The sequence below is a fragment of the Tachypleus tridentatus genome, chromosome 13, assembly GCF_004210375.1.
Source record: "Tachypleus tridentatus isolate NWPU-2018 chromosome 13, ASM421037v1, whole genome shotgun sequence".
Classification (NCBI taxonomy): Eukaryota; Metazoa; Arthropoda; class Merostomata; order Xiphosura; family Limulidae; genus Tachypleus; species Tachypleus tridentatus.
This window is the reverse complement of record NC_134837.1, coordinates 259206891-259351069: the sequence shown is the minus strand read 5'-3', so window position 1 is coordinate 259351069 and position 144179 is coordinate 259206891. Positions and strand designations below refer to the sequence as shown.

General features: G+C 33.2%; 2 protein-coding genes and 1 long non-coding RNA gene across 15 annotated transcripts; 1 reads left to right on the top strand and 2 right to left on the bottom strand.

Moving 5' to 3' along the window:
• Positions 1–19360: 19360 nt before the first annotated feature.
• Positions 19361–24157, bottom strand: LOC143238647 (uncharacterized). The gene is made up of 2 exons (XR_013020704.1): positions 23997–24157; positions 19361–19850 (listed from the first exon to the last, which is right to left on the bottom strand). It is a non-coding gene; the product is annotated as an uncharacterized LOC143238647 (long non-coding RNA).
• Positions 24158–29504: 5347 nt separating this feature from the next.
• Positions 29505–91022, top strand: LOC143240824 (uncharacterized). Of its 12 annotated transcripts, none has more exons than XM_076483970.1 (18): positions 29539–29680; positions 35922–36007; positions 38519–39018; positions 45840–46469; positions 49212–49359; positions 52978–53006; positions 53426–53588; positions 58881–59049; positions 61929–62610; positions 64863–65072; positions 69676–69776; positions 70961–71131; positions 71746–71922; positions 74188–74419; positions 75762–76002; positions 78087–78274; positions 78870–79151; positions 85790–91022. In XM_076483970.1, exons 9-18 carry the CDS (start codon positions 62301–62303, stop codon positions 86101–86103), a joined length of 2226 nt encoding a protein of 741 aa, XP_076340085.1. In that variant the 5' UTR covers positions 29539–29680; positions 35922–36007; positions 38519–39018; positions 45840–46469; positions 49212–49359; positions 52978–53006; positions 53426–53588; positions 58881–59049; positions 61929–62300; the 3' UTR covers positions 86104–91022. The 12 variants fall into 12 exon arrangements, 5 of the variants coding, with proteins under 5 accessions (XP_076340085.1, XP_076340089.1, XP_076340087.1 ...); XM_076483971.1 differs by having other exon boundaries at positions 29615–29669; XM_076483974.1 differs by lacking the exons at positions 35922–36007; positions 38519–39018 and having other exon boundaries at positions 29562–29669.
• Positions 91023–95946: 4924 nt separating this feature from the next.
• LOC143237887 (uncharacterized) lies at positions 95947–116481 on the bottom strand. 2 transcript variants are annotated; one of them, XM_076477601.1, is made up of 8 exons: positions 116031–116481; positions 115229–115330; positions 113221–113344; positions 108358–108434; positions 103137–103322; positions 101025–101199; positions 98600–98685; positions 95947–96412 (listed from the first exon to the last, which is right to left on the bottom strand). In XM_076477601.1, the coding sequence occupies exons 1-8, from the start codon at positions 116296–116298 to the stop codon at positions 96186–96188; spliced, it is 1245 nt and encodes a 414-aa protein (XP_076333716.1). In that variant the 5' UTR covers positions 116299–116481; the 3' UTR covers positions 95947–96185. The 2 variants fall into 2 exon arrangements, with proteins under 2 accessions (XP_076333716.1, XP_076333717.1); XM_076477602.1 differs by having other exon boundaries at positions 116091–116480.
• Positions 116482–144179: the final 27698 nt, after the last annotated feature.

Sequence of the window (144179 nt, the reverse complement as noted above, 5' to 3'; positions counted from 1 at the left end):
ATTCGAGGAATGCGTCCACAGAGAAGAATTTCAAAAACCCAAGTGTTAGGCTTAATTAAGTTTTTATTTATTTTATCTGTCACAGGATGGTGATGTCTGTTGTTGTCGTGAAAACTTGTCTGGCGACAAGTACAGATGCAAATTCATTAATAACGCAGCTAGTTGTGAGGGAATTTATTTATTTTTTATCTGCATAACATTCTTGTTGTGAGCTGAGAATGAACAAAGACTGATTAATTTAACGTTAACCTATGAAAGTTAGCTTAATCTTTCAAAATTTCTAGCATCGACATCTTAACTTATGTAATTTGAGTTTCAATTATCTACAAAATAAAGTTTTTAGAGGATTGATTTTAAATGAATGTCGCATAAAACACAATTTTACTCGTTATGAATTTACACTTTAATGTTAGGACTACTGTCCCTGTCTGTTGCAGTCCAGCAGTGAGGGTGCTTGAAGAGGCTCGAGAATTAGAACCTCCATCCCACCAAATATACTATATCAGCTGCCGGGGCGTTATTATGTGACACTCAATCCCACTATTCGTTGGTAAAAGAGTAGCCCAAAAGCTGGCGGTGGGTGATGATGACCAGGTGTCTTCTGTCTAGTCTTTTACTGCTAAATTAGGGACGGCTAGAGCAGTCTTTTGTGCGAAATTCAAACCAAGTTTCTCTCTTTCTCTCTCTGTATATGTATATATAAATTTCTGATTCGGTTAAATCACACACTAACCACTTCAAATGTAACAATACCCGGAAACGCCTATGAAAACAAATTTCCTCTGTGTTATTTATATTCCGAAAAACATCAACCTCTCCCGTATAAATATCCTTTGTTGTTTCATCTCATGTGACTCGTAGTGGCATTATACGTGACCCTAAAGTTGGATAAACATGATATTAAAAAGTGACTATAAACTAATACATTTACTTCTTTATTTATAATTTAGGCTTGAAGAACGTATGTAATAATATTCATCACTCTTGTTTCTTTTACCTTCAAATATGCGACTCAAATTAATAACTGTTTATTCGTTTTGAATTTGGCGCAAAGCTAAACGAGGGCTATCTGCGCTAGCCGTCTATAGTTTAGCTGTGTAAGACTAGAGGGAAGGCACCTCGTCATCACCACCCGCCGCCAACCCTTGGACTCATCTTTTATCAACGAATAGTGGTATTGACCGTAACATTATAACGCTCCCACGACTGAAAGGGCGAGCATGTTTGGTGTGACGGGGATTCGAACCCTCAGATTACGAGTCGAGCGCCCTAACCCACTTGGTCATGCCGGGCCAGGTCTTAATAAGCTGAACTAATCCTTTAAGATTTTAAGAATAGGAAAAACTTGTTCGTAAGTTAGCTGAAGCTGAAAACCATTGAGTGACTATCGATGTTAACAAACTATGGACTAGTTGAAGCCTGATCTAAACGTAAAACAATGAATTTGAGGACTAGAGCAAAGGACATGACAATACAAAAAATAGTTTAAAAATATACATCGAATCATCACAACGACATAGAAGCAATAAAGAATTATATTTAGTCGAATAAGACCACACACATTGCCGTATGTTTGGAGAATAGTTAGCGACATATTGTGACTCGAACCTTGGCTTTCCGATCCGTTGGCTAGTGTGCTAACGACTTGGCCACGACTAGTTAGCCGTCTTTAACTTTGCTGTAAAATCTGGGATTCGATTCCCTGCGGCGTACAAAATAAATAGTCAAATTGGCTTTGCTCTAAAATAAACTCCAATTTTGAAATAATAGACAAGATGGAAGACAGTTCGTCAACGACATCCACTACCAATGGTGGGCTGCTCTTTACCAACAAATAATGGCATTAACTGTCACATAATAACGCCCCTACAGCTGAAAGGGTGATGGGATTCGAACCTGCGACTCACTGATTGCGAGTCAAGTGCCCTGAAAGAAGGTGAAAGGGTGATGGATTCGAACCTGCGACTCACTGATTGCGAGTCAAGTGCCCTAAACACCAGGTAAAGTGAAGTCATCACACGCATTTATATATATATATATATATCTGAAAGGGTGATGGGATTCGAACCTGCGACTCACTGATTGCGAGTCAAGTGCCCTAAACACCAGGTAAAGTGAAGTCATCACACGCATTTATATATATATTTATATATCTGAAAGGGTGATGGGATTCGAACCTGCGACTCACTGATTGCGAGTCAAGTGCCCTAAACACCAGGTAAAGTGAAGTTATCACACGCATTTTATATATATATATATATATAAATGCGTGTGTTTACCAGTACAAACCGGTCATAAGTTACGTGCCATTAGATTCCATCGAATGTTTTCAAGTGAATGACTTTCAAGAGCTTCCTGTAAACGTTATAAAAGGAATTACTTTGACAATGAGGTCTGTATAGCGCATGTTGGTTAACATATACAAAACAAGAACGACCATGATGGTGTAGCCAGGCATATTGATTGTCAGACAGTACATGCTAGTGGATGGTTTAGGCACATACAACATGTGTTTAACCATGCTTGCCTTTCTAATAAGCTACAGATCAATCTTGAGACAAAAAAAAAATGTCTTCATTTGGTGGATTTGGACACGAAGTTCACCATCACAAATATTTGAAAAATCTAACTCATCAGTGGATAGCATAGTATGACTTACTGTATAATTTTCTTGACGTAACTTTTAACTGGATTCTTAAATTATTCGAGTTATATCTGGAGAAGAAATCTTTCAATTAATCTATAAACATTTTTGGAGAAACATATCGTGCATTTTAAAATGTATACAAGTCAAACGATTTCCAAACCGTTTCATTTGGTTTCAAGAATCCTCTTAGACATTGGAATAAACCAATAAAGTTCTAATTTGAATCCTCTGTCATTCTAAAAATGATATGAATAACCATTATTTCCTACGAAATCGATTTCCAAACAAACTTGTGTTTCCTTCCATAAGAACTTGAACTGACTGGTGTATATAGGAACAGTAGATTAAATGAAATCACATTATTATTACAATTATAAAAAAATTTAAATATCAGACATACAGTTGCTTTCTAAAAGCACACCAGTGTCACAGCACAGACTTATAACGCCATAAACCGGGTTGCGATACTTGTGGTGGGCAGTGCACAGGTCTGCTTAACTTGAAACAAACAAGTAAACAAAAAATTGTGAAAACTTATAAGCTTATAGTGGCATTGATCACTACAGTGAAAACCCTCAGATAATTTTACGGATTTATATTGCTAAAATTCGAGTCCTCGTTGATAATATAGTGCAGATAGTCTATTGTGTAGTTTGTTGGTAAAAATAAATTATTGTAAAATGTGTGTATTCAAACACTAACTACATTATGACACCACAAATTTATTCTGCATAATATATGTACATAGTAAGCACTTTATAAATTAGAAAAATGCATCATTTATTTCTAAATATTTTTTCTCGTGTTTTAACTTTATTTCTACTCTCTTTGTGTCATTGTTTGCTTCCGTGTATTTTAAAACATGGTTGTATACCTCAGTGTTATATAACTTTATCTTTAATCACCGTATAGCACCGTACGAGCTTCTACGAATAAAAACGGTGACACGACACACGAGACATTGGTGTAAGCCATATACCATGTACTTCACCATTTCCTATTCTTTCTGTCTCCTCTTATCTATTATTCACAGGCGTTTATAATTTTTCGTGGATTATTTGTATTCTTATGTATATATTTTCACTGTTTCCATCGAATTCCGATTTATAAAGCATATAGTGAATGCTCGAAATAAATATATATATATATATGTGTGTGTGTGTGTGTGTGTTGTTATTTTATTATGTATATGAATGTGTGTGAATGTTTTTCTTATAGCAAAGCCAACATCAGGCTATCTGCTGAGTCCACCGAGAGGAATCGAACCCCTGATTTTAGTATTGTAAATCCGTAGACGTATGTGAATGTAAATAAGACGAATATTTATTATGGATCTTGTATATATATGTAGGCTTACACATATTGTGTGTGTGTGTCTAAACATATAAAACAGGTAGATTTATTATTATTATGTTAGTGTATGTATAAAGTATTTACTGTGTAATTCCAATGTATTTTCCACTTTTTTTTCTTTTTGACGTACATAACGAACCACCGTTTAAACAAATCTTTATTATACGACAGTAACATACTAATGCAGTGGATTCACTGCGTTATATTAAAAAGATCTTGCAAATAAGCAAATCATGTGTCACTAACAGCTGATATAAAGTCGTGCTGGAATGGTATGTATCAGAATTACCTTTGGTATTTTGTAGGTAATGTGATGACAACTAGAATTAATTTAGGAAGTGTATGTAACATTTTTCACGCAAAATTTTTATGCATTCAAATAACTGATGAACTAAAATTGGGATTTTGAACATTCAAGGTGGAGATATTCCTTGCATTTATTGGCATTGGAAAGAAATAACATGGATTAGTTTGAGGTACCAGAACCATTCTGATTATAACTTACAATAAGCACAGTGCGGCGACTTCTAACAGGTGAGAGCCCACGAATACAATGGACAGTGTCAAAAGCCATCCACATGCTCTGGGCAGCAGTACACAGCTTAATAAAGAAAGATCTTCGCCTGGAAAAACAAAATAAGTTGCTTCTATGACATATATGTTCAACCGATGCACACGTGGAATAGTTAAAAATAAAATTGGTATTCATTCTATTTCAGATGCAACACATGAATTTCTGTTTGATCATACTGTTGAAACGAATACTGAGAAAGCAGTTTCTTCGTACATTAGATGTGATTATGGAGAGCCTGCTATTAGTTTTATAGCTTTAGCAATATTTAGTATGGATGTACACTACTCAGTATAAAAAACGTATTTTTAGATGAAGGTATGCAAAACACAACGCAGTAGGTGTGTATTTGAAAAGCTAACGAGCCTTTATTGTGGAAGGGCAAAACATGGCTGCTTGTTCTGTATTCTGCGAAACATAATTAAGGCTGTATAAACATATGTAGTATCCAGTGACACAGTGGTAAGCCTACGGACTTACAAAACTAGAAACCGTGTTGCGATCCTTGTGTTGGATAGACTACAGATAGCCCTTTGTGCTGAACTAGAAACCAGCCACATACACTGTTGGCTAAAATCTTAAGGCCAATGAACATAAAGAAAAATATGCATTTTGCGTTGTTAGACTCACTTACTTGAGTAGAGCTTCGAAAGATGAAAATAAAAAAAGGGAAAATAAAAATAAAAAACCTTTTTAGCATTTAACAGGGAAGATATGAACACTATGAAATTAGCCTAAATACCAGCTGGTCAAAAGTTTAAGATCATACTGAAATAAAGCGTTAATCGGTAAACACGTAACGAAATTTAGTCATTTGTGTTCAAGCATTAGCGTTGTCAACATCTCACACTGACATTTCCTGTGTTACATTGGGGAAAAACATGGCAAAGGATAAAACGTTGAGAAAGTTTAAACGTGGCAGAATTGTCGAGCCGCAGAAGCAAGGTCTATCTCAACGCGCCATCGCTGGTGAGATTGGGCGAAGTAAATCTGCTGTTGCAAATTTCTTAAAAGACCCTGAGGGATACGGAACGAGAATTTCAAGTGGTCGGCCCAAGAAAATTTCGCTAGTGTTGAGTAGGAAGATTCGACGGGTTGTCCAGCAAGACACCAGCCAATCGTCGAACCAGATTAAGGCCCTGACGGACGCAGAATGCAGCTCAAGAACAATAAGGTGGCATCTACGAGAGAAAGACTTTATAAACCGTAAACGTCTTCAAAGGCCACGCCTCCTTCCACACCACGAAACAGCTCGGTTAAACTTTGCTGAGAAGCACCAAACATGGGACGTAGAAAAGTGGACGAAGGTTTCGTTCTCTTATGAGAAAAAATTAACCTGGATGGTCCAGATGACTTCCAACGTTACTGGCATGATAAGGATATCCCACCGGAGACATTTTCTACACGACACAGTGGAGGAGGTTCCATCATGATCTGGGGTGCTTTCTCCTTCCATGGAACAATGGAGCTTCAGGTTATACACGGGCGTCAAACAGCAGCTGGCTACATTGGCATGTTGGAGAGAGCATCCTTATTGACTGAAGGTCCTCGCTTGTGTGGAAATGACTGGATCTTTCAGCAAGACAACGATGCAATCCACAATGCTCGTAGGACAAAAGACTTTTTCATGGCGAATAACGCGATTCTTTTGAACCATCCAGCGTGTTTGCCCGAACTGAACCCAATTGAAAATGTTTGGGGTGGATGGCAAGGGAAGTCTATAGAAATGTACGTTAATTCCAAACAGTGCATGAACTTCGTGAAGCCATCTTCACCACTTGGAATAACATTCCAGCCAGCCTTCTGCAAACGCTTATATCAACCATGCCAAGCAAATGTTTGCAGTTATTCGCAATGACGGCCGTGCAACTCACTACTGAGAACTCTTGTTGGGCATTTCCTACCATGTTTAGGACTTCTTTTTGGTATGGTTTTAAACTTTTGACCAGTTAGTATTTAGGTTAATTTCATAGTGTTCACATTTTCTCCATTAAATGCTAACAAAATTTTAATTTTTATTTTCTCTTTTCTTATTTTCATCTTTTGAAGCTCTACTCAAATAAGTGGTTGAGTCTGACAACACAAAATGGATATTTTGTTCTTTATGTTCATTGGCCTCAATAATTTGGCCAGCAGTGAATATGTGTGTGTGGCGTTTTTTTACAGTTACACATGGTAACCGTAAAAAGTGTACCTTGTTGTTACACCATGCAAACTTTAACTTGTCTTCCTCACACACATACACACACACAAAAAAAAGAGTCCCCTGTACGTATGTAGAAGAACGTCTAAATTATTGCCGCGAATAAAACACAATACCGACAATAGGAATTTTTTTTAGAAGCAAAATTGTACGACTGCTAGCGATCCAACTTTGTCTGTACGACCACCACTTTTGGGCTATTTTCATACTGAATTATACTGTACTGTGACCACTATATCTTAACTATCAAATAAATCCGTCAAGCAAATTATAAACTGAATACATTTTTTATCTTTTTCTTTTTTTAACATATCTATTTTTGGATAAATGCAGATAAAACAAAAAAGAATCCTCGATAGCCGCGGCAAGTGAAATTCCTGTAAGCAGGATTAGAGTAATTTAAAATATGATACCTTAATTTTATTTTTATTATATTTTTTTTGTGCGCCAGCAATATGACGTGTATACCCTATTCGATTTTATTACTCATCAAGTCCCCCCAGTGGCACATTTGTATATCTGTGGACTTACACACTAAAAACCGGGTTTCGATACCCATGGTGGGCAGAGCACAGATAGCCCATTGTGTAGCTTTGTTCTTAATTCAAAGCAAATAAACAAATACTCATCAGGAGCTCTACCAGTCTACCCTCAAATTGAAATTCTTTCAGGCAGGATTAGAGTGAATTAATTTATAAGATCTTGAGCGTGGTCAAATACATCAACGGATAGGATTTGACTTCCCGAGTTCAGTACCCTATTAAATCTCAAATTGGTCAAGAGATGACGGAGCTATCAGCTTAAAGTTAGTACTTTAAAAAACAATAAACAAACAAAATCAAAAACAAATCGGAGCCATTCTATGATCAGCTATGCCATGGCTACAAACAAGTAGTTGTTTATAATTATAAGAAATTAAGACGTTTTATAGTGTTAACATTACATCGGTTCAACACCTGCTGCATCACTACTGTTCACCTTACTTTACTATTCACAAACAAAACTTCTGCAAATGTATAAACATCTACGCCACATAAAAAAAAAACAACTGTTTTATGGATATAGTTTGTTTTTGAATCTCGCGCAAAGCTACTCGAGGGCTATCTAAGCTTTCATAAATATAGACGGGAAGAAAAATACACAGTAATGTTTTCAACTATTTATTGATATAATTAATTATATTAAAAGATAGCTGGTATAATTAAAGTACCAATTCGTCACATGTGGTAACCGTGTTGGACACCGCTGTTTTAGAGCAAATCCACATTGGATTATTTGCTGTGTCCACTACACGGAATCGAACCATGTATTTTAATGTTGTAAGTTTATAAACTAACCCATGGCTTAGCGGCGAACTAAATTTTGTCGTTTTGTGTTATTTCGAAGTGACAGTAATGAACTTTAACCGTGATATAGAGAACGACATGCTAATTTAGGTAACGTGTTGCAGACAAACAACACATGATTATTTTTTTATTCTCTGGAAACCAGGGAAGTGGTATATAAACTCTTTTTATCAAAAACCATTACATCAGTTTAATCAAATACTATTTTTCCAATTTGAAGGTAAGCCTATATTTTACGTCGCTAACAAAAGTTTTCCATCACATGAAATGAACCTTTCAAAACACAATTAAACTACAACTTTTATTTATTTATTTATTTACATACTTTTTCTTCTTCAAAGTAGCTGTACTTGTTTGTGCAGAACAAACGATCTGTGATGGAGGGATAAGGTTATTAAAAACTATACATACGTACACGCTTGAGCAAAGTTGTTGATCAAGATTCTACGACCTGTAGCGAATGAAACATTATTCTATAATTAGATCATATCGTATTTCACTTATAGAAACTCCGTTCTTGATATATACATAGTATTCTGAATGTTTACTTTTATTATCTCTGGCCTGTTACAGATTCAAAATAGTATCCTGTACCTACGGGATACATAACTTCCGGGTTGATATAATCGGACTCATATTTACAACGCGGGTATCAGAAAAAACAACTTCACAGAACAACTGTCTTTATCGCTTTAAGTGTTTAAAGCGTCCCCTGTAGCTTCATTCAACTGGGTTTTCATCAGTATAATATAATAATATTATAATCATGGGATGAATGCGTAAGAAGGCTATTTGGGATAAACAAATTATGCATATTTTATGTACATCACTGTTACTTTAGCCTACTCCAGACAGCTGGGTTACGAACTATTTATTTTTAGTTTTGTTTCTTAATATTTGCACGAAGTAACACGAGGACTACCTGCCACAGTCATTCTTAATTTTTAACTAAGAAATTTGGAAGCGGACAGATTTTTAATATAAATCCACAGCAAACTATAATCTAACAGTGAGTTTTCACTGGCATTTTCGCAACGCATGCATGGCTTCAAGGTGCGAAACGTAATTATTCGTGGAAACAGAACGAAAACTGTGAACTTTAGGATTCCTAGTCCCACACTCTAACCACTATGCACACGCCTGGTATAAAATCAGCGTCTGTGTGCAACATATTTCAGATAGTACACTTGACACCTTCATTCTGGTGAATCCCGCCAGAGGGCTCAGCTTACAACGTCTAAAACCGGGTCTCGATACGCGTGATGGACAGAGAACAGATAGCGAATTGTGTTACTTTGCTCGTAACAACACCCAACATGTTGGAAAAGTATGGGCTGCGTTTCGTGTGAAGCTAAATATGTTGAATTTTTTATTCAGGTTGGAACAGTTTTTAATGTAGGCTAAATAAGGAAGAAAAGAGGTAGTTTTGTTTGTTTGTTTTCCAATTTCGCGCAAAGCTACACGTGGGATATCTGCGCTGAAACAGTTTTGACTAGTTGTTGTTGGTTTTGGAATTTCGCACAAAGCTACTCGAGGGCTATCTGTGCTAGCCGTCCCTAATTTAGTAGTGTAAGACTAGAGGGAAGGCAGCTAGTCATCACCACCCACCGCCAACTCTTGGGCTACTCTTTTACCAACGAATAGTGGGATTGACCGTCAGAATTATAACGCCCCCACGGCTGGGAGGGCGAGCATGTTTGGCACGACTCGGGCGCGAACCCGCGACCCTCAGATTACGAAGCGCACGCCTTAACGCGATAGGCCATGCATTTGTTTTTTTTTACTAGTAAATCTGGTATCATTTTCAGGAAGTAATTGCAAATTCAACTTGATAACAGATAAAAGCGACATGGCACAGTTCAATAGAGTAAGAATTGGAGATTTTTACACTAGTTCTGAACGTTGACAAAACTAGCCATTTTGAGAAAAACAAGAACAGAACACAAATCGAAATTTGATGTCTAGAGCTAGAAAATCTGTAAAATATCACCGATAAAAATTGAAAGTTACAAACAGAAAACTTTACATAATAAAATAAAATAAAATGTTTGTTTTGAATTCCGCGCAAAGCTACACAAAGACTATTTGAGCTAGTCGTTCCTAGTTTAGCAGTATAAGACCAGAGGAAGGCAACTTGTCACCACCACCCACCGTCATGTTTTGGGCTACTCTTTTGCCAACGAATAGTGGGATTGACCGTCATATTATAACATCCCCACAGTTGAAAGGGTGAACATGTTTTGGTGTGACGGGGATCCGAACCCGCGACCCTCAGGTTATTTGTCGAGAATCTTAAGCACCAAGCCGAAGGTACACAAAAGGCCATCTTTGATTTTCAACTTCATTTCTTATTTGTGGGTATTTGGGTATGTTTTATTTCTGAATACCCAGGAGGGTCAGATGCACAAGACCTCTTCCTCCTTTTGATTTTGAACCGATAAAACATAAAGTTTGTTTTGAAATTCGCGCAAAGCTACACGAGGGCTATCTGAGCTAGCTGTCCCTAATTTGGCAGTGTAACAATAGAGGGAAGGTAGCTAATTATCACCATCCACCACCAACTCTTGAGCTACTCTGTTACTGACGAATAATGGGACTGACTACCCTCGCACCTGAGAGGGCGAGTATTTTTGAAGGGACAGGTATTCGAACCCGCGGCTTTCAGATTGTGAGTTGAGTACCATAACCAGTCGGCTGCCAGTCCTCAAAACGTAACTGTGTAACGGATTTAACATTTTTGATTGATTTTAATGTTTATGTTTGTTTCAGTGTAATATATATTGAGAAATGCATGTAACATATATTGTTAAATGTTTTTTACTGCGAAAGTCTCGCCTGTTCTCTAAATTTGTAGAAGATTCTCGAGTGTAAGAATCAACAATATATGTTTTACATTGTTGCCAACTGAACTTTCGATAGCATCGCCTGAAGTTTATAAATTGATGCGCAAAGAAAGTTTTCCGTATATTGTTGGTTTGCTACAATTAGTGTGCTATAAACCTCGGAAGCTATAGCTGTGATTAACGCTTATCAATCGGAAAACTACAGGTGATTGGCCAGGAACGTTTATAGATGTAACGTCGAACATTATAAACCGTTTAACTTAAGATAATTAACTTCGGATGTTAGTATTTCTACAAGGACATTAGATATTTTCGTCGTAGAAAAACAAAACGTAATCTCAGTGAAACAGCCAGCTAGCTAACCGTTAAGTGAATTGTACCAATAACTACTCGAAATTCATTCGCTCATTGTGAACCGTTGATAAAGTGATCAATTACAAAATAAACAGAAGATTCAGTGTTGTTTGTGAGTTTGTGAAACTTACGTATACAAATCATTATTTGTAAAACCGTTATTATAAATTGTATGAATATTTGTATATTAAGATATACGTATTTGTCTTAGGGCGAACATGTGCGTATCAATCTTGTTGGTAGATATCATAACTTTGATACATATTGACATTCAATTAACTTATAAATTAAAATAAGAATTTCAGACTATTCGAACTTGTAATACACAGCATAACAAATCGGTAACTCAGCTGGCATAAACGATAATGCGTGACAAGTGAAACAGCTAGTCAACACCACCCACCGTCATCTATTGTCTGGAAGTTCCCTCATTCTTAATACAGTATGATACAACTCACATGTTGTATTTCAATGTTCAAAATTTTTATCCCGAAAGAGCTTTGCACCACTAAGATGATATAAAATGGACAACTAATATGTATCTTCCCGATAGTTATTGGTGTTACACGTTTCTTTTTCAACCTCGTTCGTCACTCATCCAACTTGAAACTTTCATTACAGTAACAGTAAAATCAGCGTGAAATGACGGAACTCGAAGTCGATTATGGTGCGATACATGTCTTCAGGGATCAGTGAAGGCAGCGTTCACATGAGATATTTTTATTATTTGGCAGAAACACTCTCAGACTGAGGAAACCTGAGTAACTGTGACGAATCATTCAGGCAAGAAGGACACTTTACCAACAGAACAATTCAATAAGACAAAACTCATCGCTTGTGCTTCAGTTTCTCAGAACGACTAACATAAACATTACTTAAGGATTCCAAATTATGCGAAAGAATTGGCAACTATATATTATGCAATTTGACAGTTGGCATGTCTAAGTAACTTCGCAGAATTTCCTATCTATACGTTCTGACACTTGCCTTTTCACCTAGTTTCTCTGTGTGAGCTATATGTACGATTATAGTGTATTCGTTTGTGATTAAGTACAAAGCTATACAACGGGCTATCTGTACTGTGATCACCATGGCTATCAAAACTAGGTTTCAAGCATTATGAGCCTTCAGACTTACCGTTATGCCACTGAGGAATGCGGTCATGAATTTTTATGTTTTCTTTATATTTATTATTATTTGTGTTTAACATTGTTTTTTTTTATTTGCACTTTGCTAACGAACTTCAGTTTCAACAATTTTTATCTTAACGTAATAAATATTTTAAACATGCATTATAGTAATTTGTAAAGTATAACGGATTTACCCTTGTACGTTTATTTTAGTGCCTAAGCTTGTTTTTTGCACGTGACGTATATTCTTCACTGTGTGTTGCACAAGTCCTGCCTGTTCTTGAAATTTGTAGAGAATTCTTGACAGTGAGAATAAAAAATATTTGTTTTCGAAAAGGCGCTAGAACATTGTTGAAAGTTCTAGAGTCGCGCGTGATTAGCATAAAAAGCAGCTAGCGAGAGACAGAATAATATTATTGGTCAGCTGCAGTCAGAGTGTTATATGTTCTTGAAGGTATAATTGTGATATTTAATCGGTAAACTACAGAATTGGACCAGGAACGTTTATAGATTTCGAATATTACAAACCGTTTAACTTCGGTGAATTACTTCGAACGTTATTAATTCTATGAGGACATTAAATATCTTCTCTGGAAAAAGTAAACTTGTGAGGATGTGATACCAGTCAACAACTGCCAAACGAACTAACTAGCTTAGACGAGGTGTGTCTATATCAACTCAGAACGTGGACCTGGACTGTCGATAAAATATTCAGTACTAGACCGAATATAAAACCCAGTGTTGTCTGCAATATTATAAAACTATTGTATATAAAACCACATTGGTAATAATTATTAGTAATAACCGTTATTATAAATTTTAGTTTTTAATGTATATAAAAGTATACTTGTGTTAAAAAACTGTGTGTATCAATCTTGTTAGCAAATATTATACATCTGATACATATTGACTTTTAAACTCAAATTGCCGGTTATTTGAAACATTAATACCTAACTTACGTAAATAAAAGCCTCTTCACTAGACTATAAGTGAAAAAAGCTTGGATTATGACCTTTCTTTGTTAGTTTGTAAATTGAGAGTGTGTGTTGTTTTTTTATAACAAAGCCACATCGGGCTGTCTGCTGAGCCCACCGAGGGGAATCGAACCCCTGATTTTAGCGATGTAAATCCGTAGGCTAACTGCTGTACTAGCGCGGGGCTTGTAAATTGAGAAAACAGGGAGTTAACAATGTGTTTCAATACAAATAACGTTTGTAAAGTTTCTAACAGACGAGTTTGTTTGGGTATTATGCTTAAAGGCCTCTCTGTGGTCTACTCACCACGGTTATCGAAACCTGGTTTTTAACAGTATAAATCCCATATATAGCAGTGTACCACTGAGAGGGGGGGGTCAAAAGATAATAACGATAAAGCAAATTATAAACCCAAACAGAGTGAAAGTTACTGTGCACTGAAGTTAACCCTAAAATGGCGCCGTTGAGATTCTTATTATCATTTTTGAAGTTTTTCTTTCTTTTGGGCCCGGCATGGCCAGGTGGGCTAAGGCGTTCGACTCGTAACCTGAGGGTCGCTGGTTCGAATCCAGATCGCACCAAACATACTCGCCCTTTCAGCCGTGAGGGCGTTATAATGTTGTGTGTGTTTTTCGTATAGCAAAGCCACAAAGGGCTATCTGCTCAGCCCACCGAGAGGAATCGAACCCCTGATTTTTAGCGTTGTAAATCCGGAGACATACCGCTGTACTAGCGGGGGGCTATAATGTTGTAATCAATCCAACTATTCGTTGGTAAAAAAGTAGCCCAAGAGTTGGCGGTGGGTGGTGATGACTAGCTGCCTTCCCTCTAGTCTTACACTGCTAAATTAGGGACGGCTAGCGGAGATAGCCCTCCAGTAGCTTTGTACGAAATTCAAAAAAACAAACTTTTTTTTTTTTTGCTATATTTTATAATTAACTCGCTAGCTGTAAAAAAGTCAGCTATTCCAAATTTGTTTTATTTTTCGCTGTTTCATTATTAATGTAACAAACTTGTTATAAACATTTCCCATCATGGATGAGCGAGCTCATTTCAGCTTTTCTTGCAGCATAAATTTAGACATGTCCTTTGTGCTTGTACTAGTTCTGTGTAACTGGTTTACCCAGTGTAAAGGTTAAAAATCACTTCATAATGTAGGTCTTAGATAAATATGATTGAGATTGATATACGATGTTCATTATTAAAACAAGACAGTAATCTTTGAATATTACTGGGCGAATAACTAAATGATATGTAAATACAAGTTTAAAAAGTTTTATTTATGATTTAACTAATAAATAGGCTTATAGTGGAAGAACGTGAGTAATTCTTGGAAAAAATCCATAATCACAAAAAAATATCAAAACATCATTTTCACACTTGACCACTTAATTTAAAATATTATTTGTGAAGATAAAAACCATCACTACTACAAATAGATGATGTGGAGAACGATCAGAAATGAGTGCAAGCTATTACATATGATTCCATAAAACTTTTAATCAAAATTATAGGTTGAAATGAAATTATTTATCGAAAAAAATGTGGGTTTGTTTTTGAAATTCGCGCAAAGCTATACGAGGGCTATCTGCGCTAGCCGTCCCCAATTTAGCAGTGTAAGACTAGAGGAAAGGCATCTAGTCATATCCACCCACCGCCAACTCTTGGGCTACTCTTTTACCAATGAATAGTGGGAATGATTTTAACATTATAACGCCCCTACGGCATGTTTGGTGCGACCGAACTTCGAACCCGCGACCCTCAGATTACGAGTCGAGTGCCTTATCCACCTGGCCATAGAAAGAAAGAGTGGGCATAATCATTTAAATTTAATGTAAAATCATAGAGGATAGCCACTGCAAAGATTAGTGGAATAATGTGAAATATTACATATTTTTCTTTACATTTATGTAAGTTATCAGGGACACTGTAACTATTTAAATTAAGTCTAAAATGAAATTTAGGCTACACTGATATTAAGTCATACTGAAAGTGACAAGAACAAAATTGTTTGTTTGTTTGTTTTGGAATTTCGCACAAAGCTACTCGAGGGCTATCTGTGCTAGCCGTCCCTAATTTAGCAGTGTAAGACCAGAGGGAAGGCAGCTAGTCATCACCACCCACCGCCAACTCTTGGGCTACTCTTTTACCAACGAATAGTGGGATTGACCGTCAAATTATAACGCCCCCACGGCTGGGAGGGCGAGCATGTTTGGCGCGACTCGGGCGCAAACCCGCGACCCTCAGATTACGAAGTGCACGCCTTAACGCGCTAGGCCATGCCAGGCCTACAAAATTATGAACAATATAAGATATACCGTACTTGTTACAGCTTCACATTTATACCATTATTTTAATTTTTATCTTATGTATATTAAAACTTTGTAAAGTGTTAATACATACCTTATAGCCTAGTTTATTTTGTTATTTACTTTTCTCAGTAACGTATGAACTATAGAAAAATTATATTTAATTTGTCCGATTTTATTATATCAGGTTTGATTACAGAAGTATAAAATTTATGAAATATTACTTTTAAGTTGTGAAATTCTTTAAGTTCATTAAAATAAAAAATTCTCCAAGGATCTGGCCTAAGTGATGGCTGTTTGTTTTTATCTATTAGATAATTTAACGAGCTAGTGTATTTGAAAATTTCTATTTAATGGCTTTTTTTTTTTTCAAATGAGACACATACGACTGTACTTGTCTTGAATTTAATATATATACAATATCAATATTATACTATATTTTCATAAACACTGAATTCTAACCTATAGCGTTTCAAGGCAAACTGAGGGTTGACTGCAATATCAAAATGATTTTGAATATGCAAATTAATCAGTGAGTCACATGACAACCATGCCTGATATACAGTTGTGGTGGGATAGCGTGTATTTGAGCTACATGGAAAATTTTGTTTGGTATTTCATATAGGTAGTGTAATGAAATTGAAAAGTCATTGATTTTGGAAAATATATGTAACAACAATTTCTGATACAAAATATTTATACAGTAAGATCATAAAGAAGTATTCAGATCAAGGATTTAGAATTTCAAAGATGGAGATATCCCTTATACTTAATGCCACAGGAAAATCAAGGGATATGAATCAACTTGGGATTTCCAGGACCATTCAGAAAGAGACCTGCAACAAGTCATACCTCGGGCATAGTAGGCAATACGTGGAGTGTTGTAAAAGTTTGGCTTCCACAAACACAAAGCCCAGTGACAAACATTGTCCATGCACTTCATGCAACAGCATATAATACAATCAAGAAGGATATCTATCTGTGAAAACAACATGCCACATGTACAAAAGTTGCTTCCATAATATATCTATTCGACTATTATGTATCTCAAACAACCGGGGAATAGAATAGGTATTCGTGCTGTGTCAGGTTACTGTACACAAGCTTATTGATTTTTATGAAGTCACACTTTTGAAGCAGGTGCTGTGAGGCAGTTGTTCTTGTACACTAGAACTTAGAAAGCCTGCAGGGAGTAGTTGTATGCATAGTCATGAACACTTTATGACATAACCTTGTGTGATGGAAACTACACTACAGGGCTATATTCAAAATGCTTTTAGATACAGCATGACCAAATATGGTGATATAAACTATAACAACATTGTGAGGCTCCAAAATTATTTTAACATAAAATATTTAACTTAAGTAGAATTTTAGCTTATTTATTTTTATTTTATATAAATTAGTTAATCTTAGTTCATGGTGTTTTATTTCCTTTATACATTTAGAAACAACTGCGATGTATCATAAGATTAAACAGAATTGCACTAGTAACACAAAACTGTTTATTTGTTACAAATCTACATTTTCAATATGCCTTTAAAATGTGAAAAATTAATCTTTTTTGTCAGAAACTCTTTTTTGATGTTCCAGTAATTAATTGTATACTTTTTTGTTATTCTTTGTTTTTTATGGATCTAATTTTGAGCAGTACTTTAGCTTCTATGTTTAACAACAGATAAAAAGATTGGCATAATATGTGCTTATGACATAAGCTAATGAGAATTTTGTGTTTTGAGGTATATAATCCTACATGAAATCCTTTAGGTCCTTTAATCTATTTTTATTTAATAAATGGTGCACATCTAATTTCTTCTCTTGAAATTTCAGTATTTATACTTCCTGTTATAAATTATCAGGCTTAGTTTATCAAAACCATGTGTTAGTTGTTTTTTAAATCCAATTCCTAAATCATCTTCATCTGTTAAGTTCTATAAGAAGATATTAAAGTGTAAATATAGCATAACTCACTTTCTTGTGAACACTTGCTATTAGTTAGAGTTGTTCATTCTTACTCATATAAAAATTATGTTAAACTATAATAAATCTAAAGGAGACTTTGTAACTGTTACTGAATTTTCCTTTTGTGTTTTTAAAGCTTAGTTTTTTCATGTTCTTTCTGTTTTGCTGCAAAGTAATTTTGCTTAAAAACAATATAAAACATAAGAAATACATAAAGCGAGACTGATATACTTTGGTTGCACCAATAATAGTTTTTAGTACTTTAAGTTATAATAAATAAAATAAGATATACCAGAAATAATGATTTTATTATCTACATAGAGGGGCCAGAACTACATCCTACTCTTGTTTATGACATATTTTCTTTAACTATTTTGTTCAAAAACAAAAACATTTTGAATCCAGTCAGTCAGAATTACCATCAACAAATGTACTGGGTGTATAAAGTCACAAATTACTGTGTTTTAAGTAATGTTCAAAAGAAATTCTAAGCTAGATAAAACACATATGTGAATAAAATTTTGAGAAAATTGATTCCAGTTTATCAGAGCTGGAGAAGAAAATGGTGTAATTAGTAGTTTTATTTACAGAGCTCACATATTTAAAGGAACTTGTATCTTAATTCTAATGACAGTTGTGTTTTCTGTGGCTTGACAAACTCTTACGTTTGTTTAATCATGTTATTCCACTAATAATTGGATGATGTTACCTTTAACAGAACTTGTAGTGGCAGAATGTCCTTGAAATATTCTTTAGGAGAAGGCTTAAAAGTGAGGCTTAAAGGACAAGAGTCTGTAAGGTTGGGATTCTGCACATAAGTAATAGCCAAAAAATGAACATTTACTATGGTACTTTAATCACCTATATACAACTGTCACAAAATGATTTTGTAGAAATCTACTTTGTTAATTTTTACTTTTTAAAATTTAAACACTATTTATTTTAAAACAAGTCCACTCCTGAGTATGTTGTTTGTCATTTTAAACTGTGATAAATATTAGAATATTTTTCAATCATGGCACTTGCCCTTTTATGGTAAACTAGAATTATTGTTTGTGCTAGTTTCAAGAGCCATCTATCATCACATTTCAAAGTAGTCTTAATTTTTTTAAACTTTGTAATGCAAATATACAATAGGTAATCATTGAATAAAGCCACACTAATCTTATGTACATGCTATATATCAGCTAATACACTTGCCCTTGTCACATGGTTCATGAAGTCAGTTCATTAGTGAAATATGTTAACCGTTAGGTTCATTCAACCATTTGATTATTCTCATGAGAGGTGAATATTTGGAATAACTGAAAATATGAATAATCAGAAACACTAACTGTGATAAGTTGTTGTTGTTTTTTTGAGCTATGACACTAACTGATTAAGCCAAACAACTCTGAAGTTGAATTCACTGAAAATTAATTGGTTGTTATTATAAAAACATTTCAGTTATTTGGATAGTTGGAATATTCATAAACAGTAATTTCATTTAGTCAGTTTTTTTAAGGAAATTAATTGATTTCATCATAATTTAATAATCGATTATTTTACATGATGTCAGTAGTTAATTGCTTATATCAATTAATTAATTCACTGGCCCTAAAGGTTACACATCAGAAATTACATTAATAATGAAACTGAATTAATTGTGTTGTAATTGAACTAATAATATTTTACCACATTATTTATTAAGTGACTTACAAGGTTCACAGTAACGTAACAAAGCAAGAAGTTACTCAGTTATACCAAAATAATACGTTTTGTATGCCAGTTTACTATTCTTAAGAGGAAGAATGGTTTGTGGAATGAGTTGCCATTTTCAACTATGGAGAGTGGTACAGAGTTTAAGAGGAGAATCTAAGGTTTTCTGAAAAGGGAAAGTTTAAATCTTTTTAACTTCTCAAAGACTTGTAGTAGTGACATGAAGATTTGTTTGAGTAAATAACTTTTTCATTTCCATAATAAAAAAAAAGATGTAAGAAAATGAAACCATTAGTACCTAAAAAGGATTCTTAAAGTCTTACAAAAGTACTGGAACAGCTAATCAGTGTTTCCATTTTTACTTCTAGATATTACTGCATTCATCAGTAATGACGATACTGTCCAAACAATGAAGTTTTTTCTGCTCATGGTAAGTAAAGATTCTTCACACAAGTGGCTCCTGAAATTAAATATCAAATAGATATATTCATAAATAAACAAATTTGTTGAAAATAGTTTGGCAATTTTAAAAATGTTCATGTGGTGGAATGTTTAATGTGTCAAATGGTTGAAAACCACATGGAGAGTTTTGATAACATCACATGTGGAGATATCTAACATTTCTTTATTTTTAACAAGTATTTTCATGTAATCTTTTTAAAATTTAATTCATTTCTCAGAGAGTTTTACTGTCATCATAAGAATACTTTTGTCAAATTATGAGTTGAGTAAGTACCAATGAGAGCTGCCTTAAGTATCACAGCCATCTCCTAGTATTAAACAATAACAAGAAATTGACCTGAAATATTTTCTTCTGAAAGATTTTGTTTGTTTTGAATTTTACACAAAACTACACAAGGGCAAGGGAAGGCAGCTAGTCAACACAATTCACCGACAACTCTTCGGCTACACTTTTACCAATGAATAGTGGGATTGACTGTCACATTATAATGCTCCCATGGCTGAAAGGGCAAGCATGTTAGGTGTGATGGGGAATCAAACCTGTGACCATCAGATTATGAATCAAGCACCCTCACCACATGGCTATGCCAGACCCTCTTCTATATGATACAAATGTTTTGTATATAATAATATTCAACATGGGAAACTACTTCTAAAAATGCATGTATATTTCAAAGAAATGGAACACTAAGCTGGCATCAGAGAAATTTTATTTTAAGAAATACTTTAAACTTACCACATTGGGAGATGTACTGTTTCAGAAAGATTCTTCACTTTTTCATGGAATATAATGATATTACTTCACACTAATGCCAAGTCTTATAATGGAACTTCCGTCCCTAAACTCTAGTTTATAATGCAATCAGCATTAAACTATAGCCATCTAAGATGAGGGTTAACACATTTTCTACACACAGTACTCCACTTGAACATACAGTTTATATCAATGGCTCATCTTACTCAGTAGTTCTAGATTTGAATGTGTTTGTTTGTGCAATTATAATTAAAAACGTTTGATAACCTACAAAGTGCTTTCTTTCAAACCTTTATTTTCTTGATGTAAAGAAAGTTTGTTTGTTTGGAATTGAGCACAAAGCTACACAAAAGACTATCTGTGTTCTACCCACTATGGTATTGAAACCTGGCTTCTATCAGCATGAGTCTGCATGCATGCTGCTGTGCACTGGGGGCAAATTTGAAGAAAGAATGATCCAAAATTTTAAACTTCCAGTTGCAGCTTCTGATTTATTTAGGAGGAATATTCCCCATTGTTATTAACCCAGTGTTTAGGTTTTGATATATCTTCACAATTTTTGTAAATAGAAAATTACAAACGTTTTAGTACCATGGACATTCCAGACCTATTTAAAAATGAAAATCTATACAAATTTATCTTATGGTACATGATTTCTTCCATCTGCATTTCTGAATCCTCCTAAGGTTCAGACTCTCCTTAGTAGGAATTATGTTACTTTCTCTTAATAATGAATTTTATTACTCAGATGGTGAGCAATGTTCCCACCATTGTACATTATGTGGTTAGTTCATCTTTTGGACCAAGAACTCACAATCTCCTGCTTCTGTAGTTTATACTGAGCTGCTTGTTGTTTATGGACATCTTTGACTTCTAGTTCTTCTATACCTGACAAGGTTAGATAACTCATGTTGTTTTCTGCTGTTTTTGAGTGAGCTCTCACCTGTTTGTTGCATCATTGAATCTACCACTTAACTTTTTTACTTTCTCTTTTGCATCTTACATCCACTCTTATTCATCTTTTACTTACTCACTTTCTTAGCACGTTGTGCAGTTTACTCTTCTTTTCTTCTGAGGTTTTGCATCAATACCCCAACAGCTTTATTGGAGAAAGATCCCAATAATCTGTTCTTCCCATTGCCCATTTTTTTTTTTTTCTCTTTTGCTGTTGCCCAGTTCTCTTTATTTGATTCTGGGATCTATATTATTGGGATTCCTTTTTTCTGTAGTTATGTTCCACCTTTTTTATCTGAAGGAGCTCCATCTCATAATTTCTTTATATAAACCTTTTGTGGGTGTTCCTCATCACAGATTTCCTCATTAGTTTATTTTCTTCTAAGAGGCTAGCCATCTTGGGGTTCTATGGTCAATTGTCTCTTGATACACATTTCAGCTTTGGTTCTTTTAAGACAGTAGGTTTTACATTATGTGCATCCATGGGCTCACTTTGTAAGGTGTTACAGGGTTTCTCTTATGAACCTTCTTTGTCATATAGGACTCAAAACTGTATGTCTACCATTAAACTATGAGGGTATTCTCATGGAGACTAGACTTATTGGTTTTGCATTTATTCAAATATTTGGTAATTTGGCAACTTATAGCCCTATACTGGGAAGCATCACCTATGACCACCCTTTTTCTTTGGGAATCTGGTCATTTTGGTTAGCTGGTCAGGCTTCTGAGTCATTATTTATTTCCATTCAGTATTTGGTTAAATTAGAATAATTTGCCATCCTTTTCTACTGGGTAGATTTAATTGTCTTTTGTATATTTCCAAGGTATGGAGCTTCTGATTGCAAAAGCTGTAACATCTCCTTTCACAATTCTGAGGGTACATCTTTAGACTTCCACTTTATCATGAATCCCTCTAGTTGGTTGAGATGTAATTCTGTACCCATTAATTTTAATATCTCCATTTCATACATCAACTTCAGGGAGATGCTCTGTTTCTTGTTCTTTAGCTCTACTTTTGGGCTCAAAACAATATCTAATTGTTAATCTTTCATGTTTTGTCAGCTTTGAATATGGTGGTGGGTCAGACAGTACACCCTATAGATCTCTTGTTGTTTCTATATATTTTTCCAGGCTGTAGGAGCCCTTTTATTTATGCATTTGTGATTCCCCTCTGTACCAAGCTTTTGTTTTGGTGGTCACTTGTCCCAGACTCCATGGTCTTGGCAGTTTTCTCCCTTGAATGTTAGAGCAGTTGGATAGGTTTGCTCAATAACAGCAGGTTTGGCAGGATAGAGATTACAAAGTAATGCCAAGTCTCAATAACTGAGCTAGAACAAATCATACTTAATATTTTTTAATCACATATTATGTGAAACCTGCACATATACCAATAAGAATAATTTCAGAATAAATACTGTAATACAATAAAAAATAAGGTGTGTTATATCCACATATCAAATGTTAACTACTGCAAAACAAACACATATTTGAACTTGCATAGGAAAAATCAAACAAAATATAAACCTTTTTTTTTTTCTCAAAGGGACAATTTTACAAATCACAAACATGTCAGTTAAATTTCATAACCATCAATACCTGTTATTACAGAAGAGAGAACAAGAAAGATAGATAATATTTGGGACATTAGATCTGATTATTGATAAGGTTTTACTTTCAGTTATTTTTCTAGTTTTTTGTTAAATTGGTTGTAAATTTTATAAGCTTCTTCAAAGACTTGTATTTTGAATTAAACTGTCTTTATTCATCTTTATTATCTATTAATCTTTGTTCATTGAATTTTTGTTTATAAATATTAAGGTATACAATAGGTCATGCATTATAATACAAAAAAAAGATAAAGCACACCATTTACTGACTATTTTCTAATAAATTGTTTACAGCTAGATGTAAACATGACAGGCTACAATGGTCATTCTTCAATCAGCCATATATTAAGCTCCTAATAAAACTGCATTAATCATTTACTAAAAAATTTGGTTTTACACATAGAATTAACTATTGTTTGAAACAGCTACTACTTAAATATCCTGAATATGAACTAGGTGAGTAATGGAACAAGTTTCTTGTCAGATATAAGTTTAAAAAAAAGACAAGGACTATGTAGAGTATGTTATATTAAAAATGATTTTGATGCCTCACTTCATTACAATCCATGTTGCAATGTTCAGTCATGCTCTATCTAAGAGCCATGCATTATAACAGTAGCCCTGCAGTGTAGTTACCATCACAAAAGACACCATTGTGAGACTGTCATGTTCAAAGCACATAACTCCTTCCAGTAGGTTTTTATAATCTATCTAGTGTATAAGAATGATAATCTTTCAGCATATATTTCAAGTCTACTTGCATAGAAATCTGTAAGCATTACCTCTGGTAATTTGTTCAATATGTTTTAATACAGAATAGAATGAATACCCATTTTATTTTCCAGCTGCTTGAGTAGGTGTCACTTAAATAGATATGTTGTTGAAGCAGTTTGTGTCACTTTTCTGGTTGTTGATCTTTCTTGACAATGTTGCACACTGGTAGAAAAATGGAAACCAGTTTCAAAGAACATAAAAAGTCACCTTCACATGTTTTCGAACACTGCAAGTCAAATAAACATAACATAACCATAGAAAACACTCAAATACTAAATAAAGAAACAAACATAAACAAACGCAAAATTAAAGAAGCCTTAATCCAAAATAAACCAATATAAAGGAATGCCTTTATACCTATATTAATATAATAAAATAAATAAAATTATATATTCAAACATCTAACACAGCCCTCTACATTCCGACACTCAGTTACACAATCCCTTTCATACATGTGGTCAGCTTCCGGTCAGTTACCTCTTTCTTTGTGAACCTGACGATGACCAAAGAAGGTCGAAACGTTGTTCGCTCTTATATGTAAAATATTTTCTCAACCCAAACGAGCCGTTTTTGCATATAAATGTTGCACACTGTTGTTTTGGGCACATAGATAGCTTTTATCACTAACCTTTGTCTCTGTGATTGTCAACTGTTATATAATTCCCTACTTTTCTTACCATGGCTGTGGGTTGACTATTGACAAAAATTTTTTTTTAATGATCATGGTACCCCAAGTTGATCCATAATAATTTATCTTCTAATACCATTAAGTACAATGAATATCCCTTCTTGAAAATTCTAAATCCCAATCTAAGCATGCCCTTCAATACAAGTGTATGAATATTTTGTATTGGAAAGGGTTGTCACATATCATTCACATTCTCAAAAGTGGTAAATCCTTGGTGGCATCACACTACCTACAAAATGTCAAACAATGTCTAAATGTAGTTCTCTTATATGATATTCTATTACAACTTAAAAGTAGTATAGGAAAGTACATTCATTCACTTATGTGTCTATTTATTGAAATTCTTGAAGTTTCTTAACAAAATAAAAGTTATTTTGAATGTAATTCAAATATAAATATTATTTTAAGAGGGCTGTTGCTCTTTCAACTTGTGTAATAGGGAGAATAAATTAACAAGGAAACCAATATTTAGAATTACTTAAAATATTCTAATTGAGTAAAAAGGATGACTAAGTAAGAAGGCATTATGCCAATAATATAATACATTAAGAGACATATCTGCATGTTTAACAAGATGTAGTGTAGACAAGTATAAATAGTGCACAATGTTTCTGATAACCTTATAGCTTTAAATTTTAAATATCTAAAGAAACATAAAAAACATTAAATTAAAAAGAATAGCATAAAACATAAAGAACTCATAACACTCACAATGAAATATAGTCAAATAACAACATAGTACATTAAGTGACATAGAAGCAAAGTGTGTATTTACTGCTTCATACCTGACTGACAAAGAAGACTCATAAATAATATGAAGTAATAAAACTTACAGGTCATGCTATATGGCCCACATAAAGTAGTTACAACAAATATGTTATCTTGGTATCTGAATTAACATCAGAAGTGTGCTAATTTTGCAAGCTAATTTGAAGATGTGTTTAGAACTAGCATGCATTTTTCTAAAAGTGTGTAGATAATATTTAGATAAATTTTTGGTATTACTATATCAGCAAAATTTGTGATCTGTGGATCTTCAGTAAGAAATATCAAAGAAACAAGTCATTACTGTGAAAAACTGAAGATGGAATACTTAATTAATGATAAACAAAACTGTTCTAATGTTACCTTAAACAACAACAATCACTAAGACAGAAACTATTAATTTTATCAAATGAATTTTCTTCACTGTTTAAAGGACCATTACAACGAACAACTTAAACTATATATATTCTTTCACAACTGTAAGCCTATCCAAAAATTGTGAGTCTAATAGCACATATCATGTCATCCCGTATGTTACTTTATGGACTCGTAAATCTGACACCATATTCCTTTTCCCTAAAAATTAGTCTCCATTTGGGCTTGTAAGATGTATTCTTAGGCAACCCTACATGTAACTTCATGGGCAGTTTATCCAAACTTCTACAAATTTCAAACATTCATATCATTCACTTGCTTCTACAATTATGTGGAAATAAGTTGAAATCTTTAAAGTTTTGTATACACCTACTGTTGTATTTGGTCAAATTGACTTCTTCCCTCTATGTAATGACAAATGGATGAATGAAACTACAAGGGTGCATCTCAATACATTTCCAAATTTCTCAAAATGACTCGTATGAATACTTTTATTTTCTTTTATTCTTTCCAGTAAATACAAACTGAATGTTCTATTTTAAAATAGATTTTAAGCATAGTGTAAATAACCTTAACCTGAAGATGACCTAGGATGGTAAAAATGTTGTTCTCTTATTATCAATAAAAGTGTTAATATCTATACCAGCCATTCTGAGATACAGTGCAAATAAAATTCAAACTTTTAAAACAGAAAACGTGTGGCAAATAACATATCCTAGAACTTCCAGAATTTCTGCTTTCCACCATATCACAGTTCTCCTAGTAATCACATTTAGGTCTTTTTCTTTTTTCACAACAACTGTGCTTTCTTCCCAAATTTACACACTATCAGTGCACCACTTTCAGTCTCACATTTTAATTATTAAAACTGGAAAATACTTCCTAAGTCTTTGACCTCTCACTAAGACTGCCCAGGCCTTTCTTAACCAGCATATAGTCAGCAACATATTGTCAAATGTCGACCAGAATAAATTTCTGTCATAGGCATCTAAATTATAAACATACAGAGACCTTTAAGGACCCCATCAGTGAGATAAGATCAATCATATTAATTAATAAACAATTTTAAATCACTTGCTTCTCTTACAAAGAAGTTGGTTTTATATATATATCTTGAACATTTAAATCTTTCTAATAAAAGTTTTCTTCATAACTTATCACTTTTGGAACATGAAATCACTATGCTTTGATTAAAAAGCTGATACTAAAAAACGTTTTCTAATTAATTTTGGGCAAAACGAGTCTTTATAAATGTACATTAGGAAGTATTTACCAAATACCAGGTTTTTAAAGGTTATTTTACATCACTATAATAGTAAAATAATTTTAAGATAAATTAACCGAAAGCAAATTAATAGGTTTGTAATTTTTTAATTTTGGAACCTGCCTTGTTTCCTCCTTTTTGAAATTTTGTGCAATAACTTTTAGAAATACTAAACCCATATCATTTCATCACTTCAGATATCTTGGATAAATCTCTTTGAGCTCAGAAATTTCCTAAAATTAACTTATAAACTTATAAAAGTTTTCAAAAGCACTGTTTATTTAGAAGTAGTAGTATTTTAATTCATATATTATAAAAGCTCATTAGTAGTTTGAACTCTTATTTCAGAATCTATATTTATAACTACGTTAAAACTTTTCATATCTTAAATTACTCTCGGCAGTTAGCTACCCATCAAATTATGTGTTAAAGGTACTTTATTGACAATTTTAGAATTCACAGTATTTTTCATGACTGAAATATTTCTAGTACTACCAAGAAATAATTAGTTAATGGTCACATATTTAACTTATCTTTATAATAAGAAATTTTGCTAAACTTTAGTAACAGATATAATATAAAAGGATTAATTTTTGTTATCACAGTTTCATAACATCTTGATCAAAGTCAATAAAACAGGAACTGTCACCACTGTAGAGCCATCCAGTGGTTCAGCGGCACGCTCAGCAGCATATAATATTAAAGTAAAAACCAGTTTTCGATACCTGTGGTAAGTAAGCATGTCATAGGTTGTTTTTGTTTTTTCTTTTATTTCGCGCAAAGCTACTCGAGGGCTATCTGCGCTAGCCGTCCCTAATTTAACAGTGTAAGACTAGAAGGAAGGCAGCTAGTCATCTCCACCCATTGCCAACTCTTGGGCTACTCTTTTACTAACGAGTAGTGGGATTGACCATCACATTATAACGCCCCCACGGCTGAGAGGGCGAGCATGTTTGGTGCGACCGGGATTCGAACCCGCGACCCTCGGATTACGAGTCGAAGGCCTTAACACGCTTGGCCATGCCGGACCCCATATCATAGGATAGCCCATGTTTTTCTTTGCGTCTAACAACGGCACACCATCATTCTGAATATTGGTTTTCGAGGAAAAATAAGTGATTTTCTTAATCATCACATATTCTCTTGAAATCCAGCACGGAAATGCTACTTTTAGGCAACAAGAGATGTTTTGTTCTTGCACACCGTAACTAATGTAAAAATAAAACAAAATTATTTTATATAATAACCAGCCAGTAGCTTTTTACAGTCTTCAAAATAGTTTTATACTAGTTTTTCTTTATTTTTCACCACATGGGTGTATTTTTTAGATATACAATTCTTATTGTTATTAGGCATAAAGCTACACAAAGGGCTATCTGTGCTATGCCTACCACGGGTATCCAAACTCGATATTTAGCAGTATAAGTCTGCATACGTACCACTGTGCCACTGGGGGGCATGTGTTTGAGTGTGTATTTTTCTTATAGCGAAGCCACATCGGGCTATATGCTGAGCCCTCAGAGGGGAATCGAACCCCTGATTTTAGCGTTGTAAATCTGTAGACTTACCGCTCTACTGGCGGGAGGCAATATGTACAATTGCACTTCAGTTGTTAATTGACCTATGTATATATTCAAAATATTTTAGGAAATAATTTATGGGCTTGAGGGAATTGTTTATCAGCCTTATAACGCTTATATTTAAGTATTTATCGGTTTAGTGTTATAAATTTGACATACATTGAGGAGTAAATGAAAATCATGAAGTGGCAACGGAAGCAAATATTTTTAGAAAGGATCAACCACACACACAAAAGTATTTAAAGTTTAGTAAAAACCGATAAATGAAAGTTACAATAAAGTAAAAACATTTTCATTCTCAGTTTTAACTATAGGTAGCGGATAAGTCCGTTGTTTGGTAGGTTATTCTGTTGTGTCACCCATGTGTATGAGGTTTGCACAATTGGGAAGAACTTGTTCGTACTTGAAAATGAAAATGTTTCTCTTAGTGACTCACATAAACCATCTTTCGATCTGTGTTTCTCTCTCCACAAATACTGTGTAATATTATGAGTTGGTGAGAATAATGCTGTGTGAGGGACGTTTTTTCCTTTCTGTTTTTTAGAAAGGGGAGGCCAAGCTTCCTGAACCATCTTATACGTATCGCCCCTGCTTTGAATAAATTCTTAAGATTCGGAATTAGAATCATATCTTTCTGTACAAACTTTTAAAACAATTGAAAAATTAAGTCTGTTGAGTCATAGTGCTTCTAATGTATAACTTAAAACATGCTGAATGATGACAGTAGTTGCGGGGAAGGAAAGTATGTATAATCGTACCAATGTTATCATCGCAAACATCACTGAATTAGATGTTTTTTGTCAACGAATGTTCTTCAGGAATCCCAATATATTTCCGCCGTTGACGCTATCTCACTGAAGTGTCTCAGCCCCCCCCCTCTTTGGCCCCCTACCCAACATCCGATGCCAGTAGAGTCAGGGTCAACATTTGCTAATACATGCAGTTCTTTGCGTCAATTATTATCTTATATACCCGCCTAAGATTTGAGCGCCCTCTTGAATACTCTATATGTTGGGAATGGGATAGTGTGAGAAAGTTATTGTACTAATCTGCTGGGTAAGGGTTTGGTCAGTATGAGTAAGATTAAATAAAATGTATTTCTTTAGTAAGTAAAGTAAGTATTGTAGTAATGATTTATTGTTATTCGTTAATTGTGGAAAAACATGCAAAAGCAGGTTTTCTAGCTTTTGTTACAAGTTGGAAAAGAAAAATTAATAAGGACAGGCACGCTTCGTCTCGAAGTAGGATAGACTACTAGTACTAGTATTGCTAGTACTACTACTACTAGGCCTATTACTGCAGTTTTGCTGAAATGAAAGGAATTTAGTTCAGTAATTGTACGCTCGTTACCGACATCAGTTTTAATTTTACTGTAAAAAGTAAAATTAATTGGATAAACTATTTATTAATATTATGGTTTCACAAAGTTTGATATCAGTTTTTATTTTATTTTTTGTCATTGTTGACTTCAATATTTTTAGGTATAACCATAAGGCTTTGTGTGAAATAATTATTACTAATGGTTATGTTTCATACATGAATGATAGTATTATGTCATACAAATATAATAACTTTACTGTTAGTAATATACATGAGATTTGGAATCTTCCCTGAATATACCACAAAATTGTATTAGTTTTACTAATATTGTGGACCATAAAAGTTCACAAAGCAAACCCAATGGTAATTTGTATTTTGCAGTTCCATACATCAAAGTACTTTACAAATAATTTTCCTAAAGAATGTAAGATATTCTTACTTAAAAATTAAACTAAGTATCATAATCCTATTTAGGTTCTAAAAAACTTTAAAAATATTCTGACATTTAAAACAAGTTAACTATTAACTTGATGCATAAACATTTTTCTCTCTTAAAATGAGAAAAAACAAACAAACCAAAAAACAGTCATGAACCAAAATAGGCCTAATGGAGTTTAGTATAACTTCAGCCCAGCAGTTTGACATTTTAAGTATTTTATATGTATATAGATAGTTGGCAACACGTTTAATGTTCTAGATTGATGGTAGGGTATTAGGGTTCAATTTCAGATATGGCTGCTAGCAGCTAGTAATTGTTTCACACTTGATCAGTGACACATTTAGGCTTTGACTAGGCACAATAAAAGTACAGATTGGGATCCTGACCTTGTTGGGATCTATATCTATATGGTAAGTTATTTTTGTTTTGCCATTTCAGTGAGGCAGAACAAAATGATATCAATTGGGACTTAAAAGATGGTAAAGTATGTCTGGGTAAAATAAAGTCAGCAGAAGCTGGTGTAGGTTTCCAATATTATTGGTGTGCATCGTGATTAGTAGACCAACATATAGAGGTGTAAGGGTTTGAGTTATTTTACTTTACTTTAGTTAGTAGATAAGATGATGTTCATAGGCTAGTAAGTGTCTTTTTTTTTTTTTTTTTGTCTTGAATTTTATCTTGTGCAGGTATCCATCAGTTGGCACTACATTTTGGCAATTCATAATATTTCTGGTAAATTATATAACATAAATGCATGGAAATTTTTGTTTTTACATATATTCTATACCTCATATTAAAATACTTTTTGAATATTTACATAACATTACACAGAACAACTTGGAGGCAATATATTGTCACTGTCATGTCAAAACTGTGTTGTGAAATGTTTTTTTGTTTCTTTTTTATTATGTGACAAATGTACAATTTCTGATTGAAAAATTCATACCCAGTATTTATAGAATGTGAAAAAATGTATTCTGGGAACATTTCCATATACAATACAAATGTGAAAATTTTGGTGCAATATGGATTTGATACAACAGTGTCAATAAGATAATTGCATCAAAGATGCGAGATAAGTCACAAAGTTTTACTGTAAAGTGGTATTTTAATATATAATTGAGCGGAAGTGTTACAGTTGTATTTACTGTGTTGACTAATAATAGTACTTTGCTTGGAATATTTGAGGTAGAAATAAAAATATTCAGAACCAATACTTGAGGCATTTAGACAGTGCCAAGTAATTTTTTTGTAACAAATATCTACTTTTAACATATTTTTGAAAAATGTTTGATCTGTTTTTAGAAATTTGAAATGGATTACAATTGGATTCTTCCACACTAACCAAAAATTCTTTTGGGCAGGGTGTGGTGAAGATGATTAGATGTCCACTTTACCAAATACCAATTTTCATGAATTTCATATTACCATTTGTTTCAAATACTATTCTCTAAATAAATTATTCATATTTGACAACTGGGAGTAGATGTGACCATATGCCATACCATACAGTTGTTGATTTTAGCTCATGTAACTATGGTTAAACAGATGTTTTGTAAAGAGTTTAAAAATAAAAGTGGAATGTTTTCCACTAGTAATCTGCAGTGTTAACAATAAATGTAAAAGTTTCAAATTTTTTTTTTTTTTTTGGCAAAATTTATTAAAAGGAAAAGGTGAAATTGGTATTTTGAAACAACATATGAACAAGGAGACTATTTAGTCATTGACGACTGCCTCTTTATGCCCACTTTCAAGGGGAATAACCATGGTTTCACTATTTTATTTTTCTGAGAATTATTGATCCTCTCTTAAAACCTTTGTAAAGTTCCTGCCCTCTGCTTCTGCCAACAGCTTGTTCATTTCATGAGTCATTTACCCTGTTAAACTGTCTTAACTGTTTTTCCAAATTGTAAAGTTTGTGTTCTCTCAGTATGATGATCAGGTTTCCAAACAGCCCATCTCTTACCCCTAATTTCAAAATGGTTATTATAAATTTGAAGTAAATGAATTTTTATTTAACTTACTTTAAAATGATTAAATTACACAGTATATCTAAACATATCAACATTGGTACTGTTTTTGAAATAATTTTAACTGATACATTCAGTGATAGATACCAAAATTAATGAGCAGAAGTTATCAAATTATACATCCAAGAATTCCTTTGTTACACACTTGACCCCCATCCATCATATAATCAGCTACTTCATAATTAGATTTTTTTTTATAGAATTCATTACATTTTCAAATATACTAAACTTAGGTTCTAGCATTACCTCAACTTTGATCTATTTTTTTAAAGAATGAATGGAATGTCGAAGTGTTTTTTTGATAAGTGGAAATATAATACAGTATGTAACTGTACAAGGTGTATTTTTTTGATGAGCTATGCCCTTGCTTTCACCACATTCAAACCTAAATTTCTTGTCATACACAGAACGAAAGAGTCTGATGGCAAGAGAATATGCTACAGCAGTATCCATGTCAACTAGGCCTATTAAGTTTATGATTTGCTGTTACTGACAGTTTGATGTCTATCATATGACTGAGACATTTCTTAACCTCATGAGAACTTTTTTGGGATGCAGGACAAACCACCAAAAAATGGGTCTGTCAGTATTATTAATGTAAATATGAGAAAAAAACAAATGTTCAAGCACTTTCCCATCCTACCATGGCTTATTACTGTCCCCAGATGTGGCCTTTCTTTAAGTGATATGAGAAAAGCAGATGCTCCCGATTGGAAATACTGTCTGTTATTTGCTGAACATCTTCCGAATCATCCTTCCATTTCTATTTATGCAGATGATTCAAAATCAGTTGACTCTGTGGGCTCTGCCATGGTTTGTTGTGGTTTGATGGTTGTGCACAGAATCCCCTCTACAGTTTTTGTGCTCACTGCTGAACTGTATGCCATTTCTCTTGCCCTGGATCACATATAAACTAAGTAGTACTCAAATTGCACTATTTTTACTGACTCTCTTAGTCCTCTACTGGCCCTGGAATTGCTTCATGTTAGTTCTCACCCTGTCCTTGCCGATATTCAGAACCGACTGGCCCATTTCTCTTTAACATCTACTTCTATCTAGTTTTTCTGGATACCGGGTCATGTTGGTATTCACAGGAATAAGCTTGCCGACACTGCAGCTAAATCTATCTATTCTGGCACTATCATGCTCAGCTCCGTGCCAGTTGGCAGTTAATTTGGACTGAGCAACATAAAAACAAGCTTTTTCAAATAAAACCCTCTATTTGACTTTGGCCGTCTTGCTATCATAAGGATCGAAAGGAGGAGATTGTTCTTACTAGATTACACTTTGGTCACAGTTTTTTAACTCGTTGTTTTCTTTTATCTGGGACTGATGCACCAGTGTGTTGTCTGTGTGACACTCAGGTCACAATAAGCCACATTTTACTGTCTTTCTGTTGTTAGGACTCAGTGATGGCACCATTTTAAGTGTTTTCTCACAAGGTTTATCCATAACATTAGACAGTGTAATTGATGATGGTGACACTGACCACCTTAGAAATATTTTTAGTTTTTTTAAAAGCCATTAATCTTTTTAATGGTATTTAAGTTTTTTAATTTATACATTAGACCCTTTTTAATTTGATTCCCTTTTAATAATCAAAGTACATCTAGTTTGATTTGAAATTAGAAAATGACCATAATGTCAAATAACTCAAAACCAGGACTGGAAAGTCATCTTTAGGTGTCTAACACTAATGTTTGAACTACCTGTTAGTCATTCTGGCGAGTTATAATAATCAAAATTTTGCTACAAGTCTTTTAAAATTTGTATTACTTTATGTTTTGAAAACAGCCATAACATCAAATAACTTGAAACGAGGACTGTAAAGGCCAACTTCAGGTGACTAATGGTGATTTTTGAACTTACCCATTGGTCATCTTGGTGAGTTATGATAATTACAGTTATGCTACAGAAAGTCCTTTACAGCTTGTATTACTGTGATTTTTCTCTTACTGCTGAAGACAAGATGTAAAATTTGGGTTTAATGATATTTATGTTATTAATTCAAAAATTAAACTTTGTTTTGTTTTACCTTAATTTCCTTTTATGAATTTTAATAATTTTACTTTAATTTTAACTTTTAACTGGATGTATGGCACAGATAGTCTAGTTGCTTTGCACCATAAAACTTCAAACCAACCAATCAATCCTCTGAGGTATTCCACTTGTAACAAAAATCCATGTGGATTTGACTACTTCAATAACTGTTCTACATCTTTTCATCTAATCATAATACTGTTAAATTTACTAGTCTTTCCCCAACCCTTGGAGAGCTAAGTTTCTTAGCTAGTTTTGTGTGATACCATGTTAGGAAATTTTAAAAATCAAAGTACATCAAGTCCATATATGTATAAAAATTTAGTTAACAGTTAAGATCTTCAGCATAAGTTAACAGATTAGTATGTGAAGATTTCCCTTTAGATTTTAAATTTAAGAGATTTTCTTTTAAGGTATTATTTACTAAATGACTTTACAAACCAAGTTGTATCACTTTAGAATTTTTCCCACTATGTTAAACCAACTGTTTTACAATTTTCATGATAACTTATCTTTTTAAATGTTGCAGTAGTATTAACAACTCTCTGATCTTCAAGTGTCCCACCAACCTGCTCATCCTTTCAGGTGTGATGGCTTTATGTGATAATCAGTCCCACTATTTTTTGGTAAAAGAGTGGTATGAGAGATTAAGGACAGTTAGTGCAGATAACCATCATGTAGCTATGTTAGAAATTCTAAATAAACCAGTAATTTCAAGCATCTATCTAGTACAAGTTGATTTAATAGAAAAGAAAAACAAGGGCTTGCATATCTAATTTTTTGTATTCTAAAAATCTAATGGTGTATTATAGTTTGAAGATGTTTTGATTGGTTACTTGTCATCTTTGAAACAATTAACTGGTTTGACTTAGAGCCCACAATGTTTAAGAACTGTAAGAGTGTGTCATTGTGAAAGATCACAACAAATTAAAACTCGCATATTTTGGAACAAAATGAATGAAATGATTCAGAGGAGCTTACATTTAAATGATTGCCTTAGCTCAGTTTAGAATTGGACAAGAAGTGAATCATGATATACATACTGTTTGTGTATTTGCTGCACATGGTGTGACTGAGTGAGCAAACTTTGAAATAAAATTTCACTATTGTGTATGTGGCAGTATGAATAAGATAAGGTATTTAAAAAAACAAACTTAGAAATGGTTAGGAAAGTTTTAGATTCAGAACTGTATAGGGTGTTGAGCTGCTACTGTGTCTCTTAGCTTAGTAATCATGATGCCACAGTTTTAAACCTTGAAGAAATATTTTCTTGTCTTGATACTTCATGTTTTGTTTCAGTCTGTCTTTTTATTACCAAGAGATTAATATATACATGATTAGGCACAGATACCCACAGTGCTTTGCACCATTAAACACCAAACAACCAACTACATGGTAAAGTAAGTCCAAATATGTGTCTGAATTATTAATTAGAAATTCTGAGTGACGCTAAATCTGAGTATATTATGTCATTTATAGTATACCTGCAATATCTAGTGCTTGTGAGGACCTTTACCCAAAACCAAGGCTTCTCAGCCTGGCTCAAACCCAACAGATAGTTATAGGTGAGGTGGTCAGTGTCAATATTATTTTAATACCTTATCTTGTAAAATTTCATTATAAAGCAATGAGATTGTAAGGTTTAATTAATTTTTAAGTGGAAAAAGTTCATGAGTGAAAAATAAAACCATCCTAAGTCACTTTAAGAAACCTCTGTTCCTCACTGCTTATTTGTGCAGTCCTAATGAGTAAGTTTAAAATTAAAGTTTCCCATAAACATTACATTAGTATCTTTATTAGTAACAGCACTTATTTTGTTATAAAATTTCTCATTGATTTGTATCAGATCAGATAGCCAGTTAAAAACTTTATATTCTAACACTTTGGGTGTAACCAACTTAAACTCTTGGCTGTCAGTTTTCGTTTTTCATCCCAACTTGTTAAACTTTAAATCTTTTTCTCTTTGCCCAGGCTATCCTATAAGCTTAATGCATTTCCATTTTCCCAACCTCCATCACCACAGTGGTTGTTAAAACCATCTTTAATGAGTTTCTTTGCATCTTTCCCTAACAGTCTACTGTCAGCTTTCTTTAGTAGAACCAACCTGTAATATAAAGTTCACTTTTATCCTAAAACTCCCACAGGTTCAAATATCTTGCTTGTTTCTCTATGTATCATTTATAATATTTTGCCTAGAATGAGTGAATGCTCACAAAAAGGCAATCCTCATGTATTTCTATCCCAAAACCTCTGAAAAGGTCTTATATTTTAAAATAATTATTATGACTTAAAACTCCCAATAGATTCACTTTTGCATGCATTTCAAGTACAATATGTACTACATGCAGTATACTTAATAAGAGAGTTCAGTACCATGTGTGTTAATCCTCTCTTCATTACAAGTAGTAGCCAAAGGTTCAAATGTCACAGAAACTATTACCTACGTGTTAACCTACCTCTGTAGTCCTGGATTCTAAAATTCTGTATATATTTTCATGGATTAAGTATGACCTTGGAATAATTTGTATGATAAAAAATATTCCTATGACAAAAATACTTTGTTCAAAGAAACCAAGTGTTGGTGAAAAGTAAGTCATTTGAAAGACAAAATGATAATAAAAAAACAGTCAATAAACATTTGATTCATTATAAATTCTTGTGCAAGTATGTGTTATATTTACATGAATAATGGTTATAAAATAAGATGTTAAAAATTAATTTCAAACCTGTAAGAGCAAAGAAATGAGACTTCATTTGAAAATGCAGTCTCCTTGAATATGATGTGTTTTGCTGGTAGTGTGGAATATTAGTACAGTTATCTAAGTGTCAGCATTGTGCACAAATGTAACAAATTCTTGATAAAGAGAAACCCATTGAAATAAAAATGTATCTCAGAACAACTGGTATGGGTATTAACACTTTTATTGATAAGGAGAGAACAATGTTTCAATTTTCGTAGGTCATCTTCAGGTTAAGAAAGAGTTTGAATGTGATAGTTGACATGTGATAGACATGGGCACATGTCTTAGGGTACAGGATTGTAAGGGGCATTGCAGGTGGATGTTAGGTTATTAATTAGTATAGGTACAGAGGAGTTCCTTTATATTGGTTTAATTTTGGCCTTAGTTGTTGTATACATAGGGTGGGCTTATTTGATTTTGTGTTTGTGTACATTTGTTTCCCTACTTAGTATCTTGATGTTTTCTATGGTTATGTTGTGTTTATTTGATTTGCAATGTTCAAAAATGTGTGAAGGTTTTTTTGTGTTCTATGAATTTAGTTTCCATTTTTCTGCAAATGAAACAAATATTGCAGTATTGGAGCTTTCTCATTGATGTGTATGGCCTAAAGAGAGATCTCACATGTATCTTGTCACCTTAACATATTAGTACTTGAGTATTCCATTTTATCAATACCAGGAATGGATGGGGTGTTTGTTTCTACAATGGTTCTATTTCTGTACAGAACTCTTATACATTTCTCACTAGAAATGTTTACATTGATAATTTTAAATGACAATGTAAATAGAGGATATTTCACTGTTTTGTGGTAACTTAATGTGATTTCATAAAACTTTCTGAAGTGAGACATATTGATATTTGTTTGTTTTTTGTTCATTATTCTCCTTTACCCTGACTAGTTTGGGATTGACTGGTATTTATGTAAGCCAAAAGTGTTTACATTTTGGTCGTTGTCCAGGTTGACACCCTTATAGGATGAGTATATTTGATGATGGAGGATTCAACTAATGAACCTCCCATTGCAAGTTGGACTCCATGATGTGATGTAAGGGTTGTGAAATCATGCACGTATGATGTTATTAAGCTTTAGCCTGATAATTATAATGTACTTTCAACTCTTTTCTTCACAGTTCATCGTTACTATTAATGTTAAAGCTTATAAGTACACTTTATTCAAAAGATAGGTTTTGTTTACTTCCTTGAACTTTCATAAAAAAAGTAATTTAAATAGTTCATCATTAGTTTGTTATTAACAGTAGAACCATAATTTTAACTTACCATCTGACTCATCCCTTCATTTACCTAGTATTTTTTCCTGTGCTGTTTCTTTTACAGGTGTGCGTTTAGTGTGTTACAAGACATCGTGCAGTTAGTAGTTTGAACTGAGATATATCTACTTGGAAAAACCTGATCTCGGATGTATATTGAGAGAGAACTAAATGAACAAAATGAAAATATGTGCAGCAGGTTCTTGTAAGAGTAACTCTGAATTAAATACAGGTTTAATGTTTTATCCTTTACCTAAAGATGAGTTTGTAAGAGATCAGTGGATTGATTTACTAGGCATAGATGATTCCACCATATCTGACCAGACAAGGGTATGTTCCTTGCATTTTAAGGCAAAAGATTATTCAGCTTTTAAAAGGAACATAAAAGCTGGCTCACTGCCATCCTTGTATCTCTCCAAAGAAAGTTCTGTTCCTCTCATAGAAGTTTCTGATAGTGGTAGTGAACATGGTGATTCTGAGGAAATCAAAGTGGAAACTAATTCTGTCAAGAATAATTTGGATAGTGGTAGCCCACAAGTTAATGCTGAAACAGCAAAGGAAGAAGAGGTAATTTTTTGTTGTTTTGTTTTATACAAGTGAAATTAAACTTTGAAAACTGTATAAAAGGGCAAAACATTTAATTATTTTCATTACAATGCCCTACAGTATTGAAACTTTCAAGGGCATTTATTCAAAGATAGAACCTTTTTGTTGAAATTTACAAATAAATTAACTTTAATACTTTATAAGTAGAGTCTAACAGAACAATAATTTAACATTGTTCATTGATATGTTTGACTAATACTGAAAACGAAGTTGAGCAGTTTTATTTCAAGCTTTTCTTATGGTTGATTAATTGTATGACATGTGAAATTTGAGAGAGAATTTGTACTTTACTGATTGAAATGAAACATACAATTATCTTTATGATTGCTCTATTTTAACCTGTACAGCCAAGTGGTTTTAAATGAAATATTGAAAAGTGAAATAATGCAATAAGGTGTACATATTTTTGTCACTGGTATCAACCATTTTTAGAAGAAAAAGCTTAACATATACCCCCACAAAGTAATTATATGTTACATGAATTTGATGACACAGCAATTGTGCCTTGGGAATTGAAATACTGTATTCTCTAGGAATATTAACTTTGCTTGAAGAATTTCATCTTTGTATCTGGATGTCATGATCTGGAACATACAGCTCATCTGTATTCCTTGTATATTGACCAATGAAAATGAGCATACTGCGTGAATTAAATTAATCAATTAAAAAAAAAAACTGTTCATGGGGAAATATAATATTCCTGATAACTTTCCCTTGAGTGAGTGTAATTTTATCTCTTTGAAAGATAATGATAGTTAAGTTTTACAGCTATTCAGCTTTTAAATATTCCTCTTTACTGGTTAAGTAGAAACACAAGGTTTACATTCTATCTCAAAATATTTTTGAGGCATTTGTAATGCAAAGTAGGAAAGCAACTGTGTGTGTTTTAATTTGTTTTACCAAGTTCATTATCTGTTATGTTTTGCTTGCTAGTATTGTACCATTGTTTGTAATAGTTAATTAAATATTTTATGTATACTTGGGTTAACATTTTTCACTGTCACCTAGCAACAAATGTAGTTTAGCTGATCCATTTCAGCAGGGCTCAATATTGTAGTTGAGGTAATACTCAGTAGCTTCGAATACTTGACAAAAGATGCCTCTTGTGAGTATAAGAATCTCAGTTCTGACTCATCACAGAATTATAGGAAACAAATGGTAAAGGTAAAAGGATAAATGCTTATGTCTTAAAATCCCTTTCTTCCACTATGAATAATGTCATATGTGATGACCTATGGTTGTAAACACACTCCATTGTAATTTCTTCTGCAGGATATTTTTGTGCAACACATTGGGGTTAATTTCTCTACACATATACATACTTTACTTCAGTTGTTGTACAACACATAGAACTGTGTGATCTGATGCAGTGAAAGTCCCCAAAGAAAAATTAAAAAAGATTACACAGTGAACATTTGCAGTGTTGTGATCATTTTGTTCACATGGTGCATCTGTGGTAGGTGCTTGATGCTGGTATATTTATCTAAGATTGTGACTCAATATCACATCTCAGGCTAGAGTGCTATTACAGAGTTTTGTGAGGACAAACATCTCTTACAGTTTCTTTGAACTTGACACTGTTATGTTTAGCTTCCTAGAGTCACATACCTATTGAGATAAGTCTGCACCTTATTTGATATCAAAAATTTAATTAGAGAAGGTTCCTGTATATTAGATGAAAAGAGGCTAAAAGTGTTAAAAATGTATTTATACAATGTGGTGTTGATGTACTGATTGTGAGAACTGATCATTTAGTGTAACCCTGTTCTCATTTTATAATGGTGGTGCTTTCTATGACAAGATTTGATGAGTGTTCTAATAATGCAGGCACAACTCCATGAACTTTCAGCTTTAACTGAGTAGTTGACAAAACGAAATTGTTCTGAACTATACCTGTATATTTGTGCTTCTTCATGGGCCATACAATAAATGATGCTGGTGATAAATTAATTTGCAACATTCGAATAAATTGGAGATTAAGAAGTTTGTTTGATTGTCACTATTTTTCTAGCAGTTCAACCCAAAGTGCATCACATGTATTGTGTTCACTGATTATAGAAAATGCCAGTTGTGTTTTGAACAAATGCATAGTAGGAAATACTCCAAAGGAAGTATTCAAAATTGATACAAAAATATGCATCTAAGACCACTTTATTTTTCCTATGTAATATGGTTTAAACTGCCTGACAAAGGCTTTTGTCCAAAATATTGTGAATAAATATAAAGTTTTTGTCTTCTATGTGTATTTTACCAATTTTGAACATTTTGTTCATTATTTGCTTCTTTGTGTTTTGAACTGTTTGCATGCAGATTTGTCAATATTTAATAGTACCATAAATAGATATTGATTTGAACTAGATTTTGATAAAAGTCAATAATAACTTACCAGTAAAATAACTGTTTAAATTTAAAAAAAATGATTTCTTTTTAGTTTGACTGGTAACTTGTAGAACCGTTATTTTTTATTATAAAAATTACATTGATGTTTTTTTTTTAACCAGTCTGTGAAAAATATTTCTTGATGATTTCAAATATAAATTATATCATGTTTAATTTGTATAAGTATTGAACTAGTTTACTTGGATATTTTTCATTTCATAGTATTTAAATTTGTCAAACTTTGTGATTAAAAATGAATAAGTAATAAATGTTAAGAGATGAGATTGGTTGTAAAACTTGTTTCACAATCAGTGTGAAAGATAATTCTCAGAATTAAATTACAAAATAATTAACATTATATTACTTTGAATGTTGATATTTAGTAGCAGTTAATAAACCAATAATTACAAACGAAAAGAGCAAAAGTTAAATGGTTTCACTGTATCTCGGGAAGTCTTGGATTACATTTCAAGTTGCTGGTGGCCTAGTATAGATCTTTATCAGGTCAAAATTTTGTCCATGCCTTCTAAATGGATGTACTTCATTAACTTTTTTCAAGTTAATGCCTTTCAAGTATACATTTTCTGTGTAAACATTTTCTTCTGTAAGGGTTTTAACATTAACATAATAGGAGATATTCCCAGTGTAATAATGCTCAAATAGTTGTGCATATTTAAAGACAAACTTTACTCTTGTCTATATAGTGAAAACTTCAAGTGCATGAATGTAGTGGAATGTTTAACATAGGACTTTTCCATAAAAAGAATTCTCAAATTTTCACTGTGTTGTGCAGTTAAGTGTCTTGTTCACAAGGTGATAACAAAATTGAATTTTTTGTCAGTGTTTTAAATGATTGGAATTCTAAAATGAAGTATTTTAAAAACTGTTCCACAACTGAAAACTAATTTTATGAATTTTTTAAAAACTAAATAGTATTTAAGTATTTAGTTATTTGGTTGTAAGTTTCCACTGTCAGAATGATAAAAATCAAGAAATATTAGTTATATATTCATGATCTGGAAAGGGTTAAGACATCTTATTAATGCTACTATTTCACATGTTTGTGTTTCATGAATACAGAATGAACTTTTTTTCCGTTTGGTTGATACATTTTATATCAACGATGGAACTGTGCTAATTAATGTGATTACTAAAACAGTATCTGCTGCAACTATTTTGTAGTAACCTGTTGGTACAGCAGAAAGTCTATGATTTACAAAGTTAAAATTAGGGGTTCAATTCCCCTCGGTGGACTCAGCAGATAGTCCAGTGTGGTTTTACTATAAGAAAACACTATTTTGTAATATTAATTTTTTTGTTTGTGTGTAAAGATATCAGATTGGTAAGACAACTGTATTACAGTTTTTATGGTTCATTTTTTTTTAATTTCTTTTTGCAATATGTGTTGCCAAACAATTATGAACAACAATTGTGATCAAAGCAAGCTACCTAAATAATGTAGCAAATATAAAGTTACTAGTCTATGAGTATGCAATGTTAACAGGGCTTACCCTGGACTAAATTTTTCTGTAGCCAGGCTATTAGCCAAATGATTTTTTTGGTAGCCAATTTTAGCCAGTGTTTTAGCCAGATAGGTTTGATCCGTATCCAACCCTCCAGCCAGTCACATACGATAAGACAGTCAAAGAATAAATGACAATTAAGTTCTTATCATACATTTTATTTCAATGAATTTATCATTTATCAAATTTATTATAAAACAACAGTTTCACAGTTACAAAGTTCAATGTTTTTCACACACAAATCATTACAATAATGGTATGGGAAGATGAGTCACTAAATTAAAAGTAACTGTTATTACATGCTGCTAAACAGGGGTCTCTCTAGACTTGCAAACCAGGGAGAAGTTTTGCTCTAATTTTACAAAATTGTGGAAAAGTTTACAGTCAATAGCATTCTTTTCTTCTATAATATAATCTGTATAAGATGAGTTTTCCTTGAGCTTACGAAGGGTGAGGTTTGGTTTGTTTTTATATCATCACCAAACTAAACTTGACAAGTTTCAGTAACATTCATGCTGAAAATATGAACACAAATTCATGACAAAATGAAAAAATATATACATGCCTTGAAGCATGTCATTTTGTTGTGCCTCATTTACAGTTACAACTGGTGCCTTTGTTTCAATGATTACATTAGAATATGTCTGTTCTTTTTTGTACTCCAGATCTTAAAGGCACGTTTAAAATCAAAATTTCCAGTGTTTGGACCATCTATTGACAGACACATGATATTTTCCAGGTTTCTAGTTCTTATTGAATTCCTCAGACACGTTTTTATCAAATTCTGCTTACTAAAACCTCTCACAATCAGCTGTTGAAACTGGAGCTACCAGCAGTCTCTCTGCCAGTTCTGCACTTGCAGGAAAGGACTCTCTGTATTTTACTGTAGAAACTTTTAATGTCTGTTACAGACTTGCTTCCACTTCCAAAAGTAGATCTAGCAAATTTTGAAAATGATTTCAATTCTTGTTTTGTTCCCTCGTGGCCAATGGTTGACAAATAATCATTGATTGTGTCAATGTCTGCTGAAATGTCTGTGTCTTTGAGCAGTGGGTTGAAGAAATTTGTGAGGGAAGTCAAAATAGCTGCATCATCATTATCTGAAAACCTGTCATTCAGACTTCTTATCATATTTTCTGTGAACTTATCACATATGTTTTCTGCCTCAGACCTTTGAACTGCACTGTCTCTAATGGTATGCCCACCAAACTGAAAAGTGTACAGTCCATCTGAATTTAACTGAGGCTCAGCTGGCACCTCGTTTAGAAATTTTGACAGCATTTCACCAGATTTGTTTTGTTTCATTTCCTCCAGACACTCAATAGTTGAAGCAAGCAGTGGGTGAACTTCAGAGAAATTAAGATTTTTCCTCTGAAATGTTTTTGACAAAATGCCTAATGGCTTCAAACAATCAGCCAAGTAATGTGACACATACAGAAATTTAAATGAAGTGATGGGTTTATACAAGCTAAGAGCTTTACCAGAGGTCTCTTCTATAAATACAGACACATGGCTGGAATAGTTGGAAAGCAATTAAATTATATTTAATAATTTTATAAGTTTAACTATCCAAATAAGTCTCGTCATTTACTCAGTCAATAAATACCTTTTGTTTTCTGATGCTTGGTTAGGTTGTCTTTTTTCATCACTGCACAACCAGTTGTGAAAGTGTTTGAGTTCTGTACTTTAATGCACAATGTGCAAAACATTTGCTTTGTAGAGGCTTCATATTTAAGCCAGTTAAATTCATTCAACCATTTTTCTTGGAATGATTGTGAACTGTCAGTTTCAGATTTGGATTTTTTTGATGGAGGCATTGGACAACTTTCACTGTCTTACAGGCGTTTAGCCTGCGAAGAAACCATTCTGAGATCTGATGAATTCACTGCATATTGGCTCAATTTATAGAGAATCTTTCCACTAATTAACATTTAGTTTTTTACAAGTACGTGTTTATTATGGAACTAATCCAGTAACCGCTTTTAATTAAACTTACCGGCCAAGCCATGCGCCATTAGATAATGTAATCACAGGTGTGAAAGCCATCACAATCTTCGTGGTCGTCCTTTAATTATAGCACCGCTAATCAACCACATATAAATGAGTTATTCGTGTCAAGCCGTTAGGTCGCTGTTGATTGAACAATTTTTCACACGTTTGTCGATCCTTGCAGACAGGTTATTGATTTTTATCTGCTTACCACATACTTGCATTAAAAAAACGATGTAGTGAACCAGTCTAGCATTTTGTAAACAAACAGTGTTTCACTGTTTTTTTCACTTTTGATATAATGTTAGACATTATTTTGTATTTCTTTACATTATAATATGAATTTATATCTGATATATGAGCTTAAAATTTTTCACTTTTGATATAATGTTAGAGGGTAAAAAAAATGTATATCTGATATATGTACGAGATAGAGAGGAAAGTTTTTATATTTTGTATACAATAATTAAAACGTACTTTAAAAAATTATCTAAAAACTTAATCGTTTACAAACTGTGACTGACGGTAAGGAATAGTAATACTGGAATATGCAAATTGCAGGAAAAATAATTTTCACATGTATTCAGATTTTAGTTAATTTAAATGGCCTCTCAGATTAATTGCAGTTTCTGGTGGCCCAACATAACACCCTTTCAGGTTGATTTTGATGTCTACTTCTGGGTAGTGAGTTTGTGTGTTGTTTAAACATCATTACTAAAGCAAGTTGATGATATAGAAAGATGTTTTATATGTTTGGTTTTCACATTTAATATAATATTTTAATATATTATTTTAATTAAATTAATAATTTTTACAATTTTTTAATATAAATGTTTAAAAATGAAGTAAATGAATCTGTATGTTGTACTTAAGATTTTTTTCCTCTTTCAGAAACCTGTAAGAAGAGCATCTCGAAAAGCAGCTCTTCTTGCTGCTGAAAAGATTCAACGTACTGTACGGGAGTACGGACTGTTGGAAGGGGTGAGAAGTGAAACACCAGAACCAGAATTTAGGAGGGATTCTTCAATTTCGGCTAAACTAAATCTTTCAAAAGAACTGAAAGCAGAACTTCTGAAAAAGAAAGTACCAAACTTAGCACCTACAACTTCACCTAGTAAAAATATCACTGTATGTAATAAAATAGGATACTCTTACACTAGCCAGAATGCCCTCTATATGGAATGTTTTGAAGAAGTACTTTCACCAGTACAGGCTGCTGCTTATCGGCAAGCACAGCAAGAATACGATAAAGTAATGAAATACATTCTGTCTCGGAGATCTTGCAAAAATGAGAAAGTGAGAATAATATATACTTCACACGAAGGTGAGGTACTTAATACAGTTGGACCAATAGAAGATAGCAGTTGTTTAATTCAAGCCAGTTTAGTAGCAGGTGCTAGGAAAAACACTGAACATAATATTGCAAAACCAGTCCAGTTGACATCTAATCTTGAGCAATCTGCAGTAATACAACCTGTCATTTTAACAGGGAAATCTGGTACCGTGGTACAGAATCACAAGGTGTGTAACCACATTAAATTTTATTGAGAAACTGAGGTTTGATAATAGATGAACTTTTCAATTATTTTACTGACTAGTCATTCACAACTTTATATTTGGTACAGAGATAACTGAACTCAGTTTGGTTAGGATCTTGTGTTGGTATAATTTGTGTTCTAATCATTAGTTTGTAAGTAAAAGGCCTAGCATAACCTGGTTGTTAAATCACTTGATTAAAGATCTGCAGGTTACAGATTAAAATTGTCATCAAACATGCTCGTTGACAACATGTCAGCATGTCAGTTGTAAACTGAATCTCTAAGATCTTGGTGTGATGAATGAACCCTATGTTATTATTAACATCAGTAATTTACTACATTTTTGACACTTTCAATTAATTTACCAACAGTTTCTGGTAACTTGAACATCTTGGCAGTTCATTAGACTTTACTTGTTTGGTACTTTTGTTTCTCAAGGTAATACACAGTAAAAGAAGACCTTCAGCAGTTAAAAATGCACAATAATTTATCATATAAAGTTAAAAGCAAATTATACATTTAAAAATACATATTTCAGTGGAAAAAAAATTCCACCCTCTTCAGGAGAAATCTGTGCCCTAGAACACACACAATATATTAATATTCAGGAGGTAGCTACAACAAATCTTTATGAGAAGATCATGAACTCTGAGTTGAGGTCAGGAAAGATATTTAACTATGGAAATTAGGGAACTACATTAGCTTTCTAAAGGTAAAAATAATGCAAATTCTTAGTAGGACAGACAATATGAAACAAAATATTCGAGCATTATTATGGCAACTTGCATTCATGTTTATAAAGAAAAGTTTTTAATTTTAGAAAGCCAGGTTTAACCAGCTGAGTTTTCAAAATGAAATGAAACATATCTAATAATAAGCATTTTAAGTCTCACTTTGATAATTTTATTTTTCTACTATTACTTAATCACAGTAACCCACAAGTGGGTGTTGTGAACAAGTTAGTTGTGCCATTGACCAACTTGCTAGTGAAAGCAGTTTTCAGTAAATGTGGTTTTTTGGACACAATTTTTTTCTCTGTTTTACTGTAACTAGACTTAAAATAAGTTAAACATTTGTTTTGCAAAGTTTTACAGATGTCGCTAATTGTAATTATGCAAATATTGTTTACTGAATTTGCCTAAGCATGTTTGTAGTTAACCACAAAACTACACAGCAGGCTATCTGTGCTCTGCCCACCACAGATGTCAAAAGCCAGTTTCTAGCATTGTAAGTACATAGGCATACTGTTATGTCATGGGAGGCTTTGCTTTAGTTACACTTTCAAGATAAAAAGATAAATTATTATTGCTACTGACACCTTTTGTTGTTTTTATTTGGAAGTTGTATACCTTTCTTATACAACTTCACCAGCCATATGTTCAAATATCATTGGACATGTTAAACTTAGATAAGTTTTCTTGGTCATAAAAAAACATTTTGGACAGTGCAAAATAGAATGTATATGGTCAGTAAAAATATTTGTTAAAAAGTTAACATATTAAGGTGATTTAAAATAGAAAAGTTCATGATTTGCACCTAACAATAGAAAAATACATTCTCAAAGTGAAGTAATAAAAAAATAAACAGATGGGCTATAAAGCTGCATTCTGTTGCATGGGTGTTTACCAGTATAATGCTAGTTCAGTAGTTTTTTATATAAACTATAACCTATATACTAGTTTGAGATAGAAAATGTAATTCAAGACTAACTATTTACTGTAAACAATTTTAGTATGCATGAATTTTATCTGCTTTATAAATAATTACATAATAGTAGAGGGTGCTTATAAGATTACTGGATATATAGAGTGGTCTTCATTCTTTAATGAAATAATGTTGAAAATTTAAAAAAAATATGTTTAAGAACTGTTTTCTTCTCTCCTAATTTAATATTCAGTCTGGCAAGTTCCATAGTTTTATTACTGTATGCTTTGAGCCATGTCACATCAAGTCTATGACAAATCCTTTAGTCTATTATTGTGTATTTTGAGCCACTTCAAATGAGTCGCACCAAACATGCTCACCCTTTCAGCCATGGGGGTGTTATGTTATGATCAATCCCACTATTAGTGGGTAAAAGATTAGCCCAAGAGTTGGCAATGGGTGATAATCACTAGCTGCCTTCCTTCTAGTCTTACACTGCTAAATTAGCAATATTGATGGATATACAGATACATTTCTGTATTTTTTGGAAGCTGAATGCAATCAATGCTATGTGGAGAAGGTATGTGCTCTACCAGCTGCTCCTCTAGTATCTGTATATATTCAGCACCTTTATAGTGGTTATCCAGTGCACTGTGTAGTTTTATTGCTGTGTGTTGATTTTGCTGTCTGAGTGATTTAGTATGTTGGTGGAATGGGATGGACAATGGCTAGTAGCTGTAAACACTATATTCATTGTATTTCTTCATCCCATACTTCTGATAGTAATACTATTAAGGTTATCAGGGCTATACTTTTAGGTATGTTGCTGTTAATTTCAAATTTTTGTGTGCAAAATTTTTCTTTACCTTATTTGACAAATCATAACCGTACAAGATATTGACTGCTTGTCTTGTTTATTCATATGTAAAAGTTACACAAATTATGATTTTTATATATAATTTTAGTTGCAAACACTTCTTATAAAGAACTAAAATGACATAGAATTTGTTTATGGAAAATGGTTGACCTATACTCTTGCATGCTGCTAAATGTTTACCATGTTGTTTTCTGGGTTTTACAGACCACAAAGCCATCAACAGTTCAAACTACCAATGGAGAAAACAGTTCATCTGAGCTTATAGTTAATACAACCACGGGAACAGCAATGGGGTCTTTACTGAAAGATACAACGAAGTTACAGCCAACGGCAGTACAAAATAAACCTATAGGTATATCCTATATTTTTTCTGTCTTTAAAAGGTAATTTAAGTAGGAAAAGGTTGGCTTTATTCAGTAGTCTTTAATTCAGTGATAAAAAAAGTTACTATTTAATCATGTGTAGACTAGCAGGCTCTTCTTGTATATCTGTAGATTCCCTTTTCAAAGAACCCTTTGTTTACACAGATGTTCTCTTAGAGCTTTTCCTGCCTTTCTAGTTTCACCCTTCTCATTTTCTTTCTCCAGCCTTTTCTTTGCCCTCTCTCTGATCCTTTGTATCATCAGCCCATAGAGGAGACTATGTCCTCTCTTCAGACAATGCATGTTGTGGAAAAGGCCCAAGACTCTTTAACAGAGTTTACCCCATCTTTTTATAGTTCCAAAGATGCCAGGAGATTTATTTCCTACCATGTTCTGTTAATGTTGAACCAAATGAGGAAAAAGTTTTCCACATCTGATGTGGATGTCTTGTCTTGAGTTGTTAATGACTTGGATATTTTTCTTCATTGTGACTCATCTAGCAACTCATTGCTTTCATCATCTTGTCCAAGAAATCAGATATTTTGGTTTAGGGTCCATACATTGAGGCTGACTACAGCTCTGTATGCTTTCCTTTAGGTCCTGATGGCTTGTATGGAGGATGTGCTGTAATGCTCATTAACACCAAATTTCCACTTTTTTGGTTACTAGTACATATCTTGCTGCTCTGGTGGATACTCTGAGTAAGAATTGATTTATCTCTATATTTATTCTCCTTTTCTTCATCCCAGGATGCTGTCTTTAATTTGGAGCACACTTTATCATTAGGTTTGAGAACATTAATGGATTGGACTGAAACTGTCTGTTGAATGAAAAGGTGACAGTGTTTTAACTTCTAGACTTTTTTTTTTTAGAACCTACTATTTCTGCTCTGCCATATATTTCACTGAAAGATAACATCTTTCAGAGTTCTTATTATTCCATTGATTAGCTCAGTTGTGCTTTCTTTAGTTTCTCCTCTTTTCAGTCTAGGAATATCTAGACCTCCATCTTTTACCATGATGTGCTACACTTTAATCTCCATGTGTGAATTTTGTTTAGTTTTCTGCAAGATGACCAGGTCTCTTTTTACTTGACTTTTCCAAAGCAGTTTTTTCATTTTTATAAACTCTGGTTACAGAAGAGTTCCTTTGTTGATAACCTTCCATCTTTCCATAATGATTCTCATTTTCATTCTTTGGTTATTATGGACTTCTTTTGGTTCTTTGTAATCAGTAGTTCTCCTCATCCAATTCGTCTTCCAGACTGGAATATGTTTACTTCTGAGAGCGTTGTTAAGCTTTTGGTCATTGTATCATGTTTGTATTGAGACATATTTTTCTTTCCTTTTCACATAGCTACCTTTTAGTGTCAGTCAACATAATCTTTTTCTGATGAAGGATTCCTTTGATATTTCTGTTTTAAGTGCTTTGCACCATCTATTTCAAAGGAACAGGTTAATATTATTCCTAGACTGTAACATCTTTTGTACAGCCCAGGAGTTAACTGAATGTTTCCTCTTGAATGTTATTCAGACCCTATTTATTTCTTTGTCCTGTGCAATCAGTATACTCTTATCTCACTCTTTTTGTTGTTGTTGTTAGAAGCAGTCATCATTGCTTTTTCCTGATGAGGAATTCCTTACTTGTAATTTATCTCCCTACACTCTGACTGGATGGTTGAAATAACTTATCTGGCTTGTATATTCCTCTGTGAAGGATAATAATTTTTGTCTTTTGATTGTCACTTCCTATTAAGTTTATCATCTCATGTTTTTTTTGCCTCTAGTCATCTATATCCTTTGGATGAAATCTTGAAGGTGCTGGTATGGTTAATCCTTAAACACCTTTTGTCACATTACTTGCATCAAATTATAGTTTTACTATGCTCTGGATTTTTTTCACTCTCCAAGTCAGTGTCTTCAATCTTCTCAGATTTTAAGGCTGTGAGTGGTTGACCTTTTTTCTGCATTAAAGTTTTGCCTTTCACCTTGAAGGAAAAACAAAAAGAAAAAGAAAAATATCACAAGAAGAAAGAAAAAACTAGAGACAATGGAATCTACATTGAGCTGGAAGGTCATTCCATGTCAACTCACCCAGAAAAAATCTTCCCAGTTCATGTCATAGAGTTCCTTGAAAAACTTTGAGCAAAACCTTCATTTTAATTTATTCAGCTATGAAGTACAGCTTTAGGATTTTACATGGATGTTTGAAACTGCTTCAGTAGTGTATGTTTATCTTCTAAGCCATACTGTACTAAGAAAAAGAATGGCTAAAACTTCACTCAACTAGACAGCCTACTCATCCTGTTCACAGTAACCTGTTGCATACTTTCTTAACAAGTTTATGTTACTCCTATTTATTATTATTTTAAAGATACAGTTTATACGTATATTTAGGCCTTTTGCTATATTAGTTTCTCTTAACAATGTTATTTATTAAACTTATATGCCACACATTTCATTGAACATTCCATCATATTGTTATTTAAATCTGTTCTTTCCAAACTTCTGATTGGAAAGGAAAATTCTCTGTATGCTAATGTTGTTTCTTATAGTTTGAATATTATGATATGATTGTTTTTTAGATCTTAAGGCTGACAGTGGAATTTAAGGAAATTCCAAAATGTCCATATCAAAGATGTATTTTGGCATTACTGTTCATTATAAAACTTATTTTTGATTAAACTAAGATATACATTTTAAACCACCTTTACTGCTTGCCTGCTTGTTCAAGCAAGTATGTATTTTGAGATAATCTTGGACTAAGTGTATCATCTCCAGTTGTATGTAGCAGACCACCTCTCTCTTATGATAGGTCTTACTTTAATTACTTGTCCTTTTCATCTTTAGAATCACAATATTTAAACTTTATCAACATTAACACTCGTGCCTTTTTCTTCTGGCATTGTATTTTATTTTGTATATTGTATTTTAGTCCATCATTTGGTTGTATTGGTTTTAATATCCCATTATATAAAAGGTGGGGTATTTTTTTTTTTTTTCATTCACTTTCTTCCTTTGTCAACTGCCAGCACTATGCTTGTTCAGCTTCACATTGGATGGATGTATTGTATGGTTATCTCTTTCATTCTGCTGAACTTACCAACGTGTTGTCTTTAACTCTTTCCAAAGATTTTTTAAATGATGAAAGCATCAATTGATGTCCTGTATCCAGGCAATTTGAAAGTACTCCATTCACTTCTTATGTTGACCATATTTTAAATATGTTTGATGTGCCTTCACTAAACAAAATCTAGGTTGTGATATTTTTTTCCTCTTATTTTCTCTTTCATAGAGGCTGTTTCTTTTATTCACACTGCCTTTGTTGTTTATCTGATATATCTAGGCAGAACTATGTTCTTTAATTAATTAACATTTGCTGTTTCAAACCATGTTTTAGAAATATATAATATAAGAGAAGTGTGTATAATCTATAGATGTCTTTAAGATACCTAAATATAAACAAAAATCCACCAAAGCTCTTGCAGCTGCATTATCTCAACATTGTTATTGATAAAAATACATTGACGAAAATTCTAATTAATTACTCAAGTGTATTAAACTCAAAGTTGTACAGTGACTTACCAGTGTTATATATTCTTAATTTTAGGAGAGATCCAGAAAAATGTGATACTGAAGGTAAGTTGTCTTTTGTATTATTATTCTAATATTTCATTTAATTGTTGCATTTGTTTTATAAAGTTTGAGCCATGCTTTTATTATAATAAAGTTTAATTTTGTATGGTTGTTGAAAAATATACATACTCTTATTTTGTGAAGTCAGAGCTCAGTAAGTACTGTGAAAAATGGAGTTAATATTTTAATGTTCTAAAATATGAGTTAAAATTGTTCACGTCCATGTATTTTTTAAATTTAAATTTGATTTTACACTTTAATTCCTCACTGAACAAAATTTCCTATTTGCGATCTAAGTCGAGAACCGTTTTCCAAGTATTACGTGGAGAAAAAATGAGGTATTTTTACATTAGTGCAAGTGGCTTAAATTCTGTTACAATGGAAAATTGTTTCAAAGTGTTAATACTTTTTTTATTTGTTAGCAGCATGGTGAAAGTGGTAATATAGGGAAATCACCTCATTTACATACAACTTTAATCCAAGGTTCCAGTAAAACTGTGTCTGCTCATTCCTTAATGGACATCAAACCCAAACCTTTGACTCAAGTTAGCCCTGAAGAAATTGAAGAAAGTATTGATAAACTAAGTAAGGTTTTCTGTGACTGACAGATTAAGTAACCATAAATTATTCCATTTGATGTATACAGTTTATGGTACTAGTAATTGTTTTGTATGTAGAATTGGTTAATATTTTAACTAGAAGTCTAAGAAGCCAGAGGGAAAGTTGTAATTTCTGCAATCAAGAAAACAATTACAAGTAAACCTGATAATGCATATATTATGTATCCAGTGAAGTAAATTACCACATAAGATTCTACTGACTTGGCATTTAAGTTATATGGGTACAATGTACACCATTTACATAGAAGGATGAACTCTACTTTTTAACAGTTGTGATACATTTAATTGCATTTTAACCAACTGTAATACAAAGGAAACTAGCAGATCTTCCTTCATAATTTCAAACTTGTTGTAAAAGAATGTGATGTTTATGTTATAGCTGAGATTATTAAGAAAATAGTTATGAAAGTGCTTTATATCTAGGGTATCAAGTAATCTCTTTTTTTAAAGCTTAACATTTATGTACAGGTGTAAAGATAGTTTTGTATTGTATAAAATTGTGTTCTTAAGGTACAGAGAGTCTATGACTGTCCACAAAGTTAAATGCAATAGTACCTGCTGTGTAAAATGTATAATTTCAGGTCTGATGTTAATTTTTTTTTGTTTTTATTATATATGTTTTCTCTGAAATTGACATTGTTAATATTGGTTGTTTAGCCCTTTCCAGATAGGTGAAAGACCATACCATTCTATTTGTTGACTTGCATTCAAAATTTTATCCAACTACTATTTTCTGAATTTATTTAATTTGGTATCAAACTGTAGTTTATGATCCAAATTTTTATATGGCACATTATATAATTTCATAATTTAAAAGTACATATTAAAAAAACCCATCTAAATATTGATTTTTGTTTGTCACGCAGTATGATGAATGCAAAACTGGTTCAAATTAGATGTTTGTGATGTCACAATACAAAGTCTGTACTTTTGTATGAATTAGGAATCCAAATTATCAATATTGTAATGCTAGAATATAAAATAAGAACCTCCATTTTTCCTATTTAAGATCTCTCTCATGTGCTGAATCTATACAGTGGCTCAACTTACCTCTTTCCATTTTGGAAACAGTCACTTTTATACACTTATTTCTGTGTATGACGTGAATAACCAATCAGAAGCACAGAATGTCCCTTTTTTCTTCCATTTGCAAATATAATGTCATCTTTTTCTTCCAATATGGTATTTCCTTCACAATGTTAGCTATTTTTGTTTGTTGCTGCCATCTATATGCAAACTTTATTATGCGTGCCACAAATCTTCTGTACTCATTTTAGTGCAATGAATGATTCTAATATGTGTCTGATGCAAATCATTATGCAACACTTCATACTAATAGGAGCAAAGTATATTCATGTGAAACATGTGACCCCCTCTATGTGTCTCTAGGGAACTATCACTTCCTATTTGGTAAAGCTTGCTCTCAGACTTCTTTCTGAAAGATTGATTTTTGTTGAGAGATTTTTCTATGTTTATTCACAGTTAGAAGGAAAGTTATGTGGGTCAACCTTTATCTCCAGATGTTGTTCCACTTTCACCTTGATGTACGAAACCTAGAAAAGTGGATGAGAATTTTGATAGTCTGATTTCTCCTCCTGAATGTTCTATGCCTTTCCATACTTTTCCTGAAGATTCTGTTTGGCCTTCTCCTTCCTATATCTTGTGACCCACATTGTTCATTACTGCTTGATGATACTTCCCAACATTCAGGTTCATGATGAACAATTTGCTTCTCAGGTGGGTGACAGTGTTAGTATGGCCTCGTCTCCTGCAAGTTTAGGACCAGAATTCCCTTGTATGTCATAGGGCTGACTGCCCATATTTTGCCCAATAACTGTAGGGTTCTGTTTTACGTGTTTCGGGCAGGCCCAAATCTCCTGTTAATCTCACCCATGCATAATGTTCCAATCTCTGTCTTACCCTCACAACTCTTTTGCAGTACCTTTCCACAATCCATTTCCAGCCTGAGACTTTTCACAGATATCCTGAGGGATTTCGTGGGACACTCTCTTTCTCCTTACCTTCACATTGGCTCATTTGTCAAATTCAGCTTTGCAAATGTGGCTTATCTATTATTAGGATCTTTTAGATTGTAATGCAATCTTACCTTGAACCCATTTCCTTATTCCTTATCTCCAAGATTTGTGTATGGCTACACTTATGAGACATTTCATCTTTGATATGATTCCAGAATCTTTGGAGTTTCAGGTGGCAGCTGTTCAGCAACAATCTACCCATTTCACACCTGGCATTCTGTTTATCTCCTTCAGAGCCAATTAAGGTGCTATTACAGTTTCTCATTCTTCTCCTTCTCAGACCTAACCTGCCTCTTTTTCTTGCAGTGCCACAGTTTGTTTTTCTTGACTACCCAGTGTGAGCTCAACTTGTGGCTTTCATTCATTGGGTTTTTATTCTTCGCTGTGTGTGGTTTCCCAAAAGACAAGAGACTGGAGGCCTGTCACTGATCTGTCTCATCTCAATCACTTTGCTCATTTCCCATATTTCTCCATGGAGTCCTACCTCACTCATTGGTGGGCATTTTTCTCTGGGTCTCTGGATCACCATAGATGGACATCTTCAATGCATATTTGCATAGTGTCATTTCAGTTTGATCTTATCCTTACCTTTGATTCATCCATCTAGGGGTGGTGTATCAATTTTGTATCCTGCCCTTTGGGCTGGCTTCAGTTCCTTATGCTTTTTGTGAAGTGGTGAGAGGTTCTGCTGTTCATCTTCATGCCCTAGGGCTTTTGGTCAGTTACACTCATCAGCTCCTCAAAACTGCTCAGGTGGACTGATTGATAAATTTGAAGAAGTCCTTCCTGCATCATACTTAGTACCTTGTGCATTTAGGTGTCCTTTCAACACTAATTATTGGGCCCAACCTTCTCCTCTCCTACTACATTGAGTAGAATTGTTTTTTGTCATACCCTGTCTGCTCCATCACTTTCTGCACATGAAGTTCTGTCTTGTTTTTGGGGATGTGGTCCTCTATGACACTGTTAATCCCCCCTTGGACTTGCCCACATACACCCCTTCAGTAGATTCTGCATAATCAGTGGAACCTTATTTGATGTCTTTTGGATGCTCCATCACCATTCATCCTTTTCTTGTAGACAATTTCCTTTGGTGGTTGGCCAAGACTCGTGCATCACCAGGTGTACCTCTCTTTCCTTGTCTGGTTTTTTACATTTCTTTATGGACACATCCTTACAGGACTGGAGTGCATGGGTTGATCACCAGAAGACTTCAAGTCATTGGTCTGTTGACAAATAGTCTTTACTATCAATGTCCTAGAGCTTCCCCTTCTTTGTCTTTGGATCACTTTCTTCCTACTGCCATATATTGTCTGGTGATGATCCATTCTGAAAATTTGATGGAGATGGCTTATATCACACAACAAGGAGTTATCGGTCAAGATTTCAATGTTTGAAACAATGCTAATCAGTTGATCCAACCCATGTCCTTTATCTATAACTAGTATAAGTAGATATTTCAGAATGGGGTAATTAATAATGTAACTGTGCTGATCGTGTTTCAGAACAAGCTTTGTATGTACAGGTGAGAGTTACTTATTAGATAGCAGAAAGAGCTATTTCATAGTTAGGCATTGAGCTTTAAGCTTAACTGTAGTTTTGTTCAATGCTGTACAGTTAATTCGAGACTATTTTTCATCAAGTAAACATTAGAGTGACAAAATTAAGTTCGAAGGAGAAATGTGGTTTTTGAAATATGATTTCCCCACATTTTTTTGCTTCATTTTTCAAAATGTTTGTTCTGTACTTACTAATTGTAAGATTTATTAGTTTTTCTTTATTTATTGATTGTAACATTTATTCATTGTATACACTTTTATCTACCAAATAAAAAAAGGTTAGAATAATTTTTGTAAAACAATGCACGGTACATTTCCTGTGTAATTTGAATGTTCTAGGGATAAATGAATCATGGTTCACACGCCTACATGTATATGTAAATGTATCAAAAAATATTGAACCCTTTATTAACCCCTATGTATGTGAATGGAATCAAAGTGAGCATGTCACTGTTTTTTGCAGCTATATTCAATGTTTAATGAAACATTTTTATTATGAATTTATATCAGTAAACTTGGCACCAAAGTATATTATACATTTTAGTTTAAGTTCAAAAAGAAAATTTTAAAATCAAATCTCGGCCGTAACCTCTGTTTATCACATGACACTTGTTTGCTCCAAATTGCCTATTTAAACATTCTTTCCACCTCTATTTCACCATTTATGATTCACTACAAATTACAAACTTATTACTGAAACATGAACTAATTTCATAAACTTCAGTCACTTTGATCTAAACCAAAAAGACCAACTCACCTGGCTGTTAATCTTATTTATGTACATTATGAAAATGTTCATTTTCTCACCAATAACTTTATTATTTAAGCCTTTATTGGTTGTTTAAAATATTTACTACATGCAAAATTATTTCAGACTGAAAAGTCTGTTCTGTTGAAGAATTTGAAAAATCCATTAATTCACTAAAACATTCAAGGGTCATGGCTTGGTGTTCCATAGTGTAAATATTGACTATCATCAGTTTTTGTTTGCCTAAAATTCTAATTATATTGGTGAATATGAAATATACATTGTCTTACCAAAAGTCTTAAAAATTAGAGAAAATCAAGTGAAAGTAAATATTTTGACGGCCCGGCATGGCCAAGTTGGTTAAGGTGTTTGACTCATAATCTAAGGGTCACGGGTTCGAATCTCTGTCACACCACATATGCTCGTCCTTTCAGCCATGGGGCCATTATAGTGTTACGATCAATTCCAGTATTCATTGGTAAAAGAGTAGCTTAAGAGTTGGCAGTTGGTGGTGATGGCTAGCTGCCTTCCATTTATTCTTACACTGCTAAATTAGGGACAGCTAGCACAGGTAGCCCTTGTGTAGCTTTGTGCAAAATGTAAACAAAACAAATATTTTGACATCCTCTTAGCATTGCAGTAAATACTACACATTTATATTAGTGTTTGGAAATTGCTTCATGGGTTCATTGTTTTTAACTGTTGTGTTAATACGTATCTGTTAATCCAAAATTGGTAGATGAGTGCTAAGCTAATGGGTGAGCAGAACATTTGTTCACAAGCTAAAATTAAAAATTGTTTTAAAAATTTAAATAAAATAAGAGATTTAATTTGTCTTCTAAATGTTTACAACTTTTAAATTATGTGCTTATAAACTATGGTCTTTTCTTTTTTAACATACTTTTCATTTTTAGAAAATAAATTACTGGAAGAGAAATGTTTCCAAGAACCAGCATTTTGGTTAGTTACTATGAAAATGTTGCCTGAAAATCCTTTGTGTTTAGTCTGCACAAAAAGCACATCAGATCTTGTTCCAGATTCCACTAGTATAGATGGTTATGTTTGGAAATGTGGATATGAAAGGTAAGTAAATTAACTTGTGTATTTTTTGTATCTCGGAACAGTTGGTGTGGGTATTAACACTTTTACTAATAAAGCAATGAACAATGTTTCCATCTTCCAAGGTCATCTTCAGATTGAATTTTTTATTTGTAATATTTAAATGTCCACCACTGGTACAGCAATAAGCCTATTGATTCACAATGCTAAAATCAGGGGTTTGATTCTCCTCAGTGGACTTAGCAGATAGGCTGCTGTGGCTTTGCTATAAGAAAAACAAAACACAATATTTAAATGGTTTTTAAAATCACAAGGTCTTACAAGGAAAGCCTAATTGTAATGCTACACACTTTGTTGTGTTAATACTAATTCATGTATTAATATCAATTGTCTTTTATAAATTGTTTTGCCCTACTTTTTTTTTGACAGGTTTATAGACATTAAAACTTCCATTCATTTCTGGAAGAAAAATATATGAAACATTTTCTTTTCTTTATGATTACATTTATTCATCTGAAACTTAGGAACATTTAAACCAAAACTGATTATTTGTATTAAAGATAATTTATTGTGTTTTATGAAGGAAAATTATCTTTTACCCTTATTGATCAATTTATACTTTACAAAGCAATGACACATAATCATAGCTAAGAAAATTGAACAGTTGTTAACTACTAATTGGACATTATTTTTATACTGAAACAATATTCATTTCACTCAGTTGAGTTTAGAAAAGGTTATTATTACTGTTGCTTTTCATTTCACATTGTAAAGTTCTCATTGTTCTCAAGTGATCTAAATCTGATATTTAGAGATTGTCTCTATTACTAAGTTGTGTATACTGTATTACCAAAACTATTTGGACAGTAAGAAAATGTTCAAGGTCTTTAATTCCCAATTGATTATTATATTTCTAAGAGGATGTTGGTCCACTTTGGCAACTGTTACTGCTTGGAACCTAACACTATCCTTTGGTAGATGTAAGGTATAAGGTAACATTGCATTGTCTTCCATCTGACAATAAACTTGTCAGTTTAGTATTGGATCATGGTCATTGACTCTGGTCCCTGGGAAATGTCCCAAGATGTCCTGTAGTGGTTCACTTAGTTTTCCTTGAACCAGGTCCTAACAATCCATCATCAGTGTGGCAAGTTATACCCTATAACTTGAGTGCTTTTCAAGAGGAACTATTCTCCTTTCAGGGCAAACTGAAGAAGAAATGTCCATCTTTTGATAGTGCTTGGATTATAAGGTATATCTTTGTGTCAAGTAGATTTCTCGAAACTAAGTTTTTCTAACATCATTAAAGGCTCTAACCATAGTATTATGTCAAAATTGGTACTGCAGCCATGTACAAAATACCAACATAAGATGAAGCATTTATCTTTCCCGTAGCTAGTCCCTCATTCAGTCCATACCTTGGAAACCATCCCCAAACCATTAAATGTCCTCCTACATCTTTCACGTCCCTCATTCAGTCCATACCTTGGAAACCATTAAATGTCCTCCTCCATCTTTCACGTCCCTCATTCAGTCCGTACCTTGGAAACCATCCCCAAACCATTAAATGTCCTCCTCCATCTTTCACGTCCCTCATTCAGTCCACACCTTGGAAACCATCCCCAAACCATTAAATGTCCTCCTCCATCTTTCACGTCCCTCATTCAGTCCATACCTTGGAAACCATCCCCAAACCATTAAATGTCCTCCTCCATCTTTCACGTCCCTCATTCAGTCCATACCTTGAAACCATCCCCAAACCATTAAATGTCCTCCTCCATCTTTCCGTCCCTCATTCAGTCCATATCTTGAAACCATCCCAAACCATTAAATGTCCTCCTCCATCTTTCCGTCCCTCTTTGAAACCATCCCAAACCATTAAATGCCCTCCTCCATCTTTCCGTCCCTCATTCAGTCCACACCTTGGAAACCATCCCCAAACCATTAAATGTCCTCCTCCATCTTTCACGTCCCTCATTCTGTCCACACCTTGGAAACCATCCCCAAACCATTAAATGTCCTCCTCCATCTTTCACGTCCCTCATTCAGTCCACACCTTGGAAACCATCCCCAAACCATTAAATGTCCTCCTCCATCTTTCACGTCCCTCATTCAGTCCACACCTTGGAAACCATCCCCAAACCATTAAATGTCCTCCTCCATCTTTCACCAATGGGACAGTACAGTCACTTGTGTAGCACTTGAGCAGTTAATGCCAAACCCAAATTTGACCTCTGGAAGTAGACAATATGCTGTGATTAATCATTTTGCATGGTGTATTTCCAATGTTCAGTTCAACAATTTTGATTTTCCATACACTATTTTAGTTGCAGATTCTTTGCATTCAGGTTTGTAATCTATGGCTTGTAAGCATCAGCTCTTCCTTGAGAACCTTGAATAGACAGTTTCTATCAGATTGTGGATGTGGTAGCATCAATTCCAGGACACTTGTTGATTTCATACATGATAGATTTAGTGCCAGACATGCAGTTACTTGTAACCACATGTTTTAAGGTTCTTCTGGCCTGATTTGACACTTAATTTGGACTACCTGTCTTAATTTCAACATTGGCATGATCTGTTGTCTTTCCTTTCATAATAACATTATCCCTATTTGTGATGGAAATGATGCAAACACCTTACCCTCTACCATTATCACGCACTCAATAACCATTCAAAAATCAGTCAGTTCTTTATCTTGTGAAATTATGGTTAGAACTGAGATTCATACCTGCTGAACACGTTTATAAAGCGTTTACTAATTTGCAGTGAGAAAAATGTATAAATACAGATTAAGATAGTTGATGTGAGATGGTTGTACTGTCCTAATGCTTTTGGTAATGTACTGCATGTGTATTATAATTAAAATGCTGTGGAAAATTACATTTTATGAATTTTTTCAGATGTGGAAAAAAATCTCAAATTATTCGACCAAATTTCTTTGGACGATTTGGCATTCCCTTATCCAAGCTTTTGCAGTTGACCTATCATTGGGCCATTCAGTCTGACCTGAATGACACTCTTGGTGAAGTAAATGTAGATGTGTATATGGCGAGGTCAGTATGGAGAGCACTTCAGGAGGTTTGTGCTAGGGCTCTTGTACTCAAGTCAAAAAAACTTGGTGGGCCTGGTACCATGGTTGAAGTTTCTTTTGCATACATGGGTAGGTTTAGTATACTTGGAGCTTATGACAGAGAAACTGGAAAAGTTAGAATGAAAGCTATATCTTCATCGATGGGTTGGTCTGCATCTGTTTACATTAGAAGTTTGGAACCATGGCTGTTACCCAACTCTGTGATTGTGTCTTCAGAAGAGAGGATGAAAGACATTACAGGAGTGGCCATACCTTTATTTTAGCTCATGTAGGGGCTTCAGAGGAAGAAGAAAATAATGTTCACAAAGTTAGGAATTACCTCTATGTACAGCTTAGTGCCATGTTTGGACAGTTCATTGTTGCTCAGCTCAAACTTGAGACTGTTCAAGGTTATTTGGATGAGATTCAGTGGAGAGAGAGATTTGGCACCAACCCTTATGATACTTTTTCAAACATTATAACTGACATTGGTGAGCAGAGTGGAAGAAAAAGTGAGTTTCTGGTGTCATGACTAGCTGAGTATTACATGTTACTATCTGTTATGTTGATAACATATGTTACAGTGTGGAAACGATTATATTGCTATTTGTTTTATCTTAAGTTCATGGTACTATTGTACACACGGAAACAAACAACTAGTTTTAATGTTTTGTAAATTTGAGTAAGTAATGAATTGCTCAACTTCCTGTGTCATTAATATTATTTTTCATTATTTATTATTATTTCTAAGATTTACACTTATGAAGGTTTTTAGCTTAATATATTAATTTAGTATCAACGTAAAGATTCTAAGTTAGCCAAATTTTGTGAGTTGTTATTGGAATTATGTCAGAAAATATTAATGATAAAAAAGGTTCCCAAATGATAAACAAAGCTCTCTAAATAGTATATATTTAAATTTCTTTGTATATTGGTTTATGGCATTAGGTACTTCTAGTTGCACATACAGTACCATCAGTCATGTTTGATGAAATTGCTTTGTCTGCTACAAATTATACCATATTTGTTGATATCCATACATACATTAATGATTTTTTTTTTAAAGTGCTTGTTTGGTTGAGAAGTTAGACTTTATAATGGAAGTATTAGAAAAAACAGAGCCAAAAAAAATCCTTCAGTTCCTGCTTAGTAAGCTAATAACATTTTAATAGCTTTGAACATTTTATGATATCCAGTGCACAGATTTTTTTAATGTTATGTTTTCAGGTAAAATAATGTAGTTAGGATTTAAATTACTAAGTGCAGAGAAGCTCCAGGACATAAAATGTTCTTACTTTTATATCTGTATATATGTAAAGTCAGGCTGTCTTTTAAATCTTTCAATGCCACAGTTTATTATGAGGAATTGGCTGAAAGTTTGTGTAGAAACTGTTAGATCCACATAGATTCAGTTGATAAACAATCATATGAAAGGTTTTAAACTGGAAAGCCATTTCAATTTTCACTACAGAAAGCCTATGACAAACAAAAATATTTAATACCATGCATAACAGTTTTGGTAAATCTCTCAAATAGACTATATTTTTTAATTTGCAAAGAAAAGATGAGGTTAATAGGTTACTAGAGCTAAATCAATTTTTAGTTCAATGCCAGTATCTGCAAAATGTTATGAAGTTTGTAAGTTGTCAAGAATAACATTTTTTTTTAAATAAAATGCATTAGTATACTTGAAAATATTATATTTTTTTTATGGTTACTCAGAAAAATATATTAAATGCTGTTTTATTTGTAATTACAAAATTAAAGCAAATAGATAAAAAAAAAGGAAAAATGTTTTTAAAGATATGATTATTTCATCAAGAAGACAATATAAATGTATATAAATTATTGAATAAGCCTAAAAATGATTCTTTTTTTAAGAAAAGTATTTTCAGCTGTGAAAGAAAGAGCCCCAACATGGCCAGGTGGTTAGGGTGCTTCACTCAGAATCTTAGGGTTCTGTATTTGAATTCAAAAATATTTCATAAACTTGAAGGTAACTTTAAATAGAAGTAAAATGGTAGAAGTAGCTGTAGGTTTAATTAGAATGATCTGATGTGCAGTGGTCAAAACTAGTACTAGGAGTTACAATAAAGGACAGAGTAAGTAATTACAAATAGGAATAAACTATTTTTATACAATAACAAGAGAAAGTGTAATTGAAGAATAGGAAAGAAGGGAAACTGTATTTCTTGATCACAAGAAACCCACTTGAAATAAAAATGTATCTCAGAATGGTTGGTATGGGTATTAACACTTTTACTATTACATAGAGAACAATGTTTCAACCTGAAGATGACGTAGGTTGAAACGTTGTTCTCTGCTTTATTAATAAGTGTTCATACCCATACCAGCCAGAAAGTATATTTGATAAGTTTACTTTAAAGTGTTTAATTATAGTAAGACCATATTTTATGTTTTAACATTTTTAAAAGAAGCGTGTAATTAATGTTATTCAAGTTTTGTTCAAAAGTGGTATTTGAACCTTGTTGTTGTAGATTATCTGTAATAGTATATCCTGAAGTGTGAGTGATCATGAGACTGGTGTAAAATAAAATGAGAATAAGAATGAAGAAATTAAGGATATTAATGTTAGGTGATATATATCAGTTATTGTAAAATGTATAGATTGGACAACACTGAGAAGGATAATTTATTGTAAGTAGGGAAAGAATATTTTCTTTTCACACATTTTGTATAATACTTAGTTAGTTTGTATGTGTGTGTGGGCATAATGTAAACCATTTTGTGCTTTATATTTTAGTCTCATCAGTTGGTCCTCAAAAGCAAAACCAGCTTCCTGAAAATGTGATAACTATGATTGGGGAAAAAAATGACTTGAAGTATCAAAGAGAATACAAAGGCCAGGTCAAACGTCCTGCTGAAAATATAGTTCAAAAAACAGCAGCAGCAACAACAACAACAACAACAGCAGCAGTAGCAACACCACCACCACCAAAGAAACCAAAGTCTGGTAATATACTGAGAATATTTTATATTTCTTAATTAAAAAAGAGAACAAATATTTTTACTTGTACAAATGGTAATCAGTATTGAACTGGAATTTGTCCTTCATGTTGTGTCTAACAATATCCGTTACCTCTCTCAACATGGGCTTGGTCAGCTTGACTGAACACATGACCTCTTTATACTCTTAAAGTCTATAGACTTAATTCTTCTAGTATTCAATATATTGTGTATATTTAGCAATCTCTCAATTAACAGTGTCTTTCATCTAAAAAATCCAATTTTTTTAGTGAAGTGCTTTTGATAAACTAAACTAAAGATCAGTCCAATAATATATTAAGTATTTGTTTTAGATATTCCATGTGCAATGTAATTTTCATGTTAAGATTAAAAATGCTCTTCATCTCAAAAATTTCAAATTTTTCTTTGTTTAATTTCTAAGATCTCCTAAATGCATTTTGAACATTCATATTTTTAGCAAAACCTGATATTTTGTCTTTTATTTTGTGTATTTTAACTGAAAATGGGATTAGTTAATTTGACAAATCTCATAACCACCAAACAAAGAAATTTGAAGTAAATATAAATCAACCTTTTTTCTTTCTAGAATGACTTCATATTGCAACATGAACTGCATTTGTTTATCTTATACAGCTTTGTAATTGTAACAGTATACACATGTTTATAACTAAGTTTTATTTCCCTTTGAACTGTGTGTAACTTCTGTCTGTGCTATTACAAGTTGTATATCACTCAGGGTATGTGCAGCTCACCTTACGCTATTGGATTACATTTACTTACCTGCTGCTTGCGTGGTGTCTCATGAAACATATTTGTTATATAAATAGTATTATTTATTTCACTTAATCTGATCTTAACTAACCTAAAAATATCCCTATTTCATATTTTTGTAACTTTTATATGAATAAATGAACATGAAAAACAAGAAATAAGACACTTAATTGGTTTTCTCCTTTCTTGCCATCACTTGTTGAGGATATTTAAGCCTACTTCTTTATATTAATTGTAGTTATGGATTTGGTTATAGTTACCGTATTTTCCACCTAATAAGCCGAATTTCTGGCCCTAAATTTTGGACCTGATTTTTGGGGGTCGGCTTATTGGCCGATCACCAGCTTTGGACCAAAAAATACCGAAGACCAAAATCGGCCCCAAAATCATACCTTTGATCTCACAGTTACGACAAAGTTATTTCAGTTGAATAAACTTTATTTATTAATAGAAAAAGGTCTATACATTACGAATGACATGTATTCATAGAAATAACAAAATTCATAAAAAATACACACTTTAATCTCAGAAATTTATTAAAATCCATCACATTCATCATCTTCATCGTCAGAAGCACCAAATAATAGATTCCAATCCTCGGCAGAGACCTGGTCGTCGTACGGGTCATTCTCTGGTGTTATTAGCTGAGTGAGTGGAATGTTGTCTTCCTCGTCGTCGTCCAACCACAACATATCATCTTCCGTTCCATTTGAGATGCTGCATTTTTTAAATGACTTCTCCACAGTTTCAACACTAATATCGTCCCATGATGTCACGACCCACTCACAGACGGTAGCGAGTGATGCAGTGCGCATATTTCCGCAGCAGTAACACTTTGATTGCGGAAACCATCCACTCATTCCAGCATTGACGGAGCCTGTCTTTAAAAGGTTTATTTAAACACACATCTAAGGGCTGTATCACAGATGTCAGCCCACCAGGAATAACTGCAATATCGGTATTGCATCTTTTGATCGTGGCTTTAACGTTTTCACACAGGTGGGACTTAAACATATCCCAAACAAGCAGAGATCTAGATTTCATCAGTTCGCCAGGACGACGCGCCCACACTTAGTTAATCCACTTGATGCATCCTTCGTCATCCATCCATCCGTTTTCTTGTACACGGACGATCACTCCTTTCGGAAATTTCTTCTACTTAGGAAATGTTTTTCTAAGCACACACTCTTTCTTCCATTCACGGACCTGTTTTTCATTCACACAGTAATGGCGAGCGGCATTCATATTTGAGGTTTTTAAGGCTAGCTCTACTACTTTCAGTTTAAAAGCAGCATCATAACGCATTCTTTTTTTTGCAGGTGTAGACATCTTTGGCTTTTGACGGTACAATGATAAACTCCCACTATATACCCCTGGTATCTATACCCTGGGTTAGTGATTTTAATTACTGAGTAAAAATTCTGGAATTTCATTAGTTACCTAATTACAGTGAGTTGAGCCAATAACGAATGACATATTGATTCCATCTCTGTCTCAATACGACACGTTCTGCTTTACTACAGAACACCAATGATCACACACAACATGCATGCTGATGCTGAAATGAGACTAAGAAATCATTTTGAAGAAACTTGTCACTTCTTAAAAATGGCCTCGGCTTATTGGGTGGTAATAAGCAAAAACCCTCATTTTCAGAGCTGAAAATTGGCCTCGGCTTATTCTGCGATTCGGCTTATTAACCGGAAAATACGGTATATTTAGTTATGTAGTTATAGCTTTATTGAATTACATAATGCACCAAATACACTAATAACATACAAAAAGTAGACAATTTCCCTTAAGTCCCAAATTTTTTTGGCTTTCTGATTTTGCTACAAAAGCTAATACAAATTTATGTGTGCTAGTTTTTAAGTTCTTTACTGACACATTGTTTTCTGGGTGTAATTGATTGTTACCTCTTTGAAATGCAGTGTTGTACAATATGCCATTTGATTGATGAAAACATTAATTCTCTATCAGTTATATGTACTATATAATTAAACATAAGAGAGGACTAGTAATAAATCCTGAAAAAGAGGATGTGATGATGAAGGCTACAAAAATTGATTTGTCTGAGCAATGATGATATTATGAGCAATGATGATATTATGAGCAATGATGATATTATAGTGAGTAGTTTGATTGATTTCTTACGTTATCAAGGGGCGGTGGGAAAAAATGAAGATAAGATACCTAAAGAAAATGTGGCCTTCCAAGATGAAAATAAAAAAACAATTAATTCATGTGGTCTGCAAACAAAACATTTAGGATCAGAGATTGACAAAAAAGTCTTAGATTCTATTGTATTTGGGGGGGATTCTTAAGTTATGAATAAAATAAAACATAATGTTCAATGAAGACAGTGAGATGATAAATGATCGTTCATTATTTTATTTACCTATTAATAAATTGGAGACATGCATAAGTAACTTAAGACAAATTCATTTAAAACACTTAACTAATTTTCTTTTATTTTAGTATTTAAAGTATTCTTGTTTCCCTGAGTTTCAAAACTTCTACTAGTGTTACTGTGGTTTTTTCTGATAACCAACATATGTATTGACTAGTCAGTAATAGAAAAGTCTAGCTTTGTAGTAATGGTAGTGCTGAGAAAGCTACAGATAATTGTCTGCTAGTTCAGAAAAGGTTTTTCTTTCATTATCAGTACTTAAGGAATCTACTGATGCAAAGCAAACTGCCATATTGTAATTATTACTTCATTGCATTATAATATTAATTCCTTAGTACCAACTATTATACTTTATATCTAAAACAATGAATTACTTATACACGAACGTAAGTTTATTAAGAGTGCAAAAAACAGTAATTTAATTTTCTCTCGTACAACAAATAAAACATTACAAAAAGTATTTTTTTCAGTGTAGTGCAGTTAGATTATTTCAAATGAACGTTTTTTACATTGTTTATTATTATACCTCTTTCATAATAAATTATCTTCTTTTTTTTTCATATAAAAAGTTTGTTTGTCGTGATAGCTAAGATGTCGTCTCAATGAGCCATGGTATTAAATAGAAGGCTTCTTCAGCAATGAATGCAGAAGATACAGTGTGCTTGACCTGTTATATTGTTCTTTACTACACACTTAGGGTCATATAAATACTGATAGGTTAATCATTGTGAGAGATGTTGAGTGGCTTAAAAAATTTTGCAAAATCATTGGAGTTAAATATGCAGTAATTAGGATTTTTGCATTACACTTTGATCAGTGTAAAGAAATGCAGAAAAAAGTTATGAAATTCCAGTATCAAGACAATTTTCAAAAGATCAAGCTTTTTTTAAATTTACCCATAAAAAGGGAGGTAAAACTTCTAAAGGTATACAGTTTATAATAAAGTGAAAGAGGTTCTGTTGTTAGGTAATATTGTCAAGTTATATTTTCTTACATCTTTTGTTAAATATTTTTTGAAACCATAACCTTATACACTTTTAAGATAAAAATCAACCATCTGTCATTTTGTTTGATTACGTCTAGTTGACATTGAATAATGTATGGATTGTAAATATTTAATTTTTATAATATTCAGTTTAGGCTGAAACTTGTTATGGATTCAAAAGGTGCTACCTTTGCTCTTTTGTAAGTTTATCATAGTAGTTGGTTTTAAGCTAAAGCTTTTTATAATTTTTTTTAAGCACTGCAGTATATATAAAGAATTGTTTTAAATAAAGGATGTTAAATTTGAAATTTGTTACTATTTTATCACAAGGAAGTATTAATTTACACAATGTACAAAGTCAAATGTGGCAAAGTATAAACATAGAAAAGTCAGATATTTCTACAATTATGTGTTTTATTTCAGATGAAGGTGTGTATGTCATACTCTCTGAGTATTACTATGCAAAAAAAGAAGGAGATAGTGAAGAAATAGGAAAAGAATCAAAAGAAAGTTTCCAGTTTAAGGTTAGTGCAGGTCGTGTTCTACTGTTAACCTTTGGGCTCTTGTTGTTTTTATTTATCACTTAATTCGTTAATTTTTGATAGTGCATTTCATACGTTGCTATTAAAATAAAGCTAATGGCACTTGGAGAGAACTGTAATAACTACATTTAAACTACTACAATATAACAGCAAACAATGCACCTTTCTTGTTTACAACAGCTTATTTATTAGAACTAGTTGATTCAAGAAAACATTGAAAAATAATTTTAGTTCTTGGGGTAGTGATAGTGGTTTGTTTTCATATTACCAGTGCACTACATGCAGGAACAGTGAGACAAGTAACCATGGCTTGTTATGAGATTATCAGCTATAAACTGAAACATAAAGCAGCTGTGATAACAGGAACTATAATTACAATGGTGTCACCTGCAGACCTGTAGCTACAGCAACTATAATTTTAAAGTTGTCACTTATAAACCAATAGATACAGCAGATGTAATTGTAAGGTTGTCTCTTACAGACCTATAGGATATAGCAACTATAATTATAAGGTTAATATTTTTAAACTAATTGGTTCAGAAACCATAATTATAAGGTTGTCATTTATAAACATATAGGTTCAGCAACTATAATTGTAAGGTTGTTATTTATAGACTAATAGTTCACTGACTATAATTATAAGGTTGTTGCATATAGACCAATAGATAAAGTATTTATAAAGTTATCTGTGAAGTGGTATACACAATTAAGATGTTCAATAGTGTAGTGTAGGTGTAAATAGAAGTGATGAAAGTATTATCAACTAAAAACTAGTATTAAGATAAATGAATGGAATATAAATGTATTAAAAATCAATTTTATTATGGATGATTTATCTCATGTCTTAAGTACATTTCTGCAATTCATAAATCATACTTTCTCACACACCAGAAATTTAATAATGTTCCCTCAATAATTAACAAAGAAAAATATTGTGTTAAAAGAATGGAAATTATGGAAAATATGTATTCTGATTGGTATGATGACGTATGCTAATTATGTAATTGCTATTTAAAAATTTTTATAATATGGAACTTTTTCAAAATTTAGCTGTGGGTTATAGCCCCCCATTACAAAGTGCCTTTAAAGAAATCTTTACTTGTAACTGTTGTTGAATTATATAGGTTACAATTTGAAATCTATTAAGAGATACTGTTTTTATTTAGTGTCATTTTTGCAAGAAGATATTAGACAACAACATAAGAGTCATGAAGCACATAAACTGTCACATTGAGAACAAACGACAGAAAAACCCAGACTTGAGTGATCTCACACAGTGCAAGTTCTGTTTCAGAGACTTTGAGACCCCATTCAGCATGCAGTGTCACATTGAAACGGTAAAATACTGACTCTCTAGCTTGAAGATGTCTGTTTTGAAAATAACAGTTTGGTAATATCTGACATCTCTTTGTTCTTAAACTTGCTTAACTGTCATTAATAAATTTATTTTAAATAAAATAATGCTAAATAATAAGTGTCAGAATAAGATAACTAAACTAATGTTCTGTTACTAATCCTTGGAAACCTGATTCACAAGAAAATTATTATCAAATTGATAGTAATTATAATTTACTAATCTACTTTGTTATTAACAAAATAATTGTTATTAATTATTAGATATCTAGAATTACAAATACTGTTTAAACATGATAAGTAATATCTATTGTATTGTACTGTAATTTTATTTGATTTTAGAGACTGTGTAAGCATGTGGATAGATCTATTTTTACTCCAGTATACTTTTAATGTCCATGTTACAAATAAAATAAACTGTAATCTTTGGAGTTCCAGCTACATGTAGAAAAATCTCATTTCTTTAATAATATGTTTGTTTTTATAAAGAAATTTGTTGAAAAGCTTTTTGACTATAGTGAATGCTATTAGTTTCTTTTAAAAAAATTACAGCACACAAATGTTAAGTTGTGAATATCACCTTCTATATGGTTTACAGGTACATATGAAGATGGATGCTTCAACTTGCCAAATTTGTAATCAGGCTTTTTCGTCCAGATTTACTCTTTGTGCTCACATGAAATCTGTGCATGTGGAGTGTGAAATGCCATATGTCTGTAAGGTGTGTAACTTCAGGGCTTCAGTGCATCAGCAAGTGATAGAACATTTCCAACAGGTATGTATTTTTGTGTAAATTTATTTTCATTATCCATTGGTGCTTATTCTAAATGCAGGTAGCTAGTAACGACAAGGGATTCCTGTAGTTTATTGCACTATTCTAAATGCAGGTAGCTAGTAACGACAAGGATTCCTGTAGTTTATTGCACTATTCTAAATGCAGGTAGCTAGTAACGACAAGCGACAAGGGATTCCTGTAGTTTATTGCACTATTCTAAATGCAGGTAGCTAGTAACGACAAGGGATTCCTGTAGTTTATTGCACTATTCTAAATGCAGGTAGCTAGTAACGACAAGGGATTCCTGTAGTTTATTGCACTATTCTAAATGCAGGTAGCTAGTAACGACAAGGGATTCCTGTAGTTTATTGCACTATTCTAAATGCAGGTAGCTAGTAACGACAAGGGATTCCTGTAGTTTATTGCACTATTCTAAATGCAGGTAGCTAGTAACGACAAGGGATTCCTGTAGTTTATTGCACTATTCTAAATGCAGGTAGCTAGTAACGACAAGGGATTCCTGTAGTTTATTGCACTATTTTAAATGCAGGTAGCTAGAAAACGACAGGGGATTCCTGTAGTTTATTGCACTATTTTAAATGCAGGTAGCTAGTAAGATTCCTGTAGTTTATTGCACTATTCTAAACAGCGACAAGGATTCCTGTAGTTTATTGCACTATTTTAAATGCAGGTAGCTAGTTAACAACAGGGGATTCCTGTAGTTTATTGCACTATTTTAAATGCAGGTAGCTAGTAACGACAGGGGATTCCTGTAGTTTATTGCACTATTTTAAATGCAGGTAGCTAGTAATGACAGGGGATTTCTATAGTTTATTGTACTATTCTAAATGCAGATAGCTAGTAACAACAAGGGATTCATGTAGTTTATTGAAAGTTTTTTAAAGCTAAGAATTCTTTATTGTATTAGATAAACAAGGGATTATCTACGTAATTTTCCAAGTTCTCTAGTGGAGCACATGTTGTATACATTAAAATGTTTAGGTAAATGATTCAACCTGTTTACTCCTGAAGATGTGCACATGCATCCCCAACTACATTGTATTTGTGATTTCTGTTTGGAACGTACCTGCGTTGATGGTAGCACCCTGTGTTGTTTTTCATATTCTAATGGAAGCAATAGGGAAGATAGGTGTTATCATATTATCCTTGCTTGGGGAAAACTGGTGGGTGGGTTAAAACAGTTTGTATTCATATATTACATATGACTTTAGGGATCAAAACAACACTGAACAATTTCCTAATGACAGTGAAGGAGATTTTACCACCTCTGTCACAAGTAAATTGCCAAAACCTGAAGATGTTCAACATTTGCCAACAAAATCCAAAACTGATCCAAACAGTAAAAATAATGATTTAAAAAAATAAAAATAAAAATTGTGCAGTAAAGAGGGAAAAATGCAAAGATTCAGTTTCTAATGTGTCCTGAATTGCCTGGACTTTGTTTGGATCTATTTTCTAGATTGTTCCATAAAAAGTCTTTATGACATATATGTCATGTTAGATGTATGTTTTAATCAATTTTTATCTTTTATTTGAATAAAATAATTTTTCCAGAAGTTGCATTTAAATAAATTTCCACACACCCATTTTCAATAAAAGAAACTGTATAATTTAAGTTTTTGATTTATATTATTATTATTGTAGTTTAAATTGAAAATGGTAATATTGCACTAAAACTTTTATCAGCATTTGCTGCAGGTGATGCCTAATATCCATGATGAGAAAATTACTTGAAGTAAAAAGTGTATTATAATGGTGATTAATATGGGTATTAAAATACAATACCTTCTGAGGTCATCTTCATGTTAACAAAAGGAGGGTGAAATATTGTTCTGTACTTTTATTTTAATTAAAGTTTTAATACCTTAATGTTTATGATTGCAGTAGTTAATGAATAGATGGCATTACATCATGAGTTGATTCCAATTACTGTCAATGAAAAAAGAGTGAAATAGCTTATTATTTGCTGTACGATACAAAGATAGTTATTTAAGTAATGGTCCAATTAATGAACATTACTATAAGTAAGTTTTGCTAACTAGTAATTGCTTTCTGTTAATTGTTCACCAAAAGCTAAAGTTTGTGATACTAGTATCTTTTAATGAATAAATTGCATTTATGTTAATTTATAATTAACATGTTAACATAATTAACTATTATGTTAATTTATTTGATAAAAACCAGTTGTGGTGCACTTAGGATCTAACTTCTTATTTATTTCATTTCTGTTTCTGTGTTCACCAGGTTCATAATGGTTCTGACAAGTTCCAGTGCCATTACTGCTTGGAAGTGTTCACTGCTCGTATATCTCCTGTCCAGAAGATTGGAATGACCCAGAACTTTTTCCTCCATCTTCAGAAACACCAGTTGAAGTCTCAGTCTCGCAAGTGCCCAGCGTGCTGCTTAGTTTTCACCAATTCTAATAACGTTAAGATGCACCGAACCACAGATCACGTTAGCATGGCGGAAGTGGAAGGTTTGTTTGAACTAGTGTTGTCACAGTGGATACTTTCGACACATTCTGATTGCAGAATCTCAAGATACTTAGAATTCTGTATAGTTACCTTGATGTTTCTGAAACTTATAATTTTTGTGGCATTCCAGAATGTGGTTAAGATTTTTAGTGGTACCTTTGCCATTCAGTTTTAGGAATAACTGAATTACTATAGAAATCACACAGGAGCGGACGTCCTGAGAAAACACTTTCATGTACCATAACATTCAGTGTTGTAGAGCTGCAATAAGTAGCTGAAGTTATGATGAGGCAGTGATGTCTCAGCTCTGCCTTATTCACCTCAGAGAACTGATGGTAAAAGTCATTGAAATAAAGACATCAAATATGGAATTCAATTATTCTCTTGTACATGTGGCTGTCCTGTCATTCAGGAAGTAGTTTTGGTGCTTCATAACTGATCACTAAAGTATTGTTAATACATTTTGAAACAAGAATTATAACTTACATGGCAATTCTGTAGGTGTTTCTTGTTCGACAAGGTGTGTGTTCGTGACAAGTATTTATTTGTTTGCTCTATTATATAATTCTGTAGTTGATCTAGCTGGAAAATACTGTGTGAAGTATAGGTTTGATGCTAGCTGTGAACTAGTGAATTTGTAGAGCAAGTTTGAATGTTGATATTAACATATGGATGAACACAACACAAATGATTTAGTTTCAAAAATAGACAGTAATTTGGTACTTACTATTTTTTTTTACAGTGTTTTAACAGGGGTGCAGACATGTTTGATTTTGATTTGGTGTGAGGACAGAAAAAGCCACGTTTTTAGGTGTAACATGTTAGAGTTGTAAGAAGCTAATTTCCCACTTCAAAAGCCTATGAGCATGATAAAGTTTAATAACCAAGAATATCAAAAGTTATTTCATAAATACATTTTTCTTATAAAAGTGAAAATTGATAAATGTGTGGTTTTTATCAATAGAATAAGCAAAATAGGAGATAGAGCTATACTTGACATAAACCTCTGTGTTAACCATCAGTAATATAGAAGTCTTGTGTTTTAAGATCCAACTGCATTCTATTAACTAGCTTTGGTAATATACAACATATTTCATCAAAATTAAACAGTTTCTGCATTAATTTATGTATATTCTTCCATTTTTGTATCATTCTACAATGTAGATATGCCACTAATATTGATGGCCAAACAGTTTTTAGGTATTCCTTAGAAATCAATGCATACCTACTTTGTAATGATTTAAGTATGTGTTTTTTATAAAAAAAGATTCAGGTTGGTAGGCTTAAGTTTTTACTGCAGCAATTTAAATTTTTGTGATGAGTGAATGACTTGATGTGGTATAGGTGTGATCCGAATGAAAGCTCAGAGAAACGAAAAAGATGTAGTGATACGAGATCCACACATAAAACCTGTTAAGATGGCTAAAGGTAGAATATCACCTGTAAGGAAAGAACTGGGTAGTATTTCTCAACCTCTTGTCATCAGTGCTTCAGAAGAAAAGTGTCTTGACCTCAATATCACCGCTGACACATCACACCTACGTTGTATAGAATGCAAGAATGATATTGACAAGGAACATTTTAGGTATGAGTTGTTGGATTTTCATATATTTTATTTATCAGTTTGCTCAGTAGTATTTTTTTTACTTTGTCTTCAAGGGTTTATTACTTCCTAGTAAAAGATGATAATTTGAATTAACACCAGTTCTTAATATGGTTGTTGGTAATTAAGTATTTGAATGCTATTTCTTGCAGTGGATTACAAAATGGAATGTAGGTAATTCAGAGAATTATACTACCCTTAACAAATAACTTATAAAAATGCAGTTATTAAGCCATGTTTAATTTGAAATCCTGTACATACCAAAGTTTCATATTGATGTACATTAATAACAACTGTTAATGCCAAAATGCTCTGGCATTACAATGAAACTAGAAAGCATTGTTTTTTATGGAAGTGTTTCCTGTATAAAAATAATGAAATATATCTATATTATAAAAAGGGGTAAGCATTCAAAATTTTTATTTCAGTTTTAGAAACTTACAAAAAAAAATCAAAAAACAATTTTTTTTTTATGTTTTATTTTAACAGATTTTTTTTAAAGGCAATCCTTGTGTTAATGGTTGCTTAAGGTATTGACAAGAAAAGTTCTACGTAGTAAAAACTAATCAAACTGATGTCTGATGATAATTGTGTTTACATAACACTGTGTTTTGTAATTTTTTGGGTCAGTTGCTTCTCAAACTAATTTCTAGTTATAAGTTAAACTAAATACGATCAAGCAAGAATAGAGGGAAAAAAGATTAGGTGTAACAAGAACTGAAGTTTAACTCAGTGAGTTAAGTTGTGAATAACCACTCTCAGTCAACATTGGAGGTAACATTTTTAAAGTTTTCTTGATTGTTAGAAGATTGATAGAAAGAATCAAATAGGCTGAATGTAATAAATATTTTATGTTTTTGAAAATTAACTTGTAATAACAGAATATCCAAGTTTAATTTTATGTACACATGTATATCTAAAGCATACAGTGCTTGAAATGGGGTGGTTTGCCATCTCACTTCTTTTCAGAGAACCCAAAACCATCCCGCTACCTTTTTGTGGGTTGTTAGCTTTGCAGAAGGGAAAGGTTCAATAAATGATGCAATATATGTTTACAATGGCAAGTGAATTTGTGTTTTTCTTCAAATGTCCTTTAAGTATGATGTAAGAATAAGATAAAGTAATACACTGATAAACCCTCTTGCTATTGGCTTGGTCAGTGTGACTAAGTTTGTAACCTGGAAGTAACCATCAGAGTTTCCATACTAAAATTTGGAAGATTATACACCTGTTTATACTTTATTATTTTATTACCATTTGAACTGTGTCTAACTAATAATCCCTCATAATTCATTTAGTGGATATGCATCTCATGTTACCATTGAATTACACACAAGTTGTTCACAAGCATACCCACAAAGATTTTTTCTCATTATTTTACCTGATCTAGCCTAGTAATTGTCTGATGTTTACACTTCAGTTACTTTTTATAATAACAAATGAATAGATATGAAAAACAACAAATATATAATATTCAGCTTCAAACGTTTCACATTCTGCTTTCTCTTTCTCAAATTGTGTTTGTAAACATGTTTGAGTTGATACTATACATCAAGAGAGATGCTAAAATGTGATTATAACATTTCTTACAAGAGCAGGAAGTCTGAAAAATTTGATTACAATTAGATATGAACTGACATTATACAAAACTAGATATCTTAAAGTGGGATCAGTGTGTTATATACAAAGTCAGGATGTCAGACAACTATTATTATATACATATACTTACAGATATAGAACAGTAATATGTTTCGTTATCTTATTAACAAGAAAAGAACATAGATTAATAGCTACTTTGTTCATTTATATTTACTTTTTCTTATTAATTATTTGGGTATAAAATGATACAAGGTTGAAGAAGTTATCAACCATGTGTTTAGTAATATTGTAGAACCATTTAATTTCGTTGTACTGTGGAATTGAAATGTGGAAGACATTTATTAAATGTTATTATTCTAACAGATAAAGATTTTATCAGTTGTCACTAGTGTGCAGGACAAACTAATACCTGAATATTTATTTTAGATTTTTATAAGTGTTTTTACACAATAATTTTTTATTTGTAGGAAATTTATGAGCTGTATTCAATGTGGTTATGGCACACATTGTGGTAAGGCCTTTGTAGAACACATGAGTATTCACCTCTCTGTATCAAACAAGAAAAAATCTTCCTTAAATTATATAAAGCCAGTTTTCTGTCAGAGGGCAATGTTCTGCATTTGTGGGTACAACTCCATCAATGGGAATGATCTTGGTACGTAACATAATAGATAAGGACATATTTTGACATGTATATTGTAATAAAATTGTTTGTGACTAGTTGTTGATATAGTTCCAGATTACTTAGTGCTATTAGAATATTTGAATTACTTTGAACAGCTGAACCTTTAAAAGTATGTATATGCTGTTGATTTTTAGGTTAATTGGGTCTCTAACTTAAATGTTTGTGTCTTTATTACTTTTAAAGCATGGTTTCATATAAAATAATTTTGCTGTAGAAACTTCATGGGGAGGACAGAATGAGTTAATGTCTTTATTTGTTAAGTGTAAGCTTTTTAACAAGTTTTTGAAATGTCCAAATGGTATGAAATATTTGTGTGTATATTAATTTGTGATATAAATGTTATTGTTAATATTAATAGGTTTTAAAAAAGCAGGTTATATTATATAACAGGAACCTTGTCTCCAGAGTGTTTCTAAACAGTGAAATATAATTCCAGGTGCTTACATGTAACATAAATAGTATTTCTGTTTACAGGTTCTAAACAGTTATTTTGTATAATAGATATCCTATAGATTTATTTAGTTCAAAATTTATCATATTTATAAATTTGGCATTCTGTTCCTAGTCCTCCATTTAGTGGTTTGTGGTAAACGCTCCTGCTATCCCAGCCGAGCCAAAGCTTTTATGGCAACCATTAAGCAGGAACCAGAAACTATTCGACTTCAGCCCCAATCAGCTTTCTTCCCACCCTTGGTGGTTCTAGATGCAGATGAAGAAGAATCAATTAATGAGAGCTTTGCAAGAGTTCAAACTTTGAGAAGTACACCATCGGAAGTTGAAGTTTTTGAAGAGCTGAAAGATCCTGCATCTCTACCGAAGACAACTACACCCATTACTAATAAAACAGGTTAGTTTCCAGTAAACATCTTCAAAAGAAACTGGATCTTGGTACTAGAAACTAGTTAATTAGTTTTGAAGCAACCTGATTGATATTACTTAAATACACCATATTTTAAATTTTTTGTATTTAATAATAAAAATTCTAATATATTTGTGAAATCAAATTTCCTTGTGTTGTGTACAAGTTTGATGTACCTTGTATTTTGTGTTAAGTGAAGACATTTACTTTTGCTGGTAAGTAACCAAGGGTGTATTTATTCTTTTTTATTTTTGTTAAATTAATTGTTTTACTAAACCTAGAAATGTGTAAAAATGTCTGTTAGCAGATCAGAAAATTACCATCAATTGGTGATTTGTATTCATCCCTTCAAAGTTTGCTCACCAGGTTAGAGAATCATACATGAGTACAGTTTAAATGCTTACTTAAATTATTAGTCCTGTGCATGTCAGATAAAGTTTGGTACATCAGTGTTCTTCTTATGTTCACTTCTGTTTTCTTTAAAGTGATAAAAAGTTATTTCAGGAACATCACTTTAGAAACGTAATGTGTGTAATTTTTAAGACTCTCAAATATTAAGCCTTTGAGCATAATTTGTATTTTTGTACATGAGCATTTAAAAAAAAAGAAATGGACTCTGAAATTTTCCATGATTTAATAGATTCATTTGTGTCATAGATAGGACAAGTTCTAACTGTAATTCTTTTTATTGTTGTTGTCTCAGTTTGGAATCTCATAACAAAATTTACAAGTTTTAAGTTTCATCTCAATGATGAAATATGAAAAAAATCTTTGTTTTATATACCTTAAAATGCCCGCTGATCCTAACTAAACTTACACATGTTACATCTTTATTATCCAAGACCAGTCAGGATGACTAGTCTGAAGAAATGTATGTCATTATTATTAAAGACCAGTACTCATGACTAATCATAGTTTGTCTTTATTACCTAAAACCAGTCATTCTGACTAATCATACAGATTTAGTTGTTATTAAGATGAGAAACCCACCTGAAATAAAAATGTATTCTCAAGATGGCTGGTATGGGTATTAAAAGTTTAATTGAAATAAAGTACAGAACAATATTTCAACCTTCGTAGGTCAAAACATTGTTCTGAAATTATTTTAATTAAACTTTTAATACTCTACCAGCCATCTTGAGAATACAAAGTTAGTGTCTTTATTAACTAAAACCAAAATACTAAGTTTTTCAACAGGTATCTCCAGTGAACAACCTCTAATTGTTAGTTTTAACTTGTACTGTGTTTTTCAACAGGTAGCTCCAGTGAACAACCTCTAATTGTTAGTTTTAACTTGTACTGTGTTTTTCAACAGGTAGCTCCAGTGAACAACCTCTAATTGTTAGTTTTAACTTGTACTGTGTTTTTCAACAGGTAGCTCCAGTGAACAACCTCTAATTGTTAGTTGTAACTTGTACTGTGTTTTACAACAGGTAGCTCTAGTGAACAACCTCTAATTGTTAGTTTTAACTTGTACTGAGTTTTTCAACAGGTAGCTCCAGTGAACAACCTCTAATTGTTAGTTTTAACTTGTACTGTGTTTTTCAACAGGTAGCTCCAGTGAACAACCTCTAATTGTTAGTTGTAACTTGTACTGTGTTTTACAACAGGTAGCTCCAGTGAACAACCTCTAATTGTTAGTTGTAACTTGTACTGTGTTTTACAACAGGTAGCTCCAGTGAACAACCTCTAATTGTTAGTTGTAACTTGTACTGTGCTTTTCAACAGGTAGCTCCAGTGAACAACCTCTAATTGTTAGTTTTAACTTGTACTGTGTTTTTCAACAGGTAGCTCCAGTGAACAACCTCTAATTGTTAGTTTTAACTTGTACTGTGCTTTTCAACAGGTAGCTCCAGTGAACAACCTCTAATTGTTAGTTGTAACTTGTACTGTGCTTTTCAACAGGTAGCTCCAGTGAACAACCTCTAATTGTTAGTTTTAACTTGTACTGTGTTTTTCAACAGGTAGCTCCAGTGAACAACCTCTAATTGTTAGTTGTAACTTGTACTGTGTTTTACAACAGGTAGCTCCAGTGAACAACCTCTAATTGTTAGTTGTAACTTGTACTGTGTTTTTCAACAGGTAGCTCCAGTGAACAACCTCTAATTGTTAGTTGTAACTTGTACTGTGTTTTACAACAGGTAGCTCCAGTGAACAACCTCTAATTGTTAGTTGTAACTTGTACTGTGTTTTTCAACAGGTAGCTCTAGTGAACAACCTCTAATTGTTAGTTTTAACTTGTACTGTGTTTTTCAACAGGTAGCTCCAGTGAACAACCTCTAATTGTTAGTTGTAACTTGTACTGAGTTTTTCAACAGGTAGCTCCAGTGAACAACCTCTAATTGTTAGTTTTAACTTGTACTGAGTTTTTCAACAGGTAGCTCCAGTGAACAACCTCTAATTGTTAGTTTTAACTTGTACTGAGTTTTCCAACAGGTAGCTCTAGTGAACAACCTCTAATTGTTAGTTTTAACTTGTACTGTGTTTTTCAACAGGTAGCTCTAGTGAACAACCTCTAATTGTTAGTTTTAACTTGTACTGTGTTTTTCAACAGGTAGCTCCAGTGAACAACCTCTAATTGTTAGTTTTAACTTGTACTGAGTTTTTCAACAGGTAGCTCCAGTGAACAACCTCTAATTGTTAGTTTTAACTTGTACTGTGTTTTACAACAGGTAGCTCCAGTGAACAACCTCTAATTGTTAGTTTTAACTTGTACTGTGTTTTTCAACAGGTAGCTCTAGTGAACAACCTCTAATTGTTAGTTTTAACTTGTACTGAGTTTTACAACAGGTAACTCCAGTGAACAACCTCTAATTGTTAGTTTTAACTTGTACTGAGTTTTCCAACAGGTAGCTCTAGTGAACAACCTCTAATTGTTAGTTTTAACTTGTACTGTGTTTTTCAACAGGTAGCTCTAGTGAACAACCTCTAATTGTTAGTTTTAACTTGTACTGAGTTTTACAACAGGTAACTCCAGTGAACAACCTCTAATTGTTAGTTTTAACTTGTACTGAGTTTTCCAACAGGTAGCTCTAGTGAACAACCTCTAATTGTTAGTTTTAACTTGTACTGTGTTTTACAACAGGTTGCTCCAGTGAACAACCTCTAATTGTTAGTTTTAACTTGTACTGTGTTTTTCAACAGGTAGCTCTAGTGAACAACCTCTAATTGTTAGTTGTAACTTGTACTGTGTTTTTCAACAGGTAGCTCCAGTGAACAACCTCTAATTGTTAGTTGTAACTTGTACTGTGTTTTTCAACAGGTAGCTCCAGTGAACAACCTCTAATTGTTAGTTTTAACTTGTACTGTGTTTTTCAACAGGTAGCTCCAGTGAACAACCTCTAATTGTTAGTTTTAACTTGTACTGAGTTTTTCAACAGGTAGCTCTAGTGAACAACCTCTAATTGTTAGTTGTAACTTGTACTGAGTTTTTCAACAGGTAACTCCAGTGAACAACCTCTAATTGTTAGTTTTAACTTGTACTGAGTTTTCCAACAGGTAACTCCAGTGAACAACCTCTAATTGTTAGTTTTAACTTGTACTGTGTTTTTCAACAGGTAGCTCTAGTGAACAACCTCTAATTGTTAGTTTTAACTTGTACTGAGTTTTACAACAGGTAACTCCAGTGAACAACCTCTAATTGTTAGTTTTAACTTGTACTGTGTTTTTCAACAGGTAGCTCCAGTGAACAACCTCTAATTGTTAGTTTTAACTTGTACTGAGTTTTTCAACAGGTAACTCCAGTGAACAACCTCTAATTGTTAGTTTTAACTTGTACTGAGTTTTCCAACAGGTAACTCCAGTGAACAACCTCTAATTGTTAGTTTTAACTTGTACTGTGTTTTTCAACAGGTAGCTCCAGTGAACAACCTCTAATTGTTAGTTTTAACTTGTACTGTGTTTTTCAACAGGTAGCTCCAGTGAACAACCTCTAATTGTTAGTTGTAACTTGTACTGTGCTTTTCAACAGGTAGCTCTAGTGAACAACCTCTAATTGTTAGTTGTAACTTGTACTGAGTTTTTCAACAGGTAGCTCCAGTGAACAACCTCTAATTGTTAGTTTTAACTTGTACTGAGTTTTTCAACAGGTAGCTCCAGTGAACAACCTCTAATTGTTAGTTGTAACTTGTACTGTGTTTTTCAACAGGTAGCTCCAGTGAACAACCTCTAATTGTTAGTTGTAACTTGTACTGTGTTTTTCAACAGGTAGCTCTAGTGAACAACTTCTAATTGTTAGTTTTAACTTGTACTGAGTTTTTCAACAGGTAGCTCTAGTGAACAACCTCTAATTGTTAGTTTTAACTTGTACTGTGCTTTTCAACAGGTAGCTCCAGTGAACAACCTCTAATTGTTAGTTTTAACTTGTACTGAGTTTTACAACAGGTAACTCCAGTGAACAACCTCTAATTGTTAGTTTTAACTTGTACTGAGTTTTCCAACAGGTAGCTCTAGTGAACAACCTCTAATTGTTAGTTGTAACTTGTACTGTGCTTTTTAACAGGTAGCTCTAGTGAACAACTTCTAATTGTTAGTTTTAACTTGTACTGAGTTTTCCAACAGGTAGCTCCAGTGAACAACCTCTAATTGTTAGTTTTAACTTGTACTGTGTTTTTCAACAGGTAGCTCCAGTGAACAACCTCTAATTGTTAGTTGTAACTTGTACTGTGCTTTTCAACAGGTAGCTCTAGTGAACAACTTCTAATTGTTAGTTTTAACTTGTACTGAGTTTTCCAACAGGTAGCTCCAGTGAACAACCTCTAATTGTTAGTTGTAACTTGTACTGTGTTTTTCAACAGGTAGCTCTAGTGAACAACCTCTAATTGTTAGTTTTAACTTGTACTGAGTTTTACAACAGGTAACTCCAGTGAACAACCTCTAATTGTTAGTTTTAACTTGTACTGAGTTTTCCAACAGGTAGCTCTAGTGAACAACCTCTAATTGTTAGTTGTAACTTGTACTGAGTTTTTCAACAGGTAGCTCTAGTGAACAACCTCTAATTGTTAGTTTTAACTTGTACTGAGTTTTTCAACAGGTAGCTCTAGTGAACAACCTCTATTTGTTAGTTTTAACTTGTACTGTGTTTTTCAACAGGTAGCTCTAGTGAACAACCTCTATTTGTTAGTTTTAACTTGTACTGTGTTTTTCAACAGGTAGCTCCAGTGAACAACCTCTAATTGTTAGTTTTAACTTGTACTGAGTTTTCCAACAGGTAGCTCTAGTGAACAACCTCTAATTGTTAGTTGTAACTTGTACTGAGTTTTTCAACAGGTAGCTCTAGTGAACAACCTCTAATTGTTAGTTTTAACTTGTACTGAGTTTTTCAACAGGTAGCTCTAGTGAACAACCTCTATTTGTTAGTTTTAACTTGTACTGTGTTTTTCAACAGGTAGCTCCAGTGAACAACTTCTAATTGTTAGTTTTAACTTGTACTGAGTTTTTCAACAGGTAGCTCTAGTGAACAACCTCTAATTGTTAGTTTTAACTTGTACTGTGTTTTTCAACAGGTAGCTCCAGTGAACAACCTCTAATTGTTAGTTTTAACTTGTACTGTGTTTTTCAACAGGTAGCTCCAGTGAACAACCTCTAATTGTTAGTTTTAACTTGTAACTGTGTTTTCCAACAGGTAGCTCCAGTGAACAACCTCTAATTGTTAGTTTTAACTTGTACTGTGTTTTTCAACAGGTAGCTCCAGTGAACAACCTCTAATTGTTAGTTGTAACTTGTACTGAGTTTTCCAACAGGTAGCTCCAGTGAACAACCTCTAATTGTTAGTTTTAACTTGTACTGAGTTTTTCAACAGGTAGCTCTAGTGAACAACCTCTAATTGTTAGTTGTAACTTGTACTGTGTTTTTCAACAGGTAGCTCCAGTGAACAACCTCTAATTGTTAGTTTTAACTTGTACTGTGCTTTTCAACAGGTAACTCCAGTGAACAACCTCTAATTGTTAGTTTTAACTTGTACTGTGTTTTTCAACAGGTAACTCCAGTGAACAACCTCTAATTGTTAGTTTTAACTTGTACTGAGTTTTCCAACAGGTAACTCCAGTGAACAACCTCTAATTGTTAGTTGTAACTTGTACTGTGTTTTTCAACAGGTAGCTCTAGTGAACAACTTCTAATTGTTAGTTTTAACTTGTACTGAGTTTTTCAACAGGTAGCTCTAGTGAACAACCTCTAATTGTTAGTTTTAACTTGTACTGTGCTTTTCAACAGGTAGCTCCAGTGAACAACCTCTAATTGTTAGTTTTAACTTGTACTGAGTTTTACAACAGGTAACTCCAGTGAACAACCTCTAATTGTTAGTTTTAACTTGTACTGAGTTTTCCAACAGGTAGCTCTAGTGAACAACCTCTAATTGTTAGTTTTAACTTGTACTGAGTTTTACAACAGGTAACTCCAGTGAACAACCTCTAATTGTTAGTTTTAACTTGTACTGAGTTTTTCAACAGGTAGCTCCAGTGAACAACCTCTAATTGTTAGTTTTAACTTGTACTGTGTTTTACAACAGGTAGCTCCAGTGAACAACCTGTAATTGTTAGTTTTAACTTGTACTGTGTTTTACAACAGGTAGCTCCAGTGAACAACCTCTAATTGTTAGTTTTAACTTGTACTGTGTTTTACAACAGGTAGCTCCAGTGAACAACCTCTGCACATGCTTAACGTTCTTGGTTTAGTTCGAAAAAATCCTTCTGTGACAGGAAAAGAAGATAAGAACACCAGAAACAATGTTACCATCCTAGCAAACTCCGTAAGTGTGGGTAAAGAATGTGCACCTGAAGAGAAATCTTCACGTAATGGTTCAGAAAGTGTCATATATCTTCTAGATGATAGCGATGAAAATAAAACAGTTGAGACTGAGGCTGAAGAAAAGACTGGAAGTGAAATAAAAGGTTCTCTAACCACTCTTATAGATGTTCCTAGTAAAGTTTCCCAGTTGTAGGTCCAAATGCTTATGACATCCCATCAGCCAGTCTGAAGAATTGAAGTGAATTTTGGTGTTACTGTTATGTATACACCTGTATAAAGGCTTGAGCAAACTGTTTGACAATGATGGAATTGACAAAAAGGATAGTAATTCTGTTTAAAAACAAAAGCATCCCAGGAAATGTTTCTTTCAGTGACAGATTGGGAAGTGGTTGTAGGAGCAAAATTCAGTGTTAACTAAACAGGGGAAGGGGAACAGTATACATTTTGTTGGAGCATTAACTACTTGTAACATGGGTTCTCGTGATACGGGGGAAAATTACCATTAGAATGATGTGAGTTTGTAAGTAAGAGGAAGACATTTAATAACATTTATTTAAATAAAAAGATTCTAAATGTGTCATTAAATCATAGTGGATTAATATCATAGATTCAACAAGATATAATCTATAGCTACCCTGACAGAAAATAATCTTTGTTTGATGACACATTTTACAATGTGACCCTGTATTGACGCATTGGACACATGTTTTTTCCACAAAATATTAAGGAACCAAATTCATTTCATATAAATGGGGGGAATAAAAGTTGAGCTAAACCTCTGTTCTGTAGATTTATCTTACATAAAAATATATGTGTATACATTTATATATTGAAAACAAGGATATTTATAATTTGTAGAAATTAACACGTAAAGGAGAGAAACAGTTTTGGACACTTATTATGTTTTTTACTTTAGCATTATACATCAAAATCAACTTTCCAGCTCAGCAAATATGTATTAAACATTCCTGTAATAAATATGTAATGTAAGGTTGCTAGACGTTTGTTATATAAATAAAAAATATTCTGTTAACAACTATGTTCAAGTACTACGTTAAATGAGAAAAGTCAGTTAGAAATACCAGTTATGAGAAATAAGCTTCAACAATTGGGATGAATGGAATGAAACAAATTCCAAGACTCGTCAATAGCAACTTGTTCTTTTCTGTTGGATAATTTCTGTAGAAAATAGATGATTAGAGAAAATTCCTCAGAATCTCTGTAATGCTACGTAGTAGTAATTTTATAAAGATGCATTGAAAGTGAAATAAAGAAATTTCACTTATGATCATAATTGTGTGATACTATGAAACTGTAAGAAATATATTGTAGCTAATTCTCACACTGCAACAGCCATAAATAAAGATAATCTCTCTTTTCATAATTTTTCACAGCATGTCAAAAGCATAAGTCTTAAGCCCAAATTGGAGTTTTAAGAATTTTCTTTTTAGCTAGATTAGAAAGAAAAAAAATGTTTCTCTGTGCTTTTAAAATTGTGGTCCTGGAGAGCTGTTTTACCATACACTGAATTACTTGTAGTGGTTTTTATGTACATATTGTTACTAAGCTAAACACACTTTAAATCTATAAACAAAAAACGAGTCATGAAATGGTAATTGTAGATTCAAGTAAGATCAGTTTGTTTTTTGGTTTTTTATAACTTGCTCCAACTTAATTTTTATCCAGTCTTTAAAAAGAGAATACAAATGAATATTATGCATTATTCTGTTGAACATTTCATGATTAATATTAAATTTAATAGAATGATTTTAGTTTTTTTTAATTTATTACAAAGAACAACATGAACTTTTGGGAATAAAATATCTTTGACCTTAATTTATGAACAGTGAACATAAGTGATAACATAGACTTTAACATCATACTGCATGTGTTTTGTGTTGATGTGTTTTTTTTACATCTTTTCTATGATAGATATGATAACTTAGGATAATGTTTATGTTAATGACAAAATTAAATTTAAATTGACTCTAATTGTTGGACAGTTTAGCTATGATGGTGTTTGAAGTCACTTAAAACATTGTTTAATAACTTTTTTTTTGCATTTTCTTTTTGGTATGAGAAACAGAGAAATGTTTATTTAAGTTACTTTTGTTTCATTGTTTGTTATTTTAATGTTGAATAGCAGAAGTGAATACTAAATTAGCATTGTTTCTCCATTAGCATAATAAATCGTAATTATTGTCAGTCTCAGGTTAAGTAAGAACATGACTTAACAATTTGAACTGGATTAATAAACAGAGTTTGTGTGTTTGTGAATCACAAAATACAGTGAAACTTTTTATCTTCATGTTAAGGTGTCATCCAACTGTTTAGTCACTTTCTAACATTTCAACTAATATCTTTATCATTATTGTCTGTTTCAAATACTTAAACATGACAGTTACATACCTTTCCATCGTGTGAAAGGTATTTTAAAATTGGATCAAAACCCAATCCATTAAAAAAACATGCATATAAGAGTGACAAAAACAGTTATTTCTATAAAGAATATTTATTCTAGTATAACATATTACAGTGGGATGACTCTTCAAGGTTACTGTCCTTTTGATTTCCACAATATTTTGTATATAATTTTGATACATGAGAAAATTAAAATCTCTTTAGAAGTAAATGTTATTTATATAATTCATTCTCTTCATTGTGTACCTTCATACCTTATTGGAAAGGATGTACGTTCTTTTGTGGTACAGTTCTTAAAGGTTTGGTGTAAGTAATGTTTTTTTTTGCCTTTAATGACTTGTATATTTTTTATATACAAGTTATAACAAGTTTCATGTGTGTGTTGTTTTTGTTTTTTTTCACAATCAATATTAAAGCATGTTTGAGTTTATTTTCTATTTGTGATTTTAGGAATTTTATTTTATTAATGAAGCAGATATAGCTAAGTATACGAATACATCATTATTAGTATGGAAGGAGTGTCACGTGATCAGTTAGACTAAATACCTTTAGTATTAAAACAGTTGTCTAGAACTTGGGCGTAGATACACACACTTGACATAAAATGGAGTTATTTAAGGGTTTTTTTCGTTTCATTTTCTTGGTTAAAAATAAAAAAGCACGATATATACGTAGAATACCCCATTTTCTCATTAATTACAACCTAATATAGTCTGTCTTTATAGCAGTAAAAACTATAGTATTCTTTACACATTATTTTGTTTAATTTCATACTTTTTGTAATAAAGAACTCCAGAAACCATTAAACATCATTATTTGCCCCTCAAATGTATATCATTACTACTGCTACCGTCTCCCAGTGGTATGTCTGTGGACGTAAAATGCTGAAAATTGGGTTTGGTGGGTACAGCACAGATGGCCACTATCTTATAATTTCCACATTTCAGTTTTGTTTTGTTTGACTAGTAAATAAGCTTAACACACACAATACTAAAGTATTCAGTGAGTTTGTGATGTTGCAAATCGAATTTAATCCATAAGGAAGAGACTTAAATATGGACCACTACTTAATTGTCAACTGTCTAAAAATAACCGTCTTTTTTGTAGGAACAGACAGTCTGTGCATTATTATTACCAGACTTCTTGATTAATTAACTGGAACTTATTGTACATTCGTCGGTAGCTCTCGGCAATTTTCAGGTACATCAACGTTTTAGGGGATGAACATTTTAGGACAATGAAGGTAGAAACATACCCGAAAAAACAACGCTAAGGTTAGGGTGATCAGGTGTAAATTGTTGTCATGGTTATTAGAACATAAACTCGCCTAATTCTAATAATTTATTGGTTACTAGATGCCAATTGGATTATATTATACTTTTTGTATGCCGATCTGATGTATTTGCAGAGAAATATCATCAGAAGGACGTTTTGTTGTGATGAGGGCCGTGATTCATTTTTGGGTATTTTTAAGAGTAGCTGGCACAATACCGTTTTTAACAAATAGGATCCATGATCGAATCCAGTCCGCCACCACCGTCACAGAAACTGCCCTTTTCTGAACGGTCTAACGTATCCAAGAGATTAGGGGCGCTTGATCCTTTTAGCCATAACATTGCAATAACTTAGCCGTTTAATGTAACAGTCAGTACAAGAGCTGGCGGTGAGTGGTAGTGACTAGCTGCCTTCCTTCTTATCTTTCACTGTAAATTATCCCTCATGTAGCATTGCACGAAACTTAAAAAACTAACATTTTCTGAACACAGTAGCGAATTCGCCATGTGAAAACGTTGATGTAATCTGGTTAGGCTTAGGTAAACAGTTTTTATTACAACTAAGAGTTACTATGGCTTGCATTCCTGATGAAGGTTTACATGAATGTGTCAAGTCTCTCATCGTTCTATCAAGCAGATAGCACATCAAAAATATAGTTTTAATACTACTTTAGATGTTTTTATCATACATCATATTCAAGTTATCGAAACTCGAATACAAGGAAAATTATATAGATGTTAGTGTTACAAAACATTAGCGGTAAGTATTGCAATGTTTTTGTTTGTTTTCCTTTCTTTTTATTAGAACGAATTGAATGTTTTTATTACACCAACAAATTTACAGTTATAGGCTTAAGACCAAGAATACATTAAAATATAAATTTTTCTGTAATATGTCAGATTTGCATTATATATGTTATCAAATTCGTCTAATACGTTTGTGGCATATTGATACAGCGTAAAAATAAATTGATCGGAAGTTAAGATAGGCTTTGTTCTTTCATAGAATAACTATGTAACAACATTGAATGGTTAAGTGCTTTTGCCTTCATAATTTTTGTTTCAAGTGCTCGTACTGTACGTGAATAAATACAGATGGTTTGGAAGCAGACGATTATTCTGTGTTAACATAAATTTTTGTTTAATTTTTTTGTATTTTTATTTTGTTATAAAACACTTTAGTTTTTAGTGAGTAGTTTGAGTGTGGTTGTCATTGGTCAGTTTTCCATCGTTAATATTATATACGGATATACAAGATACAAGATGTTTTTGTTCATAGTACATGTATAACTGTGGAGAAATCCCTGAACTGTATTACTTTTAAACGTTGTAGTGTACTCTCTGGAAATTAAAAATATGTTGTTAAAAAATAGAAAACGATAAACAGAATATTCAAATAAAAGAATTTCACACCTGATGTTTATTATTCACTCTCTTGTGAATGTTGTTCATTTTTGGGCCAACAGTTTTAAGAATTTACTTTATGAATGTGTTTATAGTTGTATACGAAAAAATTGTCACACTAGTAATTTCCGGATGCCCCTATAGAAGAGTAGTTCTTGTAAGTGAATAACTCGAAGGTAATGTACAACTAAATGAATCTATATAAATGTACTAGTATTGTCTGTTGTATGTCCATGTCACTACTTCACAAGATGTGGATGGATATCACCAAAATTGGTATGGAGACTCATTAGGTCCATGCAGGAGTACATACAAATTTTGGGCTTTTTACAATTACGTATAAGGGAAGCAGTTTTTCGTGTCCGCAGATAATCTTTCCTTAATCACGAATTTGCATAACTTCCGCTAAGGAGATGAGTACTCCACCTGGTATCAAATAATTAGAAAAGAAAAAGTAAACCTACAAATATAAGAGTACATCGATCCATTAGTTAGGTATGCTTGCTTAATTAACGAATTTTTAAACTGTAAATATCACGGTACGATTAAACCGTGTAACAGCTGTTCAAAACTTGACTTTGACCTCCAAGGTCTTCCCCGGGAGGGCGCTAGTATGTGTAAAGACTTAGAACGCTAAAAAAAAAAAAAAATTAGAGTTCGATTCTTCGCGGTGGTCACATCATATATTAAATATGGCTTTGTTATCGAATTAACAAACAGACTCCCAAAGCTTAAGATCTTTTGGGGCCGTTTGGAAATTTTATTCAAATAAAGTGTGGAACTAAATATTTGTGTATCCTGTGAATCTTTGGTCACTGTCATAAACAGGCATTTTAGGCTACTTTATAAACTTGATATTTAACTTTGTAATTAATGACATAAAAAGAGATGTTAATGTCTAGTTGGATTGTGATTGGTCAAATGAGAATTAGTAACTGTATATCATAAGCTTTTGCCATTGAGAAGCAAAACAAAAAAGTTGAGAAAGGTTAAGTGTATTGGGCTGTGGTTTGTAAAGACCAAAGTTAACGATGTTGCTAAAATGTGAATACGTTATGAGAATGCCAGCCAATCCTGTTATTAGGTCCAAGCCCTCGTTGAGGCGGGTGGTACCGATTATCTGCATGTTCAGTTGTACAAAATTAGTTATGGCTACACCTAAACCCTTCAGCCTATGTGGGCGTAAGGTGTCATTCAGATAGGAAAGACTAACTGTTCAGTGTTTGTTTAAAAAAAAAAAACCTTTCTTATAGACGGTGAATTGTCTAGAATACAATACAGAGCCAAGCATTGTACCAGATGAAAACACTAGTGGACTGAACGTCATTGTAAACTCATTTTTTCAAATATACGTTGTTAGTTTGAAATGTGGTTATAAATGGATCACAGGAGCTATCTATAAGTCACTTGTTAAAACAGTTTTGACTAATCATATTTTTACTAGGAAGTGCTTGTTGTTTTTATGTGCAGATATAAAAACTCATTATTTTGTTCATCTCGTGCCTATTAGTGTATTTAAAATATACTAAAAATAAACAACCTTGCAACACCAAAATGTTGTTTTTATTTAATAAGACATTCGACGTTTCGCTCTACTCCTTCTTCAGGAGTTCTACTAAAACACGAACCGAAACTGACAGTACAAAGTTTCAAATGGTTTAAAATAATAAATTATAATTGAATTTATAACGTACATTTGTGCAGCATGCTTTAGACGTATTGAGTAATAAAGTTTACGGTTGAAATAATTAACTATTATGTGTAGTAAACAGAAGTACTATCAAAATTATAAACTCGAATAACAAAAGGATAGAACAAAATAATTAATACAAACTATAGCCGCCATCTTTTGTCCTGTTTATTTGTGGTTGGAGTTATTCATTGAGAAAAGACTATTTAAAAATCTCTGTCAGTGTACTTGGTGAAGACTTGTTCAGAGAACGGTGGTTTCAAGTCAGCTGCTGTCTGTCCATTAGTTACAAAATGGTTTACAACTATGTTTCTTTCAGCTTGTTGTTTACAATTGTTTTGTTTGTTTTTGAATTTCGCACAAAGCTACACGAGGGCTACCTGCGCTAGCCGCCCCTAAGTTAGCAGTGTAAGACTAGAGGGAAGGCAGCTAGTCATCACCACTCATTGCCCACTATGACTCTCTTAAGGTAGCCAAATGCCATCTAACTAGTAATGAGCATGAATGGATTGACGAGATTCCCACCGTCCTTATCTACTATTCAGCGAAATCACAGCCAAGGGAACGGGCTTGAAGAACGAATAGTGAGATTAATTGTCACTTTATAACGCCCCACGGTTGAAACTGCAAGTATGTTTGGTGGGACGAGGATTCGAACCCGTGACCTTCAGACTGAGAGTTATACGCCATGACCATCTGGCTATGCCGGGCTTACTTGTTCATAAAGAGAGTCGATATGTTTTCCGATAATTTTGTATAAAGTTCTTCTGGTTTCTTCTATATATGATAAATATAATATCATATGTTACAGGTAAGCTGGTAAACAACGTTGGAGACAAGACACTCAACTTGTAAACATACCTATCTTTTTGTTATTCTTTGTGTAGGCAGAGTATTCATGATGAAACTTTGTAGAATGGACGACATGCCTCTTCTGGAGAGACAAGTGTAGAAGACAATGTTTTGAAAATCTTCCGCCTTTCGTTTTCAGGTCAAAGTGTGCGAAAAGAAACGAACTTGACAGGGGTTTAGTTTAGAGAGAGACAAGTCTGAGGAATTCTCTCCCCAACAGGGGTGGTAAGGAACGTTGTGGTTCCTCTTCGTCCCCTCACATGAAATATTACTTAATTTTACGTGGAAGTTTTCTTGTAATTTGATTTAACTTGTTTAAGGTGATGAAGTAAAATGGGGCAGTATGAAAATGATGGGTGAGAAAGGGAGGCGAGACAAAGGCGGCACAGGGGAAGTAGGCCAGGCCGGAGCCCGCAATCCGAAAAGCCGATGAGATATCAACTCAAACGTGTGTGAAAACGCAAACGAACTTGGCAGGGGTTTAGTTTAGAGCGAGAGAAGTCTGAAGAATTCTCTCCCCAACAGGGGTGGTAAGAAACGTTGTGGTTCCTCTTCGTCCCCTCACATGAAAGATTATTTAATTTCACTTGGGAATTCACCTGTATTTTACTTATTTAAGGTGATGAAGTGCGGTGGGGCACCATAAAAATGATGGGTGAGAAAAGGGGGGCGAGACAAAGGCGACACAAGAAAAGTAAACCAGGCCCGATTCAGGGCTGGGCAAAAATACCGCCTTGGCTGGGATCTAAAGATCCAATGCCTGAAATTTGGATGTGGGGGAAAACGGGAGCGCCCCGAGAAAACCCACTTTCACAGGACAGGCGCCAAAGTTTTACCTGTCCTGTGCCCGAATCTGAAAGGAAATACACATAAATATAAACATGAATTTACTTTATCTGTGATTATGTATTTTGTTGAGTGATTTGTGATTGTTGAAATATGTTATATGGTGAAATGTATTTTGTAGGTGCACTGGCTAATTTACATAATAATGCAGTTTGTTTCTGTGAGCCTGTTTCTAACAGTTGGTAGGTTACTGATTTTGTATACGTAGTTAACAGGTGTGTATGATGGTAGTCGGTTTGCTGTTAATACTTTGTTTTGTTGTATTTGGATCTTCTGTAGTATGTTATTAGACATATTACATATGACTTGACATCTATATTCTATTAACGGACAGATGTAAGTCTTGTATATTTGGATGATGGTTTCTTGTGAGCAGATGGAGTGTTTGGTAGATATGGTCATCAAATGTGAAATGCGCTTTTTGATGGACACATGTATGTTGTTTCTTCCATGTTAATCTGGAGTCGAAAGTGATGCCAAGGAATGTGATGTGCTTGCTCATGTTGATAGGCGTATTGCCGAATTATATATTTACTTTTTCTAGTTTATCTTTGCCTTTTTAATTTCCTATAAAAAGTGATTGCTTGCGGTTTTGTTTGATTTAAAACCACTCTTCACTTGTTGCTCCAGTTCGAGACATTGTTTAGTGATTCTTGAACGCTAGACATGGCCATTAATGGGTTTCTGGAAATGCTCTAGATAGCAATTGTGAATTTTAAGTGTACGTTAGACTAGAAAAAGATATATCACTAACAAAAACAATGTACATGAGTGACGAGAGGGCGGATCCTTGGGGCACTCCTGTAGCTATTTTGAAATATTTTGATAACGTTTCGTTGACTCTTGTTTAAACTGTTCTATCTGTTAAAAAGTTTGATATCCATGTGATAACAGTGTGATTTATTTTCAAATGAGTTAATCTATACTTAATGGTGTTATGCCAAACACTGTGAAATACTTTTTTAACATCTAAAAATACGCCTACGGTTACCTGATTGTTATTGAATGCTTTGTAAACTGATTCAGTGAGTCGTGTGAAGTGATCTATTGTTTGTCTGTTGTTGTTTTTTTTCTGGAAACATTTTGAGATTCGGGTAGGATGTTATTTATTTCACAGAAACGAAGGAGGCGATTTTATATTATTTTCTCCATCAGTTTGCCAAGACAACAGGCTGATGGGACGGAAGTTGTCAGGATTTGTCCTGTTTGTTTGTTTCTTTGGAATCGTGGTGATAATGGCTTTTTTCCAAGTGTCGGGGTAATAACCTGTTATTATTGAAAGAATCATGATTTCTATTAGATGTTGTAATAGAAGATTGGAGCCAAACGTTTAATAGTGTTAATATAAAATGATTCTTTGATTTTTCTTGTCTTCCAGAATTTGTCTGACTCGATGATTCTAGTTTTCTCCCAGTTTATTTTGTGTTTACTTAAATCCAAGAGAAAATTATGGATTTTTAATTTTAAAAATCTGTAGTAATGTTAAATTAACCATAAGAGTTTTGCATCTACAATTACCATAAAAAGGGACACAGTTCTTACTAATATATTTGTAGGTATAGATTAAAATATTTTATTTTTGAGAAATAGTGAACATTACATTTTAATGTTCGTTTTACTTTAGTTTTCTTTTCATTCACGTGCTCAGAAAAATTCTTCGTTAATGGAATTTCTCAGTTTAAAATACGTTGTTGATAGAAGAATTCATTTAAATTATCTGCAGAATTTTTGAAACTAGTAATTACAAAAACTGATGAACAGACAGCTGTTCCTGCACTTAAAGAACAATTATGTTTCATATTCAGGTTTCCAACACGACAAGTCATTTTTATTTACTGGTAACACGGTCTTCTCTATTTGGAAACCTGTGACGGAATCGACGCAATAACACACATGTGGCGTACACTGCATCGGTAAATAGTTCCCGTTCTTGTCGCAGCGATACTCAGAAAATATGTCCTGGAGGCCACTCGTTTGACTCTTGTTCTTCAGTAGTAATTTCACCCTCACACAGTCTATAAAGTAAAATTATGTTAATGAAGGTACAGGTTTGATTTGCTTTTATTACAAAATGATTTCTAAATCGTAGGCCAACCAAAACAAAGCTACGATATGTCTATCGTAAGTTTTCAAGAGGCGCAAGGCTTACCGAAACACAAGTACAGTCTAATATTTTCATTTTGAGTATACCGATTACAAGTTACGCCTTTTACATTAAGGAAGAATATTTTTGGAACAGGTACAAAATTTGCATCACTGATGAGATCATTCTCAAGTAGACTAAGTTTTAAAGGGTAAAGAATACTGGACTATATTGTTTATCGGAGGTTTTTATGAGTAACGAAGTGACAGAAATATGGCGTTATTTATTTATCTTTGACAGTACTGCTGTATTTAATGTTCGCCGTTGGGCTTTACTAATTTTGGTATTTAAATATTCCAACGTGTGCTAATCTCATACTGTATGGGCAAGCACTATTACGAAGGTCGTATTTCAAAATCAAGCCTATTACACAGAAGAAAACGTAAGTTCAAGCTAATTGTGCTGTAAATCTGAGCTTACTGCATAGAGAGAAAACACTACAAATCCATTTTCATCAAATAGGCTTCAATACTTCATGGACTTTACAAATATTTTGTCATTTTGTAGTATGATTATAAATAAAAATATTTAACTTAAATGATACTACTCAAAAGTCATTATAGGTATCATAAATGACTCATGTTTACACATTTCTATAACAAGATATTCATCTTACCAATATTTGGAAAATAAATAAATAAAAATGGTCTATAAGCTTTGTATTCTCGTTTTTATGATTAACAAACTTCCAGAACTGATAAAATCACGATATTTGCTTCACCCCTTCAGACAGTGGTATGTTTACGAACTTAAAACGCAAAACTCCCGACTTCGATTCCCCGAAGTGCACACAGCAAATACCCCATTGTGGGTTTACTCTAAAACAATGTATTTTTGTTGATGGGTGTGTTAAAAAAACGGCCCGCTTACATTGTTCAAAAATATTATTTCTAATATTTCTGTCGATTTTTAATAAGTCAAATACAAGATTTTCCCGAGTATTTCGTCTATTATATCAAATTTCACTTTATTTTCCTTTATGTACTTCTTGCCTAGAACTGTGGTTTTTACAGAGATTATATATGCGTGTTTGTCAAAAGATTTGTTTCAGCTCCAAACCACACAGTAAGCTGTTTGAATTCTATCCACTTTGGAGAATCAACAACATAACTTTAGTCTAGGTAGTCCATAAACTTGTTGCTGACCCACGGAGGGGTATTGTGGATATTAAAAGATCTGAATAGAATAGTTTTTGTTAAAACACTAAATTTGCTATATTTGTTTTCAAATATGGTTTACAACACTCAGTGTAAGAAACAAAATCAACAACAACAACCAGAAAAAACGGCTAAAACATGTGGGTAAAGACATTTATCTTCTGTGTATAATACAGGTGACCCAAGCAATAACTAGTGGAATTACTGAAATATTAACTGTATCTTTACTTTTGTTTTTGTGTGACTCACATGAGATCCTAAAACCCAGTAAGTTAAAATTCAGCGAAATATTTAGTGCACAAATGATGAAACTTTGTAGAATGGATGGCAACTACCTGTTGTGGAGACACACGTGCAGAGGACGACGTTTCGAAAATCTTCCGCCTTTCGTCTTCAAGTCAACACTTACATACATTCTACAAAGTTTCATCATGAATACTCTGCCTAAATAATTTATCAAATAGTGCACAAGTGGTTTTGGAATGTGGGTTTAAAAACTACTGACTGAAAACGTAACCATATATCGGAAAATTCTAGGGTTAAAATGGTTTATCAGTAAAAGGCTAATAATAAAAGCACTCATGCTAAGGCTATGAAAATCAAAATAAACACAACCTGAAGTCAAATATACGTTAGCCTAACTCTTTAGCAAGCCACACGTTTAACATGAACGATTCTACTTGTGCAAACGTTCTTTTAAGAAAAATAAAAATTGGACTATTGTTTTAATATTTGTTACTTATTCGAAATTGATAAATTTAGAGGCATTTTAAAAAGACTAAATTTCTTGGGGTGTGTTGGTATAAATTCCAAAACGACAGAGGGAGTAGATAGAAGATTCATGTGTTCCAAGCAGTGAAAAATTCTCAAACACGAGTCACACTAAAATCACAAGTACTTACTACAAAACATCTCCTTGGCTTCTTCCGAGTAGCGGGAAACGGTAGTGTTATTAATTATTTTACCGCCTTTATCGACACAATAACTCCTGCGTTAAAAGATAAAAATGGCAAATTTAGAAGACAAACCACAGAAAATTAGGAGTTTAAGATGCCACTGCACCCATTAGATAAATAAAGTAATCCTTTTAATAACAGGAACTAACTTTTCTAACACATTTTTACTATGTAAGAAGAAACAACATACGTGAATAAATTAACATTATCTGAAAATAATAACCTCAGCTACACGCGCAGAAGCAGTAATAGAAAAAAACAAAAAACACGTTAGGAATGCTAAGCATATGCCGTAAAAATATTTTCATTAATGGTGAACATATCTGAAAAAATTCCTATAATATATGTAACAAAATCACGTTTTTGAAAATTTCATCATAAAAGCACGAAAATGGAACATTCTATAAAATTATTTATAATATCATATTCCACAATCCTATAAATTGTCTATGTGTGAAGATATTATTCCCGCTACCTAGCGGTTATTATTTTAGCAGTGGATAATAAAGCTTTATAGATTAAACTAGGGTGATGTAAATTGATTACAGTAAAGGCCGAACGTAGTGAATATCCGGGCTGTGAATTTGTTGGTACGTGGTTAGCGTCCCCTTACTGTAAAACCTTCCCTTCATACGGGGATCGTGGACGTTAAGTATAACGATCGACTCCCATTCTTCCTTTGGATAAGAATAGTCCAAAAGTTGGTGGTAGGTGTCGCTGACAATCTGTCTTCCTTTTAGTATATTAGCTCAAAATTAGCTTGTGCAAAAATTCTAATGACATATACAAAATGTGATGGTAAATAAAACTAGAAAGAAAAGATGAAATACGCAGTGAAATGCTAGCGAATATGTTTCTTTGTTTTTATGAATTTCGCACAAAGCTACACGAGGGCTATCTGCGCTAACCGTCCCTAATTTAAAAGTGTAAGAGTAGAGGGAAGGCAACTAGTCATCACCACCCACCACCAACTCTTGGACTACTCTTTTACCAACGAATAGTGGAATTGACTGAAACATTATAACACCCCCACGGCTGAAAGGGCGAGAATGTTTGGTACGATCGGTATTCGAACCCGCGACTCTGGGATTATGAGTCGAACGCCTTAACACACTTTGCCATGCCGGGCCAGTGAATGTGGTAAGTTTCTGGATGTGTAAACTTTCGAATGTGCTTATTTCTTTATTTGTTTCTTTAAATGTCGATTATAAGTGATGTAAATACGGAAACTTTTAAACTTGACACTTCTTCCTGTGAAATTAAAAAAAATTGGATTAAATAGAAACTGTGGGGGACGTCATTCGAAACGTTGTAGTCCTATTTTTTGTATTTAGTTTGTCTTGGAATTTTGCAGAAGACTACACTCTGTATGTTTCAACTAGCCGTTCATTTTGAGTTGGTAAACTAAAGGGAAAGGCAGGTGGTCAACAAAGCCTACTGGCTATTGCCAGTTCCTGGGCTACTCGAATCTGACAGAATAGCAACATTTGATTGCCACTGTTGTAAGAATTCTCACAACCCTAAAAATGTGGATCATTTTATTGCGGCAACGAAACGCGAACATTGAATCTTCAAGTTCAGAGCCCGAGCTCGCTAACGAAAAGATCACGCCTGACCATGTTGCTGAACTATTCGCGAATTAAATTAATCACGAATCTGAGTTCCACCTGCTTTCAATTTCCGCTTTATCAAAGGAAAAAAATACTATATAGAATGTGGTGGTACACGTGAAAAGGTATTTAAAAACAACAACAAAAAGTGAAGGACGCGTTAGATAATAAACCACATTCGACCTTGTTATGTTTCGTTATATAGATGGTTTTACATGAATTGTGTAAAGTAATTTCGAATAATTTTTATGATGTTTGAGCGAGTGCAGAATTAGGCTTAGCTGCTTCAAACCCATAGACACGCTTTCGTTTCTAACGTAGGAAGATCGGATCCACTGACGCGGTTGGAATTATAAAGTTAAATTTTTTTACAGATATTTTTGCAAACATGCACCGACGTTTTACAAATTCCTTGTCAAAATGTTCTGAATATTATTATATTTTAAATAAACTTTTAATGCTACACTAAATCAGATACACTTTAATGTCACTCGCACTGTTTGATACACAGAGTCACATTTGTCCCTATCTTCTGGATATTTGGCTTTTAATCAGTTCCCACAATTTCCACACACTACTACTTACCAAGAAACAGGTTCAAAATAATGTGCAAAGTGGTTGTCACCAGGAAGAGTTCTTCCTCCAAACACCTGCTGTGGACCTCATCCTTGAATTTCCTTACCGACCATATTTAACATTGGTTATAATTTAAGAAAAACTCACCGTCATAATGATGATGGTTAGATAAAAATATTTCTCACTTGTTGTCACGAGACTGTTTCGGTGCGTAGGTCCCGTCGGGGTCACACGTGGGGAGATCTATCCCAACTACTGTAAAGCCCTGGCTCTCGCGATTCCTTATTTCCTTAATGAGAGTGTTCCGGTCCTCGTAACAAGGTGGCAGAAGTTGGTAGTTTCTGTGTATTTTATCATCATCTGAAAACGTTAGAGAATACACACTTATGTACGACATTGGGTTTATTTCCGCATAACAACATGAACTGAAGTTATAAAATAATAATTAAATCACGGCTTACAATAACATCAATAAGACTTTCAGTGAATATTTACATTGATGAAGCTTCATCATATATATATTAACGATTTCAGTTCCAGTATAGAACATAGGAACGTGAAATGTAATATTCTGAGTATTATATTTGAATAAACAATCTCAAACGAGAGTTTTGACGTCGTCTATAGAACATTTTAAATGGTATCTTCCCGGAACACGGAAATGTTTTAACAAACAAGAGCGTCCCCCAGTAGCGCAGTGGTAAATTTCAGGACTTAATTGTGCCAAAAAACAGATTTCAATATTCGTGGTGGGCACAGCACAAATAAATAGCTTATTGTGTAATTCGGTGCTTAATAAAACATACACAGACTGACAAATGAGAAAAAATATCATGAACTTAAAATCGAATTAATAGTAAAACAAAACGAATGTGCACAATTTAATAATCATTGACTTTTCAAAGCCATCAGAGTGCCAAGGAAACTACAACAAACAACTACTGTAGTAACGCTATCAGAACGCATATGTCAATTTGAGAATAATAATGAAAGATACTGCTGGACCGTTAAAGGGTTTCCATTAGTCACGAGACATGTCTAGGAAGGATTTAATAAAGTTTTATTTCTAAGGAGCATTAAGTCTAGAAAATTCTTACCTTAATTTTGATGTCTTGTAGAATAAATAAGTACGTTTCACAAACTTAATCAAGTAATTTACTAATATAAATATCATACTAATCCAACACTTTATCGGTTTATCTCAGCCGACCTAAAGAGTGCTGGTGTTAATTAAAAGGTCTTGTCGGTACCGGATGTTTTTTCGATTAATTTTCGACATAATGCTGTAAGCATGTTTGAATTTTCAGTCTTCCACAGTCATCAGATAATTTTTTTTATGTATTTCTATATAAATTTGTTTTCTAAGAAAAAAAATTCTGTCCCTTCGTGAGTTTTTCCCATTCATCCTGTAACCACATGTTATAAATAGAACATGCATATGACCAATGTTATATTTGGAGTGAAATTTTCAATTAACCACCTGTTAAGTATTACAAGTTTTTGTTTTCACTGAAATATTCTCTAAATTAGCAGTCCCTTCCCTGCTCGTACAGCGGTAAGTTTACGGATTTACAACGCTAACATCAGGGGTTTGATTCTCTTCTGTGGACTCAGCAGATAGCCCCATGTGGCTTTGCAATAAGAACAACACACACACGTTATAGCAACTTAGCCATATCAACTTACCCTTTGGAGTTAGACAACTACCAACAGTTAAGACACCCCTACAACATGAGTGCTTGTATAGCAGGGGAATTTGGTTAAATCGTAAATTAAAAACAAGGTAAAAAACTATGTTTACAATGGATACCAAACATCCTTGAAAATAACCAATTTTAATAACGGCTCCTTGGTTTAAGTTTCTTTGTTTGTTTTGAATTTCGCGCAAAGCTACTCAAGGGCTATCTGCGCTAGCCGTCCCTAATTTAGTGGTGTAAGACTAGAAGGAAGGCAGCTAGTCATCACCACCTACTACCAACTCTTGGACTACTCTTTTACCAACAAATAGTGAGATTGACCGTAACATTATAACGCCCCACGGCTGTTTGGTGCTACGGCGATTCGAACCCACGACTCTCAGTCGAACGCCTTAACCCATCTAACCATGCCGGGTCCTCTCAGAAGTACGGTGCTCCAAATAATTAAATACATATCTATTCTTTGAATGCTACCGATAAAAATATTCTGTTATTTTTATGGGTTTTTTTTATTAATCAAAGCGATAAGAAACGGAAGCCAGTTTTCTTTCTTTGTTTTTAACTACAAAAAAACGACCTTACTTATGTATGATAACTTACAACACGGCAAGGTAGATAGAGTACGGTTCAGAAAGATTGGACTCTCTTCTAATTGGCCATTTTCATCCACACAAAACCAGTAGCGTCTCGTTTTCTGTATAGCTTCATAATTACCATTGGATTTACATCGAGGGAGTTCGGTAGGTTCCAACGGCTTCCCAAAGGAGGTGACAGCTCTGGAACAATCTGTCTCGAAAATATTTAAAAGATTCCAAAGTTAATCAGACGACCTTATGGATGGTATGGTAGAAGTGCATACTTTGTAAAGTTAATTTAAAACGACTTTTACAATAGATATGAGGAAAATACAGATATTATGAACAACCTGTTTAAACGTTTCAACTGAAACGAGGTCCTAGTAAATATTGTCCTGAAACTCCTAAATTTCAAAATGGACTGTCACGTTAACGTGACAGGAAGAAAGTTTAGAACGGCTGGTATGAGTAATAGCACTTTTATTGATAAAAAGAGAACAACGTTTTGACCTTCCTAGGTCATCTTCAGGTTAACAAAGAAAGGTCGAAACGTTGTTCTCTCCTTATCAATAAAAGTGTTAATACCCATACCATTCATTCTGAGATACACTGTCATTTCAAGTGGGTTTCCCGTCATCAAGAACAAGGAAGAAATAAATAGTACTTTTTAAGTACTAACACTACTTAATGTAAAAGTACTATTAAGTACACATAATCTCAGTTCTTCTCCCAGGAGAACTCCCAGTATCGGCGCCAGGATATTTTCGTTGGGGGGCTAGGGGAAACTGTGGAGGGGCTTCCCAAAGTGCCATCAATATGAAGTATAGATGGTAAATTATAATAATGTAAATACCAAGGTACATTTCAGAAAGGTGTGCTATTTTGAACTGCGTTTTCAATGCAGTTTTCATTGGAAACTCATACTCTGATTAATAATTCATTATTACAAATTAGAAATAATCTGTTTATGAAAATATACGTATATGTAAAAGAGGAAGCTCACCTAAATTACACCCAAGGTAATACATAATAATAAAGAAAATCAAGATTAGCTTAGATTGAACATTTAATATACCATTAAGAGTAAAGCTACAAATCAAAAGAAATATAACATAAAGACATAGTTTACATAGCAGAAGCGAAATATCCCATGTGAAGGTAATACACACTGAGGAAAAGTAAGGTCACTATCAGGCTAACTGTCTTTCATCATGTTAGTGATTGTGATATTGTTCTTATTATCATAAGTGTGACAAGCACGTGTTACAGTAATGTAACTACTATATTATATTAAATTAGGCACTTCTATATAGCCCAATGACAATTTCAAAATTCATTCTAGAATTGTTTAGAAATATTATTTGGTCAGTTAACATGTAAGGTTATTTATTATCTAATCATAAGTATAACATTAATTGGATTGTAGGTCACAATTTTAAGTGTATGCCACAATCATCAGTACAATTTTGGATGGCTGATACACAATGCAAAATGATCTCACAGAGGACACAACACCGGCTAAATGCTTCATAGTTTTGACCTATACACAATACACTTATACATGCATGCTATGTTTTACTTTTCAATAAAAAATAAATGAAATTAATGGGTAAATACCTGTGAAACCTTTGGTTTATCAAGTAAAATCCCTGATGATCTGTTGTAACTTGAAATCAACGTGGTTGTCTAATCTTCGTCAAAGTTCAAGATAGAATGGCATTACACAGGGAGCGGCAATACAGCGCATGAGTTTCAGTGCATTCAGTACTTTGCTATGGGATGCATGACACATACTTCTGTCTTAATGAATACGTTGAGTTCTACAGATCTATGTCTCTTTGATGTTAATTGTTAAGCAACAACGACGATTGTGTTTTCCATATTTTATGAATATCTGTAGGTAACAATATTGGGGGCTGAAGGGGGCTTGGCTCATTTGTGGGGAGCTCAAGCCCCCTAAGCCCCCCGGCGCCGTCACTGAGAACTCCAGATAATTTCATTACTCAGTAACATAAAACGTAAACATTGATATTTTTATCTTAGAAATAAAATACAGAAATAGATTTTGTCTGTCTGATTTAGAAACAAAAAACAGGCTTAACAAAGACTAGATATTTCTAAAGGTCGCTTCAAATTTTTTTACAAAATTTATCTTAAGATTGTTGACCAAATGTTTTATATGTCATTCACATTTAAACATGGATTTTAGCGAATTTAGTTTCTTATTGAAATGGACAAGAATAAATAAATTAATTAACGAAAAGAGAAATTCTTATGCACGACACAAATATAGAATAAACATTAGAATGTGTTACTGAAAATACATACATATACTGTATGTACACATCATATTGTGTAACTGAATATAGTGTATGTAAACATAAGAATGTGTTACTGAATATATTGTATGTAAACACCAGAATGTGTTACTGAATATACTGTATGTACACATCAGAATGTTATTGAATGCATTGCATGTAACAACCAGAATGTGTTATTGAATATACTTCATATTGTGTTACTAAATATACTGTATGTAAACACCAGAATATTTTACTGAACATACGTTAGTGACACATTGTGTTACTGAATATACTGTATGTAAACACCAGAATATTTTACTGAACATACGTTAGTGACACATTGTGTTACTGAATATACTGTATGTAAACACCAGAATATTTTACTGAACATACGTTAGTGTCACATTGTGTAACTGAATATACTGTATGTGAATATCACATTGTAATATTGACTATCTTATGTGAAGATATCAGAATTTCCTGTTTCCTTGACAACCTTGTTCAACGATCTGGTGTTTGAGATATGTGGCTGTTCTAAATAGTCTCAGTAAGACAGTATTCAGGAAATGGATAACTAACACGTGTTCCAGGGAATTCGAATGATTTCAGAATGAAGAGATTGTTTACTAGAACTCATCCCTTATTTTCTAACAACACCATTTGAGTTATTTTAAGAACACCAAGTTTCTTCTAGATATTCCAAAAAGTTCGAAATCAGATCTGCCTCATTCAACTTCCAGTTATCACGTTACTATCTTCTTATGTATTTTTGTTTTTACTGTCCCAGTCTTCTCCTCATTGAAATAGGACCATCCTCATGAAAGACTTTCTGTGTGATCGTTAAGATGTTTATTTTACAGTCTCGAAATAAGAGTTCTCAAGTAACGATATTATTATGGTTCTTGGTATGTGTGCTATATCAGAGATCTGCAGGTGTTTAATACTGTGTATATGTTTACCCCAAGTGCTTGTTTGATTACAGTCGTGTAGACTTTTAATTATTTGTACTTCTGCGATTATTATTCTATAGACGTACTCTCTTTACGAGTTTGATTATTAATGTTTAGACATACTGTTTTTACTATCTTGATTCTCATTTTATAGACATACTGTTTGTACTAGCTTGATTCTTATTCTATAACTATATAGTTTGTACTAGCTTGATTCTTATTTTACAGACATAGTGTTTGTACTAGCTTGATTCTTATTCTATAGACATACTGTTTGTACCAGCTTGATTCTTATTCTATAGACATAGTGTTTGTACTTGCTTGATTCTTATTTTATAGACATACTGTTTGTACCAGCTTGATTCTTATTCTACAGACACACTGTTTGTACTAGCTCAATTCTTATTGTACAGACACACTGTTTGTACTAGCTTGATTCTTATTCCACAGACATACTGTTTGTACGACCTTGATTCTTATTTTATTGACATACTGTTTGTACTAGCGTGATTCTTGTCCTACAGACATATTGTTTGTACTAGCGTGATTCTTGTCCTACAGACATACTGTTTGTACTAACTTGATTCTTATCCCACAGACATACTGTTTGTACTTGCTTGATTCTTGTCCTAGAGACATATTGTTTGTACTAGCGTGATTCTTGTCCTACAGACATACTGTTTGTACTAGCGTGATTCTTGTCCTACAGACATACTGTTTGTACTAGCGTGATTCTTGTTCTACAGACATACTGTTTGTACTAGCGTGATTCTTGTTCTACAGACATACTGTTTGTACTAGCGTGATTCTTGTTCTACAGACATACTGTTTGTACTAGCGTGATTCTTGTTCTACAGACATACTGTTTGTACTAGCTTGATTCTTGTTCTACAGACATACTGTTTGTACTAGCGTGATTCTTGTTCTACAGACATACTGTTTGTACTAGCGTGATTCTTATCCCACAGACATACTGTTTGTACTAGCGTGATTCTTGTTCTACAGACATACTGTTTGTACTAGCGTGATTCTTGTTCTACAGACATATTGTTTGTACTAGCGTGATTCTTGTTCTACAGACATACTGTTTGTACTAGCTTGATTCTTGTTCTACAGACATACTGTTTGTACTTGCTTGATTATCATTTTGTAAATAATATTACTTCGTTTTGTTGGTTTGATTATTATTGTTTGTTAGTTGTATTGTTCATACGTGTTTGGTTCTTTTCATGTAAAAGTTATATTTTTTGTACGGTAGATGTTTCGTACATTTTTGTTTCTTGGATAAATAAGAAATAGTAAAGGTAACTCACCACATTTCATCATGAAACAGTATGTGTAAATCACCACATTTCATCATGAAACAGTATGTGTAACTCACTACATTTTATCATAAAACAGTGTATGTAACTCATCACATTTTATCATGTAACAGTATATGTAACTCACCACATTTAATCATAAAACAGCACACGTAACTCATCACATTTAATCATAAAACAACACACGTAACTCATCACATTTAATCATGAAACAGAATATGTAACTCACCACATTTCATTATAAAACAGTGTATGTAACTCACCACATTTCATCACGTAACAGTATATGTAACTCACCACATTTTGTCATGAAATAGTATGTATAACTCACCACATTTTATCATAAAACAGTATGTATAACTCACCACATTTTATCATAAAACAGTATGTATAACTCACCACATTTTATCATAAAACAGTATGTGTCACTCACCACATTTTATCATAAAACAGTATGTATAACTCACCACATTTTATCATAAAACAGTATGTATAACTCACCACATTTTATCATAAAACAGTATGTATAACTCACCACATTTTATCATAAAACAGTATGTATAACTCACCACATTTTATCATAAAACAGTATGTATTACTCACCACATTTTATCATAAAACAGTATGTATAACTCACCACATTTTATCATAAAACAGTATGTATAACTCACCACATTTCATGCTCTTCTTTTCAGTATCTGGGGCTATTCCAAATATTTGTTTTCCGTTTTTATCAACACAGTAACAACTGTAAAATAATAATAACACAAAATAAACGATACAACTTTTCATTTGTATCATTAAACATGTTTACATCGAGATACGTGTCTTACTGCAATGATCAGAATCCTGGGTTCGAGACGCGATGGTGCTATTCACGCTTCGAGCTTTCAGGAAAGAAAACGAAAAGACAAACGAAACAAACCACCTAGTGACTCAGCGGTAAGCTTGAGGCTTCTAACTGAAGATCGAGGTTTTAATATTCATGTGTAGCTTTGTGCTTAACAGGAAACAGACATTTCAATGTACATACTTTTTTTGCGTTTGGTAAATAGGATTTTCTCTTCAAGTAACCAATATGAACTGAATCGTCGTATGATATCAACTGTTATCAGTTCTCGGTATTCATCTGTTATACTTTTCAAAATATCGTAGAATGAACGATGAAGGGCGTTTGACATTCTGCCAGTACATCAGATCCGGAAGCTGTTACTTGACGCGCAACGTCAATGTGAGAAATGTAGAGAGTTAGATAATACATTGCTCTACACTTTTTCATACCTCTACAGTGGGCCAACTTGATTACAATTAAAAATAATATTCAATATAAATGTTTCTCAAAACAGTACATAGATGGCGATTTAATATTTAATTATTTTTTTAAATAATGTTGCTGTTGTGTTTTTAACACAAAATTACATAATGGGCTATTTGCGCTTGTACATCGCATTGTACTTTACAACTAGAAGGAGAACCCCAGAGATTCATGAGAAATTTCAGCAAAGGAAATACTGCTATTTTCCGCCATATTGATCATATCCAAAGATTTCTTGATATCTCAACTTCCAGCACCCCCTATACAGTTTACTCGTGAAACCGAAACTAAAAACTATATTCCTTTCCTAGACGTTCTTATTAGGCATGTTACTTACTAAATGGAGCCCACAAATTTATCTCATCTTATCTAGCACTTCGAAAAGAAATTTATTTCATACAAAGAATTCATCCTCAAAACAGCTACACTAAAAAGCCCTGTAAGGCTTCCTATATTGGTCAAACCTCACCTTAAAGTACGATAATTTTAATATATAGGCATGAACATAAAAAAAACAACTGGCAGGCTAGGCATGTTCAGGTGGTTAAGGCATTCGACTCGTAATTTGAGGGTCGCTGGTTCAAGTCACCATCACACCAAACATACTCACCCTTTCAGCCGTGGAAGCATTATAAAGTTATTGTCAATCCCACTATTCGTTGGTAAAAGAGCAGCCCAGGAGTTGGCGGTGGGTGGTGATGACCCGCTGCCATCTATCAAGACTTACACTGCTAAATTAGGGACGGCTAGCGCAGATAGCCCTCGAGTAGCTTTGCGCGAAAAACAAACAAACAAAAACAAACATGAACTGTTAAATAGTAAACAAACCAATTGCAAAGTAATAAGTCACGAAAATACTTGAGAAAATCGGTAGAGTAAAAAAAAATCATAAAAACATATTTGCTGATTGGTTGACTAAGGTTGTTAAAAAGACATAGTTCTCTCCTGCCTTCACCTCAACCAAATCTAAATATACACGAATTAACTAAAATGTTTTCTTACTTTTACTTATAACTTTGGTAATAATAAGTAATAACAATAACTCTTTGCAGCACTTTTAACGAGCGAACAAAACACCAGTAGTCATAGTCTATGATTATGTGCACTCTCTGTAAGTTGCCAAGTAATAACCGGCCCTCATATGACATGCAGGTGTACAATTGCACATGCTTACGCGTTACGTGATAAGCCTTCAGTTGTATGAGCTAGATAAGAAAAACTTAGACTAGGCAGATTTTCTAGATTTAGGTTGTAACTATGATCTAACTTTAGAAAATGAAACTTTCAGTTTTATACGTGTGAGTTGAGGTTTCTGTGTTGGACAAACCAACTATATTATAGTAGTAAGTGCCTAAGACGTGAGTCTCCACTGCCGAAGTCTGACACGGCTTTGATCGAGTGTTCTGGAATGTAAACAAGAATGATAAGTTGTGTGATTTTGTGTTGTTTTCAAACTAGGTGTGACATTTCAATGAAATAAAACGAGAGAAGATGATAAAATCTTATGTTAATAACCTTGAAAAGTTTCAGTAAAGCAAGCATTATTGCTAAAAACAGATCTAAGATTGTAATGCTAAAAATATGCAAAACAAGACTTGGCTATTAATCCAGCCAGAGTAAAGATTGCCACCTTGGCTAAATGGCAGTAGAATCACAGCAAAGATATCAGCAAATGCCAGGAAATATCAAAAGGTTTCTTTAAGAAAAGTTACGACGAGGATGGGTCTAGAGCCCAGTCACTCTTGAGACTAACACTAAGAAAAGATATAAGGAGGAAAGGTTTAGAGCCAAATCACTTTCAAGACATAGTATAAAAGCTATAAGACAAGTGTAAAAAAAGGTATATAAAAATTAGAAGGAGGAAATTGAGCACAAAAAGCATGGAAACAAGGTAGGAATGGGTGAGATAACTTTTTTTACAACTAAGGGGTAAGTGACCATTATTCATTTCACTCCTACTTTTGTTGATTCAATTATAGACGTGAATTGAGTTTTATCAATAGCTAATCCTTTCTAAATACTCAATAGATTCCAAATATTTAAAAATCAGTGGTTTTGATAGTATTGTGTTTGCTCACCAGTTCCTAGTCAGAGAGATATAACGTCCATCATAACAAAATGTGACTATTGGAGCTTCCTGATAGATATAACGTCCATCATAACAAAATGTGACTATTGGAGCTTCCTGATAGATATAACGTCCATCATAACAAAATGTGACTATTGGAGCTTCCTGATAGATATAACGTCCATCATAACAAAATGTGACTATTGGAGCTTCCTGATAGATATAACGTCCATCATAACAAGACGTTACTATTGGAGCTTCCTGATAGATATAACGTCCATCATAACAAGATGTTACTATTGGAGCTTCCTGATAGATATAACGTTCATCATAACAAAATGTGACTATTGGAGCTTCCTGATAGATATAACGTCCATCATAACAAGATGTAACTATTGGAGCTTCCTGATAGACATAAGGTCCATCATAACAAGATGTTACTATTGGAGCTTCCTGATAGATATAACGTCCATCATAACAAGATGTTACTATTGGAGCTTCCTGATAGATATAACGTCCATCATAACAAGATGTTACTATTGGAGCTTCCTGATAGACATAACGTCCATCATAACAAGATGTTACTATTGGAGCTTCCTGATAGATATAACGTCCATCATAACAAGATGTAACTATTGGAGCTTCCTGATAAACATAACGTCCATCATAACAAAATGTGACTATTGGAACTTCCTGATAGACATAACGTCCATCATAACAAAATGTGACTATTGGAACTTCCTGATAGATATAACGTCAATCATAACAAGATGTTACTATTGGAGCTTCCTGATAGATATAACGTCCATCATAACAAAATGTGACTATTGGAACTTCCTGATAGACATAACGTCCATCATAACAAAATGTGACAATTGGAGCTTCCTGATAGATATAACGTCCATCATAACTAAATGTGACTATTGGAGCTTCCTGATAGATATAACGTCCATCATAACAAAATGTTACTATTGGAGCTTACTGATATATATATAACGTCCATCATAACAAAATGTGACAATTGGAGCTTCCTGATAGATATAACGTCCATCATAACAAGATGTGACTATTGGAGCTTCCTGATAGACATAACGTCCATCATAACAAAATGTGACTATTGGAGCTTCCTGATAGACATAACGTCCATCATAACAAAATGTGACTATTGGAGCTTCCTGATAGATATAACGTCCATCATAACAAAATGTGACTATTGGAGCTTCCTGATAGATATAACGTCCATCATAACAAAATGTGACTATTGGAACTTCCTGATAGATATAACGTCCATCATAACAAAATGTGACTATTGGAGTTTCCTGATAGACATAACGTTCATCATAACAAGATGTGACTGTTGAAGCTTACTGATATATATATAACGTCAATCATAACAAAATGTGACAATTGTAGCTTCCTGTTTCCCTTTGACATTATTCCCTATTGATGTCATGGATTTCCATGGAATAACGTAATTTGATTACATATATGTATCGATATGTGGTTGTTGAATCAAAGTTTATAACAGAGAAATTTAACTGTATATATCCTACATTAGGTTTGTACAACTACCAAATGACAAAAAGCATACGAAGTAGGAATGGGCGGATTGACCCACTTTAAGTTTTCACCAAGTGTTGTAATGCTACCACCCTCATTCCGACTTTGTTTTCTTAATCGTCGGCGCTCTCATTCATACGTCTTCATTCCTTTTAAACTTGTATTCAAATTCCTCGCTTATTATGCATGATAAATTATATCATATTTCTCAGGTAATTACCACTGTGTTTGTTTTGTGCCTCTGTATTACTCACGATTCCGAAACGTTTAAATTATTCGTTTTATTACATACTTGTAATAAACCAACACATACACCAACTCTTGGGCTACTCTTTTACCAACGAATAGTGGGATTGACCGTAACATTATAATGCCCTCAAGGCTGAAAGAGCGAGTATGTTTGGTGTGACGAGGATTCTAACACGCGACCCTCAGATTACGAGTCGAGTGCCTTAATCACCTGGCGATATTTGAGAAAAGCAAGTGAAAAGAGCTCAAGTTATTTTAACCAATTGTTTTTCATTGTTTCAGTTACTGAGAAACTGAGCAATCAGTTGAATAAAACACTAAACTAGAACAAAATGAACTTACAAGAGTCCACTCTTGCATTGGACAGCCTCATATTCCCCAAAGTGATCACAGCTTGGGGGTGGAGGACCAGTTGAAAACCCTGAAGCAACGAAATTAGCTTGCTTCTTCATACACTCTGTGCTAGCTATATATTGATGCCGAGGTCAGAAGGAAAACGTTTCACTTGTTTGCGATCAGTTGTTCTCTTGAAATTATATTTATTGAAACAATCTGAGCCTCTTAACACTTAATAAAAACTTATGTTCATTTATTAATCATTGACATTAAAGGTAAACACTGAAAACTTAATAAAAACTTATGTTCATTTATTAATAATTTTCATTAAACTGAAACTATGAAAACGTAATAATAACTTATGTTCATTTATTAATCAGTGACATTAAAGGTAAGCATTGAAAACCTAATAAAAAACGTAAGTTCACTTATTAATAATTGACATTAAACTGAAACCATGAAACTTAATAACAACTTATGTTCATTTATTAATAACTTGCATTGAAATGAAACTCTGAAAACTTAATTAAAACCTATGTTCGTTCATTAATAATTTTCATTAAACTGAAACTATGAAAACTGAATAATAACTTACGTTCATTTATTAATAATTTTCATTAAAATGAAACTACGAGAACTCCTTCCAATCTATACGTATTACACTAGTTATGTCTGACTTATTATGTAATAAGAGAAACGTGTACACTCGCATATGTGTTACATCAGTTATATGTGACTTATTAGTTTAAAAATGGCAACTTTTTCTATTCTATATGTACTACACCAATTATACATGATTTATTATCTAGTATGGGTAAGTATTTCCAATCTATACGGATACATTAGTTATGTATGATTGATTATCTATTATGGGTATTTACAATCTATATGGATACATTAGTTACATATGATTTATCTTCCACCAAGGGCAACTTTTTTCATTTCATATGTGTTACGTCTCGTTATTTAGTAAAGGCAGTTTCTCATTCTATATGTATTATATGATTTACGTCTGATTTCTTTTCCAGTAAGGTTAACACTTTCTATTATGTGTTACATAAGTTACATCTGACTTATTTTGAATAAGGTTGACTTTCCACTCTATGTGCTTTACATTGGTTATATTTGATTTAGTTTTCCACTCTATGTGCTTTACATTGGTTATATTTGATTTAGTTTTCCACTCTATGTGCTTTACATTGGTTATATTTGATTTAGTTTCTAGCAAACTTAACTCTTCCAGAGAGTAAATGATCGGTTTTACGAAACGTCCTAACTGTTACGAAAATAATTAAAATCCAAGACAATAATTACTTCATTGTTTAATTATAACGGTTAAAACATAAGTGCAGATACGCACTGCTAGATTATTTTTTTACGAGCATCATGGCTTTTCACAACCTAGTTTGGAAACTATATTGCTTTTCACAAGTTAGTTTGTGAATGATATTGTATTTTTTTGCAACCTAAATTGAGGACAATATTATATCCCCGACCTAGTTTGGGCGATATATTACTTAGTGTATTTCGAAACAAAATATTGTTATTCACAAGACAATTCGTAATGACGCAACGAAATCAGCTAAATAACGTACCAACATTTATACAAACACAAAATGATAAACATGCTATTTGTACTATCAATAAAGTATTCGAGAAAATAATAACTAGTAGGGTTAGATATGGTCTAATAGTTCAAAAGTAAAACATGCGAGCCTCGATATGACGGTGAACACGTTCAGCTATAAAAGTGTTATGGATATGACAGTTAATTCCTCTAATTAATTAAGAATAATTACACGGGCGGCGAGTGTTGTTGACTCCCTGTCTTCCCTCTAGTCAACATATCTTAATTAAAGATGGTTATGTCTAAACTATGCTGGTCTCATATGTTGTTCAGATTGAATCAATCAAACACTTTTATTTCCTCTTAAGTACAAGTACGTAAGTTTATACATAAGTTTCAAGAACCGATAATAATTATATTTTTTACACCTTCACTTCTGCTTCTTACCTTTTACGCATTTCTTCAAGGAGTTATCACACACAAGACCAGCTCCACATTCTAGTCGAGGGATAGAAGCTGATCTCTCTGTTTCGCATTTATCGCCCTCTTCTGGTTGATACACAAATTAAAAAACGGAGTTCGTCAAAATAAAGAAAGGTAATCATTATTGTAAAAAAATGGGTCCATAGCGGCTGCGGACTTATAATGTTATAAATCGAGTTTCATTACTAGTGGTGGTAGAACACAGTTAAGCCTTTGTGTAACTTTGAGCTTAACTTAAAACAAATTTTTAAGAATGACTATCTGTTTTTTGTAAAAAAAACAACAATAAAATGAAGGTTTATCAATAACTTATTATGCTATTTAATGTATATTTTAGGTAAAATGTAGCACATGAAAAAAAACACACACAAATAAAGTATTAGTAACGTATTATCATTATTATTCATTTAGGGCGAAGGATATTGCGAAAAGTATTATTAACACATTTCAGCAAAATGGCACACAGATTGGCCGTTAATTAATTTCGTCAGTAACATTAAAAAGTTAAATAGCTTTTAAACAGCGAACATCTTCAACACATCATAAAATAAATATTTATATCACATACATGTATTATCTACTCTTACGTGAAGTTATTTTACAGCTTAGGTTCGATTTGCTTTATTTGATAATCTTTATGACATTCATCCTCAGATGCGGTTTTCATTTTTTTTCTCTCCAAATCACAAAGACAAAATAAAAATGAGTCTTTTATTTTAATTTCAAAGTCGCTAGATTAAACATGTATTTAAGGTAGGTAACTTACTCATACTGTCTTTTCGTTTGTAAAACTGTTTTTTTTTCACGGAATTTCTCGGATACTTACTTAATAGATTCACACAGTTGTGACAGCAACTGCACTCTGTGGCGTTTTTCACAATCCTTCCCTTATCACAAGTGATCTTTTCACACTTCACTCTTTTTTCACAATAGTCTTCAGCACAGTTGAAGAAATACTGTGCCAAGGAAAGTCGGAACCCACACAGCAGTAGCAGAGACAATAGGATAAGACGTCGTTTTGACTGGGTGTCCATCTTTGATTTAACTAACACGTTTAAGGTAAACGTCTACACACATTCACTGAAACCAATTGCTCTTTCTATAAATTATTAAAAGGTGTAACATTAAAAAAGGTGAGACAGATTAGTCTTAAAAACCCGTGGTAAACTATAAAGGAATGCCAACCAGAACCATCGAACAAGCGATTCGTCAATACCCAGTAGATAAAAAGTGTCTGATAGTTGAAAGTCCATTTGGATTATTGATAACGTTGCTTAGAAACTAGATTACGTTATCTAAAAATACAGAATTACATTTATTTGTAGAATCAAACTGCATTAAGCAAGAAGCCATGAGATGAAACATTAAATGTAATGAATATTAAAATAATGTATATTTTGTTTGTAACATTTATTAGTTTGTTTTAAATTTCACGCACAGCTACACGAGGGCTGTCTGCGCTAGCTACCCCTAATTTAGCAGTGTAAGGCTAGAGAGAAGGCAGCTAGTTATCATCACCCACCACCAACTATTGGGCTACTCTTTTATCAACGAATAGTGGGAATGACCGTCAATAAATGAAAGGGGGAGCATATTTGAGGCGACAGGGATTCGAACCCGCGACCCTCAGATTAGGAGGCGAGTGCCTTAATCACCTTGCCATGCCGGGTGCCATTTATTAGAATATAACACAATTTTATGTTCATAAAAGAAGGGTTTTAGGAATAAAAATAATCTGCGATCTCATCATTTTAAGTTTATATTAATCTTATGTTGTATGTTTCAATCTTAAATACTTGCAACTAATATTTTAATATGTTCTCTTTTTCACTGTTGTTCTATGAATGGTCTTTAATCTTTCACAATAAAAAACACATGTACACTAACACTATTTTGAAATCCCAGTTTTTGTGATAGATAACATTACTTTGTGACAGTGTTGAGTAAGAGTACATTTTCTGTTTTGTAATTCAGAACTTCAAATTACGTGAACATTCACGTATTCCAAGTTTTAAATTTTGAAAAAATGTCTCGCTGAAACAATGATTTGAGTTAGGCTTACCTCTAGTTTTACTCTATTGCCGTATATTAACGAGCAGTTCACGAGAAGAGACATCCATATTTGTTCAGTGAAATTAATTTCACATTATTTATTTTTTAATAATATAAGAATATTACATGCTTCCTAAGAGTGAGTCAGTTCTTAGATTGAAAAACATTTAAAATTTGCTAATTTGTTGTTTGTAATTAAGCACAAAGCTACACAATGAATTATCTGTGCTCTGCCCACCATGGATATCGAAACCCAATTTCTAGCTTTGTAAGTTCGCAGACGTACTGTTGTGCCACTAAGGGGAGTAGCTTTAACACGTTACAGTACTATTAAGTTTGGTTATTATAAGTACAAACATTTAGAAATACGATCTTGGTCCTTTCTTCTGTAGGTATCACATCATATAGGAAGATCGATTTGACCATCGTAACTGACGTTTTGAACTTTGAAGGTACAGGTGAGTCTGTACTTACACATCTGGTGCAACAAGTACTGGTCTTTATAAAAATGAAAACGAACTTTTGATTGACCACGAGGCGGGTCTGTTAAACACCACCAACTTTCAGCTGACACCAGATAGCCACATATTTTGAAGCACAAGACCTAGCTATACATGTGAACAAACTTTCAATCGGTCCTGACATGAAGAACAATGCGAACCAGCTGCTTGAAAAGCAGAAGCAACAGCAGCTATTAACAACTTGCCAGAACAACAGTGGACAGTAAGGAGAAAATGTTAAGAACCATGTCAGACAGGAAGAAGTTGTTGTTGTTACCAGTGGTATACCACATAACGATAGTGGGAACAGTAACATGAATACAAACCTAGAAAACTGAACTGATGGCAAAATGCAGTTTTGCAATACAAATTACAAGTCGATTTGCCAACATCAAAGGTTAGACATCAAGATGTGACCAAAGTGTACAAGAGTATCCTCCTTGACCATTTTATAGATCTGTCTGAAAACATGGTAGTCACTTGGTTCAAAGCGCATCCGATTAACACTAATGAACTGTTTTCAACAACTATCTGGTTAATTTATAGCACATAATGTATAAGATGACCTTAACATCTTCTGATGAGGAAGTCTCTTTCTTGCCAAAGACAAGAGAACCCTAGGTGGACGCTGTCCTCACAGTAGAAAATTTGAAAGTAAATAGAGAGAAAAAATACAGATACGTTTACTACTGAAACAATATCCGTAAAACAAAATAAAGACTGAAGAAAAAGACAATCAACCATAACAATTACAGAAAAGGAATTGGGTCAGATACGGATCAATAGCCTATCTGGACATAAACGTAACATACCACAAAAACCAGAAACAGTATATAACAACAAATAACAGGTAAAGTTAACTGCAAGTTAACTGAAAACTACAGGTGAAAATAAAAACAAAACTTGTTATAAAAACTACAAATGGAGTCCCTATAGAGGACTCTTTTTTTCTTACTCCGGTAAACTGATGGACAACTAGGATGAGGTCCCATGTTTGGAGAGAGGAGGTTTTGATAGAAGAAAAACACTAATCGTTTCTTAATACAGTATTCGTGTTTTATATCGATCTCCAACAGTCACAACTGTCATTAAATAAAATTAAATAACACAATAAATGTTTTCGAAAATCTGCAAAACATTTTAAAAATGTTATTTCTAAATGTTATCTTTCTGTGCAAATCGGTTTTTAAATTGTAAGAAATAAATACATTAAACTAATGCTATGAAATGGGTTGTTGATAACTAAGCCCAAACAAAGGTTATACTTAAATATTAATTCACCCAGTGAGATAATAAAGGTGGCTTTGATGTTTCATACTAATTTTTTGACCAATGAAAACATTCCTTTGATTAGGAACAACTTATTCGAATTATAATAATTATTAACTTAAGCGAATTTGCACTTACACGTTTTTGCATGTTTCATGATGTAAATCAGATGCTCGATTAAACTACAACACCTATCGCCCTAACGTGTACAACATATATATATACAGAAAAGAATCGAACTTCTAGAAAATTATTAAGAATAGTTCTTCCTATAAAAGTATATCTATGAACACTATCCACTTAATGCTGAAAATGTACTAAGCTTCCATGGTAATTATCCATAGAAATAGATCAGTTGAAGTTTCCATGGTAATTATTGATAGAAATAGATCAGTTAAAACTTCCATATTTAATGTACGAGCTTCATTAACTGTAATTTAATATTTTCAAGAGAAAGCAAACAAAATTAATGCCCATAGAAAAACAAAACGAAGTAAGAAAATGCCTACCGTTAAAAACAGGTAAGCTCAATTTTAATGCATACTTTTGCGAGTTATTTAGCATAAAATTACTTAAAAGTTGACTGTAAAAATAACACAGCAGTTCCTAACTGTGGTGGTTAAACAATTACAATATTTCTTCCACTTCTCCCGCCAGGTGTATCATTTTTATTTTCCTCGAATTAAAACAACCTATTTTTTCATTACCTATATATACTGTATAATTTGGAGGATGTGATTTAATGGATACAGTTGTAAGGTTGTGTTTTATTTCTATATATTTTGCATCGTCTTAAAAAGAGACACAAGTTTTTATATCCTACAGTTTTTACATTCTGTATTGGTTCTGTAGTTCGGATTTTCAAACTTTCCCGTAGCTAAAACCCTTCGTTAATATCGAAACCAGAATTTAATTACATAGCTGAAAATAGTCTTAACGAATAAAGCGTCCTTTGGTGAGCTGACTTATGAAAGTACCCACCATTTTGTTAACCAGAAAACTGTCTGAACAAGTTTGATTCCCCTAACGCAGTGAAAGTTGAATGATCAGTCAGCTTTTGAAATCACGACACATCGTTAAGCACATCAGACCTTTTTTAGTGGAGGCGTTATAATGTTACATTCAATCTCACTCTTCGTTGGTAAAAGAGTAGTCCAAGATTTGGTGGTTGGTGATGAAGACCACCAGCCTTCCACCTGGTCTTTCAGTGCTAAATTAGGGCCGGATAGCGCAGATAGCCCTCGTGTAGCTTTCCATACACACACAAGAAAGAAAACAAACTGTGTCGTAATGTTGAGTTTACCACAAGATAAACCCTGTTGAGTTTACCACAAGATAAACCCTGTTGAGTTTACCACAAGATAAACCCGCCACAAGAATGTTGAAGATAATTTGTAGCAATACAATGTTCTCTAAAAAATAGTAAATTTATCAAAACAAGCGTTTTCCTTGCTGCTGTTGTTAAATTATAAATAAACAGCTAGACGGATCATTATTTTTTTTAATTTAAGTTTTCCGATGTTTGGGACAAGACTAGTGGATAGTGTGTCCGAACCATCAATAAGAGGATTCATTGTTCGCGTCCTATTGCTTCGAAAACATACTTTGGTATCAGAGGATCGCTGTGTCGATATAAGATAAGATAAGGGTGGTTCAAGTGTTGGCGGTATGGGATGTTGAGTATCTGTCTTTCCTCTGGTCTCCCAGTCAGACTTAGCGACAGTTATATGGTGACTGCTCTAGTGTAACTCTGCACAAAGTCCTGATATTAACAACCTTTTATATCATTACATTTTCCTACGGTGTGAACAGGGAATGGGTAATATTATCATGGCCACTTAAATGAGGGAAGATAGTTATAATTTTATGTAGAAACCATCTTAAAGAGGGAAGGTTCATACATTTGAATGTAGGAGCCAACTTAATGATAGGAGGTGGATATCATTGAATGCCAACATAATGAGAGTCCAACTTAATCAGAGAAGGTGGATATCATCGAATGTAGGAGCTAACTTAATGAGAGAAGATTGATATTATTGAATGTAGGAGCTAACTTAATGAGAGAAGGTGGATATCATTGAATGTAGGAGCCAACTTAATGAGAGAAGATTGATATCATTGAATGTAGGAGCCTACGTAATGAGAGAAGGTGGATATCGTTGAATGGAGCCAACTTAATGAGAGAAGATTGAAATCATTGAATGTAGGAGCCAACTTAATGAGAGAAGATTGATATCATTGAATGTAGGAGCCAACTTAATGAGAGAAGGTGGATATCGTTGAATGTAGGAGCCAACTTAATGAGAGAAGGTGGATATCATTGAATGTAGGAGCCAACTTAATGAGAGAAGGTGGATATCATCGAATGTAGGTGCTAACTTAATGAGAGAAGGTGGATATCATTGAATGTAGGAGCCAACTTAATGAGAGAAGGTGGATATCATCGAATGTAGGTGCCAACTTAATGAGAGAAGGTGGATATCATTGAATGTAGGAGCCAACTTAATGAGAGAAGATTAAGTTAAGCATTCCTGCTGATGAAGAATAGGTCAACAGTCTATCCATAACATGTTATTTGAATGAGCTGTCGCTCTACTTTTTAACTCACTCTTAGTTTTTAACCCTTTCTATGTTTTAGATCATTTAACGATTTCTATGGATATGATTATTTGAGTACTTAACAACATAGGTGTGAGAGAAGCATATCCTTCTAGATTTACGTTTTTTCGAGTGAAAGTATAACTTAACCTATCATCATTCACATGCGTTTTGAGTTCCACATGAAGGGATTTTCTAATCTCATACTTCGAACCTGAAGAATCAGTTCCTGTTGTCATTTTTACAGCATAAGCTTCATATCCAATCACATATGATACTCAAGTGCCTTAGCATTGTGTCATGTGGATCACATGCGATACTCAGGTGCTTTAGTATTATGTCGTGTGGATCACATATGATACTTAGAAATGTAAGAATTTAAGTTGCAAGAAAAACGTGGCCATGTATCGGGATCACATGTTTATGAAGCGTTTCACGTCACGTGTGTCTAAGGATATACAACGCTAAAATCAGGGTTTCGATTCCTCTCGGTGAACTCAGCAGATAGCTCAATGTGGCTTTGCCGTACGAAAACACACACACACTATTACGCCACGTGGACGTAAACACGTGTGGCATTTAGTAAGTCAGTTACCTCTTTATTTGCTCATTAATACTGTATATTGTTATTTAAAGCAGGTGTTTAGTTAATATATCTGATGTTAAGGAACTAGGTGTTTTGTTGAAGTACAAATATCTGGTTTTTTCTGTTACCGGTTTGGTTCTAATATATATACATGTGATGTTAAGTAAGCATGTTTTTGTTACAAGTTCAGTTCTAATACATAGCAAATATTAATTTATCAATTATTTTGTTACCAGCTTAATGCAAGCTGGTATATATCTGATATTAAGTAACCATATACCTTGTTATAATCGGTTTTTTTTGTTTTTTTTTAATTTCGTGCAAAGCTGCACGAGGGTTATTTGCGCTAGCCGTCCCTGATTTAGCAGTGTAAGACTAGAAGGAAGTCAGCTAGTCATCACCACCCACCGCCAACTCTCGGGCTACTCTTTTACCAACGAATAGTGGGATTGACCGTAACATTATAACACCCTCACGGCTGAAAGGGCGAGCATGTTTGGTGTGACTGGGATTCGAACTCGCGTCCCTCAGATTACGAGTCGAGTGCCTTAACCATCTGGCCATGCCGGGCCCTTCATTACAAACGTAAGTTTTAATACACGTATGGTGTTAATTCGTCAGGTGTTTTGTTACCATTCAAGTGTTAGCATATGTCCGTTGTTTTTTAAGTGAGTTGTTAAGTTATCAGTTTAGTGTTAACCCCTTGAATAAGTTAGGAATTTTATGAAGTAGAATGCAACGCGTCCTTGGTATCAGTTATATGAGACATTGTTATCAGCATATAAAGTTTTTTTTATTTATATATGTTAATGCTAGCATGGCAAGTACTGGCATTTGTATTTTTATTCATATACAAAAGCGTGAATATAAACTTTTAGAACATTTCTAATAATGGCATGATTCTGGTAGTGGTTCAAAAAATTTTCTTTATTAAAGTATTATATGAATATTGATAGAAACCTGACAGTAGCGACTGTTTAAATTTTCTAAGTGTTATCTGGTGCCACTCTGTGTGTTTCTTGAAATTTTTGATACGTAACTGATAAGTGATTAACAATTAGTGAGTCACGTGCCAGGTTGCTGCATCCAAAGGTATTAGTTCGGGAAAACTTCATTTTTCGCATCGAACAATATTGATTTTGATATTAATGTCAATAAAAACCGGCTATTTGCAAACGATTGATAATAAATATATTGTATTGAATTAGCCCGTGTTAAAAATAACATCAACAAGACGTGAATGCCAGTAAACTCAAGTAAAATTACCTAAGGCGAATATGTGCAAAAAATAACACGTGTGTACGTCACAATATTCTAGCTAGTGCTGCCCTCTTTTGAGTCGACTAATAACCGTGATAGTTGGAGTAAAGAGAAACAGACTAAGCAGGTAGAACCCTAAACACGTGTTCTCTTGTTGTTCCTCCCATGTTTTTGTGAAATTGTGCTTAAGAAAAAATAAGACCAACAAGTGGACAATTGGCCTGAGAAAAGAGATTTTGAATGTAAGTAAATTGTACCATCTTCGTTTAACATTTATTGTCTGCTTTACACTGCATTACATTATTGTTTTAAGCACGAAAGCATTTATTGAAATAAAAGATAACTCAGTGCAATGTTAGTCCAATAACAAAGCCATAATTCGTATCAAATTTCTCCCTTTTCTGTCCTACTATTATTTAAAGGACATATTTCTAAGCGTAATAACAAGGACGTCTTTTTGTGCCATATATTTTAGATTTAACAGAGTGTTATATATGTTTTTTTCGATATCAACCGGAACGTGTTATAGCTGTACCGGTGTTATCTCTAGAAAGAGCAGTAACTAACAAAGAGAAAAAGTAGCTACGTAATGTAAAATGTTCTGACTGAGTTATAAGACATCTAAAGAGAAAATAAGCTGTTTTTGCTATTAAAATCGTACAATTCAATTCAAAACACATAATGATTTAATTGGTCCATATCTGAAACATGGACTATTTGGCATAATAGCCAAAATTAAGAATACATCTGTTATGTTTAAGAAAATGAAATAATTATACATATTTTCTCTAATGGTTTCAACAGTTTTATGTTAAACAGGGATCTCAGGATGTTTATCATCGTATAAGGTAATTGACTAAACTTGAAAGTTACATATATATGCAAATAAGAAATGTTAATGCTCTTTTGTTTATACTGCAAAAATATATTTATCAGTTAATGTATTTGTCATATTTAAAAGGATTATAATTACAGCTCTCAAAGTTTGGAACGAATAGTGTGTTTTAAGTAAAGTTATTAAAAGCAAACCAACATGAATATAAAACTCACAAAAGTTTCATTAGACAATTTGGATTTCACGTCTAGAATTGATTCAGATTTTATTAACTGTTAACTTAACTTGTGTATGTAAAAAAGTATCTCAAAACTGGCCAAGAATTTTCATCAACTTAAACATTTCTAAGACAGTTTTATTGCAATTAATTTGCACGTAGTAATTTTCATAGTTTTATTTCTGGTTCAGAACTGGTTCATTCATTAGGTCTAAGCTGGAAAAGTAATCCAGAACAAATTAAAACTATGAGTATTTAGTTTCGATTATATTCAAACGACTTTTAAGCTTAACTTTAGGCCTAATAAACCATATAATCGCCATATAAACCTCAAATCATCATTGTCTTATCTCGAGATCTAACGCGAACGACAAATTACGTTTAAAGTGAAGTAAACTGTTCCTGATCATTTTGTAGTTGATGCTTGGTATGGCCAAGATGTTAACGTGGCCGGACGTTTTCAGGGTTCATGGGCTACCTTTTCATTGCTTCAAGAATACCTTTCTCACTTTGGGGTATTTATCAGCTGAAAACTGGGGACAATCTCTGTGTATAAAGCCTTTGTATAGCTTTACGCAAAACTTCTAAAAGTTTTTTTTTTTAGTTTTTGTGTGCAATAATATGTTTATATCTTATATATATATATGTATATTGCGAACCGTATTGTCAGACATTCGTCAGTCTCCTGTTTAAAAAGCTTTGCGCGCAGACAAAGCTTAACATTCACTTTTAAAAAGCCCGGCATGGCCAGGTGGGTTAAGGCGCTCGACTCCCAGTCGCACCAAACATGCTCGTCCTTTCATCCGTGGGGGTGTTATAACGTGACGATAAATCCCACTATTCGTTGGTAAAAGAATGACCCAAGAGTTGGTGGTGGGTGGTGATAACTACCTGCCTTCTCTCTAGTCTTAAACTGTTAAATTAGGGACGGCTAGCAGTAACAAACGACCTGTTCTATCAGAATTTATTTCATTTATTTATTTCACACAATACCACCAATAACTAATAGCCCCCCCCCCCCAGTGGCACAGTGGTATGTCTGCGGACCTACCCCTAAAACCGGGTTTCGATACCAGTGGTGGGCAGAGCACAGATAGCCCATTGTGTAGCTTTGTGCTTAATTCTAAACAAAGAAAATAACTAATAACCATTAATAAGACCTTAATGTCAGTAACAAACGACTTTTTTATAAGAATTTATTTCGTTTATTTATTTTACACAATACCGCTCAGAAAAGTGAAACAAAGACTCCATTATATTACTCTTTTGTTTACTAAATTACAAATAATTCATATAATTGTTGATAATAATACTAAAATGTAAAGCTAAGCTGTGTTAGGTATTACTTATCAAGAAAAAAGAAAACATTTAGTCTTTTAATTTTCTTTATTATTAAGCGCAAAAACCACACAAAGGATCATTTGTTTTCTGTCCAGTGTGGGTATCAAAACACGATTTTTAGAGTTATAAGCCCACATATTACGAACCTCTTCAACTATAAATGCTGTTATTATTTTCTAGAAGTGTAATGACTCCTTGTTATGTTGGCCCTTTTCTGGCTTTTTGAATTTCGAGCAAAGCCACAAGGGCTATCAACGTCCCTAACTTAGGAGTGTGAATCTAACGTTCAAGCATCAAATTCGTGAACACTAATTGTGTTGTTTTTATCACAGTGTTTTTTTTACAACGTTTTTATAATATAAACTTATAAACTTGAAAGCGCCATTAAGTTTTAAAACTAAATGATATATCTTTTGATGTTTGTGTGTTATTTCTGTGCCAAGAAAATATGTTTTAGGCATTGCACGCATATACATTATTATCACATTTGTTTCCTCGTTTGCTTATGGCAAAGTTATCATTTGGATAAATGACTAATAATGATTTGTGTGCGTTGGTATGGTTTGAGTGTATGTAAACAAAGGTGCCATGTAAATTTTACTAATGAGATGTCTCTTTCCTTGTCTGAACGCGTTAGATCTAACATTTCATTTTACTAATGAGATGTCTCTTTCCTTCTCTGAACGCGTTAGATCTAACATTTCATTTTACTAATAAGATGTCTCTTTCCTTGTCTGAACACGTTAGATCTAACATTTCATTTTACTAATGAGATGTCTCTTTCCTTGTCTGAACACGTTAGATCTAACATTTCATTTTACTAATGAGATGTCTCTTTCCTTGTCTGAACACGTTAGATCTAACATTTCATTTTACTAATGAGATGTCTCTTTCCTTGTCTGAACACGTTAGATCTAACATTTCATTTTACTAATGAGATGTCTCTTTCCTTGTCTGAACGCGTTAGATCTAACATTTCATTTTACTAATGAGATGTCTCTTTCCTTGTCTGAACGCGTTAGATCTAACATTTCATTTTACTAATGAGATGTCTCTTTCCTTGTCTGAACGCGTTAGATCTAACATTTCATTTTACTAATGAGATGTCTCTTTCCTTGTCTGAACGCGTTAGATCTAACATTTCATTTTACTAATGAGATGTCTCTTTCCTTGTCTGAACACGTTAGATCTAACATTTCATTTTACTAATGAGATGTCTCTTTCCTTGTCTGAACACGTTAGATCTAACATTTCATTTTACTAATGAGATGTCTCTTTCCTTGTCTGAACACGTTAGATCTAACATTTCATTTTACTAATGAGATGTCTCTTTCCTTGTCTGAACGCGTTAGATCTAACATTTCATTTTACTAATGAGATGTCTCTTTCCTTGTCTGAACGCGTTAGATCTAACATTTCATTTTACTAATGAGATGTCTCTTTCCTTGTCTGAACGCGTTAGATCTAACATTTCATTTTACTAATGAGATGTCTCTTTCCTTGTCTGAACGCGTTAGATCTAACATTTCATTTTACTAATGAGATGTCTCTTTCCTTGTCTGAACGCGTTAGATCTAACATTTCATTTTACTAATGAGTTGTCTCTTTCCTTGTCTGAACACGTTACATCTAACATTTCATTTTACTAATGAGATGTCTCTTTCCTTGTCTGAACACGTTAGATCTAACATTTCATTTTACTAATGAGATGTCTCTTTCCTTGTCTGAACACGTTAGATCTAACATTTCATTTTACTAATGAGATGTCTCTTTCCTTGTCTGAACACGTTAGATCTAACATTTCATTTTACTAATGAGATGTCTCTTTCCTTGTCTGAACACGTTAGATCTAACATTTCATTTTACTAATGAGATGTCTCTTTCCTTGTCTGAACACGTTAGATCTAACATTTCATTTTACTAATGAGATGTCTCTTTCCTTGTCTGAACACGTTAGATCTAACATTTCATTTTACTAATGAGATGTTTCTTTCCTTGTCTGAACACGTTAGATCTAACATTTCATTTTACTAATGAGATGTCTCTTTCCTTGTCTGAACACGTTAGATCTAACATTTCATTTTACTAATGAGATGTCTCTTTCCTTGTCTGAACACGTTAGATCTAACATTTCATTTTACTAATGAGATGTCTCTTTCCTTGTCTGAACACGTTAGATCTAACATTTCATTTTACTAATGAGATGTCTCTTTCCTTGTCTGAACACGTTAGATCTAACATTTCATTTTACTAATGAGATGTCTCTTTCCTTGTCTGAACGTGTTAGATCTAACATTTCATTTTACTAATGAGTTGTCTCTTTCCTTGTCTGAACGCGTTAGATCTAACATTTCATTTTACTAATGAGATGTCTCTTTCCTTGTCTGAACACGTTAGATCTAACATTTCATTTTACTAATGAGATGTCTCTTTCCTTGTCTGAACGCGTTAGATCTAACATTTCATTTTACTAATGAGATGTCTCTTTCCTTGTCTGAACATTTCCAGCGATCTGACTTTTTAGGTACACCTTATGAACCTCCTTTTCTTACCAAATCGTATAGTTTTACTTCACTAGTTCAGCATTTACAGTTACTTATTCAGACATGATTGTAAGCAAGAGAAGCATTGGTTCTTTGTTGTTTTTTTCTGTCTTGCCCTTCGCCCTTTCAACCGTGGGGACGTTAATGTGACGGTCAATTCCACTATTCGTTGGTAAAAGAGTAGCCTAAGAATTGAGGGTGGGTGGTGATGACTAGCTGCCTTCCCTCTAGTCTTACACTTCTAAATTAGAGAAGGCTAGCGCAGATAGCCCTCGTATAGCTTTGCGCGAAATTAAAACAAACCAAACTAAACTCGACCTTCGCGTCTTCCAAAACGTCAGATGGTAAAAAGGCCGTCGAACGAAATGTCCCTCAACACGTTAAACGCTCAGTTGTTACTCACTCGTAAATTGAGATTCCGAACATAAGCTGGGAATAATTATCTTGCATGTTTACAAAGTTGGAAAACTCTGGAGAACATATCGTTCATCTCCGTTCTTTGTAGTCTAAGATGGATTTCCTATACGTGAAACTAGCAGTGTTATGTTCATCCACTTTATCTAAAACTATGTGAAAGTTGCAGTGTTCATTCACTTCATCTAAAACTACGTGAAACTAGCAGTGTTTATTAAATTCAACTAAAACTACTTGAAACTAGCAGTGTCCATTAACTTTAACTAAAACTACGTGAAACTAGAAGTGTTTGTTAAATTCAACTAAAACTACTTGAAACTAACAGTTTCCATTAACTTTAACTAAAACTACGTAAAACTAGCAGCGTTCATTCATTTCATGTAAAACTACGTGAAACTAGCAGTATTTATTAAATTCAACTAAAACTACTTGAAACAAGCAGTGTTCATTTACTTCAACTAAAACTACGTGGAACTAGTGGTACTGATTCACTTCAACTAAAACTATGTGAAACTTAGTGATCACTTTCTTATAAGTCTTCACAATGAAACCACTAAACGTATGCCAATGAAGTTTAAGGAGGGTTTTTAATACCTGTTGTAATTCTCCACATACGTTCTGTGAAACTACAACCTATTATTTATCTGTCTAGTTTGATCTTAATTTTTCGAATGTGATAAGACAAATGTTTATTTTGAATAACAGGTTAGTTTTTTATCTAACATTAGTCAACAGATGTGCCCACTATACAATGGAGTAGACACGACACGATAATTACCTGTCTAGGTTACCTTACTCAGCCAACTTGTTTCATTTATTTTTTCTACTTATCTACCTTGCCTAATTCCTTGTTACGAATCCGTGTACGACGCCTTTCTTTATAACATTACCTCCAATTAAAGGTAGACTTAAGTCTGGTAACATGTGTAAAATGTATAACTACTAACAAACATCAGTAGCTTATTGTTGGTTTCATCATGTTCATGCCTGTCGGTTCTCTGTTTGTACTCATTTATAGAACTGTTGGTTTCAACATGTTCATGTATGTAAGTTCTGTGTTTGTACTCATTTATAGAACTGTTGGTTTCATCATGTTCATGTCTATAAGTTCTGTGTTTGTACTCATTTATAGAACTGTTGGTTTCATCATGTGCATGTCTGTAAGTTCTATGTTTGTACTAACTAACAGAACTGTTGGTTTATCATGTTCATGTTTGACGGTTCTGTGTTTGTACTGATTCAGTGACATCAAACATTATAATTGAAACCCAACGTTATTTCCAGTTTGGCCTTGATACCAGAAAGAAAATCTTGCTCCGTTCCACCCTCTAACTCTTTAACCATTACATATCATTTTAATGCAATTGAGAAAGAAACATTATAGTAGATTGATTGATTGATTTGAGTTAAACAAAAAGCTACACAATGGACTATCTGTGCGCTGCTCGCCACGGGTATCAAAACCCGGTTTTTAGGGGTGCAGACATGTAGCTGTGCCACTGGGGGGGGGCTAGTTTAGTGGGAATGGAAGTAATATAGCGTCAAATAATTATCGTAGTATTTTTTAAAATGTCCGTTTATACAGAGTTAACTTTTGGTAAAAACACGAAAAATTATTATAATTTTGTCTAACATCCCTTTACGTTTAGTTTGTATTGTTATTTCTGAAACTTATTCTATTTTCTAAGTTATTTTTGTTTTTTGAGCAAAGCTACAAAATTTGCTAGCAGCGCTTCATTCATTGTGTGAATCAAACACTGGATTCTAGTGTTTTAAGTTTCAAAGTTAAGCAATTTTTGAAATTACATGCAGTCTTGTAGCCCAAAATAAGGTTTGATTAACTAACTCGTGTTGTGTTAGATGAATACATTTGTATAGACGAGACGTATTATCGACATCTGTCGTGTTGAAGATAGAGTTTCAGTCTTTTATACTGAGACTTAGGAGTCGACAGCAGTTATATTATTATTTGTTCTAGTTTTAAAGTATGATTCAATTGACAAGTCCTGGTCTGTGACTTAATATAAGGAAACAACAACGTAATGCTCAGTGAGGCTACAATACTTAAAGGATTGCACGGACCTAATAATTTCTCCGTGTCATTTTATTCCTGGTTTACACATTTTTAAGTCATTCTCTTCTTAAAACTTTCAGAATATATCTGCTTTGATAACAATTAGTTTCTTCTCTTTTTTGTAACTCTATCAGTTGATTGTTTACCATACGTGTTATCACGGTTCCCGCTCTTCCTCTGAGAACAATAGATAATTTGTAACTTAATGGAAACAGAAGTTCCCAGGAAAGGGTAGGAAATCATTTGATGGAGAAGTGTAGCTGGCACACAAATAATGCTTCATATTGGTTTTAAACTACGTATTATAAAGTATCGAATAAACATAATTTCGTTGTTATATTACATTGCATAGCTAAAATTCATTGGGACATTTGTCTAAGGTGTGATTTAGCCTATAAATGACTGGTCAGTAGCACTAACTACGTTCGACTTGTTCAATTGAACTGGATGTGTGATATGTGAAGAGTATCATATTGAAAGTATGTTCACGAATGATTAAGTAACTATAGTTATTAAAAAAACGATATCACTATACGGAAAAATGCTTTGTATTTGAGTTTCGTCCAAGCTATGGAATAGTAAACTGTAGGAAATTTGGAAAGATGCTTTGATAAAACTATGCTTCAAATGAAAAACTTTCTTACGGAGTTGAAAACGGACTGAGTCAGTTATTTTGTTTAGTGTTTCACTTTACAGAAACTGAGTCACAGTCGTTCTGTTTAGTATTTCACTTTACACAAAAAGAGTCACATGCGTTTTGGTTAGAGTTTTACCTTACACAAACTGAGTCACAGTCGTTTTGTTTAGTGTTTCACTTTACAATGACTGAGTCACAGCCGTTTTATTCAGTGTTTCACTTTACACAAACTCAGTCACAGGCATTTTGTTTAGAGTTTTAACTTACACAAACTGAGTCACAGCCGTTTTGTTTAGTGTTTCACTTTACAAAGACTGAGTCACAGTCGTTTTGTTCAGAGTTTCACTTTACACAAACTCAGTCACAGGCGTTTTGTTTAGAGTTTTATCTTACACAAACAGAGTCACATGCGTTTTGGTTAGAGTTTTACCTTACACAAACTGAGTCACAGCCGTTTTGTTTAGTGTTTTACTTTACAAAGACTGAGTCATAGTCGTTTTGTTCAGTTTCACTTTACACAAACTCAGTCACAGGCGTTTTGTTTAGAGTTTTATCTTACACAAACAGAGTCACATGCGTTTTGGTTAGAGCTTTACCTTACACAAACTGACTCGCAGCCGTTTTGTTTAGTGTTTCACTTTACAAAGACTGAGTCATAGTCGTTTTGTTCAGTGTTTCACTTTACACAAACTGAGTCACAGTCGTTTTATTCAGTGTTTCACTTTACACAAATTGAATCACAGTCGTTTTGTTTAGAGTTTTACCTTACACAAACAGAGTCATATGCGTTTTGGTTAAAGATTTACCTTACACAAACTGAATCACAGCCGTTTTGTTTAGTGTTTCACTTTACAAAGACTGAGTCACAGCCGTTTTATTCAGTGTTTCACTTTACACAAACTCAGTCACAGTCGTTTTGTTTAGAGTTTTACTTTACACAAATTGAGTCACAGCCGTTTTGTTTAGAGTTTTACCTTACACAAACAGAGTCATATGCGTTTTGGTTAAAGTTTTACCTTACACAAACTGAATCACAGCCGTTTTGTTTAGTGTTTCACTTTACAAAGACTGAGTCACAGCCGTTTTATTCAGTGTTTCACTTTACACAAACTCAGTCACAGTCGTTTTGTTTAGAGTTTTACTTTACACAAATTGAGTCACAGCCGTTTTATTTAGAGTTTTATCTTACACAAACAGAGTCACAGTCGTTTTGTTTAGAGTTTCACTTCACACAAACTGAGTCACAGTCGTTTTGTTTAGTGTTTCACTTTACAAAGACTGAGTCACAGCCGTTTTATTCAATGTTTCACTTTACACAAACTCAGTCACAGTCGTTTTGTTTAGAGTTTTACTTTACACAAATTGAGTCACAGCCGTTTTATTTAGAGTTTTATCTTACACAAACAGAGTCACAGTCGTTTTGTTTAGAGTTTCACTTTACAAAGACTGAGTCATAGTCGTTTTGTTCAGTGTTTCACTTTACACAAACTGAGTCACAGTCGTTTTATTCAGTGTTTCACTTTACACAAATTGAATCACAGTCGTTTTGTTTAGAGTTTTACCTTACACAAACAGAGTCATATGCGTTTTGGTTAAAGTTTTACCTTACACAAACTGAATCACAGCCGTTTTGTTTAGTGTTTCACTTTACAAAGACTGAGTCACAGCCGTTTTATTCAGTGTTTCACTTTACACAAACTCAGTCACAGTCATTTTGTTTAGAGTTTTACTTTACACAAACTGAGTCACAGGCGTTTTGGTTAGAGTTTTATCTTACACAAACTGAGTCACAGTCGTTTTATTCAGTGTTTCACTTTACACAAATTGAATCACAGTCGTTTTGTTTAGAGTTTTACCTTACACAAACTCAGTCACAGTCGTTTTGTTCAGAGTTTTATCTTACACAAACAGTCACATGCATTTTGTTTAGAGTTTCACTTTACACAAACAGAGTCACAGGCGTTTTGTTTAGAGTTTTACCTTACACAAACTGAGTCGCAGCCGTTTTGTTTAGTGTTTCACTTTACAAAGACTGAGTCATAGTCGTTTTGTTCAGTGTTTCACTCTACACAAACTGAGTCACAGTCGTTTTATTCAGTGTTTCACTTTACACAAATTGAATCACAGTCGTTTTGTTTAGAGTTTTACCTTACACAAACAGAGTTACAGTCGTTTTGTTCAGAGTTTCACTTTACACAAACTCAGTCACAGGCGTTTTGTTTAGAGTTTTATCTTACACAAACAGTCACATGCGTTTTGGTTAAAGTTTTACCTTACACAAACTGAATCACAGCCGTTTTGTTTAGTGTTTCACTTTACAAAGACTGAGTCACAGCCGTTTTATTCAGTGTTTCACTTTACACAAACTCAGTCACAGTCGTTTTGTTTAGAGTTTTACTTTACACAAATTGAGTCACAGCCGTTTTATTTAGAGTTTTATCTTACACAAACAGAGTCACAGTCGTTTTGTTTAGAGTTTCACTTTACAAAGACTGAGTCATAGTCGTTTTGTTCAGTGTTTCACTTTACACAAACTGAGTCACAGTCGTTTTATTCAGTGTTTCACTTTACACAAATTGAATCACAGTCGTTTTGTTTAGAGTTTTACCTTACACAAACTCAGTCACAGTCGTTTTGTTCAGAGTTTTATCTTACACAAACAGTCACATGCGTTTTGGTTAGAGTTTTACCTTACACAAACTGAGTCACAGCCGTTTTGTTTAGAGTTTCACTTTACACAAACAGAGTCACAGGCGTTTTGTTTAGAGTTTTACCTTACACAAACTGAGTCGCAGCCGTTTTGTTTAGTGTTTCACTTTACAAAGACTGAGTCATAGTCGTTTTGTTCAGTGTTTCACTCTACACAAACTGAGTCACAGTCGTTTTATTCAGTGTTTCACTTTACACAAATTGAATCACAGTCGTTTTGTTTAGAGTTTTACCTTACACAAACAGAGTCACAGTCGTTTTGTTCAGAGTTTCACTTTACACAAACTCAGTCACAGGCGTTTTGTTTAGAGTTTTATCTTACACAAACAGTCACATGCGTTTTGGTTAAAGTTTTACCTTACACAAACTGAATCACAGCCGTTTTGTTTAGTGTTTCACTTTACAAAGACTGAGTCACAGCCGTTTTATTCAGTGTTTCACTTTATACAAACTCAGTCACAGTCGTTTTGTTTAGAGTTTTACTTTACACAAACAGAGTCAGAGTCGTTTTGTTTAGAGTTTCACTTCACACAAACTGAGTTACAGTCGTTTTATTCAGTGTTTCACTTTACACAAACTGAGTCACAGTCGTTTTGTTTAGAGTTTTATCTTACACAAACATAGTCAGCGTCGTTTTGTTTAGAGTTTTACCTTACACAAACAGAGTCACATGCGTTTTGGTTAAAGTTTTACCTTACACAAACTGAGTCACAGCCGTTTTGTTTAGTGTTTCACTTTACAAAGACTGAGTCACAGCCGTTTTATTCAGTGTTTCACTTTACACAAACTCAATCACAGTCGTTTTATTCAGTGTTTCACTTTACACAAACTGAGTCACAGTCGTTTTCGTTAGAGTTTTACTTTACACAAACAGAGTCACATGCGTTTTGGTTAGTGTTTCACTTTACAAAGACTGAGTCACAGCCGTTTTATTCAGTGTTTGACTTTACACAAACTCAGTCACACTCGTTTTCTTTAGAGTTTTACTTTACACAAACTGAGGCACAGGCGTTTTGGTTAGAGTTTTATCTTACACAAACTGAGTCACAGTCGTTTTATTCAGTGTTTCACTTTACACAAATTGAGTCACAGTCGTTTTGTTTAGAGTTTTACCTTACACAAACAGAGTCACATGCGTTTTGGTTAAAGTTTTACCTTACACAAACTGAGTCACAGCCGTTTTGTTTAGTGTTTCACTTTACACAAACTCAATCACAGCCGTTTTATTCAGTGTTTCACTTTACACAAACTCAGTCACAGTCGTTTTGTTTAGAGTTTTACTTTACACAAATTGAGTCACAGCCGTTTTATTTAGAGTTTTATCTTACACAAACAGAGTCACAGTCGTTTTGTTTAGAGTTTCACTTTACAAAGACTGAGTCATAGTCGTTTTGTTCAGTGTTTCACTTTACACAAACTGAGTCACAGTCGTTTTATTCAGTGTTTCACTTTACACAAATTGAATCACAGTCGTTTTGTTTAGAGTTTTACCTTACACAAACTCAGTCACAGTCGTTTTGTTCAGAGTTTTATCTTACACAAACAGTCACATGCGTTTTGGTTAGAGTTTTACCTTACACAAACTGAGTCACAGCCGTTTTGTTTAGAGTTTCACTTTACACAAACAGAGTCACAGGCGTTTTGTTTAGAGTTTTACCTTACACAAACTGAGTCGCAGCCGTTTTGTTTAGTGTTTCACTTTACAAAGACTGAGTCATAGTCGTTTTGTTCAGTGTTTCACTCTACACAAACTGAGTCACAGTCGTTTTATTCAGTGTTTCACTTTACACAAATTGAATCACAGTCGTTTTGTTTAGAGTTTTACCTTACACAAACAGAGTCACAGTCGTTTTGTTCAGAGTTTCACTTTACACAAACTCAGTCACAGGCGTTTTGTTTAGAGTTTTATCTTACACAAACAGTCACATGCGTTTTGGTTAAAGTTTTACCTTACACAAACTGAATCACAGCCGTTTTGTTTAGTGTTTCACTTTACAAAGACTGAGTCACAGCCGTTTTATTCAGTGTTTCACTTTATACAAACTCAGTCACAGTCGTTTTGTTTAGAGTTTTACTTTACACAAACAGAGTCAGAGTCGTTTTGTTTAGAGTTTCACTTCACACAAACTGAGTTACAGTCGTTTTATTCAGTGTTTCACTTTACACAAACTGAGTCACAGTCGTTTTGTTTAGAGTTTTATCTTACACAAACATAGTCAGCGTCGTTTTGTTTAGAGTTTTACCTTACACAAACAGAGTCACATGCGTTTTGGTTAAAGTTTTACCTTACACAAACTGAGTCACAGCCGTTTTGTTTAGTGTTTCACTTTACAAAGACTGAGTCACAGCCGTTTTATTCAGTGTTTCACTTTACACAAACTCAATCACAGTCGTTTTATTCAGTGTTTCACTTTACACAAACTGAGTCACAGTCGTTTTCGTTAGAGTTTTACTTTACACAAACAGAGTCACATGCGTTTTGGTTAGTGTTTCACTTTACAAAGACTGAGTCACAGCCGTTTTATTCAGTGTTTGACTTTACACAAACTCAGTCACACTCGTTTTCTTTAGAGTTTTACTTTACACAAACTGAGGCACAGGCGTTTTGGTTAGAGTTTTATCTTACACAAACTGAGTCACAGTCGTTTTATTCAGTGTTTCACTTTACACAAATTGAATCACAGTCGTTTTGTTTAGAGTTTTACCTTACACAAACAGAGTCACATGCGTTTTGGTTAAAGTTTTACCTTACACAAACTGAGTCACAGCCGTTTTGTTTAGTGTTTCACTTTACAAAGACTGAGTCACAGCCGTTTTATTCAGTGTTTCACTTTACACAAACTCAATCACAGTCGTTTTATTCAGTGTTTCACTTTACACAAACTCAGTCACAGTCGTTTTGTTTAGAGTTTTATCTTACACAAACTCAGTCACAGGCGTTTTGTTTAGAGTTTTACCTTACACAAACTGAGTCACAGTCGTTTTGTTCAGAGTTTCACTTTACACGATTAGATTTTTGTTTTTCCTCAGATGTTTTCGATGTTGATTAAATTACCATTTGATGGTTGCCAGAACTACAGATGTTCCAAGATTTGATTTGTGTATTCTTTTATAAAGCTAGTTTTTGCTCTTGTTTTCTTCCATACTGTACGTTGGAATGTTATAAATGGTATTTGCAATGTTACTAAAATTACCAGAAATTAGTTTAAACGTAAATAAAACATAACTCGAAAGGTGCCGAAAAACAAAGTTTTCTGAAGAATATTTGAGAAATGTTTATATGAAAAGGAAGCAAGTTAAAGATGCACAGTTCTGGGAAAGTAAAAAACAGGAACAAGTTAGGAATGTGTAATTCATGGGAAGTGTTTATGGGAAAATGGGAACAAGTTAGGAATGTCAAATTCGTGGGAAGTGTTTATGGGAAAATGGGAATAAGTTAGAAACGTAAAATTCGTTGGAAGTGTTTATAGGAAAATAGGAATAAGTTAGAAATGTGAAATTCGTGAGAAATGTTTATAGGAAGTTGTTAAGTGTGCTAATGGTAAATGTGGTTAAGGAAAGAAAGCTGAAGCTAAATCTAAGTTCGTTGCTCAGTTTTTCAATACAAGAATATGAACGAGGAACCATGAAACACTCATGAAGAGAAAACTTGTATTTAGACCACATTATTACTTTGTTTATCATTATGTTTGGATTGTAGAACGATCTATAAGACTTATGTCGCGATTGGTCTAGAGAAATATATAGCCAGTGATTGTTAATGTTTTAAACGTAACAAAATGTAACCCTGATTCAATTACGTAAAGGTACATATGACGTTTCGTGGAAAATCTGCACTTGATGGGGAAAAATGGACATTATTTTCGGATTTAGCTTACAAGAATTATTGTACAAAATATAAAAGTTCGAGAATAAAACCATCGCACGTCTGTGTATGCCCCCGCTAGTACAGCGGTATATCTCCGGATTACAACATTAAAATCAGCGGTTCGATTCCCCTCGGTGTGCTCAGCAGATAGTGGCTTTGCTATAAGAAAACACACATCTGTGTAATCAATTACATACTCTACGCCACCTCTCTGTAGTAGAGGAGACTATAAATTATGTATAAATGTACAAATATTAGCATTTGAGCCCAAACAGAAGATTTAATATTTAGTTTCTAATTACCATATGGAGATGTTCACCACTAAATAATTCGTTAGAAAAATAATGCTTTTATACCAAAATATTTTTGTCATGAAAAATAGAATAATTTAATTTCCCCATAATTAAATTTTATCCATCGATCTAAATAGTTATAGTGTTAGAACTCCTGTAAAGATTGAACTGTCCTTCAGTCAATTTGAGCCTTAACAGATAGTTAGGAGATTATACTTTCTACCTACTTTGTCGTCAGGTGGTAGATTTTTAAATTTAGCATATCGTAGCCCTAAAGCTATCAAACATTACATCTGGGAGTGCAAGTTTAAATAATGACGTAGCTACAGAATGGTAAAAGTCTGAAAAAAATTCAAAATGAAAGATTTATCCTCCAGACAGCCTAACAACAATTTAGCAACAAAACACGCATGCCCAGATAAGCAATAGGAGAAGCTAAAATATTTATAGTTTTTTGTATGTTTTCGTTGGAAAGATCCTTAAATTAATACTATACAAATAAGTTTACTCATTAAAAATAATGCTTTGGTTAAACGTAAAATCGTACTGTAAAACACTTATATTGAGGCTTAAAACATGTAAAATGCAAAAGTAAGAAGTTTTGCTAAGCCTGTAAATAGAATTAACATAAACGCAATATAAGAATATTAGGACTATTACACTTATGAGAAGTAAGTCATAAAGCTAAGCCTAACAAACAATACAATAGCAATAATACTTTCAGAGCTTATAAATAATATGGAAAATGTCACTTCGAGTCTCGCTTATTCAAAATAAGTAAACTATACAGCTAAGTCTTAAATCTGGCACAACAAAATTGCTATTATTCAAGATTACAAAGTACATAAAAGTTAAGTTTATTGTTCCTATATTCAATCAGAAGCAAACTGTTTAGCTAAGCCTAACAACCAATTCAATGAATCACAAATTAATTTAAGTTCGCTTATGTTATTATCAAATTTTAATGGATTATTAGAGTCATAATGTGATATAAAAGTATCTTGGGAGTTTAAAAAAATACTCATTAGTGCATTGTATTGTCAGTTTACATTGAATTATAATGTCTATAGATAGAAGTTGATATTAGACATTTACTGCTAGCAGTTATCAAGTGTTGGCAAATCAAACTTCTTTCGTAGAATTTGTACAACAGACAAAATGTGTAAATTGTAGTTTTCCAACCAACGTAATTAGCTTAGCAGGTACGGTTAGCCGTTGATAGTGTTCTGAAAGTTCTTGCGTTCATAAATCAAACAGATAGTAAAAACACGGCGATTATACAAAGAGACAGTGACGCAATTTATGAATGACAAATGATGCACGAAGCAAACGGATACAATTGAAGCATGCCTAAGAAACCTTTCTTGCTTCAGCATTATGTTACTGCTGTCATATTCTCTTATCAATATTCAGTACATAAATTACCTAGTCACGTTTTTGGCAGAGTGTGACTGCCCTTGCATTTGTTCCTTGAGTCTACGTTACGCCATACTGTATCAACAGGCTATGTATGGTTTTTACGGCTGCGGAGAGACACCATTAACCTTAAAGCTAGAGTAAACATGAGTTTCAAACCCAATACACTAAAATTTCGACGTTTTGGGGGAATTTTTTGATGTTTTCACATTATGTACAAGACAAATATAAGGGGATAAATGAATGTGAAATCTCACAACAGTGAGAATGTGAAGACGTTGGAAAACCGAACTTGTAAAGGAGACTGCTCTAAACTAAATAACAAAAAGAAACAAAATATGTCTCGTGATACCTGAAATGAAACTATGCAGCAATGACACGTAAAACAATGGTATAAGGAGTACCGAATTTCACGGTATATTTCTGTCTTATTTGATTCAAGATGACGTGTTGACACTTAATGCACAGCTAAGCCTAACGCGTGGAGAAACACATTTTTAACACATGTTTTTAGTTTAACATCGTAAATCCCCTATTTTGCCGCTGAGCCACCGGCAAGGGGGCGCCATAAATGGGGAAGATTTAAAATGTTTGACACGTTTCAATAAGTTAAGAAATTATTCCCTGCATCATACATTAAAACAGATTTCATTCGAATGAAAATCAAGTCTATTATTAATTTCAATGGAACTTCTGAACTTTGATTGTTTTCAATCTTGCATATGTAAATATATATTAATATGAAATACTGTGACAAAGTCTCATGTTCCACAGACAATTACTTCACAAGGAAAGTGTGTACTCGAGATTATACATATATATATATATTACCTAGTACATCCTTCAAATATTATCATTATCTAGTACATCCTTCAAATATTATCATTACCTAGTACATCCTTCAAATCTTATCATTACCTAGTACATCCTTCAAATATTATCATTATCTAGTACATCCTTCAAATATTATCATTACCTAGTACATCCTTCAAATCTTATCATTGCCTAGTACATCCTTTAAATCTTATCATTACCTAGTACATCCTTCAAATATTATCATTACCTAGTACATCCTTCAAATCTTATCATTATCTAGTACATCCTTCAAATCTTATCATTACCTAGAACATCCTTCAAATCTTATCATTACCTAGTACATCCTTCAAATCCTATCATTATCCAGTACATCCTTCAAATCCTATCATTATCTAGTACATCCTTCAAATCTTGTCATTATCTAGTACATCCTTTAAATCTTATCGTTATCTAGTACATCCTTCAAATATTATCATTATCTAGTACATCCTTCAAATATTATCATTACCTAGTACATCCTTCAAATCTTATCATTATCTAGTACATCCTTTAAATCTTATCATTATCTAGTACATCCTTCAAATCTTATCATTACCTAGTACATCCTTTAAATCTTATCATTACCTAGTACATCCTTTAAATCTTATCATTACCTAGTACATCTTTCAAATCTTATCATTACCTAGTACATCCTTCAAATCTTATCATTACCTAGTACATCTTTCAAATCTTATCGTTATCTGGTACATCCTTCAAATATTATCATTATCTAGTACATCCTTCAAATCTTATCGTTATCTAGTACATCCTTCAAATATTATCATTATCTAGTACATCCTTTAAATATTATCATTATCTAGTACATCCTTCAAATCTTATCGTTACCTAGTACATCCTTCAAATCTTATCGTTATCTAGTACATCCTTCAAATCTTATCATCATCTAGTACATCCTTAAATCTTATCATTACCTAGTACATCCTTCAAATCTTATCATTATCTAGTACATCCTTCAAATCTTATCATTACCTAGTACATCCTTCAAATCTTATCATTATCTAGTACATCCTTTAAATCTTATCATTATCTAGTACATCCTTCAAATATTATCATTATCTAGTACATCCTTTAAATCTTATCATTATCTAGTACATCCTTCAAATCTTATCATTATCTAGTACATCCTTCAAATCTTATCATTATCTAGTACATCCTTCAAATATTATCATTATCTAGTACATCCATGAAATCTTATCATTATCTAGTACATCCTTTAAATCTTATCATCATCTAGTACATCCATGAAATCTTATCATTATCTAGTGCATCCTTTAAATCTTATCATTATCTAGTACATCCTTCAAATCTTATCATTATCTAGTACATCCTTCAAATCTTATCATTACCTAGTACATCCTTCAAATATTATCATTACCTAGTACATCTTTCAAATCTTATCATTATCTAGCACATCCTTCAAATCTTATCATTATCTAGTACATCCTTCAAATATTATCATTATCTAGTACATCCTTCAAATATTATCATTACCTAGTACATCCTTCAAATCTTATCATTATCTAGTACATCCTTCAAATATTATCATTACCTAGTACATCCTTCAAATCTTATCATTATCTAGTACATCCTTCAAATATTATCATTACCTAGTACATCCTTCAAATCTTATCATTATCTAGTACATCCTTCAAATATTATCATTACCTAGTACATCCTTCAAATCTTATCATTATCTAGTACATCCTTCAAATATTATCATTACCTAGTACATCCTTCAAATCTTATCATTATCTAGTACATCCTTCAAATATTATCATTACCTAGTACATCCTTCAAATATTATCATTATCTAGTACATCCTTCAAATCTTATCATTACCTAGTACATCCTTCAAATATTATCATTATCTAGTACATCCTTCAAATATTATCATTATCTAGTACATCCTTCAAATCTTATCATACTCTAGTACATCCTTCAAATATTATCATTATCTAGTACATCCTTCAAATCTTATCATTACCTAGTACATCCTTCAAATATTATCATTATCTAGTACATCCTTCAAATATTATCATCATCTAGTACATCCTTCAAATATTATCATTACCTAGTACATCCTTCAAATCTTATCATTATCTAGTACATCCTTCAAATCTTATCATTACCTAGAACATCCTTCAAATCTTATCATTACCTAGTACATCCTTCAAATCCTATCATTATCCAGTACATCCTTCAAATCCTATCATTATCTAGTACATCCTTCAAATCTTGTCATTATCTAGTACATCCTTTAAATCTTATCGTTATCTAGTACATCCTTCAAATATTATCATTATCTAGTACATCCTTCAAATATTATCATTACCTAGTACATCCTTCAAATCTTATCATTATCTAGTACATCCTTTAAATCTTATCATTATCTAGTACATCCTTCAAATCTTATCATTACCTAGTACATCCTTTAAATCTTATCATTACCTAGTACATCCTTTAAATCTTATCATTACCTAGTACATCTTTCAAATCTTATCATTACCTAGTACATCCTTCAAATCTTATCATTACCTAGTACATCTTTCAAATCTTATCGTTATCTGGTACATCCTTCAAATATTATCATTATCTAGTACATCCTTCAAATCTTATCGTTATCTAGTACATCCTTCAAATATTATCATTATCTAGTACATCCTTTAAATATTATCATTATCTAGTACATCCTTCAAATCTTATCGTTACCTAGTACATCCTTCAAATCTTATCGTTATCTAGTACATCCTTCAAATCTTATCATCATCTAGTACATCCTTTAAATCTTATCATTACCTAGTACATCCTTCAAATCTTATCATTATCTAGTACATCCTTCAAATCTTATCATTACCTAGTACATCCTTCAAATCTTATCATTATCTAGTACATCCTTTAAATCTTATCATTATCTAGTACATCCTTCAAATATTATCATTATCTAGTACATCCTTTAAATCTTATCATTATCTAGTACATCCTTCAAATCTTATCATTATCTAGTACATCCTTCAAATCTTATCATTATCTAGTACATCCTTCAAATCTTATCATTATCTAGTACATCCTTCAAATATTATCATTATCTAGTACATCCATGAAATCTTATCATTATCTAGTACATCCTTTAAATCTTATCATCATCTAGTACATCCATGAAATCTTATCATTATCTAGTACATCCTTTAAATCTTATCATTATCTAGTACATCCTTCAAATCTTATCATTATCTAGTACATCCTTCAAATCTTATCATTACCTAGTACATCCTTCAAATATTATCATTACCTAGTACATCTTTCAAATCTTATCATTATCTAGTACATCCTTCAAATCTTATCATTATCTAGTACATCCTTCAAATATTATCATTATCTAGTACATCCTTCAAATATTATCATTACCTAGTACATCCTTCAAATCTTA

Coding starts and splice junctions, on each gene's coding strand:
- LOC143240824 (XM_076483970.1), top strand. CDS start 62,301: ATGGCTGTTACCCAACTCTGTGATTGTGTCTTCAGAAGAGAGGATGAA. Junction 65,073..69,675: donor ACCAAAGAAACCAAAGTCTG/GTAATATACTGA, acceptor GTTTTATTTCAG/ATGAAGGTGTGTATGTCATA. Junction 74,420..75,761: donor TAGCATGGCGGAAGTGGAAG/GTTTGTTTGAAC, acceptor GATGTGGTATAG/GTGTGATCCGAATGAAAGCT.
- LOC143237887 (XM_076477601.1), bottom strand. CDS start 116,298: ATGGACACCCAGTCAAAACGACGTCTTATCCTATTGTCTCTGCTACTG. Junction 113,345..115,228: donor CTTGAAGAAATGCGTAAAAG/GTAAGAAGCAGA, acceptor ATCAATATATAG/CTAGCACAGAGTGTATGAAG. Junction 98,686..101,024: donor AAACAGTCTCGTGACAACAA/GTGAGAAATATT, acceptor CTTTTAACGCAG/GAGTTATTGTGTCGATAAAG.